Raw genomic sequence first — 144,179 nt, forward strand, 5'->3', positions numbered from 1 at the left:
GTGTGCCCAACCCCTGCAGCACAGAGCAGCTGGTGGTTGTACACATGAGTGGCAAGACCATCTAGAGCTGCAACTGTTCGTGCTAACACCCTTCCTCCCCCAAAACCTGTTTCAGAGCACGAACCTACCTCTGCCTCCTACCAGAGTGGGAGAGGGATTACCCTGGGTGGTTTGGTATCCACCTCTCAAGCTTTTGGTGCTGGCAGCTCTCAGAAGTGAGTGATGGCTGCTCTGGCCTTGTTTGGCAACTTCTACAAACCAAGTAGCATCACGCAGAAATATGGAGACAGAGTGAGAGAAAATGCTCCCCACTAGACCTGGAGAGAGCAGCCTTTAAATGAGTCTTTCACACCTACTTCTGTAAGAAAAACCTGTGTGATGAGTTGGTCAAGCCCTCTGCTGACTTTTCTTCTCCTTTTCACGAAGCTCTGCTCAGGAAAGGTCAGCTCCCGCTCTGTGATGCTGGTCACTCACAGTGCCACCTTGCTCTCCGGCACACATTGGTTACTCTCTGTCTCTAAAGCATGGGCATCAGGTAGATTTCATAAATTTCGTAAGCAGAAGTTCCATTCTCAGTGGGAATACAGATGTCCTGCGTGACCTTCAACAAGTCAGAGGTGTTTATCCTCCTCAAGGTCCACACCTTGGGCTGCCAAAGCTCAAACTCTATAGGCAAGAAACAAAACCCTGGCTCCATATGGCACAGACGGAGCAGGAGGGAGCCCATAAAACTGACTGGGAAACGGGAACAGACGTTTTCAGTGATTTTGAACGTGACCAATGAAATCATCTCAGAGGTACATTCTTGCTCGCTCGCTGCTCCACACAGAAAGGCTCCCCAGCTCTTGGGCAGCTAACAGCCATCAAACCAACTCTCTTTGGCATTTTCACAACCAGGCTATGTTCTTATTCTCAGCATGGACTTCCATTTCTGCCCGCTGGTTATCTGTTGTTCTTCAAACCCACAGCTGGGGGAAGTGCCTGTGGAGATGGTGTTTTTCTTTCTAAATCAGCAAGATTTTTTTTTTTTATTCTTCACGGTTTGCAAGTTGGTTGTAGCCAAAACTCACATACCCCTGTTCGATTTGTTTTCCATCTACTTTATTCTTACTCATAAGCTTAAAAAAAAGAATTCAGATAGTAAAACCAAAGTATTCCGCTACAGTTCATTATTTGGGCTGAAACACCTTCCCTTATGTTTGTTTGCCCATGGGAAGAGATGGTAAGTCAGAACCTCTGTGATCTTCCCGACCAGGGAGGCAGAAATGGAAAGAGTAAGAAATATGGAACAGCTTTTCAGCTGATATAACTCAGCACAGCTCCCTTGTTTTCAGTAGAGCTTTCCTGCTTTTGCCAGCTTAAGAGCCAAGTCCGAGTTGTCTCGAGTGTGCTTATGATGAGACATTTATGTAGAAATCCCACGGCGATCTAACTGGGCGATAGCACCTCAGACTACATATGAACATAAGCACTCCCAGGAAAAAAAGAATTATCCCTGTATTTGCATATTATTCTAACATTCCTCAAATACACATAACTTCACAAGCAGCCCTAATATGCACAACAAAAACCAACTGAGTAAAGGTACCAACATGTGTTGGCATTCTACAGCGAGTAGTTCCCAGTGTACGTAGGACCACTTTCAAGCACTTTAGTCAAAGCATAAATCTTGAATAATACGAATGATGGATGACGCACCCATTGATTTTGCTTCCTCTCCATTCGTGAATTGTCCAGGCTGAAAAAAGAAAAGTTCACTTACAGCAATCGCTGCTACCTCTTAAGAAGGGGGTGGGTCATCCGGCCCTTTCCAGGCAAGGGAAAAACTTGGAAGAGTAAGGAATTAGTTCCTGAATGGGCCCTCATTGGAAAGCTGGGAAAGAACGGAAAGCGGAGAGGACGACACCGCAAGGCGGGGAAAACAAGGAAATCCTTACATCAATGCCTATTTTTAAAAAATATTTATTTATAGCGTGTAGCATAACTGACCAGACAAATTCAGTGGCATTAAGAACAAAAAAAGGTAATTATTCCAAATGATACAAATTGACAAAATGAGTTCTGTGGAGTAAAGGAAATCTGTAAATCAAATCCAGAGTAGATTGGTAAATCTATGCAGTAAACAAGTACAGAGGTGGCATGGTCTATATGGACAGGAGGACCTGAACAAAATTCAGAGGAATTAAATGGAACAGAAGAGTTTCTGCTGATTCTAATGGACTCAGATTTCATTTTCATTCAATAATTCTATCATAAATATTTTGGCATGGTCAAAGTGTCATCGCAAACCAGATGCACAGTGTCCAAGCGTTAAACCAGGACCCATTTTGTGAAATGCTCAAAATAATGCATTAGTCTGTCATCTGTGCTCATATACATTACCGACAATTGTTCTGCACTTGCATTTTGAGACTCTTTTCATGATAACATTAAAAAAAAATGTTAAGGGCATTGACTAGACTGAAAACCTTGAAGCACCATGACATTAATTTCTTTAGCATGAATTGTGTTCCCCATGACCTCAGCTTCTTGTTTCTGCGTTTCTATCAGTAAAAAGTGGAAAATGAAACGCGTGTAGCTTCAGGAATGACAAATCTGATGTTAACACAGGACACGTGTCCAGTCCCACCGTGACAATCTGTTCCCGCTTCCTTCTGTGCTGTGGGTATTTATCCCCAGTACCCACTGGTTTACGTTCAGAATTTTTAGGCCTAATCGCTTTGGTTGGCCATGACAGTAACCCCACGGAAGGGCCTGCCTTCCTTCCATACCCCTAACTGCAATGTGATGTAGTTATTAGGTTGTTTACTGTGCTTGGACTTAATCTTCACCTTCGGGACGTTATTTTCTTCCATATTCTTCTGCACTCACCCAAAATTTGCCTCAGCATTTTATGTTTGAGTGTATTTATTTATCTACCTTTTACTCTTCCTTTAAGACCCTAGTTTCACATGAATTTAAAACAACAGGTCTTGTAATTAGGTTGAATAACTGCAATCCAAAGTTTTGCCTAGGCAAAACTCCAAGAGAGTTAATTGGCTTCAGTGGGAGACTCGTCCGAGTAGGAAGGGCAAGATTGGGCCTCAACGAGACTATAAATTCCAGTTTAAAACTCAGTAGTTGTTCAGAGGCTCGCTCCTGTGACAACATCATTCTTCGTGTTTCCTTTCCTGAATTCCTTTCCTAGTCATGGCAGGAAAGCTTTCTGGCACCCAAATCAAATGATAATACCCTGGCCATCTCCCAAAACCCTGTTATGTCTTGTAGAAAGCACCGTTGTCTCCACTGCTCTCAAAGGGAGCGTAAAGCCTCCAAGACGTCAGGTTTCTACATTTTGTTAGGAAAGACCAGTTCTTTTCATGTAGGCAATAAACAGGCCCCAATAAGCAACTGCGACCCTGCCAAACTCACCAGTTGCTTTAGATGATGTAATAAGTACTTACACTTCCAATAAATCCACACGGCAGTATTTAAGGTATTCTCTACAGCTATGTAAGGAAACACACTGCTATACAACAACTACCGAGGGAATTCTGCCCGCTCAGCCCGAGCGGCACTACCGAACTACAACCACGGGTTCAGGAGTCCTGTCCCTCCACTGTACGTTCCCCATCCTTCTCAGAAGCTGTAGGCCATACTCCTTTTTCAGTGTAATTCTCTTTGGTATAACATAAACATTTGGGGTATTACATGGTATTACATGGGGTATTTTTTTATATTACATATAAAAAATTAAACACAGCCTAGTTCAACAGACCATACGTAGATATTTTCATACTACCAGCCTCTGTAACAAAGTACTCCTGCAGTTTCTTGTAGCTGCACAGAAAACACTTCTTTCTTCATATCTGAGATCCCAAACATTTCCCATTCTTTCAAATGCTTCAGTCACTGAATTACATCCTGCTTTGCCAAGGAAATCTTGAGAAAACAAGTCAGTCAAATAGTGCTTCCCGTAGGTCACCAAGTTCCTGCCTGAGTAGCCTTAAGGGGAAAAGAGCCCTTCCGAACCAAAAGCTCTGCGCTGAGGCTGTTTTAGCAGCGGTCCCTCTGGTCTCTATCAAGCTACTGGATTTAGTTCACCAGATGATCTCAGCTACTGTAGAACCACATGGAGAGCCTCTCACTTCTAAAACTTATGACACAAATCATTTATGACCTTGTGAGCTAAATGCATCTGGAAATGAGAGCGGTACCACCCTGTTTAAAAGGCCCAGGCTCTCCTTGGAAAGCCCCGGGGCTAAAAATGCTGCTGCGCGCTGCACTAGCATTAGAGCAAAAGTGCAAACTTAGGATAGAGGCACTTTTGGTAAGAGGAGCTGATAAAACATCCACTGTTCCTCCACTTCTTACAGCATAAACAACGGTATGTGGCCTAAGTCACGTTCTCACATGCAAGGTTGGCTCTAGCCAATGTGATTCCCAATTTTCAAAAAGAGCAGAGATGGAAATACAGATCCTGATATCAAATGAATACACAGCACTGACGAGGTGACATTCCTTCCTAGCTCCCCCAATGCCCAGATACATGCAGTGAACACACAGGAACCACAAAACAGAATTTAGGGGACTCGCTCCTGAGAAGACAGTCATCCAATGCCGCTGTGCGAGACAAGCTCACAAGAAGGGAATGGATGAGATTTATTTTTCATCTTCTAGGCTGTAGATGTGTCAGGAACAGCAGGTGTTCAGCAGTTTTGAAGACAAATAAGAAGTGCAAAAGAACCTGTGAGAAGACCCAATTTTCATTCACTATCTTCCCTCCCCAGTGCACATTCTGTTGTAACACTGGGCCAAAATGACTGAGATGAAAGACATTTGTGAAACCTGGAGCTCAATGGAGAGTCAGGGCTGAGTTTTGCTATTTTAACAGTGACTTCCTTGACAGGTAAATCTTAGAACACAATATTTGAGCTATCTATCATACAGCATACTTTGGAGAAAGACTATATTTCTGCAGTGAAGCCAGCTCTTCACAGGCAAGTAATTTGACTTCCTCCATGTTAGCTTCCACTGGCCTCCAGGAAATGAAATCTAACTCACAGAAAATAGCCATTCTGATGAGGGATTAAACCGAAAAGTAAAGACTAAAATATTAGTCACTGTACACCACTGTCACATTTTTCCCACATTGAGTAATTTTGGTTCCTAATGGAGTTCACGCTACCTACCTACCACAAAACATCTGTGAATTAAACTGCTGGGTGAAATATATCTTATATCAGATTGAAAAACAACGTTAGAATCAATGGGACGCTAAATGATCTGACGCTCTTGAGCTTTGACTTTGTTGAGCACTGTCAGTCAGTGTGTCCAAACGTCTTTCCAAACACTTAGCAATGATTCAGAAAGTGGGTCATTAACACATTTTGTCATGTTATGCAATTTTTCCCTCCCCTCTAAACTGGGCTTTTTTCCAGGTCCAGTAGCCAACAATAAATCAATCACAGTCTCTCATAAGCCTTTTGACTTAAATTCTATCCTGTAGGTTGGGTTAAAAACAGAGCGGAAATCACTGCAGGAGGTGAGGCAGGAGGGGGCTAGTGGCGACTGCTGTTTAGGAGATGTTTACTTGACCCACAGCCGTTCTTGTTGCCATTCTTTGTGGACTCCTCTTCATTATCTGTTACAGAATCTTCCTCCTCTTCATCGCTCCGGTCATCTTTCAAGTCCTAGGGAGAAGAAAGCACCATGAGAATTTTCTATACTTGCAGTTTTTACTGCCAGATAAGTTACTGGATTGCTATTATCAGTGCAGACCTTTCAAAAAGGCCTGTGGGTGCCAGAAAAGTCTCTCTTTTTAAAGTGAACTAGGTATCTGGATCTTTGCAATGACTTTGAAAAAAATAACCAATTAATTTCATTAGTTAGGTGCCCCCATTTGTAATTGCAAAATGAAAACAGGGTGCATAAAAGTTCCAGAACATGAGACATTCTCCCTTCTTGGAAATTCCCCATCATCCTCTGAAGACAAAACTCCTCTGTCCTCCATTTGCCTCAGCAAAAAAAATGTGCTAAAGGGAACAAATGAAAGGGGAGCTCTAAATACACTAGACAATATCAAAACTGCCCCCCAGAAACATCCCCTCCCCCCAAAATGGAGGCTGACATCCAAGGACAGACCAGTCAACAACACTTTAATCTTGCAGAACCTAATGTTCTTTAGACAAAATTTCTTCCATGACCTTGGCCCAGTCATTTGACCTCTTCTTGCTTGTTTCCGCTTTCCCTTGTAAAGCATTACTAGTAATCCCTGGATTACTGGGATTAATTAACAATTGTGAAGTGCAGGGAAGCTGAAAAGAATAGTGTATAAAAGCTAAATATGATGAATACACTCGCCCAAACATAGGAGTTGAGAGGCTGCCTGCTTCTGACAGGTGTAAACTAAACAGTGACTAGTTGTGCCAGCATCTCCTGCTATTAACTTTGCTTAAAGAGACTTACTGACCCTAAATAGTCTTCCCTGCTTGATGGTGTATACATCACGTTAACGTTTGCAAAGGGGAGGCCATGTCTATACAGCTATCATATACATCTTGGGTATATTATCCTGCTAAGGGAATTGCCAGGGAGGAGGGGATGGCTGCTCCATTAGCAGGGATGGAAGGGGGGTCAGCGAGACAGTCTGCCCTTAGGAAAATCCCTTCCCAGCTCTAAAGGAACAGCTTCCAACATCATGCTTCATCCGCAGACAGTCAAACATGGCACTTGCTAATGAACGTTCCCACCACACAGAGAAAAGACATTGTGTCTACCCAGTATTTCATAGCAAAGGTTAGGGAGAGGTAGGACAATTCTGTGCTATTTGTCATGGCACGTAAAATATACCATTAGTCCTATATTTCCTCAACTCCTACCATAACCCAAGACCCTACAATGCGTTCAGAAGTTTGGTTCAAACAATCGAGGCTTTGGCATTAAACCCAAACACCTCTATTTCCCTTTCAGTGCAACAAGCTTAGAAGAACGGTACCCGCCCTCCTGGAAGGACTTTCCATACCAACTGATGACCTGCTCTGCAGACTCAGGGTAGGATGCTCTAGTTAAAGACACTGTAAATCAAGTAAACACCTTCTTCTGCCTAAGCGGTGACTAAGAACGGAAATAAGGTCACAGAAGGCACCTAAGCAACTTTTTCCACCTCCAGCAGTTTCCTGTGTGATTAGCAGCTGCCACTGGTTGTCTCTTCCAGTTACTTGGAAGGTGCCTGGTAGACCTGATAGCCTCTAGTTCTTGTGTTGGAAGAGATGGGCAATAGTCATTCCCCCTCCAGCATCTCATGATTTAATAGACCACCTCTCATTTAAGACCAGGATTTTCCCCGTAGCTGAGGATCAAAACCCGGTCCCTCACACTGTGGCTGACAATTTACCCATTAGCACCTGGGTATCTGGTTTGTTAATGGGAACTCCCAAAATTTAACAGCCAGATATTCAGTGGTGTCAATGTTCAAGTATTGAGGACTGCAGGTGTCGTGGTATCTTTTTGTAATGCAGGGGTGTTTGGCCTGCAGGACTGTCTGCTGAGGGAGACCTGAGGCTTCTCTTCATAGCAGAGTATGTTGCCTCCAGAGCTGCGTGCTGGGGCTGGCAGGCATGTTAGCCCTTGCGCAGACAACCTGCTGCCTGTACAGCCACAACGGGGACCGCTCCATCATGGGTAATTTTGTTCTCCTTGTCATCTGTCTGGACCTCAACTAAACAGGCAGAGACTGCACGTTCTTCCTGCTCCTGGAGTGATGTGCCAAGGTCAGAGATGAGACGCAGAAAAGGAGAAACTAGTGTTGTTCCTGCCCATCCTGTATCTGCTCTCAGAATGAACTAACAATTTCACTTTCTTAGCCTGCTGGTCTGAGGTCCTTCTTAAGCACCAAATTCATACAGAGAAAATAAATGACAGCTCAGTAATAACTCATCCAATTGCAATCTCATATCCCTTAACATATTACACTTCTAGTAAAATGTATAGGACTAGAAAGAAAATTAAAGCCTAAACTCTGTCTCATCAGAAACTATAAACTTCCTGGAGATTTTCTTTTGCCTTTTCCCTAACAACATACAAGGGGTATCAAAACAAACAAATCTGACTGTAAATACTGTAACATAAACTTGGCATGCCATCAGTAAGAGCAAAGGAAAGACAGCCTTTCCCACACAATTTATGAGGTTCTGCCTCTTTCAGATCACCTCTCTTGCTCCTGGTAGTTTTGTGATTCGTATTTGCAGCAAAAGACAAATGTTGAGGCTGTGGGAGGACGCTTGTTACTTTTTTGCCACCAGAAATGTTTCAGAAAAAAAAGCAAACTAAACCTAAGTACAGTGTCTGATGCAGAATCTGCTAGACTCACTGGAAGTACTCTCATCTTCCTGAGCAGTCTCTGGTTGAGGCTGCAACCGCGGGGAGGGATGGGGGAGGAGTGCTTTTGTGCTCATTGTGAATAGACTTGAGTGAGTAAAGTTCATGAGCGCATATTTCATTTTGAGTACCTCATTGTGGTCCACAGAAGTTGCTGGTACTCAAGCATATGCTTAAGAATAGCTGGCAATCTGCTTTGCTTTGAATGGTAGCTGATACGTGACATCGATTCCTGTTTGCTATAGGAATGAGCTGGCATTTCCAGCATGGAACTGGAAACTCGGATAGGATTTGCTTCCCAGTTTTAATGTTGTCAAGCTGGATGCTCTGATTAAAGGCACTATATGTAGTAATTAAAAAAGATGTAAATGTTTTTTCCAGCCACCGGAAATCCCTGCATTTGAGATAATGTCTTACATATTTCCAAGCAGCAGGAATTCAATTTCTTTGTATTCTGAAGCAACCATTGCAACTTTCCTTAATCCTGGGAAAGAGTACTACTTCTGAAATCCTGATATTAATCAAGAAAAAATGCTGCTAAATCAAATCTAAATTTTTATTATATTTTTAATCATGAACCTGCTTCCTGACCAAGTGCCTCTACAAATTCTTGCTTTAGAAGAGCCTGGCCATTTTTGTCTAGCTTGTTTAAGTGACAGAACAGAACTTTAAATAGCAATAGCTTCATCTGTAACTAGAAAACCAAACAAACCTGTCTTTGCAAACTGTTTAAGAGACCATTATAAATATATTAAGATATCGTAAGTGAAATTTGTGCCTCTTAACTTTGACCTTCTAAGAATAACAAAAAAAGGTAACATTTCTAGGATTTTGCCTGCTTTAATACCAGGATGTTTTCTCTGAGCCCCTCAGATCATATATTATAGTTGTGTTTTCCAACTCAAAGACTCTGCTCTTACTGTCCCTGAGCAACAACAGATGAATATACTATCAGAAACACAAGAGCTGGCAAACTGTAAATACCACAACTGAGGCCATCATTAATGCTCAATGCTTTGGTTTAATGGCATCAACTGCATTTATTGTACTTCAGATGGTTTAGGGTAACAGACAAAATGGATGTGTATATTTTATGTTCTGGATGACTAACCAATTTAATCTTTCTAAATGGATGAATGGTTTCAAGGTTTATGAGAAGCAACACTAATGCTATAAAGTCTGCAAGAGAGCCATTTGTAGTGAAGCCAAAGCCGCAAACTTTTATAATCTTTTTTCCTTTTGTTTAACCCTTCCACCTGCTGCTCAGTCTCCCTCTTTTAGTTAAATGAACCGTATTTGTTAAGGTAGTTTTGGCTTCTCGCATTTCGCTACTGTTAGAACATGTATCATTCAAGTCATTAGCACCACATCTTATTACATGAACAGTAAAGGACCTTCCGACAGACTTCACCAAGGAAAAAGACTTCCTGAAATTAAGAGATGAGCAAACTTCATAGGCCACTTCCCAGCCTCTTGTAAGCAGAAAAACATTGGTCAAATCTCCATCTAAACTAACAGAGAATTTACTCCTAATTGTGCAAGTTTGTCTCTCAATAAAGCACTCAGAAATCACTTCCCTCTTGACAAGCTCTTGGCGCTGCACTCTTTCTGCTACAGCTGATTGAGAGCACCGGGAGAAGGACGCGGCTGTGCTGGAAGACAGATGGAAGCGTGGGTTTCCTGTTCCTACATGCTGGCGATACCATCTGAAGCTGACTGATGGAGAAGTGGGACTAGGCACACACCATCCTTCTCTCCTGCTCCCCTTTACTGGGCACATGGCATCTTTGTCCATGTGCACGTTGAGGTCGCAATGCAGCCATGGCTTCGTATCTGCTGCGCAGTAGTTAAAGTGGAAAGTGTAAGAGCAGAGGGAAACACAGTGCCAAGCAGTATAAAAAAGGCAAAAATATATTGTAGCAATGTGGATTGATCCTATAAACAGTGAGGAAGCCTTAGCAACATGCCTTCTGCTTTCTCAAAAGGGGAAGGGCACTTGCTGGCAAAGGCATTGTCAGGTCAACGTGGCTTACTGCAGATTGTCAAGTGGAGGTCTCAAAATGTAAGCTGTTACTATAATGACATGCTCCGAAACAGAAATAGCCACTGAGGCAGCATGGAGAAAAAGAAAAAGAATCTGGCTGAGAGACGTCTGAGCAGAAGATGTTTCTGCAGTGAAGTTCAGTTGCTACAACATTTTTTTCACGAATGAGCTTCCAATTCAGCTTCTCCCTGGTTCTCCCTGACAAAGGCACATACTTTTTAAGAGGCATGCAATAACTTCAGGTGGCATTATGAAGACAATAGTGTAGTGTCTACTTTACAAATTTATGGTGTCAGTTTGGGAGTAGAGTGGTAGGGGAATGTTTGTTTGCTTGCTTGCTTTTCCAGCTAACTGGCTGAAAAAAAAGAGAGAATGATACAGGTTTGCTGTGCCTTACCACAAGCAAAAGTAGGCAAGATCAGTCCACATCAGTTCAAGCTCTTTCTCACTGGTGTAACTGTGTCCGTGTGTGGAGCGGGAGATGTACCAGGCCTAACTCATCTGGTGGGATCAACGTTGACTCAAGGTTTCTCAGCAGCATAAGGAGATTTCAATTTTGCCCCTGTCTGGACAAGACTAAAACCAATTAATCCTGGAAGCTGAGCTCACTCCTCCTCCTGCTGCTAAGAAAGCAGTAGCACAGACTGCTGAACAGCTTCCCCATTCCCACTAGCTGTAGCAGAGCAACATACCTGATTCCTGTTGCGGCAGCAGCGGCAAGCTGGGCACTCTGGGACACTGACAGGGAAGACGCAGCCAGCATAGCTGCAGCTCTCCTTTACTGCAGATGCCTTGCCATTCCCAAGAGCCTGCTGCCCCAGACTTTGCTGACTTTTCACCTGCTTTGTTTGAAGCCAGCACTGGCTATAGTTAAAGTCATACAGAAATCAAAATTGAAGCTGCCCTTTGTGTCTACTGACGAACTCTCTCTGAACAACATCATTTTCAGCGCAGTAAGATCTGCCACCAAACTAAAATCAGCTCAGAGTAAGAACTTAAAAATTCCAACTCCTAAGAGATTTGTGTACCTGAATAAAAACATTAATTAAAATAGACTTATAAATAAATAACAAGCAGTGACTAAATCCCAAGTCTTTTACTAGATCATTTATTTCTTTGTTGAGAGCTTGATGTGGAGGAATCTTATCAGGTACACCGATGCCCTCATTTTTTGCTTATTGTATAAAACAAAAAGATTAGCTGCAGATATGCACTAACTCTAGAAAGATTCTGACTCTTACTAATACATACAAAGGTCACAGTCAAAGGGCAGTTACACTGTTTCAAGTGGTATTTCTTAGTTCTATAACTACATATTTTTTTTAAAAAATAATACTGCTTTTAAAGTGCAATTATAAGACTTGAATACTAGATTTCTCCATCTTTAAATGCCAGGAAATTTGAATGTGTTCGATAAATCTCTATTCTAGCCCTTATTTTAGACATTACCTGCACTTTCCAGCGCTGTAACTTTGCCACAGAAAATGCTGCAGTTATGACACAAATCACAACATGAATGCCAGCTTCTGCCCTGATAGTACCAGTCAGACTCCAGATCACCACCCATGCTAATATACTATATATTAGGACAAGGGGCAATGGCTTTAAACTGAAAGAGGGTAGATTTAGATTAGATATAAGGAAGAAATTCTTCACTATGAGGGTGGTGAGGCACTGGAACAGGTTGCCCAGAGAAGCTGTGGAAGCCCCATCGCTGGAAGTGTTCAAGGTCAGGTTGGACGGGGCTTTGAGCAACCCGATCTAGTGGAAGGTGTCCCTGCCCATGGCAGGGGGGTTGGACTAGATGACCTTTAGGGGTCCCTTCCAACCCACACCATTCTATGACTCTCTATAGAGATAGCGACAGTCTCCATAGGATCCAATGGCTACATTGTCCTGAGCACGTTCATACTATTATAACTGCATCTATTTGGGAGTACGACTTCTTAACTCTACCAGCATAATCCCACCATCCGACTTGGTGTATCACAGCTTAGTCTATGCATTCATCCAGATAGAGAGAATATCTATCTGAGACACCTCGTATTGCAAAACAGGCGGTCAGTCAACTCCTCACAGATTGACCCTAAGAATGACCCTGCACCTGAGATAAGCCAGGTTATATGCTTACACAGGAATACGCTATTCTAATTAATAGGTGCCACAGAAGACATATTTCTTCCTTTTTTTTCCATATATGGATTACAACTGCATGGTTCTGCATAATGACTGAACCCACAGGTAGCCCCTTGGTTATCTTAAACACAGGGAAAGCCAGGTCTCTCTCATGAAGGCAGTAGGACTTAAGGATAGACATTTGGGCCTTTTAGGTTAAGTATAATTTACATCCACACAGTTAACTGGATTTCTTCTACCAGGTACAGATATATAAAGACAATTCACAGCTGATTCTGCAATTTTAATTATGTTTTTTCCAATTTGGTGAAATTTAGATTTTGGGATTTTCAAATACTTATTTTTATCCTTTAGTCAGAATTTCCTGACTCTTAAATGTATCTTACATTAAAATCAGAAAGTCCTAAATCCTATACCTTAATTTTACCTTAAGAATATTTTCATTTAAATATCTACAAACATATTGACTAGATCTTGATTTTTCAATGTAAAGACAATAAATTCCACAGCACCTGCACATATGGAAATAGCTTGCAGTACAAAGATGAAAGCTATTAGTCAGGTCAGCAACCACTCAAAAAAAAAGAGATAATAAACAAGAGAAATAATAAAAAGTCAGTCCAAATAGATAGAAGGGGGTACTTTTCTAACAAACAATGCTCTAAGTTGTTGAATCTCTGAGTTCAACATGTTTAATTCAACATCAATAATCCAAGTCAGCTGACATATGACTTAATACGTCTTTACTTTCCTGTGGAGACTAAGCGATATACATTTGGATTCAGGCAAACTGTTCTGTATTTCCAGCCTGGAAGATTTTATTGGAAAATATATTTCCCTTTTCAGCTTATACACACCAGGCAACATAAATAATGTTGATCTTCAGTGGAAGATGTGCTGTTGGACTCTGCTTTCTGCAGTTTTTAAATGAAGATGCAGACTTTCTAGATTAATTGTATTGGACAATCTTGTGGCCAAAACTCCTCTTATTTAATCTCTCTTTTCTATGTAATACCCATTTCCCAAGCTTTCCACTGGGAGTTTTCAGAGGAAACTCAAAGACGACGTGTGAAAAACAAATTAAAAAAAAGTTACACTAATTCCACAAATATTGAAAAGAATAGTGTCATAAAACTAGATGTTACTATTAGAACATGTCCCTGATTTTGAATGAAGGAATAAATTTAACCTCAAAAAAAGAAATATCACTTGTGTTGTCACTCAGCATAACACACCTGTAACTGGAGGTTATATATAATACCCTGCCTGTTCAGAAGAACTAAATCATTGTTTACAGTTAATCAGGTACTCTGTGGTTTCAATGAAGTCTGCTAGCTGTGTTATTGAAATCCACTAACTAAACCTTGCACTCAAGTGTATGCGGCTTTACGATAATGTCAAAAGCCCAGGAGGTACTGAGTGAGTCATAATGTCCCACTGCTTTTTGAATTATTCCAATTTTAAATCCACAGTTGGCAAAGAAACAAAGAACAATATAATAGGCATTTGATGCTGTTCTCTATAGTGAACTTTTTTTTACCCTAGGACAGAACTTGCATTAAGCCAAGGAGTTCAGTGGTATGAACTTTTATCAGAACATGCATTTTTATTCCTTATAAATGCTTTTTGGCTACAAGACAGCTGATCAGACATTCACACTTTTCTCAGTGAGGTATGATACTGCACTTAAGATGAATGTTTTGAAACAACACAGCTGCTAAAGAATATTCCTACAGAAGCCTTATAGCACTATTAAACTAACCTGAAACCACAAAGTATACATCCACGTAAGTGATAGAAACTTCTGTCTAACGTGTCCATTAAGGTGCTCATTTCTCTATTTTCATTGTTAGGAGGCATTCCATTCCTTTCGTCATGTATCTAAAGGTAATCTCTGTACTTAAACATTATCAATCTAATTTTCAAGTCACATACCTAACAAGTAATGTCTTTTCATTTGACATTCATATCACAATACCTAAAATCATTTCAATACAGTATTTCTAAACCCCCTGATATCGAGGCTGGATATAGAATACTTTAAGTAGTACCTAATGAACAAAGTTTCTTAAATAGCATTACAAGTCCCTGAGACTTGTGTATTTAAGTCACTTGGCAGAGGATTTACTTCACTGAAGTTCAGCATTCTGAAAGTCGGGTATCTACTCCGAGATTGTTATCTAGGACTACTCTGTAACCAACAGAAAGAGAAACGGGTCTCACCAGAGGGTGACCTGCCCCACCACTACTGGGGTGACAACACTGGACACAGTGAATCGGTTACTGGAGACACCACTCTTCCTCCACTGATTACAGGGATCCTTGAACTTGAGCTAGGCACAGCTTAAGTTACACAAGACAAATCCTACCCTCACATGCTTCACACCCATCACCGCCTGATTAGACCGATAGACTGATCAGGATGGTTGGTTTGCTTTCTGATGATGTGAACTCTGCAGTGTGCCGTGCCTGGTCAAGAGTTATTAGAATTGTGTTAAGGACTTAACAGGAGGAGGACTTGAAAGGAAATCTTAAAAGAACTGCTCCTTTTAAGATTTCCTCACTTCTTCACATGTAATACGGATTATGGAGCATTCCTAGATCCTCCTAGGGAAACATTTTCTTTACATACAAGATAGGACAATTTCCTTTCTCAATTCATATTAATCTATCATTAGCTAGCTTTATTCCAAGGTTTTGGTTTTTTTTTTAATCGACTCAGCAGATTGCAGTATTGTGAACCCCTCTGAAAGTATGAGAATTACTCACCTCATAACAAAGTCACAATTCAGACCTCTGCAACATATATTAAAAATAGTAAATGAAGGCATCAAGAGTTCTGTAGAAGGCCTAGGGTTTGCCCTGTGAATTGATTTTTGGCAATTGAAAAAATAAATACATATGCACACTATTATATATATGCACACACACGCTTTTTATATAGGTGCATATATATAAAACTAGCAACAAATGGAACATTTCATAAATGTCCTGCTAAAAATTAAAAGATATGAGCAGTTAACAAGGGAAGCCAGAAAAATTGTCAGCAAATGCCCTTCTGCGAACAGCAAGGTAAATCAATTAATTTTAAAGCAAAAACTTTACAAACATTTGTCTTTTATCTTAATTGGGAACTTTCATATAAAAAGAGTAATTTAGATCAGGGATTTACTAAAAGTAGAGTTGCCTTGTGCCAGATACACATGCAGAGAGGGGGCGGGGGTGCTTGTTTGGCCAGATCCATTGCTGGTGAAAACTAACACAATCCCATTGACTTCAAGTCAAGCCGTGCTCATTTATACCAGCTGAGAACCTGGCCCTGTATCAACACTGCAAACTTCTGCTGAACTGGCCAGGGCAGGAAGCTTTGCTTTCAGAGTTACATATAGTTTTGATTTTCTATTCTTACAGGCAGTGGTCATCTGCAGCTCCTACTGAAGTCAAACTCAGCAACTTTGGAAACAGACTTTTATTGCAGCACGTAAGAGACCTGCACAGCCCCATTTATGGCACAGCTAAGATAAGAGGCAAAGGGAGCATCCACACACCCAACTTGTTGGACTATGGCCAGAGGACTGAGTCTGCTCTTGCATAGTCGTCTGTGTGCATAACAGGGCTGTGGAAGGGTCCTTTGCCCTAATGCTCCCACCCCAGCGTACCTTCACAAGCCCATCTATTCCAATCAAATGCTCAGAAATTATTTTCTTCAGTTACTCATTAGTTCATTCCTCCATAATGGTCGTAACAGTCCTTAAGTTCTCTAAGCTTTACCTGATTTTTATATAATATTCAAGTGAAAGGTATTGTGGAATTATGGGCGTTCTAAACAGAGTTTATTTAAAAATAATTTATTTTTTTAAAAATCAAAATTCCAGCAAAGAACATTGTTGCTGTTTTGAAATCTGAGAAGTATATTTTAGCATATACCTCCCTGGAAGTCATTGCTCAGCTGCTGATCCCTTTCATAATCTGGAGTAAAAAGTAAAGATTTAAATAGCAATCTGCCTTTTAACTCACAGTGCCAGGAAATGAACTGGTTGAGGCAAAGGAGACCAGACAGCACTCTTGGATTGGCACGTAACGTTTGTGCAGTAGAGAACAACTGGTGGCTTTCCTCTTTCACAGGCTCTGCTGGGCTACACACTTTGACAATATACATTTCTGAGGTCAGCCTTGACTTCAAATCCCCAGTAAGGGTAGGACTCCAGAGCTCCCCAGCATGCACACAGCGGCTTTTCTCCTTTTTGCCTATCATTGTAAATACCAGCCAGCAAACCTCTTACTATTTTATGCTTTCTTCTGCCTGCCTCTCACCCCTCCTCCCTCAGATGAATTTGGCAGCATAAAGTGAGACATGTAGCCAGGCTTTGGGCTTAACTAGATTGCTGTAGCAGAATGGGAAATATGCAGATGAAAAAGTCATAACAGGAAGTAATTTCCCTTTACTAGGGCATGAGCCTTCATGCTGCTGACCTGGCTGGCTAGCTCCCATCTCCAGGCTATTAAAAAGCTCATGTCCCAAAGGCAATAATTTGAATCAACTGGGAAGGTTCCCAGATAGACTGGTTTTCATCTCTAAGAGGGGAAAACTTTCATTTGTCCTATTTTGTTCCGCTAATAAGCTATCCTCATGAGAAAATCTGCTATAAATATTTATCTGTTGAGAACCAACAAATTCAACTTCTCCATAACCCATTTTCCTTTAAAAGGGGGGAAAGGCAACCCCTACTAATCTAGTTCAATCTGTCTTGTGTTTGTGCTAAACCTTCACTATGAGAACTCAAACTCTGAAGCAGGACATCAGCGTGTACTGGCCCTTCCCAGTCTAGAAAGTAACCACAAAATCTCCAGTGAAAACTTTTCCACAACTTCCCAGTCCCACAGAGTCATGAAATTGTGACTAGTTAGATTATCATTATCCTCTAAAATATATTACTGCTTTTAAAATGACTACTTGGAATTAAGTCAAGCACACCTCTTGTTCCATTTTATCAGCACCCTGATAGTCATTGGCACAATACAGGCTTAACAAAACACGTAAGTAAAAGAAAACAAAACTTATGTGCCTCTAGTTTCAGAAATTAAACCCTGTCCTCTGTTTAACTCCCATAGAATGACATTTTTCTGAAATGAATGACTTCTCACTGAATGTGTTAATTCTCATTAACTTTCATTTTCTGATTATAAACGTCCTGAAAATAGATTTTTTTTTTACTGTTTCAGAAAGAAGAAAAATCAGCTGAAAAATCTGACTTTTTAGGAGTCAAATAAACTGCTGTGCATGCCAAAACTGAATATACATTTCATTTCATGCTTCATTTTCACATCCCAGTAATTGCAAGGTGTATGGAAGCGCAGCACTGTTGTGTGTGATCAGGGCCATGTGATGACCCTTCACAGCTCAAGTTAAAAGTCAGAGTTTATTAGCTGGGAGCAATCAGGCTCAGCTCACCTATGGTGTGTCTAGTGCACACCGAGCAGCACACAGCTCAAGCACATGAACACTGGATCCAATTCTATTTGCCACAAAAGAGATTTAAAATGTAATCTCTTTAGAGGCCATTCTACTTTCATGTACGTGGAGCTGTTTTCCTCTCTGCAGTTTTAAAAATAAGATTTATGTTTAGGATTAAATATCTCAAGTTATTGCACAGTTCAGTGAGAGTCAGTGCTGCTTCAGCTGTCAGAACAGCTAAGTGTTCGCAGTCACAGCACTCCGGGGTGAACGGAGGCTGAAGAGTGACTCTCGTTTAATAAAGGTAAACCAGTAGATTTTAACCACTGTGGATCCATGGTCTGATTCTAAAGGATATAGATTTGATTCTAAAGGTAACTAAGGAAAGCAAAGCAAGTGCTAGGGGCTTAAATTTGTCATACAGAAGTCTGTACTGCCATGGGGAAATGTTTAAGGACCTGCAAACCAAAAAACCCCATTACTTTAAACAATGTTCTGTGGGCCTGCGTTTCACGAACAAGAAAATTCTCACCTAAGTTCAGCACTGAAATTCCATACTCCCAGGACCCATGTGGTTACAAAATAAATGTAAGATTCAAATGAATTATTAAAAACAAAAGTTCTGTTTGATGCAAACAGATCAAACACAAAAAAGTAAGAGGAAAAATAGTAAAAGGATCCCAGGGAAGGAAAGTTCTGCAGAAGCTGAGGTGAGTGAATAGCCTCAGACTAAACTCAGCTAAAAGCATCTGTCAGGAGCAGGTAGTATGGCCTCTGGGAACTGTATAACTTAATTTTAAAACTTACACAAAGTGTTATAGCAAGTCTCTAAAGAGATAAATTCACAAGAAGAAAGATAGAAAGTAACATAGGCCAGCACCTCTGCAGGTATAAAGAATCGTTATTCTTCAATATAAAGTAGCGAGGGCATGTTTTATAAGAGCATATTATGTCTGTGTTCCAAAGGACTTTCAGGCCTTGCCTACACATTAATATTAAAACACGTCAAGTGTTCTAGTCCATGGGCACACTTTTAGGGATACAGTTTTAGTAGTATATCTTCTTTTGATACAGAAAAGGGAGTGACTGATTTAAGGAGTCTTTATATGGCTAACCACTTTTCATGGCAAGAACTCTACTAGCATCCCAGTATCAGTATATAAAAAAGAATGAAGGAAAGAAAGTTAACTCGAACTGGCAGAGATTTCTCAGTACGAGAGCAATCCTCAGACAGAGCAAAATGCTGAAGTAGGAGAATGATTGCTGGAAACAGCAGAAGTATCATAACAAGTATTTCACAGCTCTCATTTCAACCCCAAAATAGCATTTTCTTATCGTTTTCAGCTACCCCTACTCTGTCATTAGTCATTCTTTGAACGCTAACTCTCACTGTTCCCTTGGGAATTTGGATCAAATAAGGAATGAACAAACCATGGACAAGGATACGCCCAGCCAAAATCTTTAAAAAGCCTGCTTACCGAGTACAAAATACCAAAGGAACGTTGAAGATAATTAGGTGGTGCCACCTATTTTTTTTTTTTTTCCTTCCCTTTCAGAGTGACAAGTCTAAAAGCCTGCTCTACAGCATTGCAGGGCCTTTTCTGCTTCAGGAAGAGGAAAAAACCATGGTGAATCAAATAAAACTGCAGCTGATGACTCCTAAATAATAGTGACCATTAGTAAGAAGCTCGTTGCCTTCCTTGAAGGCAGTCTGACAGTGACAAAACAATTAAAAGAAAGAAAACATATTCCTGGTCACATTACAGTCCGTTAAAAACCTGCCATTACCTTCTGCCATTGATGGACTTTGCATCAGCCCTGAAGTATCTGAGTCATGTGGACATCATGCCCATTTCCTACAACTTACACATATTTTTCAAGATTTAAAGCACTGTAGTCTCAAATCCTTAACTCAGTGTGTAATGGTTTTAACATATATTTTACATCTTAATTTGCCATAATAATGTGGCTATAAGCTGCTGTCATTCGCTCCCTTTTTCTGACCTTGGAAATAAAATGTTTAATCTCCATGGGATTTTCCTGGCGAGATATTTTAAATCAGTGCATATGTACATACTTCTCTATATGTTTTTTCAATTTTCCTAAAATATTCTCATATGTGCAGACATGATGACTAGACATGTTTCAATGGTGCTTGAAACTTGATACAAGTGGGTAATTTAACCATGTAATTGAACAATATTACAGAAACACACGGAGTTTCCTAGCAACAAAAGGCCTTGGACATCAAGATGGCAGCCAGCAGCTAACATTGCAATTGCCTGACCTAACTTGAAAAGAAATTACACTGAAGAACGTCCTTCTTCCTCTCACAGCAGAATTGATCTAAGATATATGGCTACAGGTCTGACCTTGAAGGGCTTTTCTTACATGCGTATGCCTTACTCATACGGGGTCACAAAATGTCATATGAGAGAGGACATTTGGGTTCCTTTTTGAGTATTTTTATATTTTCCAGAAGTAAGAACAATCTTTGATTTGAAAAATGTATACTCCTGTCCCCTCAAGTTTACCCCCATAGAAAATAAAAAGTTTCTTAATGTAAAGTAGCCGAGCACAGCTTAGCTTGTCGATGCAGACTTCCCCCGTGTTAGAGCATTTCTGGAGGACTGGGCCAGGGGAAAGGTGGCACAAGCCCTGTGAGCCTGGAGACCAGTGCTGCTCTGTGCTACCAGCTCAGGTGCCAGAGACTACCATGCCTGAGAAAAATAGGACACAGGGGGACAGAGCAAGATCAACTCCTCCCTTCTTTCCTTTTTCCTCATTTTTATTAATCTCTGGCTGTATTTGGGAGGAGGGAAATCACAAGATTTTTTAGTCCAAGTTCTTTTTTGCTGAAGCAAGTCAGTCGGCTGAGCAGTTATCCCAAAGGATTGAGGATAATTGTCGCCTTTATTAGTGCAGAGGGGAGGTGACATCTGAGATGAAGAGCTCCTGACCAGCCAGTCTCAGACAAAAGCCATCTCTTCCAGAGGGGGAAGAAGCTACCAACTCACGAGGCTGTAGTACTCGAGTCATTTCTGTATTAATTCCTGCCTTTAACAAAGCCTCCTGCCACAATCTGAAGATAAGAATATTGAATCTAGACCCACAGCTCTAAGCACGCTGTGACATAATTCTGTGTGACCCTTTGAGTAACAACAAAGGGGACTTGGTGGGTATGTGACTTCCTGGAGACTTGGGCCCTCGTTTACATTCCCCACCGAGTCCCACATTTCATGTCTGACCTAGACAAGTCCCTTAACCCGTCCTTTGACACGGGACAACACCACTTCCCACTAAGAATAAATACATTCAAACCCATTAACTTTCAGACAGCATGATGCTGTGGTGCAGAAGGATACAATCAGGGGAGACACCTGCCCCTGGACAGATGCTAGGAGCTGTTAACTGCTGCACTACAGTGGTTTTCACTGATGACCCCACCAACACAGGGTGGCTCAAGGCACAGAGGGCACTGAAAAAATTCCTTACACCCTTGCGATGTTCAGAGCTTCCTTCAGTTAAACAACATCAGTCCCTATTCCCAGTTACATCATGACTTCATTTTTCCATCTGAAGTAGCTAACTTGCTTCAAGAAAAATGTCAAAAATTGCCTGTTTTCTGAATGAAAACTTAAGTCTTGGGCAGCGAAACAAAACCCTCCTAATACAAGGATGATGGTTTACTGGTATTTTACTAAAATAGCAACAGCTATTTGTGTGGAGTATGTCTATAACAAATATGTCGGTATAAAAATGCTGCCTTGCAAACACCATTATTTTCAACATTGCCTTTACAGCTTTGGAGGCACTGGCTGCTTTCACAGCCAAGTTTGCCACCGCTATGGAAAACAGGCTCCACATGCAAGCCAGCTGAAGTCATACAGACTGAAAAGGGCTAGGGCTGCTGCTGCTACCACTGTTAAAATGTTATTTGGAAACCGTCTTCTCGGCGAGCTGTATAAGGAATCAAAAATCCAGGGTAGGGATGCAGGCTTGATGGTTTTCCATTTTTTAGCAATGACTAATACAAAAAAGCTCTTATCTCAAAATAAAACACATTTCTGCCCCTTACAAAGGCATACAAGCAGGCAGGGAAGAATGGCCTTATATAGCTGGCCTAGTAATGACCTCTTCACCACTGTATCTGAAGACCTTCTTGGATTGTACTCTCATAACCTCAACCAATGAGGATGGAGAACTACACCAAGGCCTTCCTCTTACTCAGCTGGAAGGCAGAGGGATGCCCCTCTTGTTTTCATCAGAAGAGTTGTGTAAGAACAGCGCAGAGACAAGGCCAAAAATCAAAAAAGAAAATGAGAAGTAATAACACTCAGTAAGCCAGGCCAGAAATAATTTTCTAATTAAGCTAACAGAGTTAAGTGACATGCAAGAAATACAAGCTTCTCAGTGTGTAAGGGAACACAGAAGCATGTTTTAGAAGCCATTTCTTCTACAGATTTGTCCCCTACGTACAGCTGTTTGCTATCTAACAAGGGTTGAGTCTGTAACTGCAGTTTTCTTCTAGGAAATATTTCTATTTCCTTAAGATGCTTCACAGCATTAACTGCTTCAGATAGAAGGACAGAGTCAGCTCAATTAAGTTTTTGCGTCTTGATCCTTAAAACAAGTTGTGCTACTGAAAAATGGTATTGTTTCACCTTAACTAGCAAAATATACCTGTCAATGCTTATGCCAAATATGTAAAGAGACATTCTCCAAAATCCTTTTCTAAATGCTTTTTGCTAAATGTTTTATCTACGCTGCACCACACTGCACACTTCATGACAAGAGACCGTGTGAAAGCGTTACTACTTCAGGCAATCAAACAAGACCTAAACTGAATCAAAGTTTTCTTTATAGCTTTTTCCCACATGAATTTTCTCTACGAGGTAAAAACAGATTATGGCAGCACCAGACTTGCACTGTTTCTCTACTCCAGTTGAATATGACAGTATTTCACTGTGTCATAATATAATACCAGATCAGCTTCATATGCTTTTCTTAATCCAAAACCAGTGTTCAAGTATAGCTGACGTCAGATTTAGACAAACCTGAAGAACTTTGACTAAGTTTTCTGCAGTATTTAAATATCTCATCACTCACCTTTCCTCTCTTTTTTTTGTATGTCCCTACAAAGTCCAGCAAGAAAACATTACTTTCACTCTGAACACAGAAACTTCTAAAGAGTTCTGCACCATCTCAGGGCTTCAGTTTTTGGGAGAGCTCACTTCTCATTTACTATCAGAGCAAAACATCAGATACAGCCAAAAAAAGGCTCTAGCTGAAGTTTTGATATTCTGATCTATGACCTTAGGTGTGACAATGAGAGACAGAAAGCACATTTAAACATCTCTGTACTTTGTAGATCCCTATCAAAAATGCTGACACAAAAGTTCGGGAAAACAATAAGAAATTCCGAGTAAATCTATTTGAGGTATTAGCATCTGTTTGATACTTCACACATCTTTCTGTAAAAGCAAAATTGCTTACCTTTAAGAAAATGAACCTTCTCAAAATCTTGAAAATTAAGTAACCCCAATATAAATGCAAGCCTTGAAGGATCAATAGCTGCCCATTGAATAAAAAATATGCTATGACGGGAGTCGTGGAGTAGTATGTAGGCTGATACAATGTGGCACGAAGAATCCTAAAAAATAAAGGTCACTGTTATGGTGCAAGAATCCTTCTCCATGCTTGATTTCACATTCCAAACCAACTAACTATTTCCACAAAATATTAAAAAGCTCTGCAAAGATGACAGATTAATTAACAAGCCCTGTCTTAACTAGATTATGCATCTCTATTGAAATATAGACTTCAGAAGATGAGAAATTTGAGTCTTGCGTGAAAGTATTCTAAATAAATGAATTGGGTTCGGCTGAGATGGAGTTAATTTTCCCCATAGCAGCCCTCATAGTGCTGTGCTTTGTATTGGTAGCTAGAAAGGTGCTGATAACACACCAGTGTTTTGGCTACTGCTGAGCAGTGCTTGCACAGCATCAGGGTTGTCTCTCCAACATTCCCCCCACACCAGTAGGCTGGGGATGGGCAAGATCTTGGGAAGGGACATAGCCAGGACAGCTGACCCAAAGTGACCAAAGGGATATTCCATACCATATGACATCTGCTCAGCAATAAAAGCTAAGAGAAAGGAGGAGAGGGTGGGGCATTTGTTATTACGATGTTTGCATACTGAAGCCCTACTTCCCAGGAAGTAGCTGGACATCGCCTGCTGATGGGAAGCAGAGAATAAATCTTTTGGTTTTCCTTTGCTTCCATGGACGGCCTTTACTTTTGCTTTATTAAACTGCCTTTATCTTGACCCGTGAGATTTTTTCCATCTTATTTTCACCCCCCGCTGGCCTGCTGAGGAGGGGAGTGATAGAGCGACTTGGTGGGCACCTGGCATCCAGCCAAGGCCAACCCACCACAATAAGGTTAGAAAAAATCCCCCCTCCCCCCCCTTTTTTTTTTTTTTAATCTTGGGCTCTGTGTGGTCTAGATACTATGCAACTCAGAGCTTGTCTATGCCATTTTTTTTTAGTGCAAATTCTTTCTAATCTGAAATCCACACTCCAGAGAAAATCCTACAGGCTTTGCAACAGGGCTTTTTGTTAATCAACATATGTTTTGTCCATCTTCAGACTTCACTACTTCTATATTATTTGGGGCTTTTTGAGTCCCTTTAATCTCATCATGTTTTGCTTCCAAGCTCAAGAACTCAAGAACAAGAAGCTCAGTGAAGCAAAATGATTGGAGATCACTTGTATAGTTAATAAAAAAATAACAAGAAAGTAAAAGACCTCAGCATTTCTGAAAGAAAATACTACAGGAAATTAAAACCTTGTGTTGATCAATGTTCAGAACTATTAATTTAACCAGCTTGAGTCTCTAAGGGTTTGTCCACATGCAGGGAGGGGCATGAAGACAAACTAGAGCAAGTCAACGAAACCGTGAATGTGAAACACATTAAACACTTTTTGAAAGCTAAACATTTTAAGCATTAAGCACACTAAGCACCCGTGCGGATGCCCCAAAGCAGATTAAATCCTAGCACTCCAAAGTCATGCAAGTATTTAGCAAGTTATGATTTATTTGCATTGACTTCATAAATTAATTGGTTCACCTTAACTTTTCTGAATGCTTCTCATGTGAGTGAGTGAGGTGAGGCACTCCCCAAGAACTAGGTAGCAAGAAGGCGGCTCTACAAAAAATTCACTACAATCATATAGGAATTACACTGTACTCTGACTTTGCAGCTACAGCAGGAGGGATGGAATGAAAGGGAAAATGATTTCTCCTAGTTAAGTAGCTCAATCCCCTCGAAAATGCAGGAGCTCATAGCATTTAACTACAATTTATGAAAATAAGTTAAATAATACATAAAAGCCTTTATTTAAGTTAGCATATTTCAAGAGGCTCATTTAAAAACTATTTTTACTTAAATTAAATAATGAAAGTTCTCTGCTTCTGCTCTTTAAAGTACAATCCATTCCTTTCCTTTTCCCATCACAATCAATACTAACCTCTCAATGGAAACGGGAATGAAATAGAAGTCTGTGACTACATTAAATATTGCTTACCAGAAGGGGAACAGGATGATTCTTGTGATGAAGAATGCGATAGAAAAGATGATAAAGAGCATATTGCAGGTTTTCTCCCAGTGAGCGTAATTAAACATTTTGGCTGCCTGCATTGAATAAAAACCATCAAACATATTACAAATATTCTCAGAAATAAGTTCCATTCTGCATTTTCATAAACAAGGACTCATCTTCCACCTAAGCAGGAAGAAAATTTCCTCCCTGTTTGACATATAAAGCAATGATTTTACCGATACCTAATAAAGCAGTATCAAAACAGATTCTTTGTTTATATTTCTCCTTTCATCTTAAAGGAAAGGACTCTGTATCAAAGGCCTAAAGAACAGCTCTCCGATCAGAATATAGAAGCGTCACGAAAACACAAAGTGCTCTTGAAAACAGAGGTAATTCCTCATTCCTGTACCAGATTCAAAACAGGCTGAATCAAAGAGAAGCTGCTGGCCATATCTGCATGCTCAGGAATGGCAGTGACCCCTTATACACAGGCATTCTGGTGCATGCATGTTACTGACCTCTGTGCCTAAATCAGCTTCTGTTTTCTCCTTATTGAGAGCTAGAGATCCTAGCATTGCCCTCTATCCCACTAATAAAGATTATAATTACTGCTTCTCCCCTAGCTGAACTGTACAGCTCTCCGTGCTTCATTTAGGAATCACCCTGGGCATGGTTGAATAAAACAGCTGTTCTCAAGTGTGAACAAAGCTTCAGGTGCCAAGCCTAAGTTTTAAACAGCAGTTTGATGAACTTTTGAGTGGCAGGGCTGACTTAAGTTATTCTGGTACCCAACTTCAGTTTCCATCTGAGTGCTGTCCTACCAGTTGTCAGCTCAACTGTTTGTAAGGCCACACAGTTAATCGGACCACAAAGCAGCTTAGGATTAAAAGTAACCCAGAAAAACCTGTATGTATGCATTTAATCTGGACCAATCCCAACTGCGTGACCCCACAATTAGTTGTTCCAATACAACAGACAGAGTATCAGGAGCAGAAATGAACAGTAACAGACAACAGCCTACAAGGGCTGCTTACACTGGCACTGCCACCAAAAGAGGTGATGAAACTATGCTCTCAATCTTGGTGTTATAAAACCAGGATAACCCTATCGAAGGAAACACAGTGTGCATTTGTCTTCCAAGAAATCCAGCAGCAAGTCTCTGACCACAGTGCTGTGTGCAGCATAGGACACTTCTTAATCTTAAACATTTCTAAACGTTGATATTTAGTTCAAGGAAGGGACTTCCCCTTCAGTCCAGGGGAATAAACTTTTCTTCTGCCAGTAGATACCTGTGATATTTTGTTCAGGGACAGCTTGAGTGTCTCCAGCCAGAAGTGTATAGTGTAGATGTACCCCTTGAGTCAACACAGGGGTGTGAATGCTGACAAAATTAAGCCAGTTTGGAGAAGTAGCCAAAATTTTGGCTGAGAATTGGTATCATGACAAGCTGTTCACAGGCTAGCCAATGTAGTCTAATTTTAAGTGAAACAAGAATAATCCAGGGAGCCAGCTGTATTCCCAGTCCCCGTTCTGTACTGAAGAACTTATCTTCTGCTCTTTTCTCATAATGGATTCTGTAATAGAGTATCAGCTTAAATTATCTAGTAGCTCTTTTTTATCTTACAATTTATGAAACTCTGAAGCCGTTCCTCTGTGGGGATAGGAAGGAATCGTATGAAACTTGTGGCAAAAAGATTAAGATTTCACTGAACATAACCTGGGCAACAACCAAAAAAACCCCCAAAAAACATCAACAAAAAACCCAAAACAAAACAAAAAAAGATGGAGGGCAGGGTTACCTCAAGCCAGAAATCTGCAGTATCGTGCACAAACATCACCAGTGTTCCAAGACGCACATAATTGCCACACCAAGAGCCACTCATCAGCCCAATGGCTGCCAAGTGATGAACGACATGAGCCAGAAAATCCTGTGAAGGAGAGAAGAAAAAAGGTAGAGCCAAGCAACTACAGCCCTTGAGGGTCTCCGTGCGGATGAAGTGACAAGCAAGACTCTTCAGAGAGATGCCCTGACAGCCAGGAGAGCATGGATGTGTGCAGGTGTGCCAGGGATAGACTGATGCTGCCCTCATGTGGCTGCACCAAATCCAGTGTCAGGACGGTGCTTTTCCTTACAAACATTTTTTCCCTCCCTCACAGAAACAGAGGTTCTAGCTACAAACAAGCATGACCACTTGCCTTCCTTTTGTTGTCAATCCCAAGTGTAAATAAGAGAGACCAGTAAAAACTGATCTCAGCCATGTAGTACCAATATTGGGATGGCAGCAGAGTCTGTAACGAAGAAAAGCACATTTAACTCCGAGAATAGCAAAAAGTGAATGCCAAGTGAAATTACTTCTTTTTTCCTCTCCTCATTTCTTTTGCTCCTCTGCTGAGTCTTGCTTAAAAAATTAAACTAAACTAAATCCCTGTTCTGGGCTTCATTAAGAAGGATGTTCTGGGAGCCAAATATTTTAACCTTTACTCAGACCAAACTCTTAGTTTCTGCAGTTCCTCCCCCACCTCTGAATTTTAGCATGCTTTTTTCTATGTTTTTGTCAGAGAACTACACACAGAGCACTTCTGCATTTAATTACAAACAACTGCAAATAAATGAAGCCCACCCATTTTGATGAACAATTAACATTTTTAACATTCACACATCCCATGACTAAAATGTCAGCTATTAATGCTAAAATCCTATGCATCTGCTTAGGGCTAGATGCTGAGCTTGGCTGCTCCCTTGGTTCAGCACGTTTCCCAGGTGGCAGGAAGTAGGCTTGGTTATCAGGTCCCACGGGTAAAAGAAGCTGGGAAAACTCAGCTGGGAGGCAGGATTCTTTTTATTCTTGGCCCCTGACTAGGACAAGAATAAGAAGGCAGTGTGATGGGCCACAGGTTTATAAAAATAGGAGTCGGGGGCACATGAGAACCTCTGGCAGGTGGGCAAGGAGGCAGTTTGCTTGGAGTCATCTGTTATGGGATTGTTAATAAAATATTTTAGGAAGAAACAAGAGCCTCGTGACCCTTGGGAATCAACCAGAGTATTGAGCAGAGAACCCCAGAGCAGGGACTCACATTATGCCAAACCAAATCACTGCAGCACTCCCTCCACCTGCACTACTGAGCAATAGGGCCCAGCAGGCACACAGCACTTTGGGCTGCTCGGCACAACCCTTTGCGTAACGCTATTCTGCAGTGCCTCGAAGCATCGTCAGGACTGGTGTGAGCTTAGTGGTTCTGCACTGAAACCCATAACACAGATAGCATCTACTGTGTGCAACTGGTAACCTGGGATGGGTGGAAATAATAGCGGTCTGGCTGGAGGGCTGCATTGCAGCACAGGCAGATAGTAGAGAAGTCCTGCAACAGTCAGCAGGAGGTACCAAAGAAGGGCAAAAGGCTTGGGTGCCGCACCTCTCTAGGTGGAGCCCATGGGAGGGAGAAGCACTTCTGCGGATTAGCCCTTCCCATGGGGAAATACCTGGAATGCCTCGAGGCCAACGGCCCAGTGCCAAAAAGCTCACCTGAAATGGATAGCCAACCCACGTCTGCCATATGTCGTAAAACCAGGGTTTCTGGGGAAGACAGATGATTCAGAGACTGATCAGCTGAGCAACAATAAGTCATCTTAACTCAAACTCTTCAATACTTAAAACTTCTCTAAGTGGAACAGACTAAGAAGCTATAGTCTTGATAACTGTTCTCCACCAATTTCTAAAGGGATCTTACATCTCAGATTTACTATATTGGTCCCAGAGTTTTGGCTTCTTTTCAGGACACCTGAAATGTTCCGGTTCGTCATTTCATCATCCAAAGCAGTGGGTGTGTGTTTTATTACTGCAATTACTCAAGATATGTTGCCACAGTGATTAGATTTTGCTGTGTTTACCAGCCACACACATCACTGGTTCATGATGATAAACGGTGTTTGGGGAGAAGAGCCAGATGAACGTAGACATGCTGAGAACTGTTCTGTTGCTCAGGAGAAGCATTAATGACACCCCAGGCAGTGCTCACAGTTACAAGCAGCACTCTCTCTGTTATTCCCAACTTCTGACTCAGCAGCACACCTCAATAAATAGCCGTGAAATACACCATTGTTGTGACCCCCAGAAGTGCTGCCAGAAAAGGTTTATGGCCTCCTTTGAGAAAAACATGGCCATGTAATGCACTTGTAGGTGTTAACAAGGCACGTTGTAAAACCATCTGTGTGACTTCTTAAAACTTGCCTTAAAAATACTGATTACTCATAAATTACTATCACAGAAGTTCAAAAGATAGTTTAAAAATTAAGTAAAACCTCAGTGCATATCGCAGCCTATCATCTAGATTACATACATCAAAGATCTGAACCCAAAGAGCCACTGAAACCAGTGAGTCTTTCAATGGGCTTCAAGAAGATCTAGAAAACAGTCCTTATTTTGTTAAGAGTATCAATCCTTTAAAAAATGAACTTACATCATACAGAACTATAAATCCAGCAATGGAGGATGTAAGATAGAATGAAAATCGCCAGCTGCAAAATTAAAATGAAAAAATAAGAACAAAGCATTATATTTTTTTTATAGATATTGTCCTGAGCCAGAATTATTGCAAATCATTGTCTATCACAGACAATCTTCACATAAACGTGCCCTCACACTCTACATTAAGGGTTGTCACATATTAACTATGTCTGAATTATTAGTATTTAAATACTTAAGCTTTGACTAATTGCTAAAGTAGTAAGTTATTTTACATTATCACAACACAGATATCTTGATTGTGACTTCAGCAGTAATTTTCCAGCCAGGCATGAGCTGATCAAGAGAACAGTCACAGCAAATGTAATAAATTCCCTAAAAATTAATGTTTGATAACACCAACCTTTCCCGCTGTATCAATCCCTCTAGAATATTCACAATGGACTAAGAACATCTCACAGTTCCCTGGCTCCAGAAGGTCTTTCAGCCACGTGGCACATACTTTCCAACCTGATCAAACACTGAACATTGCAAGCACCAACAGTGACTTGTTTCAATTGCTGGCTTAATTTCTTTTGATCTCTCTTAACACCAATTGTTGAAAACAGGGGAGCCCTACAGAACTTTAACAACTACTACTGGATTAGTTTATGTCTTACTATAGAGGTCTGAATTAACTATAAACCTCAATCTTTGACTAGGTTTGCCAGCATTTAGCCTGATCTAAGCTTTTTGTGGCTTAAATGGATATCCGTCAAGGCAGATAAAACTTTCAGGTTTTCACCACCGATCTGGTAAGTCAGCAAAGGGCAAAAAGTTCTTGTGTATCTTAGCAAACCGAAACTGTGTTGTTGCTTATATATGTCAGAGCAGGATGCTGTGATTTGGAGCCAGCAATCAGCGTTGTAATGACTCTGGAGCCTGCGTGGGAGGTATTGTCCCTGGGACTGGGTGCGGCTGGAGACTCAGCTGGAGCGTTCCCACTCCCACCTCTACAGGTGATGGAAAACTTCTTCCTTTCCACTCTTCTCCTTGGCAGGAACAAGCCTGACCTTTCCCAGAGCAGCTCTTCAAGATCAGTAGGAAAACACTGCAGGCCTTCACATGCTGAGAAAGGTTGTGATCACAGAGACAGGCACATGGCCCCAAACCCGGTGAGAACATTTTTATAGAACAAGAGGTATCCCAGAGGAGAGCGGCAAACAGCCTCCCAGAAAACCTGAATTTGCTAAAAAGGAGGAGAGAGAGCCTCAAGAAGAACACCGTACTAATGGATTGAGATATGTATGAAAATTGGTCTTTGGCAAACATTAATGAAGTGCCATATGAGAGAAGATGATGAGAACCTGTCTGGTAAAAGCAGCCCCTCCTTTCTGAGCCCTACATTACCTGGAGGCTGATATCCCAGGTGAAAGAATGAGATGTTCAAAGACTGAGCCAGCATTTTACAAGAAAAACAAACAAACAAAAGATGAGGACATAGAATGGTGGAGGCTAGACAAGTTAATATGTCTCATGCCTGCAGAAGTAGTCAAGAAAACAAATTTAAAAATTGCCACTCGATACACTGGTAATAAACAATTGTTTTACTCTTCAACTTAAAGCATCTTTCCTCAGGTGATTTCAAAATAACGCTTCAGAACACACACTGAGCAGACAGAAAAATTCAAAGGTACATGGTGGAAATTAGGAGAGCAAATGGAAGGGGAGAGTGGAACCCACGAGCCATACCTGGCTCAGAGTTAACCAAGAGATGCTATGAAAAACACCACCATGGTGTGGGACAGACTTTTTACACAGGGGCTGATTCTGCCCTCACGCCTCCTATTTCAAGCAAGGGAGGTGTGAGTAGTCCAGTGGATATAGCAGGACTAATTCTGTGTTGATTGTAAAGCGTAAGCGGTTTTCTGAATCAGATCCAAAGCACAGAGCACCCAAAAAGACTGTGCCATTAGTCCCCAGCCCTACAAATATATCTTGAACGCACTTGGCAATAAACACTCAGGGCTTCAGATGAACTCATTATACATGCAAGACTGCCAGAGCACTACCTCATTTTGCATTTAGCCAAGCTTCTTTATGAATTTGGTGAACAAAACCTAAAGTAAAACGCATCCAAATTCACCAAATTTTACCCAAGTGCCTTTTAAGCCCTGAACCTGGAAACCAGGGAAAGCACCAAACAACAGCTATGCAGACGAATTTTCTTTTTTAACTTCAGGAATCTTTTCTCTTCAATTGAGTCTAACAAAGAAAGAATTTAGTACGTGAAGTTAAAGGCTGGTAAGTCTTTTAAGGCAGGGAAGGCTTCATGCAAAGGGCTTTCCAAACCCCAGTGTTACTTAACTGGGAGCATTAATAGCTTAAGTATGGTTTAGATCTGGCTCATCACATTTTCCTTGTGATTCAGAGAAACGATCCTGGAGATTGCAGGCTTTCAAAATTTCATAATGCTCGTAACACTGACTACTAGCGTGGAATAACTCTGTTCCTCATTTGTTGCTTTGAGAATTATATCCAATTAAATTCACTGATAAAGAGCAGAGCAAGGTTCACAAAATTGCACAAGAGAAACCTGTTTGCTTCATTCTCACTCAAGCTGCCAAGCAAGTTTTAATTTCAGTCTTTGGCTGTGTCTTACTAGAGACATGCATCCATGGCAGGTAGGCCTTTTATCAATAGCAGGAAATCTTATTGTCACTTGTAAAACAAAGTTAACTGATCCACAAAACAACGGGAGAAATAAACCATGGATGTCGGTTTGCCAGGACAGTACTCAACTCGGCTAGGCTTCAGAGCGACACATGTACGTCCATCAACTGGATTTATGCCCAACAGAGGACATCATCAAATCATTATCACATTGGTTCACACTGAAAATAATCTTGATAAAGCACTCAGCTCTGAACTTTGTAGCTGTATTTTTAACCCTCATTCCTTAAGCTAATCTACACTAAAAGAGGTTAAATATTATAATCCTGTGAATTTTTGCCAATGTAATTATGCTAGGCAAAAATCCAAATAGATAGGACATTTGGAAAATGTTTTTACATTGGTACAGTTAATTTCAGTATCCAAAAGGGACAAGCTATGTAAGTAAAGCCATGCCCATTTTGGGATTTGCAATTTGTATGAGATTTTGGCTAACACTGGAATAGTTAAATAGTAAAATGTTGAGGTATGGGGAAGTTCTCACACATTGGTGAAAAATCAGACTCTTGAATGCTTTTCCAGTTTTCAATCACATGCAGGAGGTTTTGAAACTTTTTACATATTAATTATCATCACTCAAAATTGCTCAATGGCCCATTCTCATCAGTGTATTTGAGCTCATGTTTTGCACAGTACCCCATGTTCAAGCCATGACACCTATCATTTAGTTAAGATGCCATGATTCCTGCTCTTGAACTGACTTCTGTACACATAATAGCATCCCAAGATGACAGTATGGATACATATATAAACAAGAGTGAATAAGCATTTTTGTTCCCCTATGATTACTAGCAGACAGAAAAATATTTTCCTATTCTCTGCACGTTTTCATTAAGCATTATGTAGCAGGAGCCTACAAATAAGTCCATTATTACACAATGAAGAAAACTGTAAAATATTTTTGAGGGGTTTTTTTCAGGAGAAACTGTTAACCTAATCTTTTGAAGTCATACCATTTGGAGAAATGCTACTAGATCCTTTCCATTTGTTTGTGAATGCACAAACCAAAACCCTTGTCAGACAGACCCAGCTTTCTGGAAATGAGTCCCCCTTAAAAGGCACCTGAGGACCTCAATCGTTTGTTTCAAAACAGTAAACCCCATAATAATCAAAAGCATTGTCTTTTCTTACAAAGCTTCCTGGAATTTCCGAAGCACTGTTGGGATCTCAAGGTTTCGCCGTCTCCTAAACCACTTTTCCACCAAATGGACTGTACAGTTGCACTTTTTGGCAAGGCCTTGAATCTCTGACTGCAAAAAATGGAATAGTATTAGCAACAAGATGTACTCCAGTGTCATTCATTTATTTTGTAGTTCACAGATCAGCTTCCCACTGTTGTAAGGTCTTCATTTAAAAAATATTACTAATGTTAACTATCTATGGGAGTTTACCTTGCAGGCTTCCTGGTTTAATTTTTGAGTGACACCCACAGAAACCTGAATTTTTGAGACACTAATTTATATAAATAAAGCAGGCATAAAATGTACAGATCCACAAACTGTGCTATTGTCTTTCTGGTGGCTTCTGATAGTTTCAAAGATGCAACTTCTATTGCTAAGCAAGAGGTTGGGCTGGAGGGGGAAGTGCCATGCATCAACACATGTATCTAGTAACTTACCTAATTATAATTAATTATTATATTATATTTAAGTAAGTCTCGTAGGTGAGATGCAGGCCTGGAATTAAGGTGACCTGAGCTCTGTTCTCAAATCCAATGTACTTCTGTGGTACAGGGCAAGTCAATTAATCTTACTGATCAAAATCCAGACCACCTTTTGACACATAAAAATAAATTAGGGCTACAGCATTGCCTAGAAATGCATCTAGCCATTCAAGTGCAACAGTCAGGTGTCTGCTTTATGCATGCTCTGAAGGTGAAGTGGCTCTGCTGTGCAGCCATGCTAGCATGTGCTAAGCACAAGGCAGCGTGACTCTTGCATTTCTGGGTGCTCACTGCCCCACGTGCAGCAGCCTGTAGGCTTCCTCCCTCTCCTCCATCCTGAAGTGCGGAAGTGTGGGCTGACATCCCCTGGGGCTGCTGCAGGAGGGGAGGTAGTGTTCGACTCATCCCTGGGGAAGCTTTCCCCGCAAGGTTAGCATGCAAATAGTGGGTGGCAGCAGCGCTGCCTCCACCGAGGTAAGTCCAGTTCAGTTAGTCTCCTACCCACAGAGAAAGCTCTGATATGTGAGCAAAGGCATCTCAGCTGCCGGGGAGGGCAGGAGTACAAACAGCCTCTGTGTTCAGCCCATCCTGCTGGCTGGAGAGCTCTCTACTTGCCATGCAGGAATACAACTTTGTTTTGACCGACAGTGGAGCCCAGATGCCCTCAATCGCCAGCCAGGCCTCTCTATGCTCCCTCAGGCATGCTGGTCCCCAAGCTGAACACCTAAAAAAGGAGGCAGCCTGAATCTTTCCCATGTACTGATAAGTATAAAGGCGCTGTGCTTCCTTTCAGAGATTAATCGTCAAACTGTACTCATGCAGAAGGAAGGCGTGAAACAAAGAAATCAGGATACTTGCTCAAAGCTCATATGTGAACACAAACACATCTATTCCTGATGATATCAGACAAAAGACACAGTAAGAGAATAGCAGAGTTAGGGATAGAAAGCAAAGTTCCATGTATCAATAACTATCAGTATCCCTCATTACTAGAAAGCACATATTTCTTTTCAAAAACAGTGTAGGAACACTGCAATTGTTTGGTATCTGTACTTAGGTAAGTGAACTTTTTGAGGCTGCATTCACAGCAACGTACCTGTTTCCCATCAACAATCAAGTTACCTCATTTTTTGAGATGGTAAACATTGGCTATTATTTTTTTCTTGTTCAAATTTAAAAACAAACAGCAAGGTAATAGAAAGATTGCTTTTCTTTCTCACATAAGCCAGGATTAAGTATGCAGCAATATAACGGATCAAAAGGCTTCCATGTCAGCGTTCCAATATTATTGCTTGCAATAAATGAGATACCACTTTCCAACAACAGATGTCAGCTGATGTTTTCTCCAGGCAGAATGAGTTAAAGATGGAACACTGATCTTCACTGGAAATAATATTAACAGTGTAACCTAGAGCAGCATGCCAGAAAATTAAACATCTTAAACATATTTTCTGTTTTGGATGCCATATACCCTTGTCAGCAGAACAGCAACAAAAACCCAAATAAATTTAGTCATCTGTCAATCAGCTGGAACTCATCCCATGACGTCATTGCTGATAGCTGATTGAAACAGTAAGACTTGGGATTTTTCAAAACCAAAACTAGTTTAAAAGAATGAGAATCCTTACTTGGGATGGATGTTTTGAGCACTCCCGGAAATAACTCTCTAAAACAGGATTAGGCTGTGGCTTCACACGTCTTACATTCTTTATACCTAAGGCTTTTGCTAGAGGTATAGCAACATACCTGAAAAGACATACCATGAAAAATTTTAGAAACACAACACAGTTACAAGACCTTAGCTATTCTCAAGCCAGGATATGAAGAAAATAAATCTGAAGCAATTTAATCTGCCATAGGGTATGACAGTGCACTGTGAGAGAAAGGAATCTCCCTCCAGCTAATCCCGAGAGAGAGCCATAGCATATTAGCAGTTACGCAAAAAAGCAGGCCCAAGGACCCAAGTCTGTGGTTGTGAAATTCTATAAAACTAAAGGCAAGATGCTGATTTTTGTGTCCTTGTGTTTTTCAGAGCCATACTGAGTTAAGCAACAGTTCAGGGAGAGTGAAACAAGAACAGATGCTCTCTCCATGTGAGCTGAAAGATTGCTACTGGGATACTTTCTCCTAGTGGCAGATAGTCACTTAGCACTTTGTTTCACTGGGCTACCGCTGCTCAAGACACTGGATTCAGCTTGCAGCCTCTAGCTTGTGGCACACAGCGACTCCCCCAGAGACTGAAGGCTTCTCTTTCTCTTCCATTTTCCAATACAAATTGTTGCAGAGCATGCCAAATGCTTCACTCTTCTACTTGGGCAGGCTTTTCTGAAAAAGCCCCCCTTCACTCCTGCCGATATCAACAATTGATTCCTTATTACTCATAGCAGCGGTCAGCTTTCCTCATTCATGGGCAGATTCACTGCAGGCCAGATGTGTGGGCTAATTATTCACACGAGCGATTTCCAATAGCAGCGCAGTGAGACACAGTTGGGCAAGCATTTACTCAGGAGATACTGTGAATGCTTATAAACATATGATCCAAATTACTTTTGATCTCTAACATGAATGATCTTATCTGGTTCTGTTTTAAGTCTGCCCAACTTACGACATTCCAAATTTTCTCATTCTATCCTGAAATAATTATAAAAACCTACTAATCACATTCTTTAGAGCAAAAAAAGAAAGTCAAGCAAAAAACACACAAATAAATACGATTTGCAGTGCTTTAACTTAATATATTTGTAGCTTTCTTCTGTGGAGCCAACCTTTGCCTGTCCCATAAGACTCCAGCTGTAAAAGCAATCCATCTTTCAGTGCCAAAGTGAGGGGGGGGGAGAGAGAGAATCAGCATTACTAGATTTCCATAAAACATTCACATGAAACTTTGAGATCCCTTCAGTCTGCCCAATTTTGCTACAGCTAGACACCTGGGATCTATCAGCCTCACACAAATGTTCTGGTGGAGGACCAAATGAAAGGAGAGGTTTGGTTTGGAGGGCAAATACCTCTACCCTTCCACCAAAGGAGAAAAAGCAAAAGGAAACCCAAATGGTTTTGATTAATTGTATCTCTAGCGAAAGGAGATAATTAGAATTATCCAAATGCTGTTCTAGAAAAGCTAGATAGAAATATTTTCCTTCTAGATTGGACCACAGCCACATGTACCTAATAGTGAAAATATTCCCCAATTTTTCACCTGCCGTATTATCTGTACTAGATCTTGCTAGCAAACCACCAACTAATCCTCCTTTATAAAAACATAAAAACATTGATCTAAAGATATCTTATTTTTCAAAAATTTTTAGCATTAATGAGGATTAACATTAGCATAAAATTGCGTTCAAGTTTCTTACCTTTCACTGAAGAATCGGATAATCAGCAATACAAAAGCATATGGTATTGTGGCATATAATTGATGTGGTTTTGGAAAGACAAGTCCCTCACGGTCTACAAAATGTGCCCACGTGACATTGATAGGCATCCAGATATTCTCCCACCAGAACCAGCTGTTGAGTGTCTTTAATATGTGCGCCATGCTAAGCAAGTAAGAAGATAATAAAAAATTATTCCCAATGTATTAAGAAGAAAATACATGAAATAAAACATATTGAACCTTGTTGTGCAGAACAGGGTTCCCAGCTGGCAAGACATTTCCTAAAGATAAGGTACAAGCAAATAGCAGATGAGGCTCAGGTCCCACAAGAACAAGCTGTCCTGGCCTGCGTGGGCTGCACTGGTATTGCAGGTCCAACAGAGGCACTCTACAGAGAGTCTGCAGGCACTGTAGAGATGCTCAGGTGTCCCAGACTAAATCAAGAGCAAACAGACCTTGCCAGTGAAGTGTGCAATTGTGTCAGTTTTCTCATTAAAAAAAAGGAAAAAAAAATCAGTTACAGGAAGTTGAAAACCCCTTGGTTTAGAGCATGCAGGTGGGATTATAATCCAGCAGAAGATAAAATAGAGCTAAATTTTGAGCTGGTATAAACCAATGCAGAGCTTTTGAAATCTGCAGCAGGGGGTTAATCTACTGTCTCATTTCAATCATTCACACTAGACTGCTTAGTACCTGGTCAAATCTTTTACAATAATAATTTATAATCTATCATACCAAGAAACAAAAGATAATAAAGAGAACCGATCTTCCCTAGGCTGCCTTTGTAAATTAAATATAAGTGGGTGGAAGGGTGGAAAAGAAATGGGAAAGTCTAGGGGGTGACTCAGTTCTCTGATAATGAAGACATATTGCTGCTGAATTACTGCTGCTTAATATGCTAATGGCAATATACACCTTGATCCTGATTTTGCAAACACCTGTGCACAGGACCAAGTATAAAAATTACAGTGCACGGCAAGCTTTTTTTGGATTTGCAAGAAATACTATGATTTAAACTGTGACCAAATCCTAGATTAGAACAAAATGCCTAAAATCAGTTCTTGAAGGAAAAAAAAAGATTCACTTAAACGAAAAAATTTCATTCTTGTAAGTCTCATTTTCAAGCTTTGCATTCTACATTACATATTCAGAAATTTCTGTTATCCCTCATTTAGTTGTAAGGACTTTACAGTACAAACATGTTATATAGCCTATAAAAATATTCTAAAATTGAATAAAAATAGAAGTTTCTATAATGTTTTCCATAAGGCTGAAATAAGTAATCTTTTTGTAATTTCTAGGACTAATAAATTTAAATAACTTTTTCCATACTAAAATTTCCTGTAAACCAGAAAAAATATGAGGAAATAACTGATCCCACTGAACCATAGCTTCAATGAGGAAACAGTTGAGCTGGGAGAATTTCAACCAAGTCTCCTCATAGCGTTAGAAAGCCCATCTGAAGATCTCGCAGTGATACATTTATATAGGACCAAGCAATAAGGTCAAATCATGCTGAGGACCGATCGTAGCTCAGGCCCTTTCATGTTCCTCCATATTTGAGCAGAAGCCACACAACTTTCGTTTTGCCTGCAGCCACACGTAGCTTCCACCTGTGCTGGATCAGGACACCCAGCTTAGCGCACTCATGCCGGCTTTCCAGATTCGGACACGCCTGGCTCTGAAGCCCACTTTAATCAACAGCTAACGAACAATCCCTGCGATCCACGCTGGGCTGCTTCCACCAAGCTGAAGCCTTGCAGCAGGTTTGTGAAACAGTGACTTGTATCCATCAAACAGAGCTGGGTTAACAGACACTGTGAATCAATTTACTGGCCATGCACAGTAGTCAGTATTGAAATATTAATAACCCAGCCATTTAATCTTTTTAAATGCCAAAAGGGGACAGTAAAAACCTACCAAATGAATTGCGTGTGTATAAGGAAATGCAAAAATAAAGGAGGGAGAAATCACAGTTGTTCCTGCACCGAGACTTTATATGCCAAGTTTCAGCCTAGAGCAATTTTTTACTGCTGAATTATAAACTCCTGGAAGTAGGGATTTATAATGGGGCTGCTAACAGACCCTTAACTACAGCTAGCAGGCGCCATGATAATGAAGCAGGGCTTTGAAACATGACATTTTAGGTCAGACAGAAAGGCTTGCAAACTGCCCTAGAATACCAGGGGAGACACTCATTACACAGTTCTGCTTCCTAGTATGTCTATATTTTTAAACAAGACTGTGCATTGCAAACTATCACAAACTGTAATAAAAATTGGCCAGTCTATTATAACACAGTGGAAAGAGCGCTAACAGTTGGATTACGGCGAGATGGGTTGTGACGGAATATGCACCCAGAACACTTAAACCCTAGAAAAACACAGTAGCGCATATTTTCATACTGGATTCTTGGGATTTCACTAATTCATGTTTTCCTTCCACACACTTACCGTATGACCACCTTTTCAGGTCTTAAATTAGTTAATACATCGCTATTAAACTAAACTCATAAGCACATGCTTAATCTAAAATTTAAAGGAATTCTGGGATTTGGAGTCTGATCCGGAGTCCAGATTTCAGCAGGAGTCCTTCCTCACAAACACCAAATAGTCACAGAAAGGTCGGTTCTCTGAAACTTTCTTCTGTAATCCCCTGTATTTGTACCAGGACGTGCCTTGCACACAGGAAATTAGACCATCCCTGACGAACGTTGTCCAAGTAATTCTTAGAAAACTGTTGATGAGATTCCACATCTGCCTGCAGCCTATTCTTATGTTTCATTACCCTTAAACTGGATGTTGACCCTACATCCAACCTATGTTTTCACTGCAGCAAACCAGGCCATTCCCTGGACAACCTTGGAGATTTCCATCTTCATAATGGCAGCTGTTTAAGTAGTTGGGCTGTTTTCCCGTCTCCCTTCAGCTTCAGTTCTCATCATGACATTCCTGGAGCACCTGGAAGGTGAGGAAGTCCTTCCAAACACACCTGGGCAGCAGTGACCCGAGCATTTTACAGTTTCTCTTTCTGCCCTCTTTGCTCTTAAATGGCTGACAGCTGTGGCTGTGTGATTAAGTAGTTTTATCCCTCCTTAAATCATGGATATCCCAAAACATACAGGAACTCCATAAATACTATTTTGTCGCATACATCATATACAAGCAAGGTTCTCGTCTCCTGTATGACAAACAAGCTGTGGCCCTTTCAGCTTGCTGAGAAATCTCTCATGAAACCCACACGTACTTTGTATGTTTTTCTGTATGAAAGGGAAGCTGATACCCGACAGAAGGCTCCATCTCAGGAAGCACCACTCAAAGCAAACTAACCAGGAATAACTCAGCACTAGCTTTATTTATCATCTCCTTCTCCACAAATACATACTTGCTACTTCCTAGAAACCTTGATTAAAATTAGTATTGGAACTCAATTACACTTTCAAAGATGAACCCGTCTATTATCCCATCCCCTCTGCCAAAAAGGTTCTTTCAATGCTCCCACAGCATCACCAATACAAATAATCCAGCTCTATGGTTTACTCACCACATCTACAGCAACCACTGTCCCAAATGCTAATCCTCACTATCAGCTTTCTCCACGTTATGACTTGACCACTTCATTCTATATTATTTACTTTGAATCCTTTTGACCCTAAACAATGGCTGTGTAAATCGTGAAAGAAGAGGCCAGAGGATGGAGAAAAGGAGACAGATAGAAAGCACACAGGTCATTTGTCTCTAGCAAACTTTGTTAGAAAAACCATAGCTGCCCTTTGCTAATCTCTCCTCCTTCTGATTACCAGCTGCCTGGGACAACTGTGGCAGAGTGACTTCTCAGAACCCGTAATCCCCCATCTGTGTCAATTCACCAGGCAAAGATCGAATGGCCAGAGAGAGCAAACTCTGCTTTCAGACCACATCAGGTTAAAGGCACATTACCAGTGCCATGGGAGAGAAAATTCTCCCATTATTGTTTGCATGCTACTTTTTCTGGAATAAAGGTTTTGCCCCCACAAGGGCTACTGTTCTGGCATATTACATGTAAACATGTAAATCTCAAGCACTTGCATATATTTTAAATGATGTTGTCTGTACTGTTTAGTTTTGGTTTTAACCCGAAGATTTTTGGCAGCTTGTTAAATCCTAACAAGTTAGGAAGGCCAGTAACCCTTTGGCCATACAATCTTACACTGAGAACATCTCTTCCAAGTGCCCATAGCGTGAGTGGGAAAGGGAAGGCATCGACCACAGGTACTTTTGTGGAAGGGACTAATAAACAGGTAGAAGTCTTTCAGCTGTCCCTTCTGCTACCCAGGGGCTATGAGCAATGATGGTGTGGTAGACAGGCATTTCCTCATACAGTGCCCAAAATCTGGGTGGGAAACGGGAGAACCAGTTTCTTATCACTTGGGTGAGTGGAGTGTGTTTTGCAACAGGTTCATTTTATGCTGCTGAGAAGTTTTCTCCTCTGAGAAGCGCTATGACTGCAGTCCTTGGGACCCAGGTTTGTTTCCCTAGTACATCAGTGTAAAACTAGAGGACACTTACTTTTGTCAGGAGCTGGTTACCGAAGGCATGTGTTGCAGTGTAACCACAAGCTGCGGCAACCAGTTCCAGTGCTGGGATCAGGCTGTGGATACTGGATTTCAAAGGCAGCTGATATTTTTATTTTGCATAAACTGTCGCAAGTTGTTATTCTCCCCTCACACACACTGCTTCCAAAGAATGGGCAGCGGATGCAGTGGGCCAGCTTGTCCTGATTTGGGACCAGCTCTAACAAGAAACTTGAAAGCCTACCCAGCCTGAACCTTCTATAGCTAAGAGTGCTGAGCTCGGAGGTTTTTTTCTGTACTGCTCATAACAGCACCAAGCAAGCAGTAAGATGTGTCAAGTGAGAAATGACAACAGCCAAGTGACCCATATTCTGCCCAACCTAGGGTGAAAAAACCCTGCTTTCTCCCAGATTCCTATCCATACACCAGCACTGCCAATATTATTTTGACAAAACTGGAATCATTGCCCTTGCTCTAGAAGGCCCTAAAAGTCAGTCTAATGATAAAATAAAGGTATTTTAGAAGAAGTTCCCCTGCATCTTGGAAATTAAATACTCCAAGTAAAGAAATCTAATCACCTCCTTGCTAAGGAAGGATCTCCTCTGTCACTTAATCTAGTTTTAAATGGGCTAGCGCAAAACAGGAAAATCAGGAATGATTACTTCAGGAACTGCATCCTTCATAATTAAAGGAAAGCCTACACAGTTGGGAAGTACCAAGGTGAAGTTTCTTTCAAAGCTCTGTTCCTTGGATCCTTGATCTATTCAATTAAAAAAAAATCTTGTATTTTTAATGCCGTTAAGCAAAAAAGGGCAAATTTTCATTTGACAAAAACTACGTGGCTACATTTTCAAAAACAAATTCAGGAGCTGCTTTGAAGTGGAATTTCTAGCTGCTGCAGTCTGGGGAATGAATAAAAAGAACCAGAGCCAAAGCTTTGATTGTGCTCTCCGCACAAAAGCTCTTGCTTGCAAAAACTGCATTTCCAAAACCAGAACTAAGAGAAGGCGATAGCCAGGTTTGAAGGACGTGTTAGGATTTCCTATCCTTATTTACTGAATAAATCAGAAAACCCAGTAGATTACTAACACAAACATGCAAGTGAAAGAAGCCTTAATTTCTCTAAGCATCTTATTAGACTGTCTACTCAGTGTGACTCCAGAGGTGTAACAGGGAAAGAATGAAATCAGCGAAAAGCAAGAATAACATAATTCTCCTATTTCTCTCATCATTTAGTAGAACTGGTAAAGCTGGTGCAGTGACTGTTGGGAAAAATCAAGTCTCCCAGATATCAAAAGAGATAGCAGAGCTGTTCCAGGCTGTTAATCATCAACATTAAACCAAAGTGGTTTAAAAGACTAAATAAAGACCATATCACAGGTTTTGGTTTTGCTTAAGAATAAGCAATGTATGCAACAGTTAACACACAAGTTTCAGCAGCAGATTTGTGTTCTGCTGAAAATAGAAAGCACACCGTTTAAAGAATCCCAACTGCGATCACCACCACAAAACAGGTGAAAAAAAATGAGACCTACACTTCATTGCTAAGTTATGCAACCTTTTTCCTACTGAGGATAGCAGAAGCACTACCTAAGAGATACCTTTAAAAAAAAAAAATCCCACTACTACAGAAAAGTGAGTTTTAATAAAATTCAAGAAACCCCACATGTACAAACCCTAACTTGTTAATGGTTTAGTATTTGTGCAAGTGTTGACAGCTGATACTGTGCCATACAGCCTTTCAAATGTAGTACAGCTGCTTTATACATCTTCTGGACATACTTGCAACTTGCAAGTTTGAGAAATCACAGGATGTGACACCAGATTAGCTTCTCCACTGATAATTTTTTATGCTAAAAAATTATTAGTCCCTAAGGCAGTAAGAACAACCCTGACCTCCACTGTTTTCTTCCAAACAAAACCATTCATTCAGGCATCAGTTGTTAGTTGTAGGTATCTGCCAGTTGGAGACATCGCTTGTTCCTACTTCTTGGCACTGCTTTTTGCATTTGATTGAGCAGTGTTTCGCGCCTAACTGGCATAAAGGGTTTGAACTATGGTTTGCGAAGGAGAGAACTGAATGAAGGATATTGGATTGATGCTACCATCTCTATGCATCTTGTTTGTCCAAATGCGAAAACACAATGCCAGTTAAATTCCACACAACCTGAGGCACGGCGTGAATGACATCTTACCAAGCCTACACGTACAACCAGTGGCAGCACAGAATAAAAGAGCTGTTGGACTTAGAGGTTCTTACGATGAAACACTGAAATACTCCATACACATAAAACAGCTGAATTAAGATTGCTATGAGACCTTTAACTTCAAATTTACTCCCTACCTTGTATAAATCTCAACTGTAAACAGTTTTAAGTGCCTAGTTATAGGGCAATTAGCATATTTTACTTCTTTTACTATTCTATCACATTACCTTGTAACTTGGTTACTTACATCGTAGCAGGCTAAAATAGCACTTTGAATAAATCTCAATTAAGGTGGCAAGTGAGTTTTATATTTTTCCCTGTTCTCTGGGGGAAAAAAAGAACCAGACCTGCTTGAAATAATTAATTTTCTGGGTGAAAGTCACCATGCTCTCTCTACTTAAAGGTAAATCATTTTTGAGCAGCTAAAATGGTTTTAGCTGATCGCAGGCAGCTGAGGAAAGTGAAATACAGTTCTCGCACTGTAGTTACAGTGCAAAATATGTCTGCTTTTAAGCTTTAAAAATCCATAACATTGATAGAGCTGAAGAGCTATGAAGTAACTCAAATATCTGCAATAATTTTGAGATAAAAAAAAATAGTTCTTTAAAAAAAAAAAAGCCCTATCCAAACTACAGGTTCTTAATAGATGCTTAATTCATAAAAAGTTTACAGGGACAACACCAGTTGCTTCAAGAACTTGTTAGTAACACTTGTCAGGATGTAAGGAAAAATCTTTTTAAGTATGACACTTTTCTTCAAATTATTACTATTGGGGAAAGATGCAAAAATTATTATTTTTTGTAGCTTACCAAAATTTTATTTGAAATAAAAACCTGAACTCTAACTTAAAATGCTAAGTTATATAATGGAGATTTTACCAGAGTTGTGAGCCTTCTTGGTCACTTATTTAAGATAAGGGTTAAGGGCAGAGAAGAACACAGGTACACAGTGGCCAGGATAAGCACATTATTAGAAGTACAAGAGTACCACAAAACATGTGGAGACAGCAGGATAGTAAGGAACTAGAGAGAGGACCTGAGGGTGCAGAGGCAAAGGTTGTTGACTTCTCCACCTGCACAGTGGATGACTCAAGGTTTTAAATTAGCCCTTGGGAGGTAGGGAAAGGGACAGGGCCGGTGCGTTTGTGCTCTGCAAAACTGTCCTATTTGCAGCTTCCTGAAACAGGGTCTTCAGCTATCGTTGTACACAGAGTGGCTCAAGCTTGTACACTGACTTTAATGATCCCTACACCACCCTGAACCTGCAATTAAACCAAGTCTGTTGTGCGCCGCTGTTCTCTGTTCTCCTCCTGTTGGTTATCCCCTCCTTTGCAGTTTAACCTGCCCAGACATTCTCCACCCACAAAGCCAACTAGAGGAGCCAGAGCATAACTTGTATTTTGTTATTTCAACCACTGTTTGGCATCCTTTTCATGTCCTAACAAATGCAAGAGAGATCCTCAGCTAAATGTGTACCAGCATAGCCTCTTCATCAACAGTGGCACCCCAGCTGAAGATCTGACCCAAGTTAGGAAGCTAGCTAAAAATAGGTATACCTTACAAAAAGTAAGAGGAAAAAATGAATGGGGTTCCTCCATCTGAACGTTATAGCGTTACTGTGAAAGAGCCCTTTCTGGCAGCTTGTTTAGATGTGTTCTTTATAGCACTAGCTTCTTCAGATCTTCAACAGGTAAGTCTTATAAAAAACACTCGGTTAAACTGAATTTCTTACAGAACGTTTTCTTAGCATTTTACAGAACAAAATTAGAACTAGCTTTTTCAAGCAACTTCTATTCAATGTTTTTTAATGCAATCACATTTACATCATTAGCTAACATTATTTTTCCTGTTAATAAATTTTCCTCCCTTCCAGTTCTGAAAGAAGTGCTCTTACAAGCACTTAATAGAATAATGATACAAGTAGTAGAAAAGCAAAACTAATACTGTAACCTGTACTACTTTTCTCTAAAATAAAGAACAGTTCTCAAAGGATGGAATACTTAGTGGCAATATATAAAATCTCATTAACACCTATTCCACTCTTTATCCAAAGACTATTGTAAGAGTTACTCTAATTTTCCCTTATAAAACAGACAATGTTAGAGACCAGCACATGCTAACAATTCAGACCATAATCTGATGTAGGGAGGGGGAAAAAAAAAAAAACAAACACAACAAACCAGAACAGAAAAAAAAAAAGGAAAGAAAAAGAAATTCCTACCTTTTTGATGTTGCAGTCAAAGAGAACATAAGCACATTAGCAGGGAAGAGGCATTAGGCTCACTACTTTGACAAAGGTAAACACGCCCTATCTATAGAACTCTTTCAAATTCTTCAGAGACCCACCCAGCAAAGCTGCACTTCAAGATTTCTGACTGAAGGCAATCCTGATGTCATATGTATCCACTTGGTGAAACTCGGGAATAGTAATGCCGAGTGCCTTCCTTTGTGCTTGTTTCAACACAGTAGACAAAGAAGTGTTTGAAGTCACATGGTATGTTTTGTTGTACGATGAGAATTCGTCTCAACTTATATTGCTCTATACATACACGGGAGGATGCTGTGCCTGCTGATTGTGCAGAAAAGGAAACCCCAAAGGCATCACTTCACACTGACATTTTTAGATGAAGTATGCATTTTCAAATAAAGTTAGGGAAAGGTTTCTGCTCCTATTGACCAGCCTCAGGAATACTTCCAGCCTCAATCAATTAAATGTTTTACAGACAGTGTACCAGTTCCTCAGAAGATATAAAGTGGAATTTTTGAAATTCCTAAAGCAGAGGGAAACATACACTGAGTGTATGTTTGGTTAGAGATACCATACAAATATGTAAATTTTACTCAACCCTATGTGATTTTTTTAAAATTTTTTTTAATTTTTTTTTTTTAATTCCATGACTAAGGAATAAGGCTGAAAGTCATTTGTCACCAGCTCTCCCCAGTTTCAAATAATAAGTAACAGCATTCAGAAGCGTTGGCATTACTTAGCATTCTGGTGGGCAGGACACTTAATGCTGTTCGAAAGGAAGGAGAGAACCTCACTGACAACCAGGAGCACAGAACCTCTTATTAGCCCTTTCTTCCTGCTTGCAGTCAGCAAACAGCAACTCATTAAATAGGAACAGACATGTCAAATTGAACCAAAGTTTCATCTCACCCAGCATACTGTCTCTGAAGGAAGCTAACAGCAGATGGCTATGGAAGAGCACAAGAACAGAATAAACACAAAAGAGTAACTGATGATACCCCCAAGCCTTCAGTAGTTTGGGGCTCATAGACTTCCTAAATCACAGATGGTGTCTGCGTAAATAACACTGGAGAGGTTCCCCCTGCCCTCCCCGGCCTTAATTTCCACAACTCCTTTTGAGTATGTTGAAACTTTCATCATAATCTGTAAGACTGCAATAAAAGATTATGTGACCCAGGCAATATCTGGATCCTGTTCATATATTTCCCTCCAGAGAAAAGTTTGGTTTTGTTCATATAACTCCCCCCCCCCCCCCCCTTCTTTTTGAGGTATTCTGTTTTCAGCTATTGCAAGTCTTCAGTCCTTCCATAAAACTGGAAGCAGTATTCAATAAACTGATGTGCCAGAGAAATATTAAACATGAAGGACTATTTCAGAAAGATAGTATTATAGCTTTGCTGTTGCTTTAAATTATCTCCATACTTTCCCACATCTGAACCACTAGTATGAACCAAGCAGAACATTTAGGAACACTTTGCCAATTAGGAAAGCCTAGAGCAAGCTAATTCATCTATCACTTGGCTAATACTGTGCCAGTAATGTAATATGTAATTGGATGAAAAACCTCTTTCTTATGCCTCAATCCACGACTTCTTCACTGTTACACTAAATTGCAAAAAACACGTTTGACTGGAGCAAATGTGGGGCTGCTACAAATAATAAAATGGGAAAAAATGTTTCTCATACTTTTTGAGGAGCATTTGTTAGGTAGCACTCACCACCTATGTAGGACTCTTAAAAGATTAAAGATACTGCATGGTAAAAAAAAAGCTAACCATACCCACTTGATCAAAGCTGCCCACTGACCTTTCAATTATTGCTGCACTTTAATACTACTTATCCTTCAGGTATCTTAAATTTGAATGCTGCAAAAAGGAAAACCAAACAAAAAAACCCACCTTAGTCTGACCAAAAAAAAAAAAAAAAAGAAATCTAAGTGTTACTACTCCTTATTTGCAGCATAACACCTACTCAATCATACGGCAATTAAATATAACTAGATAATGGAGGCATGTATTTGACCCAAATAATTATTTCCCATATCACTGGAAATTATGTAAAAGTCTTCAGTGAAAAAAAAATTAAACAAGACAAGAAAAAAAATCACAAAATTCACTTCTTTCCATTTTCCAGTCAGTTAAATACATATATTAAACTACAGTGAATCCACACATTGGATGTGAGCTTTCAACTGAGCTTCTAAGCAGTTACATAAGAAAGATTATAGTATTAGTTAACTTTCTCAGTTGAGAAAACCATCTTGGCAAATCTTTGAGACTGTATTAAACTTCTAGAATCAGAGCTGTTGTGTATGATGGCACCTGTGGGGGAAGAAGAAAAAAAAAACATAAGGGTTTCTTCTGTTTTCCTTTATACAAAAAAAAAATTTCATCTGGGGAGCCCACAGATAAATGTACTAATTAGTACCTAGTCATTTTTGCTAACTGATTATCTCAATGGCAGACAGTTAATCAAATCTCAGTCATATGTATACACAGAGAAAAAGTAGGAATCAATTTGATCTAATAATAATGATTTGGACTCTGAATTCTCTTTTCACAACCAGTGAAACACATCTGCTTGCAATCTGGCATTCCTTCAAGATTAAGGTAAAAAGCTTGATATTCCTATACTTTCTGCTCCTCTGAATGAAATCTTCAAAATGCTTAAATCTTTTTAAATTATTGTTTCAGAACTTGGTTCTTGTGAATTTTAATAAGACACAGAAAACTCAATACTTTGAGAATCTGGGCCTTAATAACAAGAAGGAAGACGACAATTGGATAAAAAGGGAATGTCAGTAGTAATACTGAAAGGATAAAGACAGTGGAGGGAAGTGAAGGAACACTAACCCACTCTACTGCTGACCCAAGCCACCATCACTTCACTAAAATGCAGAGAACAGTATTATTAATAGGCTTCAGATATGCCTTAGGAAAAAGGCTGCAGGAAAAGACATTGACATTACCTAGGGACTGCTTTCTAACCAATTTCTCTCACACACTTAACAACTGAGGGATACAAATACCACAATTATGCTATCTCTTTCAAATTGTTACAAACTCTTGGCTGTATTTCATTTAAATACTGAACATACAGTGTATCAATAAGCCTCCAAGACAGCAATTAAGAATGCTCTCATATCCAGAGATGTATGTGTGATTTAGTGAAGAATTCATCTGGTTACAGTTTGGTCAGCATTCTTCATGAAAAATCCTAGTCTGTTTTGTCTTTAAATTATCCTTGGTGAGAAGATCTTTTTCTTTCCCTTGATTAGCATCACTTTGTCCAGACTCATCAAATTCACCTTTCTAATAACCGCGAACACTAGAGCAATTCAGCTATAACTGCATATCTATATAAGATACTTCCACTAAGTATGTTCTAATACATTTGAAAAGGTAAATTTCGCAAGAAGAGTAACTTCAGTTGCTCACATTTTTAGTAAGCAGTGTGTTAAAACTTGCGTGCTACTCACAAAATCTTAGCAAGAACAACTCTATCTAAGGATTGACTTCTCTAGTTCACCCTTTCCACTCTAAATACAGCACTGCTAATTCACTCAAATAATACTCCCGTGTGCTATTACTATCTTAGGATGCAGGAGACTAATATACAAAATCTTCTGGCTGCAACACTAGAGATTTAGCAATTAGTCCAACCAATTCAGAGAGTTTTTTAATTCATTTCCAACAGTCCAAATAACATAGGATTAAAAAAAGATGCCTTGATCCTTGGAGATGGAAGCACTGGTTTAACAACTGTATGAAAATAAACCTCAACAATTTGTAACATTTGCACATAAGACAACACTGCAAATGTTGTTTGATTACATTACCAGAAGACTCTTAGAGCATCAATCTTTATCCATCCACAGAGAACACAAGTGCAAAATATAAGCATTTGCTTGGTGAAACTGAAAGACAATCCCTTTGATGCTTCACAGCCAGCAATTCCCCCCTCTGCATCAGCTCATAATTGAAAATTACAGAAAACACTGGCATCATACTAGTCAATATTTTCAGCTTAGGTGAAGAAACACTCCTTTAGAGGGACCAATATTCTGTTGAAGATGACCAAGTACTAGATTCTCCCTGGAGGAGATAAATAATTAAAAAAACTTGGTTGAGTTTTACATTTGCTGCATAATGGATCTTTGCCCAAGTCTCACAGCAGCTGCAGTGGTGTCAGCAGGAAGAGAACACCATTTCATACATGATTTTCTTGAAGAATATAAATACTATCAAGGAAGCCAAGTACTGTCTGTTGGTAAGCTTCCAGAAAGCATTAATTTCTCTTTCGGTTAAATCCCTACATGAAATAGTTATAAATAGCTGGAGTAACAAAGTTACTCTAAGAGCTGACAAACTCCAAAAGATTGTATTTGAAGATAAAGCTAGCAAGCAAAGGATGAACATTGTGAATGTAGAAATAAGCACACAGGATTTTATCATTTGACAACAAATCTTTTTTTACTTAATCAGTACATGCTGTTTCACAAAATAGGCTTCAAAATCTTATCCATTGTTTTCTATGTAGCTATTACTTCCTTCAAAGTAGCTATGGACATTTGGAAGCTCTTTGAAGCTCCACAGAAAGTCTTTCAGGTTTCAGCTCTCTAGTACCAGGATAAGATGAGGCAGATTCTTGGACAACTACGATTAGCAGCTAAAACTCCTGACAGTTTCAGGATATGTACATACAAACCTTCCCTACAACCTTTTAAGGAAGCCAACATTCAGCAGTTGCAATTACTTTTGAGGTTGCGTGTGCTACTTTTTCAAACATTTCATCATTTTTTTAAATCTTCCCCCTGAAAGGACACTGCTGACTGACAAAACTCGTGTTTCACAGCACAGGTAAGTAGGAACCAGAAATAACTGAGGATGTTGTACTTCTCCCTGCAAGCTTTTTACCACAAAATATATTGTTGTATTCCTTCCTTCCTTGCTGTATGTAAACCAGCAGCAAGTCTGCTTGTCTATTAAAGAGTGTCTCTGACAGTTATCAGCAATAAACTCATTTGCACAACATTTAAAAAGACAATGACTTGGAAAAGCTTAAATCCCTAAGATGTTTCTCAACCAAGTCCAGGTCCATGCCTGCTGTTGAGCTAGTGATAGTAAGAGACTGCCTATCATCCATTCTGACACATACACTTGGCTTCTAACAAGATTTCAGAGTGAACCAGGTAGCCTAAAAGCATTGTACAAAATACAAGAATTTACAAATTCATTTGGACAACTCTTTAAGGGAAAATACATAGAAGTAAAATTGTAATGACCACAGCATTTTCACTCCTACTGACACTGAAAGGCTGTGATAAATATTTGATACTGACTTCAGACACCATCCCAGATTGACTTTGGAAGAAATACGAACAATGCTTAGCCTGCAGTGATAAACCAGGGAACAAGCAAGGCTCCTTATTCCCAGCTTTACAAGAGTACCGTAAGTCTAGAAATTCTCAAGGTTGGTTTTTGTTCTTGTATTACAGGATTAAAACTTGTATTACAAGTCTTAAAACTAGAATGGAAAGCAGTCATAAAAATATTGGAGGAAATGCAGTTTGAAGAACCACAATCATGGAACCACCTGGATTCAGCTGTAATTGCAGTCAAGCTCTACAAATATTCAAGTTCAAAAATATTCCTTCTAAAAAGCACATCCTGTAAGCAATTTCTAGTGCTAACTGCTTACCTCATTAAAGCATAATTTATTCTACTGATGTTGAAGGTAAACTCCTCAAAACAACTGCACAGACATAAATGGAGACTGTGGATATTTCAGGGTAAGTCCTCAGATAGAAAACTGTCTCCAGACAGGTCAACTGATTTGTTCTGTCTTGCTTTGAAATACAAGAAAAGTTGTTAGATATCAATATCCAAAGGTAAGGCACATCAACCTCCTAGTAATAACTGACCTACTTCCCAAGTTCTAATTTAACATTGGTAATAGGTTCTGCAGCTGAGTTAACTTGCTCTAGCAAATGAAGTAACAGCTCTGCCTAAAAATTTTAGATAGTAAAACTCAAGGGAAAAAATACCACAACAAAAACAAACCAACCCCAACCACCTCACCTTAAATACTCACTAGTGGATTAAAATACAAAATCTTTTGCAAGGTGTTTTCTTTGTGCTTAGACTTTTTGAATATAGCCATAGAACTACTACCTTCACTGCTCACCCTCATTTTGTGTGCAATAAAGAAAAAGTTGACTCACATCAGTTTTACTCCATCTCAGGTCCTACAGTTCATAAATGGTGAAATATCAGCACATTAAGGTATCTAGTTGCCAGATACAAACCACATTTACTCATTTTTACCACTAAAACATTCTGAGAATTAAAACAATGGCTTTCTGAGAAGTGAAACATGTGGGAATGATCACTACTAATAACCAACTGGGCACTCAATCAACTTCATGCCTGTAAGAATTAAATACAGTTGGATTGCAATTGCATTTGCTGTATTAAAAAAAAAATAAAAAGTTATGGCTCCTATACTTCTTGCTAAATTCTACACACTGTTCTGAGATGTCTAAACTCTTACTTCAAAAAAGTTTTTATAGTTGTAGTAATCACTGACTAACAAGAAAACTAGCACTTAACAAAACCGAAATTATCTCCCCATTCTACCTTTCCCACCCTGCTTATCTTATCAGTGTCTGAGAAATACTGTTGTAATTTAGATACTTCCAACTGGCAAAGTATAGACCAAGAAATGCTGAACAATACTATGTTCAGTGAAAACAATGAAGTTACTTAGTTAAAATAAATTAGTCAGCAAAGGCTAGATTAGAAAAGAAGTGAGGATAGTGGAAAGGATTTTACTGAAATGTAAGTACCTTCCTGTGCTTAAAATTGTGATCTTGAGAAACTCTTGCTCAACTGCCTTGCCAAAGGCACTTCCCTTGTTTGAACTGAAAAGTTCCAAATTTGTCTAGAATTGCATCTTTCAACATGCCCAGAGGCATTTTAGTCCTGACAGAAACAAGGACTCAGCATCTACAGCATAACCACGTTCAAACAATAAAGAGAAACCAGGCATTCTTCTGCCCTAGACAACTCAGAGGTTAGTTTCTAACTAAAGTAACTATAAGCATGAATTGACAAGTTTCCATTCATTGACATTCTCACCCACTCCTATGCACAAGAGTTCTCAGGAAGAAACCAAAGCACAACGAACGCACAGAATATTCTCATCTCCTACATGCCAGTGAAGGGGATCACTCTTTCCTATGTAACTGCCAAGTGATTACAGCTGTCATCCTAAAAGAATAAGGCTGAGGTTCAAACCTTCCTGTCTGAGAATTCATACCATTCAAGAGTCTCTGGAGAGCGCTGTAATTTCCAGCTAAATTATCCCATAAGCTTCACCTAGTTTTCTTCCCCTCCCAATAGTGTTGATTCACCAGTTCAGAGCTCAAGACTAATCTCGAAGATGGCCACACAGATTTGGGGGTCAGAGTCACCTGCTCCAGAGACTGTTTCTTTTAACTCAATATCTATTATAATTTTACACTAAATAGCTCTTTAAAAGGAAGATAGAACTTACCTGGTTCTCAATCAGAATAGAGCACTTACCTTCAAGAGACGATCCTAAAAGGAAAACTACTTCTTACAGTTCTGATAAGGTCTGAGATTTTTACAGTAGTGCCTGTCGTCAGTACTTTCCCATTGCCTAATCCCCGTAAGATCATACAAGCTGCATGTCAAGTGTACCAACATTAGGTGGCTTCCTGCTAAGTGCACACACTGGTTTGGATCCTGTTCTAAACTAACTCTCCTAGGCAAAGTCTTACTTTTCAGGTTATTCAAATTAGATCTAGTAAAAGATGTAAGTATAAGAATTTAAATTCAATATCCATCTCACTGCACTGCAGACACTTAATTTCTAGCTATCTGTTTCTGATTTAACAACTTATTAAGTATATATTCTACACTTATATAAAATAAGTAATGGATGCGAGGAATTCTGTTGGAATTTCACTTCTGCATTACCTAAGCTTGATTTTAGATGTAATGCTCCACTAAAATGTTCTATAAATAGGCAATATATAAATTAGTCCCACATCTACCTTTCCTCTTAACTAAAGGAATGTATCATAGAATATTAAGAAAAATTAAATTCAATTTTCAGTGAAATGGTAACACTGCTAGTTAAATCAGGTAAACAGTAAAAGCTAAAAAAAGTACAACCTAGACATCAGTTAAGCACTTCAGCCAAGAAAAGTGTGGCATGGATTATTGAAATTGTGGTAGCACATCTGAATGTCCGCTTACAGCAAAGCGCCGATGCAGAACACACTGTATAAACACCAAAACTGTCCCCAACTAAAATATTTTATTTAGCTCAACCTCTAAGCAGTCAAGTGTTGCATTAACACTGCACTGTAGTCCATAAAGCACTACCAATCTGGCAATGACTTCATATATGGAATGACATTAAGTATAATTGACAATACTTTAAGTATCATATTGTTGATATGCCTTCACATTAGTCATTTATTATCAAATTTTGAATACCTAACAATTAATCATTATAGACCATACACTGACATAGGTACCATGAATAAGCCTAGGACCCTAAGGTAATGGATCATATCACTGAACGCAATTGCAGATTTTTAAGGTGTCAACCAAAAACATGTTTATCCTGTTTCAGGTTAAATACACTGACAGGTGCAAGAGACATGAGATTTAGAAGTCATTAATCTCATGGAAACATTCCCTAGTGTACTAGTTAAAAAAAAAATCACTAGAACATTTCTTTGGATTATTGTGGATTCACGTTCTTACTGATCTTCTCAACGTGGCTCAGTAGTTTCAACAATGCAGATGGATTGTATGGGAAAAGATTTCTTCTCTGCAACCTAGAAATAGCTTTTTGCAGTTCTTCCAAACATTTTGTTGATTTGTAAAGCATTATTCTTGGGGGAATGATGTTATCCAAAGACATCATACAAGTCAAACAGCATGAGGTATTAGATCCCTTTTGTTTCAGGGGCAACACTTCAGACCTGAGTGTATTCTGTTTATCATCTGTGTAGCTGCAACCAGTTTCTCTTACCCTGGTCTCACCCTCATTATTTAAAGGCACCTGCTTTGTGTTTACCAAGCACTCTTTTCCATCTGATTCTAATTCAGAGTCTTCTGAGCTGTCATAATGAACAAGGCCTTGAAGAGAACCCAGCAGAGATGTACTATCAGTGCATATCAATGAGTTAGACTGGTTAGACTTGGCAACTTCATTATCACCTTGCTCTGTTGTAAACACTAAGTAATTGTGAAAAGAAGCCAAAGATATCAGAGTCTGTGGTTCTGGTTCACAAGCAGCATTTTGCAAACTCTCATCAGTCATACAGCTTTGTTTTTCTTGATGGGGTGGCTTGACAGAAGAAATTGATTGAAAAGTGCCATGTTTGGCATCAAAATGGTTACAGACATCTACAAACTGATGCCAATCTTTTCTAAGAAGCTTTAAGTACCTTACCAAGTACTCCAGAAAGCAAGTTTCTGATGAAATCAAAAAATCTAGAAGTACTGTGGAATCAAATGTGATTTTTTCCAGAAAAAATAAAAAGACACAGTGAGGATTACATCCACTTGCATGCGTAAGGAAGTTCCAGGTTTCCTCCTCTTTTTGGCTTAAGTTATCAGCAGTATCATGCCGCAACCTGAAAAGTAAGTCATGAAATAGATTAAATTCCACGGAAGTTTACAGTTTTTAAAAAAACAGGTATGTCCAGAAAATGGTATTCTTGCTCTTTCTTGATTTTGTCAAGAAGTAAAAACCAAAAAAGAAGTTTTTATATTATAAAGAATTAACGCAGGTGGGGCTAGGAGATCAGACAGTTTGGGAAGCCAAAGCACTTAAAGCAGGCCTCAAACAGCATTCCTCCTTAGGAAACATTCTGCAATAAACAAACAAAGTTACCTACAATACATGAATTGTTACTTTAATGTTTTTGTACACCCGAACATAGGTTAACTTTCAGGATGCTAAGCACATTGGAGAAGAGTGGTTTACTTTTATTTAGGTGTCTAAGAAGAATTGTGTGTATCCAAGATACTACTTACAATATCTTCACATTTGAAGCTTGAGGGACCTTTTATAAATTAGGATAAAATCTTGTACGGCAATTTAAACAACAATGAAGCAGTGAATGTCCAGGACAAGTTCATGAAGAACACGTATCAGTTGTTAGCAATAACAGTTTTTATTAACTAGCTAGAATTAACATGGGTCCAATCCTTAGAGGGCTACTTTTCCAGAAGTCCCTGAATTCTTGAAGTTTCATTATAATATCCCATTCTTGTCAAACTCTCAGTGTTGAAAGAAAACAGTCTTGCCTTTTATCTGTGTCTAACCACTGTTTTAGATAGTGAAGTCAATTATTCTGAATTACAGGATATAATAAAGTATTTAATAGGAAACTGTTGCACAACTCCCTCATTTCAATCCAAAAAACACTTAATCAAAATATCAGCAGAGTTAACTGCTCTTACACCACACATTATTACATTGTCCTGAGGTTTGTTTGTTTTTTTTAATTATTAAAAATATTTTTTCTTTATACAAAAGTAATCAATGGAAATATTATGTATATCACAATAACCTCACTATTCTTCATAGTTCTGTCAAATAAAATGTACACTAACCTATCAAATTTTAAATAAATGAGTAATAAAGCTTTAGCAGCTTCCCACATATCATCATCTTGCTCTATGAAAACCAAGGAGAGCCATTCACAGTGATGTACAACTGGGTGAAACTGTGGGGAGGACTCCAGATGACTCCTCCAGAATATCAACAGCTGGGACATGGAACTCTGAAAATCTCCTGAAAAGAAGAAGTAACCATGAATTTTGCTATACATTTTTTGCTACTAAACAACATACATTTTTTATTTTTTAAATTAACAGTGCATAACAGTTCATGAATGCGTTTATCATTCCTTAGCTCAACTGATTTAACACAGCATCAAATTTTATAATTAGCTCTTGCTTCTTAGTACCAGACAAATCAAGAAATATTTTGCAGAAAACCATAAGCAGTTATCTAAACTTAAATTCAATGTGAATGGCTACTCTATTAAACTCTAAACATACCAATGTTTAGATGCCAATGTTAACAACTACAAGTAACCTGCAGAAAATTCATTTACTCATTAGGTACAGGACTCCCCCCCCACCCCCCCCCCAGACAGATAAAACTTAAGGACACAATTCATTCATCTAACAGCATTCTTCATTTCCTTGGAGTTCAAGGAAGAATAATCAGAGGTGACCTAGAAAGTTCTGGGTACAACAGGGTGAATCCTCTCACATCTCAGCTTGCAGACTAATGAACAAGATTACACCTCCAAAAATTTGCATATATCAGGAAACCTACAAAAATGTGACTACACCTACACAGCTGGGATTTATACTTTCCTTTCGCTCCCCAATTAGGTAGCTTCATTGGTACATCACAAACTAAAGAAAGGTGAATTACAATCAAGTCAATGCCACAGATGTAACGATCCAATCTGAGCACTTTGCCGAGATGTCATCTCAGGTAGTTCTTCCCGTATGAAATAAGAATACAATTGTAAAGTTTTGACAGGATTGAAGCTACACCCCCCCAGTGTGATTCACTGTAGAAATTAACTGCAATGATCTATAGTTGATGGGAATAAATTCTCATTTCTACAATAAAACAAAGTATGAAGCTTGTAGTATAGCCATATTCTTTATGAAATAAATTCTTCATGAATGATGCATGTTTTCAAGTACATACAGGCTTGGGATAAAGGCACCTTCATGAGATGGTCTAAAATCCTTGCTGGAAGGATTAATGTAAGCAGCGATTTTCCTGCAAATCTTCATTTTTCCCCTCCCTCTAAATACTGCACTCCTGGATGCGAAGAGCACCTCAAAATTTATGCCATTTTAGTGCAGTAGCTTACTCATAAAAATAACTTTGTATTCCTATGACAGATTCTTTCCCTTAAGTCAAGAAACTTACCTCTTCAATACTAATGACATACTATAAAAAGATTCTTTACGTCTGAACGTAGGTACCCGTTTTTCATGTAGCACAGCATACTTTCAATGTTTAGAGAACAGAAAAAATATAGTGACATATATCTTTACCCCAAAGGTGCTCCTTAAGTAAGAACCCTAATGCTGCTGGAAGTACACTATGGCTTGAAGAGCACAGTTGCATCATTTATATAAACAGTGATTACTGTTTTTGAAAGATTTCTTGCAACATGGGAATCAATTTTACTTACCACATCATTATGTGGTTTTCCTTAATATTTAACTTTAAGATTTGCTTTTCCTCTTAACAAATAATAGGAACAGCAAATTATCTTTGTTATTGATAGTTACTATTCAGACTGAAACTCTTCTCTATAAATCAAAGCTATCTGGAAATTACTCTCAAAATTGAAATGCATTAAAGTTAATCCACTGTAATTCATGTTAATAAAAAGGTAAGATCAACCAGCTTCCCGGAAAGGAAGTTAGCATATTAAAGCATTTTGGTGCTTGTTTTAACCACTTAATTTAATGTCACTAAAATAGAAGCACCATTCCTTTCAACTTGAAATTCCTCTTGACAGTTGGGGTATTTGAATCTCATTAAAGAACTCATTTTTGTGTCATGAATCTGGAAAAGAAAGGAGAATTTTTTCTTTGAGAAAGAATTTTCATAGAGACACCTAAAATAGATTTAACCTACATTTTTTCTATTCACTTGTTCTTAGACAATCTCAGTCTCTATACATTTTCCAGAAGGTGGACCATAAGTAAAATATTCTCTACAAATACTTAAAAAACTCAAAGAACGCAACTGGCATCACAAATGTAACATCTTCCAAAACCTGGAAAAAGTGTCAGAAGCTGTCTTGCAGAAGTCCGTGCCTCTTTTGCACAGTCAGATGAATTAAAGATTGATTTTATGCTTGCTACGTAATGTAGAAATATAAAAAGTAAAATAACATTTACATCTAGAACTTGTATTAAAATGCCTCAATAGATTTAAGATGCTGTAAAATTTCATCCTTGTTTAAAAAGAAAAATAAATTATTTTTTACTTTTTGCCACATCATCAATTGGCTGACAATAAGGAAGACCCATTCTCGCTTGTATTTGACTAGAAACACTGCTGCAGAACTGCCTTTCCATTTTTGCCACGAAGCCTGTAATCTGGGACAGCAAACTGCTTTGATCATAGAATTTGCACATCCACGTTCACATGGCTTAGCATCAGAAGATGTGCATCATGTGCCTCTCAGAGGTGAAGAGGCAAGTGGAAAGATGGGATTCCAGGAGCGTTTCTCAGGCAAAAAGCCTCACCCCACCACTTCAATATAGCATGGAAGACTACTAACTGGCTACACCAGCGTGACACAGAAACGTGTCCTCTTCCGTCAGGAACGCAAGTCACATAGCATTCCCTTGCCATCCCACTGCCTGCCTTGTGGCATAGCCTTAGCGCAAGAGCCAGATCTGCTCTTCTACTAATCTAATTCGTCTATTCAGTAGAACAAACATACTCAAGTAAGCAGGTATGAAAAGTATGCCTAACACCTACTAATTCAAAGAACTAGACCTATAAGTCAGGGTGAAGAACACAACCACTATACTCTGCCAACTCCCATAATTTTCCTTTTACTTTACAGCTTCATTATTTTTACCTTTTTACCACTGCTGGTTTTTGCCCTATTACATTATTTGTCTGACAGTAATGCCTAGTACCTTCAACCAAGATAATGGCACTTGCAGGTCTACCTCCACATTAGAAAACAGAAAGAGTTACCTGCCGTTCCTTGTAGTTCTCCACCCCAAATAGAGTAGATGCTTGTGCTATGGGCTCTCTTCTTTTCCAGCTGGGGAAGAGTTTGGTGTTCCCAAGCTGGCTCAACTATTTCAAATATTAACACGTGTTCTTAACAGGAAAAGTTTTCAGGCCCAAATGCAACTTTTTCAAGCCCCCCACATTGCAGGGCTAAGGATACAATAAAATGCAAGGAGACAACTAATTAGGCAGGATGCAGTGATAGCAGGCTTCCTGGGTGGGTCTTCTCTTTCCTCCCTCCCACCACCACTAATTCAGCTGAATTCTATTTACAGTCTTAATGAGCTGCGACTACAAAATCTGAGAGCTTTAAAACTCTTGCTGCTTAATGAACAAAACTGAAGGAGACTATTACCTTTGATTTCAGCTTCTGTAGCAGAGTTCTGAAACTTGAATTCCAGTGCTTTAAGCACAACCAGACTTAAGGCTCTGAGAACAGTTTGGTCAGAACCACCTCGAGCATCATCTCCAGGAGAAGCTTCACTGCCTCCAAAGTAGCTGGCCTTTTCACTGAGTGGGATCTGATTAAGCCAAGTCAAATTCACAACCTGCAGAACAGCATTACTCAGTGCAAGCATATCCTCATATAAAGATGGGTTTTGTAAGAACAGTGATCCACTCTTAGCATCTTCTCTAGACTTGTAAAGGACACATTTTTTAAGGAGCATAATGAACTTCTTCTTGATTAAATAGTGAATTGGTGAGCTAATGAGGTTCAGGACATAAGAAACTTGCAAAAACAATACTCTCTGGCATCTGAGCGGTAGTTCTAATTCGATTCTGGAAGCCAAAAGTGCTTCAAGCAGATCTATAAAACTGATCAAATTGTTTACAGCTTCAGAATAAGTTGAAGTATAGTGGTGACTGTCAAAATGATGGAACAGAATGGAATTATAAAATCCTTCAAGCACAGCATCAAGAGGAGCCAACAGCTTCTTCAAAATACCTACAGCAACAAGAAGAACGCTATGGAGTTGGAGTATAACACAGTCAGCTAAATCATCAAATAAGCAGAAAACAGGTGATTGTGACTATTCTCGGTTTTTAAACATCTTTAAACCACTACATCGTTAATAGTACTTTGTCACCGTCTTTCTAACAAAGAAAATAGGTGTTCTTTAGACAAGCTGCTCTAGATGAGATTACAAGTAACATTCCTCCCCCTAGCGGGCACTCGTGTTTCGGTAACATCATAAAATTGCTACAGTACCTGCTTTGGGTGAAAATTTATCTTTCAGTATGTCCTTGATAATAGTTGTAAGAGTCCACAGACATTCTGCTACCTGGGTATTCACAGGGAATCCTGAAAGAGTCTTCAGACTAAAGGTGAGCCAGGTGACATTTAATGCATTCTAAGAAAATTAGTTCAAAAAACAATCATGTATGCTTTACAATTGCTATGCAAATTAAATCATAATACAATAATTCAAAATTGTACATTAAAAAGATTCAAACGTAGGCATAGACAAAACACAGGGAGAAACAATGTATCTGTCCAGTGCCTTTTAAGTATGTAGGCCTCTACTTACAAACATGAAGTCACATACACATGCAACAGAAGTTATCCATGTTTTCCAGACAGGGAAAACCAAACCTCCTAATGTCATGTGACCTACCTAAAATCAGGTAATACTGTAGACAGACCATATCTGAATTCATAATTCCCAGACAACGTTGCAAGAAATATTACAAACATATTTCTGAGAGAAATCTATGTTTAGAGATGCTACTATGGAGGCTACAATATATATTCACCAAATATACAGCAAGTAAAAAAACCCTCAAGTAATTGGAATATTCAAACGAGAAAATACAGAAGAACATTTGATTAACTTTCAGTAAGTTATTACCTATTTTTATATATCTGCATCACCTAACAGTTATCAAGTAACTGTAAAAAATATTGATAGTCTATTGGGTTTTTTTAAACACCTGTATCGTAACCTTAAAGAGAATATTTCTTGTCATCTAGACACATTTTACCTTGAAATAGTTTCATAAAATTCCAGATGTTTATATATAAAGATATTCCACCTCACATTACAAACTTCTGTTACACATCTGAGCTCCTTTCTTTCTATACCCTGCCCCTCCTAACACACTTGAAGTACTCTCTTGGAATATTTATTACATATCTTTCCTATCCATCACTTAGAACCCAAAGCCCCTTAAGACACACTTCATGGGAGAACTATCACATAGTATTATCTTGTATAACCTTCACATTGTTCCTGATACTGGAGCTAAACACACTTCAACAAAACTGTGTGGCATTTTGAGGGGACTAACAGAGTCTGGATGCTGAACATCAGCTGACTGCAGATGTGCCTTTCGGAAAGCTAGAGCAGAGTAGATATGCAAGCAACAGATGGAGGAAAGGAGCAGTTCTGATGTTGCTCTGCGGGTCTACTTACAAAAGGAGCCTCTTTAGAAGTACTTTTAGATTTTACAGTAGTCATACAGTCACTGCTTTCGTACCATATAAACACTATAAAAACTTGGCTCTAGAGTCGAATGGAACAACTTGAAGGCACATATTCACTAAGTCATTTTTTTAAGCTGTGAAAAGTTATGCCATACTCACCTCTTCCTTCAGCTGGAAATACACAAGAGATGCTAAACTTTTTGAAGCCATGTGAGATAACAGCTGATCATAACTACCGAGCAGACAAATCTGCAGACAAGTAGAAAGAAAAAGTATCTAAGGCATGTTCCTTCTTTTTCTGTTTTTTCCTCCTTTCACAAAAATCTTTCAAAAGATTATAAAAGCTTACCAATTTCGAGTCAATTTTTGCCTCCTTCAGAAGACGGACAAAGATTTCACAGTACTTCTGTCTCATATTGAATTCAATTTCCTGGGACTCCACTTTAGCAACCATCACCTTGATCAAGGTTAACTGAAGCAGCATCACTTCCCGTGGACAGAATGAGGAGTTCACGTTTGCAAAGCTATTTGATATATCACCTGTTGTAGGGACAACCGCATCTGATGTACCACTGTCCTGATGGCTCCTAGTGTCCTGATGGCTCCTAATACCACCATTAGTAGATGGGAGATGCATCCGATTGCATGATTCATCTCTTTCTGGTGACTGCTCAACACACAGATTAAGTAAAGAGGTATAATAATGGCTTTCCTTTGCTAGTGGGATGCCTACCAGTACGTCCTTATACATCTGCTGCAGAAGAGAGATCTTCATTATGAGAACATTCAATATTCCAGAAAATGCCGTATGTCTTCACTGATTATTCATGGTCACTGCAAATCAGCTTCGAAGTTATTTTTATCCAGTAAGAGAAATAGAAGCACTATTAGGCATTTCTCTTCTAAGTTACCTAGAAATAAATATTTTGCTATTACTGAACTTAACAGATAACTAGAAAGATACCAAAGAACAACACATTTTTAGAGTTAACGCTACCATTATTCAACTTATTTTGAAAATACAAATTGACTGTTTAAAAACAGCAAGTGATAGTTGCACAAAACTGTCCCAGTAAAACATTAAAATGATACAAGAATTACCATGCTATGAAGAAGTTTACAGTTCCAATATTATACTACTGACACCAACATTAATTTGCTGGAACTAACAAAACCAAAGATGACTATTACCAGAGACTACATCTGAAAGATATGAGAACTTGGATCAAATCTTTCTCTACATTGCTAAAACTACTAAAACCTCATTTCTTTTGTGACAGATTCCTACAAAAACAGGCACAAAGTTTCAACTGCAAATTTTCATCTGAACTGGCAATGTTAATTGCTCCACTAAGGCTGGATATGGCAACACCTCTTAAAAAAACCCCAGAAACCAAAGGACAAGTCTTGTCTTCCGCTGCACGTAGGCTCAAGGTGACTAGCATGAATATACAGGAGGGGAGAACTTGGCTCTTAATTTAGTAAGGACCAAAGAATTCCTTTACGTCTACACATCTGCAGAACTCTTATTCTGAGCACCTACATCTTGAAACCCAAAACAGGTTTTCAGATAATGCAAAGGACCAACAATGCCACAGGGCTGGTCTCAAGGGCCCAGTGACTGAGAAGTTTAAAATTAAAAAAGACTTAAAAACCGAAGTGTAAAACTTATTAAAAGCCAATAAAAATACTTAACCATATTCAGGAAAGGTATATAAAAAAAATATCTTTATCACCATGCCAGTGGAAAATATCTTTCAATCACAACACTAGAACATTCACTATGACTTAAAAAGAAGAGCTATTAAGAATTCAAATCTCTTTAAAGTGTGAGCACCTAAGCACCCACAATTTTCTAACCATTATGTAAATGGCTAGTCAGGTCTCATATCTCCCAGAAAAAAAAAAGGATATACTTAAGAACATCAGGGTTTCTTTTTCACCTATATTAAGAGTAATGCTAGTCTATAATATTTATCTTTTTAGGACAGTTTTAACACGTTCTCTAACCAGAACTCTTTTAATAAAAAAACCAAACTCATTACCTTTATCTACTGTGAAGTTAGGAGTGGGACTTAGGTTGTTTATAGGAATTTTCTTTTTGCATGCTTTTTGGATCCCCGTCTTTAAGTCTGGCATAATCAACCAGGTAGACCTCCAGGTAGACTCCTGAAGCCATTTGTCTGTAGTTGGCTTTTGTTTAACATTACCTTTCCCCTTTCTTACCAATGGAAGAAAACAGCTCAGTCTTCCAACTGGTAAGAAATTCTAAAGATCTTCCCAGCTATGTATCAATTACACCCGCATTTATCATCACACCAAATATTTTAAATTATTATTGCTTTTTAGCAGAATATTAGAAAACAATGAAACTATAAAATTCAGTATATGAGGCATTTTTGGTTTAGTTTATAATCTTCACAAGTTTTTAAAACACTATCAAACATTGAGAATTACACCTTCATTTTTACAATTTGATTTTTTAACTGCAACTGAAGTATGCATTGACAAAATGGCTTCCCAAAGGTACAAAGGATTAGGGGCAGACCAAGACATGCTACCCAGACTCCTCACTTCTTCCACCATCAGGAAGTATGTTCCTTCAGAAGAGAATCTAAAATTAGAGAACAAGAAGTTGCCTGCAGGGAGTGATCTACAATTCACTCTGGTGTGGTATTTTTAAAGACACGTTCAGCAGTGACTGACCTGACAACTCCAAAATGTTATAGTATGTTCCTCACCTAACCCTCACCTGACAGAGCTAAGAACCCTTCCCCCATCCTTTCCTATACTCCACATTTTAGATGTTAAGAATAAATCTGATACTTCAGACAACAAATTCCTTCATTTGCAGAATCTATTTGGAATTCTACTTGAGGTGGAAATTTATGACCTGAAACCTTGTAAAATTTCTTCAGAAATCACTCTGAATATTTTATATAGCTATTGCTCCTATCTTTGAGTTTTATTTCTTCCTAAATGAATACCTAATAAAGTAAAATTATCTCAACACATTTACTTCTGTGTTCAAGATCAACTTGAATTATCATCCTACATAGTAAATGAACAGATCTCTCATGCACAAATCCATACGCTACAGCAACGTTGTTAAGGCAGAAGAGATTTAGAACTCCTCTAGGACACGCACTATGAGATTTTACCTTCACCGCATGATATTGGTTGTGCTTTCCCTGATCCTACAATAATACATTTCTATTATACCATTAATTTGCAGAACACTTTACAAAAACATCTATAAGATATGTCTCACTCACACATGACAACAGTTCATGAATAGAAGTCATTAAAGAAGTGAAATGTGAGGGGGCTTATTTTGAAGAAATTTACTTCAAAGAGGGGTGAAATGTCAGACAATGACTAAATTTGTTTCAGACATAGTAAGAGAGCACAGTGAAAAGCTCAAAGCTTAAGAGTAAAGAAAAGCAATCATATTCATACACAAGAAATTACAAACTCCAACCCTTACTTGTATTATTTATTTGAGTTATTCATGACAGCACCTAAAAAACAATTAAGGTAATGCCTCACAGTGCCAGACTCCTGCATAAACAATAGGAAAGAGTTCTAAAAACCTTATATATAGACTGATCAGGCAAAAGACAGAAAGGAAAATGATACAGGAAAAAACCAAATAAATATTTTGTTATACGTTATTTTCATGACTACTTTAGTTAGGCTTTAAAATCAAAACCAAAGTCACATGGAGCTGCAAACAGAATGAGAGAAGAAACTTGATGGAAATGAAACAAAAAACTGGATATGAAAACTCAGATGGCAGCCGAAGCCTATAAGGTTTAAGGACCATCATAAACCAAGCAAGTTTAAGTGGTTGCAAACGCCTCCAGAATATCCTAAATCAGAGTAATAAAATACATGTATTTCTACGAGGTGGCATACTTAATTTGGCACAAAGTCGTAGAAAGCGTTGATTTGACTGGACTAACATTGCCGCTATCACATTTTACTTTTTTTTACCAACACAAATGGCTTACGATGACACACAATTACTCAGAGATATTAGTGAAGAGGCATGATTATAGAAAGCTATTATCAAGTCCCTATATCAGTCTTTCCCTGTTATATATTAAACATTAATTGCATGAGTAGCAACTGGGAGAAAACAAACTATCCAAAAAAACCTGTTTTCATTAAAAAATTAGATCAGATAAAGCAAAAGGAAACCACAGTCCATGACTTTTGGGTATGAGTCTGAAGGTTCTGGATCTCCTTACAATGCAATGGTTGAATCATTTAAGAAATAAAATATACTTTGGACTACTTGTACCTGCAATGACTTTGTAGGCTCATCTCTCAATAAAGAATATGCTTCCGCTCAGTGCTGAAATACTGTAAACGCCCCTAAATTAATGTCATTTCCTTCCAGAGGTTGCAGATAACCTCTGCTGCGAGCTGTCCAATCCCTGACTGTTAACTTTGACACCTAAGCATGCCAGATGCTTTATCTCCTCTCCTGCAAGCATCTTTAGCCACTAGAGACAGGACTAGACGGACCCGATCCGACCTCACTGGCCCCTCATTGTACCTCTCACACTGGCGTTTCAGAAATGCCAGCACCGGGTTGCGGGTAGGAAGACCTCGCCAAAAGCGACACTCTAGTCTGACAGGGAACAGAGGTGAGAGGGGGTAATCACGGCCCCAAAACAGCCGGCGCGGAGAGCCCCGCGCCTCCCGGCCTGCAGGCCCTCTCCCCCTTACCCTCCTCCAGAAGGCCCCGTCAGCCTCCACAACCCCCTCCCGCCGGCCTGAGGGCCAGCCGAGGCCTTCTACGCGCCGCTCCCCTCAGCGCCGGCGCCGGTCCCCTCCCGCCCCTCAACCGGCGCGGCTCCGCGCTCCTTCACCCACCCAGGCCAGTCCCGAGCCCCCTCAACCCGCCTAGCCCACCCGGCGACCCTTCGCCTGCCCGCCGCCTCCTCGGCCCGGCTCCCCTCAGCCGCGAACACCCTCGGCCGGCCCGCCGCCGCCGCCGCCTCGCGCCCCCCGCCGCCGAGACCCCGCCCCTTCCCCCCCGAGGCGCGCGACCGCCCCTCCAGGCCCCGCCCCTCGCCCCCTCCCCCCCCACCTGGAAGCCCGCGGCCCCGCTTAGTCACCCCGGGCCGCCGCGCACACGGGCCCCTCCCCTCCCCGCCCCGCCCCGCCGCTAGGCAACCGCCGCTAGGCAACGGCCGCGACTCACCCGCCCCCGGGAGACAGGGCGGCGTAAGGCCCAACTCTCCTCCGTCAAAACGCCGGAACCGCCGCAGCCGCCCCCTTTCCCCTCCCCTCCGCTGTCGCAAAGCCCTCCCCCTCCCCCGCGCCTTTACGGCAAGGGGGACGGGCCATGGGCGGAGCCGCCGTCAGCCCGGCGCCCAATCAGACGTGGCGGTGGCGCGCTGTTAGGGGCGGGCCCAGCGCGGCGGCAGCGGATTGGCGGCGGCGGAGGTCAGTCCCTGCCCGCTGACCCCGGAGCGAGCCGAGGGGGGCGGCTCGGTGCAAAGTGTCCCCACACGGCTCGGCCCCCTCCCGCGGCCGGCCCCGCCGCTCCCCCCGCCCCGCCGCCGCCGCCAGCGCGGGGGGCGGCTGCGCACGGGCGCGCGCCGGCCCCCCCCGCCCCCCCGGCGGCAGACAGGTAACGGCCGCGGGCGGCAGAGCCCCGTCTGCCCCCAGGTTCCCTCACGGGGTGGGGGGGGTGGGACGCGACCCCATGGCCCGCCGCGGGGCCTCCCCTCTCCGCTGCCGGGCAGCCCCTCCGGCGGGGCTCGCCGCCGGCCTGCTCCGCCCCGCTCCCCCTCAGCGGGCTGTGAGGGGGCTCCCCCGCCGCCGCGCACCCACCCCCCCCCCCCCGGCCCCCCCGGAGAGGGTGCTCAGTCCCCCGCCGTCTCTGCCCATCCCGGCCGCGGGGTTAGGCAGGCTCCGGGCCACCCCGCCCGGCGCCGGGCCCGCCGCCGCCGTGCTCCCGGGGCTGCCGGCGGAGGGGGGCTCCCCGGGCGGTGAGGGCGGAGGGGAGCCTCGGGCCCCTCCGGAGCGCGTCCCCCGCTTGCCCAGCCCCCGGCGGCGCCCTGGCTCGCCTTCCCCGCCGCCGGGCCTTGAAACTCTGAGCCGGGGCTTGGTCGGCTTTTCTCTTTTTGTGTGCGCTTGACGGTTCCTGAAGCATGAACTCCTGCAAGGGAGTGATTTTAATTTCCCAGCAGCTCTGCTTTCTGGGTTACTTCCTGTCCCATTCTTTAGTACTTATCTTTTACTTCAGTTCCCTGGAGGAGCTGGCTTGACAGGGTAGCGGTCCTGCCTCCTGCCGTTATTGTCCCTCCAACTCTTTCCTATCCTGAGAGCGCGCCCTTCTTTTCGAGTTGAGATCCCGATTTAGGTAAATAACCCTTTCCTTCCTAATTTTTGAAGGCTCTTCCTATTTCGACCTGCTATTGCTTTGGTATTAACCATTTTTGTTCTCCATTTCTCTCTTTTATGTCATTGTGTGGCTCAGTTCTACTTTTATTTTTCAGGTTTAAGCTGCCTTAGAGGAGAATTAAAAATTGTGACTCCAAAGAACAAAATAAGACAGAAGAGAGAAAACAGCACTCAAAAAAAAACCCAGAAAGGTGATAATTCATGTAGACTCTCAAAATCATCCTAGACACATGGTTTGGCTGGGACTGGGGCCTCTTGTTGTGTTTTTGATGGATTTGAATAGGTAGCATTAGATTTCTTTGTTCTCTTAAAACCTACTTGCTATTGAGCTTTAAAAGTTTGAAAGCGCTGAAGCCCATTTGAAGTACGGTTCCTCTTTCTTCTTGTAGTGCTTTGTCATTTTCTAAATTTAATCTGCAAACATTATTTTGATTATGAGTTGCTACTTAATGGCTTTTTGCATCTCCTCATCTCAGGAATGTCACTTAACTACCGAGAGTGTAATAATTTTAAAAGGGTCTTTTCTTAAAGCCTTTTCACAAATTTATGGGTGCAACACTGGATTTGTTTCTGCTCTGATTCTAAAATCCTTATTGGAGTAGGTTGTGGTAATTGCATTATGTTGGTTTAGTCGTACCTAACTTTTGCATGGGTCAGGGGTTTTTGCATTGTAACGGAGCTGTAAAAATTGAAATTAATTTAATTGGATGGTGTTTGTTTATAAGTACTTTCTTTTTGGGTTGAGATCACAGAAGAAGATAATGCTGTTAGGTGCTTAAGGGAAAAAATGAAAGGAGTCATCAAAAACTGAATCCTGCTGGTAGGAGGAGGGTTCGGTTTCAGGGGGAGAGTAGTTCATAGGGAGAATTGCTTGTTTTACGTGGTAAGATGAGGAGATGGGTTCTAGAAGGAGAGAGAGTGGGGGGGTGAATGATGTCAGTCAGCCTTTTTCTGCATCCTACTGTTAGTGTGCTCCAAATAATGGAGTTTCTGCGCCTTCTTTTAATGCAGAGTCTGTCTTGAATCCATTCTAATCCATTTCAAATGTAGATGATTCTGTGTTATTTTGGCAAATATATCCTCTATATAGGTCCCTCTGGTCTTTGTCGTGTTTTCAGAGAAGTCATTGACTGTACCAGAATGTTTTCCATTGTCAGCAGTAAATTATTTTTTAGCATTAGTTGCAGGGGAAAGAGCAGTACCCGTTGCCAACAATCTTGGTCAAGGGTGGATCATTTTTCTAATATAGGTGTTATTAGCATATGATAAAAAGTAGCTGCTTACATGTCAAAGATTAAGTAGACAATCCCCCCATAACACAAGTGCAACAAATTGTACTTTCAAAATGCATCTCAGAAATATTCCATGTTATTTTGATAGCCTACTGCAAAACCACGAGTAATAGTGGAACATGTGGACATGCCCAGTGTGATTGCAGGAGGGGTTTTTATGCTAATAGGCAAGACAGATGTGCATTAGTACAAACTTACCAGTGCAGTTATGGCGCACCTGTTTCATCAGAAGCTCTTTACAACCCATCTGATGCATCTAATGTTGGGGCTTGCATTAATGTAGCTGCTCCAACAGGACACCTCTTGGTGCCGATAAGTCCTAAGATCTTTGGGATTTATTCATGGAAGGAAATGTAAGTTTTCATTTGATTTGTGAAACTCCTTCCTAATGTGAAATGCCAGTGCAGCAAAGTTTGATTCAGATGCAGAGACTGGAATTGAGTTCACAGGAATCAGGGAATTAGCTTCTGGCAGAAATTTGCACATGGTCAAAACAAGGAACAAAGATAAACGATGTGCTGAAGTCCTGCTCTTGATCTCTGGAAGAAATGCAGCATATTGCAAGTATAGCTAGCCCCTTAGATTAAAGTTGCACATCCATTTTTTTTTTTTTATCTTCAGGCTGTATACTCATTTTTGTTTGGTTTTGCCTTATTGTGAATTCTGAACTCTTAAAGGAAATGTGCTGACTGAGAGGCTGTTTTCCGTTATTCCAGCATTTGCTTACAGAATGGTACTATCGCAGTGAAAAACTTGCTTTATCCACCAAAGTCATCCAGTGAATTTTGTCCACTTGGATTCTTTTAGGCTATATTAAAAAGAAATACAGAGCAAATGTAAGTCTTCCAGAGATTGTTGAATTAAATAAACTCTATAAGCGGCACTCTTTTTGTTCACCAGCTGTGCTACGGGTGTTAGGGCTGAAGTGACTGCTTTAACGTGGTTTGAACTAGCCCTTGTTTTCTGCTTCTGTCATTCTATGAAATATTGGTGTTTGGATTCTTTAATGATAGCAAGTCATGTTAAAATACATAAATCTTATACATTGACACTTGCTACGAATTATTACTTACTTTTAAGGCTAAGCTTTCATCTGACTTTTACTGTTTAAAACTTAGTAACAGCACCACTGTAAGTTAGCACCAGTGTATTTTATGCTTGGTACAAGAGGATCTCCAAGCATGCTGCAGAGCACAAGCTCCTTGCAGTTTGTCAGCGCCCATCTTGAGGGAGGAGAGTTGTGGCTGTGCGAACCTGATGCAGCATTCTCTACTGAAAAAGATCCATAAGGCCTTGCTTTAGCACTAGCATTAAGATCCTTGATTTGGAAGGATTTACAGTATTTTCTTCACAGGGCTCCGCTTACGGTTAAGGTTGCCAATGTATGGGTGGGAATTTTGAGGATGGTTAATAGCTGATGCATTACCAGTGCTTTCTGAAGGTGAGGTCTCTTCTTTTGCTCTCCAGTTTGCAGGCCTGAAGTTACTTGAGCTGGGTGATTTCACTAATTCTCCATCAGGCCCAAAAGTCAGACCTCACAACCTCTCTGTGAAATGGATAATAGTTGGTAAAATGATACCTCTGTACTTCAGTTTCAGCCACCTGCAGAATGTAACCACACAACAGCTGCTTATTAGTATATAACAACACCAGTCAGCATCATACAGTGCTATAAACACCTGAAGTTGATGGAGGACTTTTAGATTAACTCTTTTAGTTATTTTAAATTTAGTAAGTCCAAGCTACGAGATGGCATTACAGAAGCTCTGACGAGAAATGTGTAACTTCTAATGACCACTCATGAAAAGTGAAGGCTTCTTTCCTTTGAAGTAGCAGTTCCTCTGTGGTGTTTTGGATTCATGCACTGTTAACTCATTGCTTTCAGACCCAGCAATTAGCATGTGTTGCTTGGTGATTTTCATCTCAGCCACTTGGATACCTCACTTGATGTCTGTCTGGGATGTAGCATAGAACATCTAGCAGAAAATATATTCAGGATTATAAGGCTCTGTTAAATTTTAGTATTTCACATGTTATTTGCAAACTTTACAATTGTGATATGAGAACACAAATAACAACATGATTGTTTGCCTTACTCTCTTGTCTGAAGAACTCCTGAAATAGGAAGCTGAGAGACATACGAAGATGATAGTTTCTTTGTCAAACACATATTGACCATTTTTAAAATGCCATTTGAGTGAGAACACGTTTAGCTTGTTTGAGTTTTGAAATGGGTGGGAGAAGTGGGTTTGAGAATAATGAATGCTAATGTGATTATCTTTATTCCACAGGGCTTCCTTTTTTTGTTGTTGTTTATTTGATTTAAATGTCTTGGAATAGTTCAACCACAGACAACTAGGATCGAGACTGATTAGGTCTATGCTAGATATTAAATGTCATGTGTAATGGTACACTTTCCTTGTTGTATAGAGTTAAGCTAACATCAGTAAATTATGGTCCGTATTCTGCTCTTGGATGTGTAATCTTAGGGCTTAGGAATCAGGTCTGTCTGTTAGGCCATCTGAATGAGCAAAATACTATATTATAAGGTATTGCTTTTAGTACCAATCTTGAACTTTCTTTAAAGTAAATATATATATACATATGTCGGAATTAATTTTCCACAGGATGTTTGCAATTACTTTAATGAAGTGACACACTGATGTAGAAAAGTCTAAGATTCTAAGATCTCTTTGACAATGTGAGACATTATCAACAGATAATGATGTCTTTTTTTTTTTAGTGTGCTACTTCTACTACAATTATTAGTATTTTAAGCAAACTTTGTTAAGTCATTGAGTAAGTAAGCTTTACTTTCACTAAATATGACTTCTTTTTATTAAAGTTGCAGATCTTACTCTTGCCATATGCAGCTAATTTTCCTTTGGGGGGAAAAAAGCTTGTTACTTTTTTAGTGGAGCAATCTGTTACCTTGTCTGTAGTCTGTGAAGTCAGTGCAATTCTAATTTGCATCAGCTAATAAAAAATGTGTGGGTTTTAAAGTGAAAATCATGCAAAAAAAAAGGTGAACTAACCACTGATCATCTATGCAAAAAAAACAAGGCTAGAAATGTGATCAAATTAGGTCATGGCAGTGCAATTTTGTGCAGGGCTGTGAGCATATCTGCAGACCTTGTATGTTTTATCTTGGGAAGCAAAGCTCTTGGAAAATGTGCATAAGAGGGATGAAGAGAGCTTTTTTTCATCCTCCTTTTCTGAGCTATCGTCGAGAAAGCAAGATTTTGTGTTGCATTAAGTGACATAAATTTTAACTTAAGCTAAAAGCTGCACAGTTCCTATAATTGTTCTGGTGCAACTCATTTGCAGAAGAAACAAGTCACAGTTGGTTTTGTGTGGTCTGCTATACCATGAAGTAATTAATGCTTTTATTATTTATTATATTATTGCAGTGCTTACACTGATAAGGGGTCCTGTCATGAGAAGCTTGCAGCCAAAGTGAACGAAAGGTCAGACAGAGGTGTACAAAGAATTAATGAAGTAACATTGATGAGTACAGGCTCTCAACAGTGCTGTAAGAAATGGTCAAATGTTGAGACTGATCTTGCTAACTGCATATGACAATGAAGGAGGTTAAGGAGGGCTAGTCTGAAGGAGGAAACTGGATAGGGATTGTAACTGGTGTTCAGTAAACTTTGATACTGAAAGGATAGTTGTTATGTATGAAGAAAAGGGTAAAGATTTTTGAGGTGGTGGTGTTGCTTGTGTTGTGAAGGTATCTTTACCCGTTTGTGAAACGCAACGTGTGTTAGCCTGATCCGTCATGTGAGGGAGACACGACTATCTGGTGGTGCTAGCAGTCCAGTTGAAGGACAGAGAAGTCAATGCCCTGTGTTGTCAGGTTTTGTCCTTTAGATAGGGAAGCATAGGTGGGATGGAGATTTTAAAAAAAAAAAAAAAAAACCAAACAACAAAAAACCCCAAACCAAACAAAAAACAAACAACAAAAAACTCCCAAACAAACAAACCCACAAAAATGGGTTGGGAGGAACTAAATAGATCCTGAAGGTTTTTCCTGGCATCTGACTCCCACAGGGAGATGTTGAGCAGTCAGGCAGAAATACCTACTGTAACCTTTGCATTCCATTCTTGTTCCATGGCAGGAGCAGATATGCGTAACCCTTAGAGAAGAGTTTAGACCGTTTCCTCAAGGTTTACTCCAGAGAGGAAGTGCATCTCATTTCTCTTGTTTTCCATAAAATATTCTCTGTAGCCTTTTCCTTGTCTGGCAGAAGCAAACTCTCCCCACCCCAACCTGTGGAGGACTGTCTGATAATGAAAGAAAACACACTTCAGGGCCTCCTCTGGCAACTGCATTAAAATGTAGCATTCTAGCACAGGTACAAAGTAAAAGTAAATAAACCTCTCTCACTCTTTGCAACTAATAAGAAATATCATTTTTTTTTTAAGGGATAGCAGGTTGTTTGACACACATGGGCACGCAAGATTATGAATAGTGAAGACAATGAAGAGTGGGACATCCATCGAAGAGTAGCAACCTCTTAGAAGGTAATTCAGGAACACATTGAATTTATCCTGTTGCAAAATCAATTAAGTAGTTGTTGTCCTCCATTTTCATGGCACTATACAATCATTATAACCAGGAATGTATAGGTACATTTTTCCCCCCTCTGCTTCATTTAATTTTTTTACTTGCATGGAGAAAGCCAATATGTAGCAATCCAAATGCATACTGTGTTCTGAATGAGATTGATTACAGTTGCAAAACATTAAATATTAAATGCCAAATGGCTAATGACTTCCAGTAGTCCTCCTTTCCTTCTCCAAAGATTGATGCTGTAAATGGGGATTTGCAAACAGGAATTTTAAATGATCTATGGAGCAGAAGTGAAAAATGTTTTCAAAGCTGGTGTGTACCTAGAACTATCCTGAAACCTTTAATGTTGCAGTTAAGTATTCTTGCAATTTGAATTTCATTGCTTGCCATAGGGGTGAGATAGAAGAGTAGATATGTACAGAAACTGCGCAAGTGATAAAAGGAGCTGCTTATGCCTGGCTGTCTTCTGCTTTGTATGTTTTAGTACTTACGTACTTTAGTACTAGCTAATTTGAATAAGCTCTGCTAGTCACATGCAACATATGGGGCCAGTGCCAACTTTTTCTAATGCTGCATTACAAATATACCCACCAGCTGAGAAGTGTGATATAAAGAGCTTTACTTTTTCTTAACCAACTGTGTTCATAGATAGTTGCAGGGGGGATACTGCTGGCCCCTTAAATGAGAAATCCCATTTTGCTTCATCTGTTTAGTCATCCTAGCTCTTTCTGTAGCATTTTGAGCAACTAGTTCGACCTTAATATTCAGGATCATGTGAGATCTTTACAAGAAGGGACTGTAAAAATGGCGGTAGAAAGTTTGCTTATATTAACTTTTGATCAGATATTCTCAGTTTGAGAGAAAAGTTTTCGTATCTTGTTTTTGTACACATACAGAAAGTAGGGCTAAAGGGGCACACTGATTTTTTTTTTTTAAGGATCTCCCCCTGACTCATACTTATTATCAGTTAGATTCTACTATTGGTTTTCACCTGTAAATCCAAAGAAATATCTTGTTCTTGTAGTTGGAATTTCATTAACACTGCTATTAGTGGTGTGATCCAGAATGAAGTCAAGCTCACTGTCTTATAGGTGAGCACGTTCTGAAGTGCTAATTGGAGTTTAGAAAAGAGCTTAGTAAAAGCTTATTAGAGTCAATAGAAATACTTCCATTGTCATCAGATTAACCAAGTTTGATTTTTGGAATATGCTGCAAAAGCTGAACTATTGAGTTAGCAGTTGCCAGTTTGTAAATCCCCTTTTCTTCCAGTGTCAGATAATGGAGTTCATACTGTAAAACAAAACAAAGCCAGTACGTAAGCCATGTATAACCTATTGAGCTAAAAAGTCTTCTTTCATAACCCTATGCTGAAATAGCGATTGTTGCCGTACCTGGTAAGTTGAAGCATTTATAAATTTCCAAGACAGGCATTTGCTGTATGTAATTTCCATATTTGCAATGTAAGTAGGGTCATTGTAGCTACCTGTTAATTATGAGTTTACATCTCTCCAAGAAGCAGATAAGTAACTTCTTTGCAATGGACACAACTAGGTTATGGTAGAGTGAATAGATAGCTATGCCTTTATCTGGAAAGATGGCAGTGATTGATGATTTCACTTTTCTCTTGTGTGTGTGTGGATATCTAGACCACAGGAAAACAAGTGCCTGGTGGGATATGGGGAGTTGATTTCAGTGTCTTTTGAATGACCTGTGAATCATGAGGGTCTGGAAATCCTTATGATATTTACGTAAAAGAAGGTTTAGGTGATGATGTGGGTTGACATCCCAATAAAACAAGGTTGATGTAAATTTTAAGTTTTGCTTAAAATTAGTTTTCATCTTTAGAACTTTTCCTTGTACTTTAATCTTGATTAACTTTACAGGAGTTTAAACACATTTTTCATTCTCTTTTTTTAATCTTCTAGTTCTGTGTTAATATCCATTGCAACAGTTTTTGAATATTTTCTGAGACTCCTATTGCTCAGCATTACCTTTCTAATACCCTGCTTATATTCTCTTTCTTCTGATACTCCTTTCCATTCTAGGAATACCTGTTAATGGGATATGATACAGAATGTATGTGAAAATGTAAACACTTAACAGACTTTGTGTACTGTGGAAGAATCCATAAATACCTGTATGTTTTTCTTGTCCCCAGCTGGGTAGCAAGTAGAACTGCAGATGAGTACTTTTCAAAGAGAGCATGGAATATAGTACTTCTTTCTTTCCCAATGTATGCCTGTATCTAGGCTTTTTTACAGTGGCTATTTTAGATAGCCTTTTGGCCCAGCTCTCATATGGTGTACCAAGGTAATTATAAATTGGATTGTTCTGGTATATGTTCTCGTAGTGTTTGACAGGGCTATATTAACTGCACTTATGTGTTTTCAGGTCTCATATTATCATCTTTGTGTTTGATTTTTGGAATATAGAGGTTCTTTGCAGTCCTTATATACTAATAAGGAAGTCCACAAGCCAAAATACAGACAGTAGACTCTAATTGGAAAAAAAAAAGGAAGGGAGAAAGAGGGGGAAAAAAGGAAATTAAAGTTTTCAGTTTGAACATTAACGTTACTAATATTCACGTGCAGTAGGTCACAGGAAAAGATTATATTAGTAAGATGAAACTTTTCACTGAAGCTTAGAGGTGATAGATTTCTAGAAAAAAAATAAGGAATATCATAGTTCAGTTGCTCTAGCAATGCAGTGCTGTTTCATGCAACAATTTGGATCATCAATTTAACCAGTATCTCTGGAGTTAGTGATATTAATTAGCCATGCTGTGATTTTTAAATGAATGTTGGGTTCTGGAGATTTTTCACTTTGCTTATTGCTCAGGTGCTTTAATTGTGGACTGTTGTTTGATGCTGTCATTTCCTAAGAAAATGTTTACTATTTGTAATGTGTAAGTGTCCTTTTCTTTTGCAATTCAGTGATGTGAACCATGTGCTATGATTTTGCTAGCAACAGTGAGATTGTTTGATTTTTATCCTATGTATAAGATGACTTTGCTCTGCATATACAGAGTAAATCTTAGCATTGCTTTTCATTAGTACTGACTTTTTTCTAGATATCTCTTTCCTGGTCCCAATTCTAATTTATTCATGCTTTACATTGATTCAAGGTGACTAGTGTGACCTCATGACACTTCTGTAAAAGCCAGATTCAGCTAGGATGTTACACCATCACTGTCGGAGAAACCCTGAACTACAGGAAGAGTTGCAGATTCAGGCTGCAGTTGCTGCTGGCGATGTTCACACCGTGCGCAAGATGCTGGAGCAAGGCTATTCTCCAAATGGTCGAGATGCCAATGGCTGGACCTTGCTTCATTTCTCTGCAGCAAGAGGGAAAGAGAGATGTGTCCGTGTTTTTCTTGAACATGGAGGTGAGTTGCCTAGAGAGAAAAATCTTGATATCCATCTCACAGCTTTCTGTCCCAATTTCCATTGTAGGGCTTTCCAGCACTGGTTAGGTATCAGACTACTTCTGATTTTTTTTTTTTTCTTCTTTCTTTGGAGTAGTACTTCATCTCTGTTTACTTCTGATGCATACTCTGTGAATGAGGTAATACATTAGCTTTATATCTTAATACCTTCTTTTTTTTTTCTCCTCAGAATTGCTTAGGAATTATTAAAAGAATGAATAAGCATTATGAAAATAGGGCAGAAGGACTCATTGTAAGATTAAATGTACTCATAACACTCACTGTAGGCTTTTCTTCTCTGTTAGGGGGTATTATTAGAGGAAGGCAGCTCCTTGAATTGAAATCCTAGGGAAGTTTGTTTCATAATTCTCAAGCAAGTTAACAAGTCACATTAAAGACTAAATTTCCATATAGGCTTTAACAGAGTCGGCTAGACTTTATGAAAACTGTACTCTTTGTGCAAGGGCTTTAGTGTCAGCTAGTCCAGTTGAGTTTACACCTCTCCTGCATCCATCCATAGTGAAGCTTTATTTCAAGAACTGATTGAGTTTTGTTGGTTTAAGTGATATACTCACTTGGGTGATGATGATTACCCCTCAGATGGTACAGTTAGAATTTCTTTGTGCTATATCTTATTTCAAGGCCACCTAAAGTTTTAGAAATGGATAGTCTTAATCTTTTAATGTGGTACTGGAGAAGAAAAACAAAAATCAGTAGATGTTCTCCACGTTCTGATTAGTGCTCTTAAAGAACAGCATCCTCTATTCTAGCGCTGTTCTTATCAAATGAATTATGAACTAAGATGTTTTCAGTCCCAAGGAGACTGAAATTATCTTTTTGATGCTTTACGTATCTGAGGCTATATGGGCACTTTATGTGTCGCAGTATTTGTCAGATGTATGGATCACCCTTAAAATTGAATGGCATTAATAGGCTGTGGTATTTGCACAATTAGTGGTATGTTCCTTAAGAGCAGTAGTGAAATACAGCCTGAAGAACTGGACCCTGTTGATATACCTATTACAGATTCTAACCATATAATATTGGCAAACCCTCGTGTCCTTATTGGAAGGGGGGAAAAAGCTACTAAATTGCACTAATAAATAACTTTAAATTCTACTTTTTAAATGTAATATATGTGGATAATCTCAGGCCTTCAGTTTAATAATTGAAATTTTTTACGCTGAAAGTCTCGAAATATGTTGGTTTTAGCTCTGTAAACTTGAAGATGATCTTAAAAAAAAAAAAACAAAAAACAAAAAAAACCCCACAAACCTTATGTATTCCGATGTATTTTCATTGTATAGGTTTTGATATTAAATAGCTGCTGATGCAGTGTTTTGTTTTTATTTTTGTTGTTACTCTTTCCTATACGAAGTACCAGCTTAATGTGATGCCTCATGAAAACTGCCTGTAATGAAACACCCTTGTTCTGGAAGCGGTATAGCGTTTAATCACCAGGGCTAGAAAGTTGAGTAACAAATAGTGTGAGGGTTAGTCATCTACGGCAGCTTTCCTGTAGCTGAGCCTCGCTTCAGAAAACTGGCACTGTTTTGTGCCTTGCCTTGTTTTTCCCTTTAAACAGAGGCATAAAAGATAATGAGTATTTAAAACATAGTAATGTCACAAATGAGCTATTAAGCAGTGAATGAGCTGACTCTTAAAAGCCGAGTTAATCATGCCTGCCTCATTAGTGAGGGGTTTGTGTCTACCTTTCTTCACACAGTCTCCACCTTTCTCCCTCTCAAGAAGTGGATTATTTTGATATTGGCACTTAATCCCTGTGGACCAAAATGATACTGGGGTGAAGGAACAAGTCATTTTCTGGTGTGAATCTTGTGATAAACAGAGTATTGAACTGACTATATGTGTTAGTAATAAAGAAGACAGCAAGAGGGAGTGGATGGAGTTCTGGAGGAGAGGGGGAACTGAGATTTTTATTGGGGAGGAAGGGGAAACTGGTGATAGTTGTGGCTGCCTAGAGGGATGATGAAGCTTAGCAGAGCTGGAAATATTTTCATAGTGCAGGAATGGGAAAACCACACTGGGCTGTTGCTGAGGGTAGAGTTGCTGTGCCTCAGATCTGAGATGCTGGAAGACTACTGACGTAGTCTTGTGTGGTAGCAGGATGGAGATGGAGTTTGGGTTATAAAGGCTGAGAAGGAATCTGGTCACTGACCTGGAAATAAAAGGTAGCTTCTTATGGGAGTCATGACCTGGCCGCCTCCTGCTTTTGTTTTTTTTCTTCTCTTCCATCATTGCTCACCAGCAAAGAAAAGAGCCAGAGGACAGCATTGTGCGTGCAGATTGGCTGATTTGAGTGGAGGTGGTGGAACAGGAGGAAGCTTTTTATTATCTGCTGAGCAAGGAGACACAGATAGATGGGGAAAATGCATAAAAAACCAGTCCAGACTAAAGGATGAAGCCAGCAGAAATACCAACTAGATACAGAGGTAATAGGTCAGATAATAAATATTCTTTAGCAAGTGATGAAATGCAGAAAGTTGATCGGAACCATGGAGAAACTTTAGTTCTCATAAAAAATAGTGAATTTTACTTTCTTGGCGTATTTGTCTCATTTTAATAAAGTGAAGATTCTATGAAGCCAGCTCTTTCCATCCATAGAAACAATCTAGAGTCACAAAGCTCAACAGGAGAGCAACACAAAAGTAGGGAGTATAGTTTTCAGTAATCTTGGCTTGTTACGCAAAAATACTTTTTTCCCCTTTAGTGTACTTTTTTTTTATTTTCAAAATAACATATTGAGACAGACAATCCAGCGCTGGACAAGAACTATGTTTTATTAATCCCCAACCACCACTGTTAACGTTACAACGAGCTAAAGTCTTGAAAGTGTGTAATTGTTAGCTGTCCCTTGACGATATCTTCTCAATACTAATTAAGCAGGACAGTTTCTGGTTACTCGTATTAAAGTGAAGAAATGATTCACTAAAGCTCCTAGAAATTGAAGAGTAACAGAAAGAAGTAGCCAAACAGATGTATTTATTTATTTTTAGTCTTGGCTGCAAGGTATCTAAATTTTAGTAAGGTCACACAGAATCTGGGAGAAACTAGAGAATGGCAAATGTTCATGCCCCTAAACCAGCTCATAAAGTGTTTCTGTGTCTGAACAGTAATGCTTTCCTGGAGGTCTTTTGTATCAATGTTGTCCTAGAAAATTCAAAACAGAAGCTATATGTAGCCATGTCTCTAAACCTTGCGGTCAGAATTAAGCCCTAGTTGGGGGAAGTATGCTTGAAATAAAGGAAGTACTTTATGAAACCAGAAGCATTGCTTTCTTGGCTTCCCAAATTAGACTGCGATAGAGTGATCTAATGAAAGTGTCAAGAAAGAAGGGAAATTGTCCCACCGAGCAGTAAATTGAAACTCTAAAATATTAGACTCTTGTTTAGGAATCTATATAGCCTCTAGATTACAGTATTAGAAAAGAATTTCATTAACAGTAGGGTTTAAATGACTAGTTTAGGTGCCCAACTTTAACATGAAATAAAATAATCTGAATATCATTCAGTGTTGCAAATTTTCAATCTCAAGTGAGCTTGATTGCGGTAATTTGGTACCCTTGATAAGCAGTTCAAGGTTTATACCATTGTATTATGCCTTATATTTAAGAACATTACAAGTGACCAAATGCAGCTGTTCATGTTTCTAGATTCTGCTCTCCCCAAATTAATGGGAAGCTTGAAAAGAAATAATTGTTTGACAATCAGGATGGAGGCAAGATAAAGAAATGCTGGCAAGTGCTGGCTTCCTCCCTTCCTAGTTAAATACGCTTGTACCAGGTACTTTTTTTTTACCTCTCTGCAGATTCTGAAAGGTAAGCTGAGAATCATTCCCAATTAATTTCTACCTTGCTTGTGTTCCAGGGAGAGAGAGTTACTTTACAGCATGATACCAATACTGAAGCCTTTTGAAAAACAAACAAACAAAAACCCCCACAACAACCCAAGTTTAAGGCAACACAGCTTTGTAGCATTACTTTTACTAACACAGGGACCCAACGGATGGAAATTGTATGCAGCATAATGCAGGTCCAACTTCTGCTGAAAGCCCTTGTGAAGTTCAAGAGTTTTCCAGAAGATGGCAGCAAAACATTGACTGAATAGCAACAGACAATCTTTCGGTCTTGTTAAAATTGTTTACCTAATCAAGGGGGAGGCTGGTACTAGTAGCTCACTAGAAGCCCATAATCTTAATGGGAATTACAATATTTATATCATGAGGTTTTGCTACTGGGTTTACTTTTGGAAGGTTAGTTGTTTGTGTTGCTTGGTTGCCCAACTGAGAGGCTTTTTTCCTATTCTCGTTGAGACAGTTCTCTTATATGACTTTGTAATTTTTTTTAGTTCACTTTAGTGGTCAAAAGCAATGAAATTTTGGAAGGAGGGAAGGCATGGAAAGGTACCTAAAAGGCATCCTTCTTTTTCAAGTAAATTGTTGGATTTGGATTACAACTTGTATAAGAATGCATATACATGCACACACAAAAGTTGGGGCGTATCTAACTGAATTTGGAAATAGCATAGACTAAACTGGCTAGCGGCAGTATCCTGCACCTCAGTTGGGAGGTAGAAATTATTGACTTGCATGTATGGAAGAGAGAACGCACAACGTGAATTTCTTTTTTAATTTTTAAACTTTGTTTTGTGGAAATGGCCCTGGCTGCTGTCTCCTTTCCATTATGTCCATCTTTCTCCCTAATTCTGCCTCTCAGAATGTGTCATCCCTCTGCATCTTAATTCTCATGCTTATGCTACTCACTTTATTTATCACCAGTCAGGAGACGAATAGTCTGAGCAGTGCGAAGAAAGAGACCCTGGGAGCAGCAAACATCACTGGGAAATATTATCTTTGTCTTTAATGACTTTGTGGGTTGTACTGATTCTTTGCTGTATTTTGGACATCATCATAGTGCAGGTTAAGAACCACCTATTCAGTCACTGACTTCATTTTCCTGCCAGCCTGAGGATGCTTCGGCAATTACTTTAACTCAGGTTAGTGTAACTTTACAGGGCACTGAAACTTCTGCTTTTCACAGAAGACTAGGAAGGCTGTCACTTTTAAGGGACTAAACTTTCCTTAATCTTTCCCTCGTTATTTCTAGGTTCCTATTCTGTACACTAGAGGCAGTTCTCACGTTTTAATTCTCTGTGTAGTCAGGCTGCATTAGTTTGTGCATTGGATTTTTTTTGTTTGTTTGTTTTCCTCCCCTCAGTCTAAATTTAAAAAAAAACTTTAAAGTTGCTGGATCACCTTTGCAGCTGTATTCTGTTACTCTTTCTTGCCAGTCCTTTTATTTTGGTATGATGTCTATCTGTGTGTGTTATTTGGACGTGGTCACAGTAGGTCCATATTGGGAAGCTTATTCCTGTTGTTTTGTGTCAGCACCTTTGTGTGTTCGGATGTGTTCAGACTAAACTAGCTTGCAATTTATATTGTATTGTGAACTTAACTTACAGCAGGTCTGAATTTTGAGATGCAAATTGGTGTCTCCCACCCTCTTCCCGTCTCCTGTTTGAGTGTGATGGCAACCGAGCAGAAAATTCTGCCTTCTCTATGTGGTACAGGAGAGCAAGTGCTTCTCTTGAGCAATGTGTGTGAGCACTGGGTGTTCATAGCCTTCGGCCAAGTTTGTTTTAAACCTGTGCAGTCACAATATCCTTTTTTTTTACTTTTTTTCTTTTTTCTTTTTTTCCTCTGGCCTTTTTCCTCTTTTTTCTTTTGGCCTTTTCGCCTTTTTCCTTTTCCTCTAGACCACTGCTACTTTCCTTCTAAACACAGTATGTATAGATGAGGAAATTGCAAAGAATTCAATGTGCCAGGATGCAAGACAAGGCTGTCAAGGTTATGGAAGGTGGACGGACACCCTTACGCTTGTCTGCACTTAGAGGTGATGTGCTTTGTGCACAAATGTATGATAACAGAGCAGACAACAACACAAGCAACTGTGAAGGACAGACCCCAGCAGTTGTTTCAATAGATACACAGGAGTATTGAAAATGTGTCAGCTTAAGGCTAGTGTCTTCTGCAGATAGTATCTCTCTTTACCAGCTAGGAGACTTAGGTTAGGAAAGTGCATCAAACTTCCAAACTGTAGTTTGTACCTTTTAGTGTCCGACAGGCAGCTTCTATGGATGATGGAAGGAAAAATCTCACAGCCTGACTTGTTCTCTAGCTGAGAAATGGTAATGAGGCAGGCGCCTTTCCTTCGGTAATTAATTTGGTACATGGGAATAGTCACTTGCTTTAGAAGTCTGAGGAAATTAAATTAATTAAATTGATTTGATTATTTTAATTTTTAAATTCATAAACCAGACTGAGTTTTCATGCTATGTTGGGGGGGGAATAATCTGTGTAATCACTTGTATTCTGCACTGAAATTTTTCCTGACTCCTTCCGTAAGTGGATGCTTACATTCTTGTAAAATCTTAAATTTTTGTAAAACTATAAATTCAGAACAGATTCATCATCTATAAAACCAGACTTTATCAAGATAATCTAAAATAACATATATCCTACATGCTTTGGAAATCCTGCAGACCACAGAGAAACATTTTACCTAATACAGTATTACACCCTAAGAACAATACAATCCTGCCAGACCACAAAACATCCGCAATTTGGGACAGCAGATGTTTCTACACATGCTTCTTTTTAAGACCAAGAAGCAACACAAGGGAAAATAAAAAAGTTGAACATTGAGAAAGAAATGTAATATTGTAGAGCTGGAGGAAAACTGGATGGACAGAGAGATTAGAGTAATTAGCCTAAGAGTGCTAGGAAGATGTGGAAAACTATTTGTCAAATGGAAACATATGTGTATGAAAGAAGTCGTCTTTTTTTTGTGTAACTCTTTCTTAAATATAATTAACTTTTTCTTAAAAATAGCATGTTCATGAAAGCAAGAATTAGTTTGAAGTATGAAAAATCCTGTCATGCTATGCCTGAAAAGCCTAACATTCAACCGTTTCATTATTTCTTTGCAGCACTGGATTACTGTAATGCCTTCTAATTACTTTTTAATTTTATTTTAACTTCAGCTGATCCCACAGTTAAGGACTTAATTGGAGGCTTCACTGCTCTGCATTATGCAGCCATGCATGGCCGAGCGAGGATTGCACGCTTGATGTTGGAATCTGAATATAGAAGTGACATTATTAATGCAAAAAGCAACGATGGTTGGACTCCCCTCCATGTAGCAGCCCACTACGGCAGAGACTCATTTGTCAGACTCCTGTTGGAGTTCAAGGCTGAGGTTGATCCACTCAGTGATAAAGGTACTACACCGCTTCAGCTGGCCATTATCCGAGAGAGGTCAAGCTGTGTGAAAATCCTTCTGGATCACAATGCCAACATCGACATTCAAAATGGTTTCCTGTTACGATACGCTGTGATCAAAAGCAATCACTCTTACTGCCGAATGTTCCTTCAGAGAGGGGCGGATACAAACTTGGGTCGCTTGGAAGATGGACAGACACCCTTACACTTGTCTGCTCTTAGAGATGATGTGCTTTGTGCACAAATGTTGTATAATTATGGAGCAGACACTAACACAAGGAACTATGAAGGACAGACCCCACTGGCTGTTTCAATAAGTATTTCTGGAAGTAGCCGACCCTGTCTGGATTTCTTACAAGAAGTGACAAGTATGTATGTAAGAGAAGTTAATCACAGGACACAGTGTCCTCTAAAAGCCTTCTTTGAATTTAGCCCCAGAAAAAAATGCTTCCTCTCTGCCCCTTGATGCTATTTAAATGCACTAGAAAGTTTCTGGGAAGGTGAAGGGATTGTGATACTGGGAATCTCTTACTCGGCAAAGGTGCTAATGTTAAGTATATTTTATTTAAATTAGTTTTGTTTAAATATCTACAGGAAGCATTCATTTTTAAAAAAGTGAACTGTAAAATTTCATTTTATTAATGGCCTTAGCACATAAGATTTTTGGGTTTTGTTTTGTTGTTTGTTTGTTTTCTTTAGTGTCTTTTGCTTTTTTTTTTAATTGCCATGCAAATACTCTGCAGTTGCTGGCTTTTGCACCTGGCACTACGACTGGGGTAGAAAAGAGCTTCTGCTGCTTTGTGTTCTCCCACATTCTCTCCTTCTCTCCCCTACACCAGACAACAAAATGGCATAGTTTACTCGTGCAACTTGAAGGGGTTTCATGTGCTGTGTAGCTTTGATATGATTTTGTTGAAGTATGAAAGAGACTTGAACTCGTCATGACTTCTGATATTTAAAAAAAGTATTAGGCTCCTAATATTCTGGTCACTTTTAATTATCAGTTTTTGGTGTACTAGATCTACTGAAAGTGTTTTCTTCCTCTCTCATTCAACATTGAATGCTATAATAGTGTTTCATAATTATAGTATTGCCTAAAGCATTTAGGAATTGCTGATTAGCAATTAGCAGGAGTTTGCTAATTCAAACATGTTAAGATAGCCTGATAAATTATCATCTAACTAGGATGATCTTTGCACTACAGAGGATGGGGTATTTCTCATATCCTTTTTTCCCCTACAGTTTCTTTTATTTTTTTGGATGTGGTAGTTTTTAATGAGAATTAAGCACTCTATATACTCTGCAAAGAAACTGAAATTTAGTGTGAACTGGGGGTGAATCAGCTGAGATCTGTTGTCAGTAGCTGACACAAATAAGCATTTGGAATTTCATTTTTGTCTTCATGATTTGTGGTGTTATTTTTGCTTCTATCTGAAATCTAAAGAGAATTTTTGGAAAGGTGGAAGTTGATAATAAGAAATACAAGCAACTAATAGATTTTGTTTTAATTCGCCTACCCCTTCTCATTCAAACTCCTTTCTTTCTGGTTTCCTTTTTGGAAGCCTCTCACTATATAGTAGCACTGTCAGGGCTGTTACTAGATTATATAATACCCAGAGTTGCAATTTTTCACAGTCTTAGAAAGTACTGGTAAGCATGAAGGCTTAGACTGCTTAAGTGTTTCCTCAACGTCTAAAGACTAATTCAGAAAGTTGGAAACCGGTACTGCAACTTACTTTTAGGTTGCAGATTCCATACCTTAAGGGTTTAATGTTAAGTGGGAGTTAAATTCTGCTACAAAAAAGTAGCATAAATTTGTGGCCAGTGTAACAGTGTTGGACCTATCCCAGTTTTGTGCTGATGGAGGGAGAACTGGGAAAGCAGGGAGGACTAGTGCTGACAAAAACACTTCAACTTTGTGCTTCTTAGGAAAATTATTATGAATATATGTTTACAAACAGCTATAAACAGACTCTGCTGCCCTTGTTATAAATATCCAAACACTGTCGTGTCTTCCACAGTTTTCATGAATAATCACTTTAATAAGATGGTGTAGGAGAGATGAAACGGATGAAGAGCGAGCTGGGACTTTGGTAGTGGAGTTTCCAGTTAGATCAGACTGTGTACAGGGAATTGTTGAGATCTCGCACTGTAGCACTTCGGGGAAGAATCTTGTTTCTGAGTCTATTGCAATATGTATTTACTAGAAGAAAAATTTGCAAAATTTTTAGAGACTTCTTCTAGTGGGAGTCTTCCTGAAATTCTCTCTTGCGGTTGGTAACAGTGCCTTGGTTGTAGGGCTTAACAGGAATTTCTAGTTTGTTTATTTGAACATTATACTAAATGCTTAATATAGAAATCTATAGCTGTAAGTTTTATATGTGCATCCGAAGATTTGAAGAGTATGTTTGATAGTAAAACAGGAATTAGTTTTTACTTTTGCAGTAGATTAAAATTTTTAAGCTTAAAGATTAATATATGTGAATTATGAATGTTATCAAACCGATCTGTGTCTTCAAGTGAAAGCGGTTGCATGCTTCATATAAATGGGATGCTCTTTAGCAGTCTACATGTAAGATGTAAGTAGCTTTTTTTTTTAATACTCAGAAAACATATTTGTACAGTTTCAGTTCCTCAGAAAACATCGTATGTGAATTTGTTTTGGTAGGTATTGTAATCGGTAATAATCGCAGCCTTTAGCCCGGGTCCCTGGTTTTGAATAACAGGCACGAAACCAAGCTCTCAGAAATACTCAGTATTGGCCAAGAAGATATTGGATTTTGGGTTTTGACCCTGAAGGTCTGATATTCTTCCTGGTTACAGGTAGGGATTCCTTTGCTCCTAGAATAACTCCAAGAGGAAGGAAGTTATTCTGTAGTTGTGTCTCAGTATTTAAGCACGAAGCAGGCAGTTAGGAACAACAAAGTGTTTCATCATGTGGCTGCCATTGACTTGGTGTTTAGATGGTCACTCACGTCTTCCCCCCATCCCCCCTCTTTTTGGCAATACAAAAATGAGTAAAGTCTCCCTGTGAAAAAACAACATTGAAGATGAAAATTACTCAATGATTTTATTAAACACCTTCCTTTTCCTTATCTGTATTACACTCCGAAAAACTTTTATTGGCAACCACCATAGCACCTGAGATCATCTGATAAAGAGTTGTTTTGGAGCACTTCAAGTATAATGCTTCAGTTTTATGAGATCTGAATCTGCCTCTTCAGGAGTGTCAGTGGGTTAAGCTTGGGATACACTAATGCAAAATTAAAATAGAGATGCATGTATATAATATATGTGAAGACGGAGATATATATAGACATTCATTTTTTTATTTTTTTTGGTAGTGTGTATGTCTACAGAATTAACATGTGCAATTACAGTCCTGGATGGAATGATTTATGTTGAAGCTGAAGTTGAATGGGATTTGAGAATACTAAAACTTATAAAGAGAATGCTGGAGGTAGGAAACAATGCAAGTATTAGAAAAATACTTAAAGGTTTAAATAAACTTTAAGATACTAGAAATTCAATTATGATGTCAAAAAGGGGAATAAAAAAAGCTTGAACCTTTCCCCCTCCCCATAGCTCTCACTTAATTTAATCACTGTTCAGATAACGTAGCAGACGAGAGTCTATGACTAGCTATGCAAGTTGCTTGTCTGTGTTGAGGCAAATAGCTAAGTAAATGGATATGGCCACGGTAGTGTAATATGGCATGTATGTTAACAGGTATCAAAGAACTAATTTCAGATCTGGAACAAGATCTAAAGGTCACCAGATGAATTAAACTACAAATATTTCATCTGCATTCCTTTTTTTTTTTTTTTTTTTTGATTTTTCAAAGAGCAAATCTTTGGCTTTGACTAGAGGGTATAATTTTGTGTTCAGATTTATATAACGCTGTAAATGTGCAGAAAAACTTAGACAAAAGTCCTATTAAGGAAATCCTTATACATTTTGTCTCTATCCCTTTGCTAAGTAAAGATAACTTTTCACTAGGACTTTTTTTTTTTACTGGAAGAACATTTAAAAAAGTGTCTCTGCATAGTTTAAACTTTTATGAATACAGAAGTGTCATAGTGAATTAAGTAGATTTCTACATGTTTCATAACGTGGATAATTTCAAAGGAAACAGTATCTTCATGTTTGTTATAACATAGAAGAACTTTACTGGAATTGCAAGCTTTGTCTGCTTCCTTGGGTGCTGCTGGAAATCTTGCACTAATGAATATGGTCTGCTTTGTCATCCAGAGTTACGCAGGGAACTAGGGTAAGAGGGTTATTTTATAGTTTTCATTTTAGCTGGATCAGTGATAAGCAGATACTGTCTGAATCACGATTACTTTCTGCAGATTGCAGGTACCTATTTGTTAAAGACCAGTATAGTTTTTGATACCTTTATAAAGACATAGCCCAATTTCTTTCTTTCTAGAAAGAGGGAAGGTACCTTTCAAATAATTGTTTAACTCAACTCAGAATTGCCTAGTGTGATATTGAAAAATGTAGCTACTAAATCAGAGTGCAGTTGACTGTTTATATTAAGCAGTTGAATCATTTTTATATATCTATATACAGAGGTATACTTTGGAAGAGTTTTTTGAAGAGGTCTATGAAAAAAAAAATTTTTACATGTGGCATGTAAGGTAGAGCCACCCCCCACTCCCATTTGCACACCTATGCTGTACTCTGTTATAATGTAAAAAGAGTAACAATGCATCTTAAGCCTGTCTATGTTCAGAGCATCTTACTTATGTCTCCTAAAAATAGATAAACATTATGGTCTTGAATTTCGTAGCTGAATTTCCATAGCAATTTCAGTAAGACTGAATTTACAGAAACATTCCAAAATATTTTAAAAAATCTTACACAAGCATATTCAAATCTTAATTTCATTGCTAAATACACCTGTTATACTTAACATTGAGCTTTACTGGCATTCTGCTTTTTCGTATATAAATTTTCAGTCCAAAATACACTCCTCCTTGGTACATATTTTATGTGCCAGAAATACTGAAATTTAATAGACATCTAAAACTCATTGTGGAGAATTATTTTTCAAAGAGCAATGAAAACATGCTTCAAGCTCAAGTATTCTAACAGAGGCATACTGAACACAAAATTATGCTAGAACTTTTAAAATAACTTGCATGATATCCAGTCAAAAAGAATTAAAAGTGCTCTTTGTCCTGTTGAGCTAGATACTGATTCAAGGAGTTTGTTGACTTTCTCAATGAACGCTGGCATTCTCTTTGTCTCTAAATTCAGCCCTGCATGTCTTACATTAATATTTCAAACCTCTACATTCTTGATACTAGCTTTTTCTGGCATTTTGAATGCTGGAAAACCAAATATCCTCTTGTTATTCTGCTGATGTTTTTACAGAGTACAAGACAATGCATTTCCTAAACTGTTAGACCTACTCCTATTGCAATGAACAGCTGAATTCCCGTTCAGCTCAGCAACAGCCACTTCCTAGGTGATCGCATCCTTTCAGTATGATCCTGTTTGCTTGTGCATCCTCATCAGTGTGTTTCTCGGCTGGTGGGTGTGAGTTTCCAGTTGATAAGTTCAATTATCATTTTTAATTCCCCCCCCAAAAGCCAACAAAATTGTAACTAAATTTAATTGCTGGCAGTAGCTGAGTTCCTTCACAGTTATGAAATAAGGGATGGATTTAACAGTTAGCTGTGGATATAAATACTTATTCTGATACTCTAGAGGAACTGAGCTGCTGCCAGCCATACGTCAGCCTGGTTTCAACTTTTTTTTTTCCCCAATGTTTCACAAAACTTTTATTTTTACGTTTCCTTTGTAGCTAAAAAGAAACTACCAAATGGTTTCTTGCTACTGTTTTCAGCCTTTCACAATTCCCAGGGGGGGCAGAGGCTCAGTTTGAGAAATACCACTCTCAGCTTTTTTTCTAGAGAAATGTATTAATATCGCAGAGAAAACTGTGGACGGCTTCTGAAATATGTCACTGATGTTATTTTTCATTTTTTAACTTCTTCAGAAACTGCCTATCCACTTCAAACCAATGACACTGATTGTTTGCTTTTAAAAGCGGGGTTTTTTTAATAGGTAGAACAATACATCAGAGAGGATCTTCTTGCAGCCTACAAGCGTGTTAGTTACTCCTAAGTTTTCTCTTGGGTAACAGAACAGGTCAGTTCATGAGTTTTGCTTTGCGCAGGTGCTCTTGTATCTTCAGCGGAGGAAACTGGTAGCGATTCCCCCTTTCCACCTTTACAACACTTTTGCTTAAAACTGGGCGAGAATCCCTAAAAATCAGTGTTGTCAGAGGTACTAGGTCTAATATTACGCCTTAATGATCCTTAAATATAGACCTATTAGATGAGGTAGTGTTTTATATCCTGGGGAGCACGGTCTGCATAGGAAAAACGGGCAGGCACAGGTCTAAATGCATAAGCTGTGGAGCAGTTGTAACAGTGACATACAGTTCTTTGTATAGATAGTAAATCCTAAATGTAAGTTTTGTTTGTCTCTGGGATAGAACAGCAAACTCCCAGACAGAATAGCAGAAAAATCTTGAAACTGCAAAAAGGAAAGGAATGGAAAATCAGGATTAATTGTAATAATTTCTTGCTGTTAAAACATGCATTTTTTCCCTTGCTTTACCAGAGAAGGCCAATCTATTAATAATAATTTAAAAGGCTTATTTCATTATTTAAGTGAAATAATTATTGATTATTTAAGGGGGAAAAAAAAGCTCAGGAACTTACTTTGTTAGCAGTTGAAGAACTGAGTTAGGCAAATGTTTAAATTTTATACATACTGAAGTCTGCTGCCTCTAGAAAGAAAAAGAATCAAAAAGCAATTCCTCTTTATTTTATTACCCTATGTTTTACATTTCTTCTGTTTGGAAGAAACTTTTCTGTCATGTTTGGGAAACTATACACAAGAAGTGTGTTGGTGGGGATTTCTGCTTTCCATTACAGCACATAGCGTGAGCTGTGGAAGACAAAAGATGAACTATACATCTCTTTCCTGTAATTAATACTTCTAATTTATTTGATTATCTCTATAAAGCTTGCAAAATAAATTGACTGAAGTATCGAACTTGTTCCGGTGAACACGTTGGCAAACCTTCAGCTCTACAACAGTGGCAGGTGTTTGCTGCCCTGATGGTAACTTGGGTTGTGTAACAGCCTAACAATAACCCGGCTGCTCCGGAACAACAGCGCTGCCATCATCAAGGTGTCCCTTTGAGACCGGATCAGGGATGCGTTGGGGGTTTTTTTAAGGTGTTCAGTAGTTTTATGTCACTGTTTTGCGTGATAGTGGTAATTAGGTCAATCTTACCTTTTATGTTTGTGGGTTTTTTTGTTTGTTTCTTTTTTAATTCTCTTCCTTTCTAACTTATTTGCCTAAATAACTTTCCAAACTTGTGATGCAGGATATAACCAAAGTTGCTACTTCCTAATCATTTTTAAACAGAACTTTATTCATCATTTAACTTGTCTTACTTTGCCAAATTACTAATAACATTTTTCATTTGCCAAACCAAGGTTCACTGACATCGTCTGTAATCCTTTATTTTTTTTTTCTTTTTCATTCAGATGCAACCAAGAATGAGTAAGTGTTCTAGACACCGTTTCTAATAAACCACAAGTGCATTAATAACCCTGGAATTTGCAAGGCGTGACCTAAGACACTAACAGCCACTAGATGTAGCAACTGGTGCTTAACACTGGAAATGTCCATTGTTAACACATTCCCAGGAAATATTTTTAGGCTTATCAGGGGAAAATGTCATACATTTGATAATCGGGTCTTTTTGAATTAACTGATGACCAATTTCTTCTGGGTATTTTAAGTTGTCTGTTCCATTTTGTTCTCAAAAAACCCGTAGGATGTTAATTAAAAGGCATTCATTTCTGAAACCAGAAATCAGTGTCTCATAGCTGTATTATTGTGTACTCTACTACAGAAAATACACATACAGATCTGTAGTCCTCTCCACCCTCTAACGCTGCTGATTGCAGTTAACTTTTGAAAAGATGCATCCTTTCTGAACCCTGTTTGCATTCACATTTAAAGCATTAGAATGATTTCTTTATCGCTGTAAAGATTCCTCTGCTTGGTTTCTTACCAAAAGTAACTTTTCTTTCTCTGAAGCTCGAGCATTGAGCTGTTGTCCGATTTGTACAAATTCATTCCTTCAAGTGGGGGGTGGGGGTGGGGGAAATTGCTAAGAAGAAACCACCAGTGGACAAAGTAACTAATGATCTGTTTTCTAAGTCATGGCTGAAGGATATAATTAAAAATAAATTGACATTTAGATACTCTGGTGATAAGTATAATAAAAGTATTTTAAACTTTTATGAAAGAAACTCAAATTTTCATGTTCTTTAATTTCAAATCTGATTTCTTTAAAAACAGGCTGAGACTATTTTCATGTGTTACTTCTGCTAGCTTACCTCAGATAATTTTAGTGCTTAAGATAAATCCCAGTGTCTACCTGTCTGTCAGCCCATTTCTATAGAAAAACCCATGCAGGGGGAAAAAAGGAGGAACTTGCTATAAAGGGTAACTGAAACCATGTACAAAATGCCCAAAGTAGAAAACAGGAAATAGTTTCATAATCTCTTTACTCTGTGCTTACCAGGAAAGTCTAATAAACTCATAATGTCAATGTCTATTTAGCTGATAGAAGGTTTGTCGCTGAACTAGGAGGATGGAAGAAGGGACGGGCTCTGGAGCCAGCTGTGGGGCTGGCTTGGGTGAGAAAAACCCTCCCGTCTCCTCCGAACAGGTTTGTGCCTGGTGAGCTGACAGCATCCTACTGTCCACCGTAAAGCCTGCCCACGTCGAGCCCCGTACAGAAGGCATTTCCTCTTTCAAAAATGTCCTGCTTAATTGATGGCAGCTCAGGAAAGCTAATTGGAAACGTCCATCTAAGTTATTTTAAGTCGCTTTTGTTGTTTTGTACTGCTTTTTAAAGAAATTGATTCAAGCAGTCGGCTCAATAAAATCGCCATGCCGTTCTTTGCAAAAGCAAGCACTGTCCTTCACCATTAACAATTATACAGATAATAAAAGACTGCAGTAAGTTGCTCTGTTGGCAATAGATTATCTTGATGCCGGCATAAGCACCTACATTGTTTGTGGTGCCAAGTATTTTGACTTGGACAGCCATTGGGTGCCATAACTGTGTAAGCTTTTTTTTCTTTTTTTAGGCCATGACACAGTTAAGTCGATGATCAAAATATTGACTAGCACACCCTCAATGTGTTATTGGGATAATTTAAAAACAGATATAGCAGAATGAGGAAAAAGAACAAAGGCAGGCAGCTAGTTTGGTCAGAGGTTCGGAGTGGTTCCCATGGTGGGAGGTTATTAAATAGAGTCTTCAGCTTTGGAAAGAGGTACCACGCATGAGTGGAAGACAGAGATTAATATAAAGGTATGTAAAGTCGTGACTGGCATGAGAACAATTATTCGTTACTTTTTTTGTAACTCAAAGAATGGTAGGCACGCAATGAAGCGATCAGGAAGCAGATCTAAAATAAATAAAAGCACTTTGTAGTTTTCCAGCCAACGCCTAATTATATTGTGAAATTTGTTGCCACAGGATGTTTTGGATACTGAAAGTATAAATGGGTTCAAAAAACATTAGATGGATTTACAAAGGGCAGGCCATTCATAGCTATTAAAGACATAGATCTGTGGGCAGTCTCTGGTTCAGGAAGGCCCAAAGGCACTGGTGCTGAAAGCTAGAAGGGTATATTGGGACAGGATTTCTCAATGTCTGTTGTTCTGCTCTTTCTTTCTTTCCTTCTTCCTTGGGATCCATTGCTGGGTACTTCCAGATACAAGGCTAGATTAATCTTATGTTATATTGCATGGGGGAACCGTTTTTCAAGGTGTTTGACTTTTAACAGTTTCCTGTTAAGAATGAGTTTGAAAAGGAACCAGTTATTTTGGAAAATCCTTGCCAGAAATTCTGAAGTTCATGTGATGTCAGTAAAGCTTTTCCTCTGTGGACAGTGGTTAACTCATATTTTCATCTCTTTCTGTTTGACGAGGTTGTGGCTGCATCCAAAGCCTAAAGGCTTCGTCTTTTCATTAGAAGGGAAAAAAATCTTTGACTCTGCCACACAATCCTTGAATAACTTTTATAAACCCTCACTCTCTAAGGAGACTGCCTAGTCCTGTCGCAGTTGAACGTAGAAGTTTTTGTCTTAATGTTTGAAAAGAAGTGAGGCTGAGGGTTTTTTTTTTCCTTAGGTGTTACAAAGACAGAAAAAAATCCACAAAAAGTTAAATGGAGGAGTTATGCTGTTCTACAATGCTTAAGCATATGTTGCCACCTCGTGGGAATCCTCACACGGATAATGTCACTTTACACTGGCATCAGTAAAATTATGTACATGTAAAAAATGTTTTTAGGATTCATCCCTCAATTTCATTGAATTATTGTTCATTAGAAAGGTATTAACTTCCACCCTTTTTTCTCTTGTAATTTTTCCCTTCCCTCTGCCTCTTAGAAAACAGCAAACATCTGTGATTTTACTGAGTAAATGATCTCTTAAAGTATGTTTAAAATGTGATCATTTTACTTTTATGTGTTCCTTTTGTCTTTTCAGGACAGCCCAGAAACTTGCAAGATCTATGCCGAATTAAAATCCGTCAGTGTATAGGCCTTCAAAACCTAAAACTACTTGATGAACTACCCATTGCCAAGGTCATGAAAGACTACTTAAAACACAAATTTGATGATATCTGATATCCATGAAGAGAAGAACTCTGAGCAAGATTAGTTATATTCTAGATACTGAAGAGGCTTGTTGCCTTGCACAAAGTATATCCTATGCAAATTCTGATTTTTCTGTGAAGTCAGAAGGCAGGTATACACTTCCTTGGGTTTTTTATACCACATGCTAGAAGGTCTTAATTTTTGGTTTCTTGGTCCAAGTTTACAAGGTCCAAGCTTTCTATACAATATTACATTTTAAAAATTGCTGTTGGTTTTTTGTTTGTTTGTTTTCACATTAAGTGTGCAGACTTGCAGTGGAGATGGAAGGTAGCCTCTCAAGGGAAGTGGTTGGTTTGAATTGGCATGCTGAGCAATTATTCAAGAAAATAAACTTCAGAAATCAAGGCACCAGTCCTGCAAAAGGATACCGATAGAAAGACCTTGAGAGCCCTGTTGTCTGTTGGGACTCTTGTCTCTGCCAGGGTGTATGTTTTTGCAGGATAGAGGGAAGAGTTGATAATCAACATGTTCTAGGGTACTGTATGAATATCATTTGGAAATTAAAGAAAAAATGCAGTTACCCTATTTGATTTGAGGGTCTATACATTGGCTCTTTTTATATTATTCTTTTCCTAATTACTGTAGTTGGGATGCCCATAAAATTCAGGCCCTCTTCTTTCCTGACATTCCCTGTTAAATGGGTGGCTGTTTGTAAGTCTATTTTTAACAGTGACTACACTACAAAGAGGCATAGCCTGTGTATTTTTTACATTAACTTAAGAGTAAACAAATTTAGATTTTTTTTTTTTGAAGCCAATGTATTCTGTTTCTCATACAGTGCCTCCTGTGCAATAATCTTTCTGATGTATTTTCCCTTTATGTGTGATTCCCCCCCCACTATTCCTCATTTAGTCTCAGTGCATTATTTGTGAGAATAGGAACTGCTGCCTCGCTGTAGTGTTGATGTGACATTACTAAATTGATGTGGCAGTTGCTGTTTGTTATTACTCCCTAAATTTCATGAATGTATAACCTGCTTTATTTCACTTTCAGTTGTAATTTTATCTACGAGGTCTCAGCCAAATTGTGTCCACTTAAAAAAAAAAAAAAAAAAAAAGAAAAAAAGAAATTGGCCAAACCCTTTTATTTTAAAGGCAGTGATGGATTTTTTTTTTTTTTGGTTGCTCTGAAATTCAGTTTGTTTCAGGTTAGAGAGTGGGAAGTGCACATAAGTTAAGATGCATTTTATATGTGCACTAACAAGAAAAGCCCCATTCATATTGAAAGTTTAAATTTTACAAACATTAAGTGGTTTCCAGTTAATCTGAAAGGAGTACTGAAATTTGGCTACTGAATGTGTTTTTCATACTAGGCATTAAAAAGATCTGTTAGAGTTTTGTTTCTGATCATAAAAAAAAAAAGTTCTGGCTATCAAAAAAAGATTGGGCCAAAATGTGCAGTTGTTTCACTCTCTTTATTTTGAAGGGATTACCGAGTCATCATAAGGTTCTTGCCAGTGTCCTCTACTTTTGTTTTGCCATTCTACTGGCTCCGAAAGAGCCTCTTTAATATCAGGAGTGCTTTTGTACCAGTTATACCAATGGAAGTGGGAAGATGAAAGGAACGGTGGTGGCTTTTAAGTTTAACACTTTGACTTTAAAAATATTTAATATTAAAAATACAAAAAGCAAGGTGAAGCAGGTATACTCATATTATATTTAACTGTGCTAGTTCCTTTTAATATCTTATAACCCTGGACTGCAGTTCCTTGAGCATGAACCTTATCACTGATAACGGATGCACCGGAACTATGGCAAGCAAGGAGGATTATCTCTCCCTATTGTGCCTGGCATTGCATCAGGTTTCCAAACAATACGTGATTTTGGAGATTCATGGCTCAGAGGATTGATAATGAGATGTTGAACCTCTTTATCCCCAATTTGTATGGGTTCAAGTCCAGCCTGCTTGAGCAGTGACCAAAAGTTCATGCCTCAGCAGCCTGCGGGAGCAAGTATGTCCAACCGTAACACCACGCAGTCCGTGCGGTGGTCACCTCTAGGCAGTAGAGCTTTATAGTGCTTCCTCCAGGTTGTATGTAATGGTGGTGGCATTGTAGCAGGGACAACCTGAGAGAGTGGGTGGGGTGGGCGTGTGAGCTTGTGTGCCTGATGGTGTCTGTCGGCTCCTAGTGAAGCACGAACGATCAGCTGTTACGATCTGTAAGCTCTGCAGTACTGAGACAGGACGGACGTTAAGAATTGGCTGGCAGGTTTTAAGCATGAATCTTCAGTTTTGTGACATGAGATCAGAACCTTAAAATTGCTTCCTTTTTTTTTTTTAAAAAGTACTTAGTATTGTTCACTACATTTGTAAGCTGGTCTAAACCAATGTCCTTCCCCACTGAATTTTTACAGTAATATTTTTTAAGGTAATCTAGAGTATATTTTAGTTGCAATCTATATTAAGGCAAATTATTTGTTCTGTCTGTTGCTGTGACTGAAGAAAATTATGGAAGACTTTGGTAACAAGAATGCTATTTAATGAAGAAATGTGTAATTCCATTATTTATTGTTTGAGGTTTGTTTTTTGGTTATTTCTTTTAAATAACTGACATCTAAAGGGAACACAGATACATTTCAGGCCAGTAAAAAGGCTTTCTTTTAAATTCATTTTCACCCTATGCTCTCTCCCCTCCCCAAGGTGGAGGGAAGCCCTCGCCCTTGCTTACAATGCTAAGCCATTTCTTGTAGCTTGTTTCTCTGGCCTTGATTCAGCAAAGCACTGCAGCACATGTGTGTCTGTGAACCTACTGACAGTCCCGTTCACTATCTTAAGTTATACACGTGCTCGAGTGCGAGTGAAGTATGATTATTCATTGTTAATCCTACCCAAATTTCAATAATGGGGAATCTGGTCTTTTTTTTTTTATTATTACTTTAAATATTGTGCACAAATACTTTGAAGAACAAACTGAACTTTGTTTTTCATCTGGACTAGAATGTGGAAGGAGAAGTGCATAATATAGACTTGTTATGTAGCCTAGTTCCATTACCTTAAAATTCACAGTTGAACACTTTTAATAAACCTTAAAAAATTGGCAAATACACCAAAGAATCAATATGAGTAAAAGACTCTGATCATTAACAAACTGCAAACCTCATCCTTTAAAATAAAGCAGAAAGTTTTTGTAAATATTTATGTTTATAAATGTACAGCAGAGTAAGAGTGTTTTTTAGATTATTTAATTACCATATTTCTAAACTATTTACACTATAGACAATACTTGTTAATTTGAAAAGCTCTTGAGTGTTTTTTTGTTTGTTTTGGGGTTTTGGTGTGGTTTTGTGTTTTTTTTGTTTTGTTTTTTTTTTTAAGTTCATTATCACTCATGCTTGGAATAACTCTGGCTTCCTCAGGATAGCGTGGAAAATTCAGTTTTCTGGCTCTAGTTGGCAATCATAGGAGAACACATCTGGACAAACTCATCGGATAAAAACCCAGAGGCAAAAGAGAATATGTAGCGTGTTTACCAGGGTGGACCTGGGCTTAGGTGGAAAAATTTGGATCCTAACTTTCTCACTTAAATCTGTCAAGAGCCCTCAATGACCTTGTGACAAGAGCAACTTGCAACCTGCCCACAGGTCTAGCTTCCATGCAACACTGTTACCAATATTATAATGTATTTTGTTCTTCCTTTGCAATGTAAGTTTTTGCTTTGGGTCAATTCGAATTTAAAAAAAAAAGAAAAAAGTTAAACCTGGTTAAAACCTTTTTTTTGGTTTATGTTTTGTTTATTTCTAATGTAATGTTTTAATAACATAATACCACTTTACACATTTTCTCTCAATGTTTGTCTGTCTCTTCTACTCCTTTTCCCTTCTCTGGTGCACATGATTCTGGTAATGCGGTTGCTACTCAAATTTGCCCCTGCAAATAGGAGTTCAGATGTCTCATGAATTGAAACGTGATTTTTACCAGTAAATAATGAGCATAAAACTTGGTCTAGAGCTGGACTTCAGAAGGGGGAACAAACTGGTCTACAGCTATGAGTAGTTGGGTTTTCCCTGCTCAGATTCCAGTGCAGCCACTTCAGGATTTTCGGAAAGGTTCACCTTTCCTCCTCAAGTTCGTGTACTGACCGAGATACAAAAATGGACCAAATAGAGGTCATATTTTGCAGTTGAATCTGTTTGGTGTCCATTTACTACTAATAAAAGTTGAATAAGGGGCATGTATATGAATATTCCTGGCACACAAATGGGAACTGGAAGCATTTGGTTTCAGTCATGAGAGTAATGTACAACCAAAAGTTGCAGTAAGGTTTTGGACCCTAAAAATTTGGAGAGAGAGGAGGCTAGATTTAAAGACATTACTGCTAAAGGGTAGTAAGGGGAAAAAAATTGTTTTCCATTGCTCAGTAGCAAACTATACAAACATCACTGGGAGTACATATTCTGTACAACCAACAGTTGTGTTTAGAACTGTTGATGATGGCTACTAACAGACTGGCCAGACTTTGACTGGTATGTTTACTGAATGCTGTGTTGAAGACTTTGTTCCTGTTTATGTATCATATTTCCTGTTTGAGTGTTCACTTGTTAAGTTTAAAACAATTAATGACTAATGTTACTACTTTAAAAAAACTGATTTACAAGCTGTTGACAAATGACGTGTTTAGAATATACAATCTTTCCATATGTTGGTGTAAGTGTGCGATAAGGAAGCGTACTTATTTTATATGGCAAAACACTTTTTTTACCATAGTGCATAACAAAATTTTTGTACTTTTGAAAGCAAAAGTAATGGAACTGATGAAAATGAGCAAAGAACAGGCCCTGCCATGTCTTTCCTCAAACAGCCTGGACTGAAGCATTTAAATTCTCTTTGCTCTAGTCTCTCCCCTCTGCTTTGGGGCTACCACCGCCTCAAAGATTTTATACTGTTTTTTGAAACTGGAATAGTATTGAAAGGCCAAAGTTTGCTCTTTTCCTATATCACTGGCATATTGAATCTCTTCTGTAGGATTCTACTTCTTGACTTATGTTATTAGCCAAAGTAAAGCTCAACATGTGATTTAATCCCATGACAATAAGAAACAAACCAGATATATACATTGCTTTATGAAACCATGCTACCAGGAATTCCTCAGCCAGTGCATTCCCCAGGGATCCACAACGTGCAGCTGGAACAGCAAAAAGTTGGGATCGAAAGCTGCGTTGGCTTTTATTGGGAAATCTCCAGCTGTCTAGTGAAGAAATCAGAACTCCAGCTGTTTCCTCCACATCTGGGGTCTCTAGTGCTGCTGACTGCTGTTTGTGAGGTCCCAGGTAAGTTTTGAATGCTGTTAAGGCTTGTCTTCATGTTTGTAAGCAGGATGTTTGACACATCTACAGAGGGTGCTTGTAAAGGGTCTGAAAGCATTTCTATGCCTTCTCTAAACTTGCCGGGTTTTTCTGTATAGTGGAGTTTGTGTAGTCTTATAGCAAGTGTGTTTGAGAGTGATGGGTGCTACAGAGAGTGAGTATTTCCCAGACTTTGACTTGATCTGCTGCAGTGTTTTGCAGACCCCTCAGCATCCATGAAATATTCCTAAAAGGTCTGGGAAAGGTGAATGAAAAACAAGCTTATAGGCAGTAGGTTATACAAGGGTAAATGCTTTTAAGAGAAAATTTAAGTCTGTAAACAACTAATGTACAGCAAACAGTATCTATTTTCTGTTAAAGACCATAAAATTGGCCATAACTCTTCTGTTTTGATTTGCAAAAATAGAGTTTATGTGCAGTCTTAGTACTATCCAAATATATCAGAAGATCATCTTCTCCTGTTCTGTCACAAGTAACTAAGAGTTAATGGAAGTATTACACTAAATTCTGTCCTCATTTCTGACTTACACCATTGTAACTCCACTGAAGGTGGTGGTTACTCAACATTTAATCTAGTGTGAAAGAGTAAATAATTGATTTGGATGGCCAGCTTGCAGTCCTGCTCCTTGCTTTATGGCCTAAGGAGGAGAGTGTTTTTGGAAAGTATTTGCAAAACGCTTTGTGAAGGAGCGCTAAGAGAGATTCTGTAGTTGGGACCAAATTTATAAGCAACCAGTAGACAATTTTTTTTTCGCCTAAAAACATGGCCTGTTTTCGTAGAGTTGCTTAAATGCTTTGATATCTAGTCCTGAGATTGTGAGAGACATTTCAGTTTGTCCATTTTGTATCTTGAGAAACTTAACATATCTGCTTATTCTCTAATACAGCAGATTAAAGTAGATCTGCAATGAAATGTAAACTCATTTTATTTTAAAGGCTTAATTTTAAAGCCATTACAGATTAAATTTTATATACGCCAGTGTAACAGCAGGTTCTTCTGTTCTTTGCTGAACGCATGCTTGCTCGCAGCCAGTAGTACATCTGCATTCACAATGTATTTAAAATACTAGGTTGCGAATTTGAGTAGCATCTTGTCGTCTGAAACAGTTAGAGCTGCCCTTGTCACTGGTATGGCTAAGCCTAAAGTGAGGCTCGGAAAAGTTACATGTCCATGTCCTGTTCAGCTACAAGCCAATTCTGTGTGGTTTTTAGGTTCTCATCTGTTACTACCTGACTATAGCATTTGCATGGGATGATAGAAATTTAGATTCAGCTTCAGCTGGTGCTTGATTTTTAAACCTCAGAGAGTGCCCAGCTGCAGGACATGGGTTATTGAAATGTGACTTCCATGCTATGCCTGTCTCAACCAACTCAACTTGAGGTCCATCCCCTAGCTATCTGGGTATTGCTCATCTCATAATGGGTTTTAATATAGCTGTTAGGAAGCTAAACCAAATAATTTTTAGACAGCAGTCAGTCTGAAAATAAAGTGACCGGGGTGTTTGGTAGGAAGATGAAGTTGAGATGTGGGATTGCGTGTGAGAGAGTGCAGAAAATGTGGCTTTTGATCTTACAGAAATGTTTGGTATGTGGGTTGTTGGGCTCAGAAGTTTGAATGTCCTTAATATAAAATAATCTGCATGAGTATTTGAGTTTGTTCCTTTTCTACTTTGTGTGAGCTGTTTAATGGTTAGTGAGCCAGAAAAAAAATCACTGTTTTCTGATGGTTCAGGCACCTTCCTGATGAGTGGAAGACTTGAATTAACGTTCCCACTCTGAACCAGGCAAAGCAATTAAGGATGGGGATTTGCACTTGCATTCCCACCTTTTAGTGCTGTGGTTACAGGTTTGTAAAATTGTGCCACAGAGAGAGAGCGTAACAAAACTATTACACAATCTCTGAGGTTGACCCTGAAAAGTCATCCAAAGCAGGTACCCAGCTGGATGGAGCTCATCCTTATGTCTCTTGCATGTGTGAACAAGCGACTGATGCTCTTGGGGTTTTTTTGTCCCTACTTATCTGTAATGCACCTGGAAAAAATTACTCAGACCTCTTCTGGTTCCCTGAGCACCTTACCTTGAGCTCTGGTGATGTTTCTATTTATGGGCACCCGCCTGCTTCCAGCTCTAGCCTTTGATATCAGTGCTGACCTTTTCTTCCTCATTCCTCAGGGAATGAGACCTTCCTTGCTCTGAAGGAGACCGCCCCAGCAGGTGGATTGAATGGTGGGATTGCAGGCGTCATGTAGCGGTGGCACTTGCCAGTCCCAAATCTAGTGCTTGGCAGTGCTCAGAACGACCGAGGAATGGATGGAGTGATCTCTGCAGGCATCTGAAAGAGGGAAGGAGTCTGGGTGAAGCGTATGGAAGGATATTTAGGCTGAGTCCGAAAAGAATGAATACATACTTATTTGTGTAAGTAGGGTAGGCAGCTGAGCTGGCATCTAAGCTGATGCCAGGACCATGCATCCAAGCTGAGCATGGACCTAAGATTGTGTGGTTAGAAAAAAGTGATGCCGTGAAAGCAGATACAAAGCAAATGTTGATTGCGATGTATAGAGCAGGATTGAGAAGGGGAGGTAGGATATTGTCTGAAATATATTTACTGTTGTCATTTCAAAATGTCTGGCAGCCTACATCTCCTGCTCTTCCATCAGAGGAACATGCCATTGCCACAACTTGGGGATATTGTGGATGTAGTGTGTCAGTCTTAATGCTGTCCCCTCTGCCCCTGTCTCAGGGGCATTAGTTTCCTACTGTGTCAGCCTCTTCTGCACAGTTTCCTCACCGTATGAAGGCAGAGTAGCTTGAAAAGGAAAGATGGTGAGGAAGAGGAGACTGGGGATGGTGATTAAGGTGGCAGTGATAATTGTAATGTGTGCCTTGCGCGGTGGTTGGGGGGAAAGATCACACCTTTTGTTGTAGTGTAGCTGAGTTTGCTATTGATCTGTTGTGAATCTAAGTGAAAAATCTAATGTGGTGCTAGTTTTTGTGATATTGCTCAGGACTCCTATATGCTTTGTTTTTATTTTGTTTTAATCTGCTTGCATGGCTAAAGAATCAATACTCTTCTTTTTATAAAACCAAAATATCTTACTCTGTGTTTTCATTTACTTCAGTTCCAGTGTTTCATCCCAGATCACCAATTTATCTTGTGGTGGTGTTTTAAGACTCAAAAACACTTAGCAAACTTCTTTCTCATCACAACCAGTTACTATTTTAACGGAGCAAGCTGACTAAGGGCACAACAAAATCCTATAGTGACGTATCTGCATTATTAGTACTCTGTCCTGTAACTCTGCTTTTAATTTATTCGTGTCCAAGTAAATTAAATTAAGTGGCTTTCTTTAAGAGTCTCATCAGTTATTATCAACCAATATCAGAAAACACTTTAAACAATTCCAAATAAGACTTCTTTGAAAGATGATCCAGATATGGGCAATTTCAATCTTACCTGGTAAATAGCTTCAGATGACCTCTGCTGCTAATCGAGTCTTGTATTTTGTGTTTTCTTCTTCCCAAGCTTGGGTACAACACTGATTATTTCTCCCCTCAAGACATTTTGTCAAAATTTTTGAAATCTACCATTTTGAGCAAAGAAAAGCTTTGCCGAACTTGAATTGCTTTCACAATTCTTTGGCCTTCCCTCTGTCTTGGTAAGAGAACAGCTTTTAATGAGAGCAGAGCCCTTGTTTTAAAGGGCATTTTTAATGGCCCCTACATTTTGCCCAGATGTTCAGTGTCTTATCTAGTACTTTGTCAATTTGTAGTTATCTTGTTAATAAAGTGGCTTTTTGTCAGATACATGTAGTATAACAGTTACTAGTTATATTCGTATATACAGCTGAACTTGCTGGCTTTGAGTATTTCCTGTGCTTCATAAATACTTATATAATCTGTTGTGCAGGCTCAGCTGTTCTTAATTCTAATGTGATTCATATTGTGCTTAGAAATCTGACATTCTTGACTTGTCAGAAATATTAATATATGTTAGTGCCATATCTATTGAAAATTGACATGTTTTTTGCAGTGCTTTAATTTTCACTTCTTTATATTGCAGCATTCCATATTGAGCAACGCGGCATTGTTTGCTTTTAAATTTCCCTCTCTCCTTCAGTCCTGAGAAACCAGAAATATTAGATTATATCTTTCTCTTGGCTTGCATAGTTTTCACTTGTAGTGAATTATGCCATGCAAAACCGTATCCCTCCAGTGAGAATTTGGTTGTCATTGTTATGAGCTACATCTGGACTGTATAATACTTTGTACTTTACACTACAAAGACTCTTTGCCCATGGCTCAGAGTCAGAAACCATACCTCGCCAGCAAGTAGGAATAGCTCTTTCCTCTAGCAAAAGTGCCATGCTTATCCTCCTCAGGCCTTTCTGCTGTGGACAGAGCTGTTGTACAGACAAGAATGCTGCTCTAAAGCTCCAAAGGTGGTATGACCTTGACTCTTAATAGACAGCCAAAAGTGTTACGGGAATGTTGAGCTCCGTGTGGACAGGTCCCCTTTCTTCAATGGGTCTGGGGGAGACCAGAAGGAAAATTCAGACTTCCATCTACTTGAGCCAAATAATCTATCCTGATAACTGGATGAAAGTTTATCTTCAGGAAAGAAGTTTGAATGCACCTTTAAGGTCCATATCATGGCAAATCAAAAGCCTTTACTGTTCAGCCACTTCTGTGTTTAATTACCCTACCGCAGAGGAGCTGAAGCTTTTGTTTCCAGGTTGAGTCTTTCTGATTTCAGCTGGGAAATAATAAATGTTGCTGTCTCTCTGTGCAGTCTTTCATCTTGCTGATGATATCATTTTCTTGTATAGTCATGGGGGTAGTAAATGATTACTATTCAGACTTCCTCTTCAAAATGAGACTTAAAGAGTTTGCCTCTCACTCCCCACATTGTTTTTGTTGCTGTCATCTCTTATGCCATGCTCCTTATCAAATATTTGCATGGTATAGACTCACCAGTTCTTTACTGAGGCTGTTTGATTCTGACAAGGCACTATACAACCAAACCTTCTTTGGAGGATTCTCTTGTTTGTGAAGTAATGAAGACGCAATGCCACTTGGTTGCCCAGAGAAGAACATTAAAAACGTGTGGACTTCGGGTTTTGGGTGTTTGGGTTTCTTCCCCCCTCCCCCAGCCTATCTGCTAGGTCAAGAGAACATCAAGTGTTCCAAGCAAAAGTGCCCCTGTAGGCAGAAACCTTGGAGGTTGCTCCAATTGCTCATATATGCAAGGAAAAAATTTATAAGAGCCATACTCAGAGCTGGTGCTGGAAGAAACACTCTCGTTGAAGCATAAAGCTGTACTGATCTTGAATTGAAATAGCATTTAAGTGTTATCTTTTTCTGTCCATGCAGAAGAAAATGCACAGCTCATTTTTTGAAGCCACATCTCTCATTTCCTGTCCTTATCCATGTCCTCTGCCATCTCTTTTTCCCAAATATATTATAGCACCAGCAAAGTCAACTATTCTGCGACGAAAAAATCTACTTTGAATTGAAATCCTAAATATCTGTTTTGTATACTATTAAGAAACTTAAGTTTTTATTATAGAGCGTAAATGAAGTCCAGATACGCTCCACAGCTTGCTATTGGTATCTGTGTAGTGTGATCTCTTGTAAAGACAGGAGATGAGCTGACGCTCAGTAAAGTTCCCTTGACTCATCTGTCTTACCAGAACATACCACAGCATAGATATGTCATGTTTTTTAAGTAGCATTTATTCTCAAAGTAGCTAGTCACAGCTGCCTTTTATTCCTGCAGTGTACAGATGTGAGGTTACAGTACCGTTCTTCCCCCAGAATGATGTATTGCTATCGTGACCTTGACTTCTTACGGAGGTTCATGGCCATAAAAATCACTTTGTTCAAGGGCACTGGCTGTAATAAATAAGCTTAGCTAAACCATCACTTTTTCACTTTTACTGATTTCACTCTTCTGCTTTATGACAGAGGTTAATACAGAGAATTAGATTTCAGTGACACTGTTTAAACCTCTTTATCCTTGTCTAATTAAACTGAATACTTTAAAGATGATTCATGTTGCTTGACACCCTTGCATCTAAATACTCTTCTTTTAGATGGAAAGTAAAGGAAATGTGCAGACTAGAAATTCAAATCAGCCTTTCTCTCAGTTATTGAGAGAGGGTGGTTCTTGTTTTTAAACTTTCACTAGAAAGCACTATACTTTTCCAATATCTGGTGTGATGATAGGTAGCTCCCAGATGGGCAGATTCCCAGAAAATGTGTCTTAAAGGGAAGAGTTCAAAAGCTGTCCAGGTAACCCCAGTTTCAGTGCAGAGCAGCATGGTTACCTGTTGCAGAGTGGCACCAATGAATTTTGGAGGTTGCGACTTCACCTGAGCTGCATGCCTCGGGTTGGCATGTTGGTAGGACCCAGGACTAGGTACAACCTTCCCTCTACCCCACCACCCATCTCCCCGCGCATCCGACTTTCTGGTCTTGGGAGCTACGGTGTACCCTGGTAAGGAAGTTTATGGGAGGGGGGAGCAGGACTGCTTGCTCCATGTACTGTTCCTCCCACCATAGGACAGCTGTGGTCTTGTGGCAGATTCTTTCAGGTTTTGTCAGCTCAGTCAACAAGGAGACACTGAAATGAAAGTTTTCTGCCTTCTAATGAATAGTTCTTCCTCAGCTACCAGGAAGTACTTGGTTTTGCGTAACATTTTGTGTACTGTCCCTTCCAGAAGGCGTGGTGTGAGTAACAAAGGCAGGGTTGAAAGATACTACGGTTTCCCTTCCTCCTCATTGCAGGACTTAATGATATAAAGAGCACAGTATTTCATTCATGTTTGTTGCTGTTTCTGCTTGTGGGTTTTTCACAATGCTGTGGTCAGGACGATGACAAGATAAAGGATGACTAGTGTAGATCTGCTCCCTCTTTTAGAATAGCAATAACCCCCTTTTCTGATTATATTTCCTCTCCCCTCCCTTGGAAAATTTGACTCAGGAATCCATCACAAAGGAAATAAGTTCATTTGAATTTCTATTGAACCTTGAAAAGCTGTTTTTATAAAGTCCTATTTGGAGGCTTTCAACAGTGGCCCTTTGACAAGAGCACGAGGCAAAACTGAAACTCCCAGTCCAAATACTCCAGTGTCAGTGGCTTGCCCTTGGCTCTTGCACCGTATCACAGATGGAAAATGAGACCATTACTCATTCTTGGGGGTATACTCTGTGATCCGAGTCCTCAATAGCTGTAATAGTAAGAATCTCTACCATACAAGGAAAAATTACTGTTAGCTAATTGAAAAAAATGCCAGCAGAAATCTGCTTTATTTGGAGGTGAGAGAAGAAGGAACTGTCTGAATGTGATGACTTATTTTCCAGTGCCTTTGCAAAATTTCTGATGTTCTTCTAAGTAAGAATTTGTACATTCAGCTTTCATTTTTGATAGTGTGTTGAGTGGTGATCATATGTACTCAGAAGAAAGACTCTCCCCCCGCCCCCCCCTTTGAGACAGCATAACTCGGAAGAACAAAAGTCTCCAACACATACAGAGATGTTCTCAGTCCCATGCTGCATGTGTTTCAGGAGCAAAATGGTTGTTCTCTGTTCTCAGCACGACATGAAAAAGGTGTGCGGTGCTGAAAACAACAGCAGCAGTTTTATAGCTATGTTAGGAATATAGAATAGGTGTGCCTGAGTGAATAAAACTGTCATTGATTGCATCATTGGGCTTTTTATGCCAAAAGAAGCTATGGTTGCCCTTGTCAAAAGTTAACATTTAAGCTACCATCAGATCTGCAAGCATTGTTCTGAATTCAGTGTAAACCATAGACATGTGGTCTTGCTCCAAAGAGGCTAAGATGGTCTACACTCAGTGATCAGAACTTTTTCTTACTGTGCAAGCAAAGAGAAGTTGTTGAGCAAAGATACTGGTTCCTTCAGCTGAAAAAAAATCTTTGTTTTCCTTAATGTAAGGCTTTAAATCCAGCCAGATTTTTTTCCTAAGTCGCTCAGTAAGATACACAAAAAGCACCCATCAGTGCGTGTGGAGGGAAGCCTCTTCACGGTGCAGGGTTTGCATGTGCACAGCCTGGTGAGCGTTTGAGCCCCGCTTTCTTCTTCACCCTTCCCATCCAAAACCAAACATTTCCTCTGAAGGCTAGAATGGAAAAGCTGTTTCTGCATTTTGCATCTTCTATAGGGTAATTGGAGGCCTCTAGATGGTTAAAAAATATCAGTGTATTAAACTGAGTCCTACTTGTTAAGCAATAATTAAGAGGGAGATGAGATTAGGAGTAGGCTCAGGCAGTGCTTACTGGTGGAGGAGTGATTTGGTGCAGAAGAAAACAATTGGCGCATTGTAGTTTTAGTTGGGCAAGATATACTTTTTAAATAAATAACCTTTCCCTGGTTAACTGATACTGAGCTGCATATTTCAGTGCTGGTGTTTGTGTGCTGCTGTCACAGGGGACGGGCTGCCCAACTTTGCAGTCCCTGTACGCTTAACGGATTGCACAGGTTATCCAAACTTTGTTCTCCATAACTCATTTTGCTGACCTATAGCTGATACCAACAGTTTTTCTTCAGGTAATACAACTTGGGACGATATGGCAGGTCTTTTTGTCCTTTTTGATTGGTTGTCTTGTCTTAAAAGAAGTTTTAAAGGGCAACCTAATGTGGCTATGTCTACCTGGTTTTGGGCATGAGTTATAGAGGTCTGAGACCCGATTTCCAACAGCAAGGTAGTTCTCTGAAGTTCGGAAAAATCATCTCTGAGTTCAGGCTGTCAAGTTATTTTAGTAAATCAAGTTTCTGTACGCTGGGGCTAACTATGTTTTTAAAAGACATTTTTAGTAGTAGAGAAATAATGTCATATGTGATAGGTCTGTTTTATGTAACACTTGGTTATGTGTTTCTAGTATTTAAACAGTTCTCAAAATAACAGGTGGCAATAGGAAGACAAATAATGGGAGTAAAATGAGGCCACAACTTGAGAAATACTTTTTTCTTATATCAACATTGGAGTTTATTTCTCAAGGGTTAAAATCTGACAAGTAACTTAAGTACTTGTCCCTAATTATATACCAGTCTGCATCCATGAAACTCAGCACTCGGTCTCTGTAGCTGGTTTATCTGGCCAAAACCCTGACATTTCTACTATTGAAAATACTTTTTTCATTAAAAATACAGGGAGTGGGGGAGATTTTGCAGATAATCTTTAGACAAGGTCACTTTTGGCATTTTTTTGAGCGAGTTGTTTTTGCAGCTCTCATACCATTAAATAGAACGAGGAGCCCCGTTGAGGCCTGGGAACCGGTGCTAGACTGCTGCTGGCAGCTGCCCGCGCGGTCCTCGCTCGTGCCGGGTACGGGGCACGGTGTCAGTTGGCCCTGCCACGGCTGTTCCTTTCTCATGGCTCCCCCACAAAGGCTGACCCCGAATTCTGTAGACTAAACAGAAGATGTGTAATGGCTGTTAGGGTCAGGAAGGACAAGAAACGAATGGGTTCAGACTGCAAGTATTTTGCTGTATGTAGCTTGCTAGTTTGTGCTTGAGGATGAAAATGTGCATGCCTAGTGAGACTCTTTAAAGATGTATCATCTCTATAATGAAGCCTGCTCTGAATTAGCAGTCTGTTTTAATTTGAACATTTGCATTCTGAATTCTGCCTTCTGGCTCCTGTAACTCAGGGCTGTGAATTTACAACGGTTGCTTGACTCCTGAGGGTTTTCCCCTCAGACCACCATTTCTTACTGAGGGTTTCTAACACTTCTTCTGAATACCGGCACGGTGGTTAATGGATTGTTCCCTGCCAGAGTTCACTTCAGGCAGTTATTTGCATCCACTCTTTTTGTAATAACAGAATTAAAGGGTGTGTTAAAAAGACTTATGAGCAGCAAATGAAGCAATAAGCAAGCAAATAGCATTTGTATGCAAATGCTGTAAGTGCTTTGTCATGTTCTGGGATCTGTCAGCTACCTCCATGCTTCCAAAACTTCGTCCCCATCAGTTCTCTGTACTGAGGCTTTATGCTAAAGCCTGGTGAAGTCAGCGGGTCTTCCCATTGCCACTGATGGGCTTCTGACTTGGGTCTGAGACAAGAGAGAAGCAAGATGTTACCAGCCACTCTGCTTTCACCAGGAGCTTCACTGTATTAGGAAGGCTTTTTCTGTGTTGTGAATAAAACCAACTCACAAGAGCCAAAGAATAGTCCAGTTTTGGAAACTCTTGCATTGTCGTCTGCATCAGCCGCTGTCTTGATCTAGTGACCTCAGGAGCTGAAGACATTGAGCCTGTACTGCCTGCGTGAAAGAGCCAGCCACTCTATCTGGAGCTGGAAGAGATTAACAGTTTTGTAGCTTCTGGCAAAAAAAAAAAAAGAGGACGGGAAGCACGTTGACCAGTGTGTCAAAGCTCAGTTTCCTTGTGTAGAGTATATGAATCTGTTGGGTTCACAGCGAAGTTATCCCTTGAGTTTGCGGAGTAGGTGATTTCCATCCTTCTGCCCCATCCCTCAGGGCTGCAGTGTCTGGTGTAAGCTATGAGAGCCCCGGGTAATCCCTCCGTTCCTCAGCTGAGACAGGCTGGAGAGCTTCTAAACTATGTCCCATCAGTGCTGTTACCTTTTTATTACTAGGAATCACAAGGTGCTGTAGTGCCGGGGGGAATGAGTGAAATCTGTGTTGGTTTTATATGGCTTTTGAGTTGTTCAAATGACTCTAATAAGCTGCTTTGCATTATAGGATAGGCAGATCAGTATCTCAAGAGATCTCCTAAGTTTGGCTCTTTTTCCTTGAGCTTGATAAGCAGGAAGGATAGTCCCTAATGGGAGGAGAGGGAGAGAAGGAGCAAGGAGACATGTGGCATGTGCAACCTGGAAAACTTGTCTGTGAGCTTGACTTGACTCTATCTAGGGAGGGAAGCTGATGCTAACAGCTCTGCATGAGATAACAAATTATATTTGAGCATGTGTTTTCTGTATTCATTACAATGTGTCATGGGGGGTGGAGAAACAGGATGTATAGTGTGCGCGTATTTCTGGAGCCTCAGGAGAGCTACCCAGATGTTGAAAAGAAGTAAGGAAGAGTTGGAGATAAAGGAGGAAGACCTCCAGGGTGGGACTGTAAAAGCTGGTCCAGAATAGGAGTCATTATGTTTTGTTCACAGTCACACCAGCTGGCTTCAAGTGGCAGGGGAGCTTTCCAGATAAGCTGTGGACAGTAGGAGCATAAATAAGGAATTTGTTCCAAAAGGGTGAAATAAAAAACTGAAGGTTGCAATACACCCATAAATAATTATTTAAACAAGCTCTCCTTAAAACAGCTGCTGGGTAGATTGTCCTAATGTGAGCCTTAGGTGTGGTGTGAAATATAGTGATAGTCTGCTATTTGTTGATAGTTGTTGTGCAGTCATCTTAAGCAGAACGTTTAAGGAAACACTCTTGTAATCGCATTGCCATGTGTAGCTGTGCGCTGGAGATGTTTCTGATCCATGTGGTTAGCTGTCAGGGGCTGCATTAGTGACTGATGTAACTTCGTACGCTTGATCACTGTGTGCTCCCAGCATATGGTTTTGAATGAATTATCGCATTCTGGTCCTTCCCTGAGGCTTTCCCAAGACTTTCCTCCTGCCCTGCACAGCCTCTCTGGAAGGATGGCAGTGGGGTAGGTGCAGCAGCCCCGTTGACCCAATTTGGTTGCCTGGTGACGCTTCCGTTTTTCTCACTGCTCCGGTGATGTTTTGCTGTATTTTAATTTAATCTCTGATCCTGCTAAAACCAGAGTTCAGGATCTCTTCCGCTGGCTGAGCATGCAGTGCTTTCTTGCCCTAATCAAAGGGCATGCTTTTTCTCTACACACACATTTCTGCGGGGGGAAAAGAACCCCACAAATTAAAAAAAATTTAGGGGCTTCCCCACTATTCCCTGTCACTTTTTGTATTTGCAAGAATCCAGATGCTGCTGCTATTACTGGGTAAGAAAAGCCCAGAACGCTTGTCTGTCTTGTGAGTAATACTGCAGTTTAGTTGTCCTGAATTTAGTATGCATAAACTCTAGTTAGTTAGTTACTCCCAAAAAACCATAACCCTGTGAGATAAGAAGTTAGAAACCCATTTCCTGCTCTCCCTGATCGGTTCCCATGTCCTTGCCTTTCTCACAACTGGATTTTTCAGAAGCGAGTTGTGCCTTTGCAAAGCCCTCCTTGGCAGAAACTTCTCAGATGCATCAGCCCTGCAGAGTTTACATACTGGAAAATGCCTGTGGCTTGTATCAGCTACTCGCTGTCCAGGCCATGGTGGGGTGAGAAAGTGAGGTTTGCAAAATGCCCAGTCACTAAGAGACATCCGCTAAGCGTGTTACAGGCTTTTCATTGCATCTCCCAGGTCTCTTGCTGGAGAAGCACTGAACCATGTTTGGTGCAGTGTGGTCACAGTCACCATCTTCTGAGCATTTAGGCAAGGCAAGGTTTGCAGGGAAAGAGATTCCTCCTATTAGTTTGACTTAAATATTTTTGAGGGGAAGAAACAGTCCCCAAATTATTACTTTTCTCCCCAAACCTTGCCTGAAGTTAGCTCAGCAGAATTATGACTCTGACTAGCAGCTGTTCATGCAATAAGCTCATGTTGCAATTAATCTATTGAAATTCTAATGTGGATAGATTTGCTCAATCAAACACATTGGGGAACCACAACCTTTCCAGAGTCCCGCAGGAGATCAGTGTTTACCCTTCCTCTGCTCCAAGGAAAGCAAAGATAATCTGTAGGGGTACATTTTGATGCTTCAGCTAAATACTTGAAAATGGCAGAATTTTATCCAAACTGTCATAACTTCTTGCGTCTGCTAATGTTGGAGTCAAGTGGGTGGATGAGAAAGTAAATCAGCAGAGAGCTGTGAAGCTCAGGATGGTGGGCAGTGCAGCGCAGCTGACAGATAATGGGATGATATCATCCATTTCCTGGAAAATTAGATGTTTCTGGCCAAAGCATTCCAGACCCCGAGTGCTTAAGTGAGCTGGAGAGTTCCTGGAAGATTTTAAACAGATATTTCAGTAGTCCAGGTGTAATGTGATTAAGGATGAGTAACGGCAAGATATGACTCAAGATCAAGATTTCTGGTAACTTTTCTGTAGGCAACAGTAAGAATTACAGGCAAGGAAAGAGAGGGGGACTGAGCGCTATGGTCAAGATGCGGGAAAATTGAACATGGGGTCATTAAGTGGTTTAACCTTTGTCACTTTGGGAGTGGAGAGCATTGTCTGAGCTGTGTTACCATCAAATGCAAGAATGTTTAGGTTTAGATTTTTTTTTTTTCCCCTCTATAGGAAGACTCATGAATTGGAAGTATTGAAACACCCAAAAATGTGGTAAGGGAGGGGAAGGTTATGAAACAGTAGACAACTTGCACGTCTGACAGGTGGTTTGGAAGAAGACTGCATTGCTGAGCTTTTGGGAAGGCTGACTCCTGCATTTTGCATAGCGGGGAAGATAACTTCTGGTTACTCACTTCAGTTACCTTCTGCTGAGTTTGATGTCTATGTTCAGTTGTAACACATGGCCTTATGACAGAGGCCCAGCATCAATGCTGGAAGGTAGTAAGAGACTTTCTGGATATTATAGACAACTCGAAACACCAAGAGGGATTTTGCTTGGCAGTTGCTTGATTTCAAACTTAAAATGAAGCAAAAACTGGACAAGGAGTTTGTACATCTACTTCAGTGGTGATAAATGTAAGGACAATGCACAACAAGGTTTGATACCTTGGGGTGGGAAGACGGAGGAACAGCTCTAGCACTGAGAGAAGGATTCTCATGAGCAGACACACCTGGATCACTCTTGCTGAAGCAGATACTTCCATAAGGGAAAGCTGTTTTGAGCTCCTCCACTGAAAGAAACTAGGAAAAAAATGAGGATTATAGAGGCAAAAGGATACACAATGTCAACATAAATGAAGTGAGCTACAGGTGAACCTTAGTAACACATCCAACAACTTTTCATAGCGATCCTCAGAACCATAAAAATAAACCAGGGCTGTACGTGCATCATTCAGCTGCTGAAATCAAGGTGCTGGTATGTTAAGATAGAACATGCCTGTCTGGGCTGCTAAGAGGTAATTGTGCTTAGGAGGATCTTTAAAAGATAAACACACGCCCCCACCCCCCAGTGAAATGTCTCATCCTAGTAGAATTCTGTGCTTAGCATATCTGGCAAATGTAAGCTAATCATTTCTCGTTCTTGTAAGATCAGTTGGCCAACAGTGAGTATCTAATTATCTTGATATTGACTGCTTTGACTTAGTGTTTACAGATTGTCTCCTATGAGGTGACATTGCACGTGGGTGGATGGGGGTCAGGGAGGACAGAGAAATGGTTGGGATTAAGTACAAGTCATATTCTGTTTACTGGGAAATTAATACCTTTGTGAAAGTGAAGCCCCGTGATCCATATTGTGTATTGGGCTCTTCTAAATGTCAGAGGAAATCAGTCCCAAAGGATGGGGAACTGCACACAGGAGAATCCCACTGGTGTATTTAGTAGCGGGATCCTAGCTTGTCTGGGGCTGGCAGGTACATGCAATGAGCTCTGCTTCTGGTTTTGTGTGGGATTAGCTAGGTGTTGCAGGTGTAAAGAAAACTGATCTTTCTAAAACTTTCAAAGTTTCATTTTGAACCAGCAGATGTTTGTCAGTCAGGGTAGTTCTCTCCTTCATCACGTGTGTCATCTTCATTATCACTAAGTTATCTGTGTTGTCATGTAGGATTTTAGGGTACGTGTTTGTTTTGGGTTTTTTTTTACCAGAACCCAGGAATATTAGATGCTGGGATGTTCTCAGTACATGAGGTGGAGGCAGGAATGGAGATGGGAGCAAAGGAACGCTCTGGGAAGAAGTAAGGAAATGTGGTAAAAGCCTTGAAGAAAGCCAAGGTAATGATGCTCGTGTTGCCCTAAAACAGGTAGCAGGTAGGAAACAAGATCTGGGATCATATGCTGAATGTGTAAATATGTTCCTGGAAACTGTAAGCGAATGGGCCCTGCAGTGAGGTGGCTCCATTAGAGAGCACAGCTGCTGAACGTGGACTGCCATGGGCAGGGCTGGTGGTTTCTGGCACTGTCCAAAGTGTAGCAAGGATGGACCTTGATTTTTATGAGTTTAAAATCAGTCTTTTGCCAAACTCTAAAACTGTAATCCTTCATGTCAGGCAATGGCTTAATAGTTTACTGACCTTGTAATGGGGAAAAAATGTCTAAATTATTTTTGAAACTCTCTTCTGAAAGGCAGTTGAGGGCTGTATGTGGCACTTAAATTCCAGGACAGCACCTTTGGAACAATCCGTGTTGCTTTCTAAAACACTGTTAAGTAGAAAGCCCAGAACCGGACTACCTGATTATGTGGCTAATAGTTTTTTAAAATAGAGTTGCTTTGAATTCTTACATATTATTGAAAAAAAGGAAACAAAATGTGTCAGAGGGTCGAGTGAGTTAGTCTGTGCAGATTTCAGACTGCGCAAGTACATGTAATAGCAAAATACTGGTGGACAAGCCCTGTCTTGTGAAGATGCTCCTCAATCTTACAAGTCGGTTAGTAAACAAAAGTGGGTCTAGAAGAGGCAGCAACCCCTTTGGGGCTGATCAGGACAACACAGAGACTGAATCTCCCAAGAGCTTTGAAAAATCAACAGCCGTTTTTATTTTTTCCCACTGGGAGGGGTGGTTGTAGGAGTAAGAGGCCCCTGAGCACTGTTGAGCTTTCTGGTTCCAAGCACCATCTGCAGTTGGCTGGGATCAAGTGCAGGGGACATGAACATCCTGCTGCCTTCCCAGAAGCTCCTTCCTTAATAATTTCTCTTTTTCACTCATAATAGACCCATCTCACTTTGACAGTAGCTAGTGGTTGTTATTAGAGAAAAATAAGAAGAGGGCATGCGTCAGCTCTCTGATCCCTTCTCATGGTTCTTGTTAATTTGTTGCATCTCCATCCCCGTGTTTTAACAGCCCTCACCACATCATCTGCCATTACTTCCTCTACTCTTTTCAAATCCCCTTACAATCTGGCAAGCAAAACATCTCATGACAATGAGTTCCACAATCGAATGACTGTTGTGCAGAAAAGCATACTTTCCTTTTCTGCCTGATTATTTCATTGGTTTTCCCCTAATTTTTTCATGTTATGAGAAAAAAGTTAATTGTTTCTTCATCTTTTCCATTCAATTCATGTGACAAGCTGCTGAAGGCAGCTTCACCTCCAGTTCCAGTTGTCATTCACATACTCTTCTCTTTGCACTTAGCCTGTTTTTTATCACTTTTCTGGTTTTACTACGAACTCCTGAGGTGCAGGGAAGGGCAATTCTAGAGCTGAATGCCATGCTCAGGGCATGGGTAAGCTGTGGGTTTACAAAGCAGAATAGCATCACTTATTTCTCTGGATTCTCTGTTCTCTCTGCATTTGTGACAGCTGTTGAACATTTTTTTTAAAGTATTACTCATGATAATGGCAAGACTTCTTTTCTTAATGGCAATAGCTAATTCGGTCACCACCACTGTCTGTATGGCATCAGTAGTGGTTTCCTCCATGTGCGTTACTGTGCCTGCATTACCGTTGTGGTACAAAGGCAGATAAAATTCACGGTATCATAAATTTTTGCAACGTTTCACAGTATGTTCTAGTTTGGAATACCCTGAAGGATTTTGCACTGTTGGTAAGATTAATTGCCTTTGTGTTCACTTGTGTGTCCACATTCATAACTGGCTCATAAAATGTCTCATCCTCAATGACCTCAGAGGCCAAGACATTTGCTGTTCTCACAATTTGGTAAGAGCACATCAGTACTAAAGGAATGGGCTGCCAGATTAATAGCAACCAGGGTGGAGCAGGGACTTCCAGCCTCTGAACAAGCAGTGGGATAGAGGAGGTGCTTTGAGCCAGAAACAAGTGGCACAGCTCTTGGGAAAGGGGCTCACTGGAGGTGGCTTTAATAGCTATTTTGGGAGATGGCTGCCATTCAAATGAGCAATAAACAACATGCTTGGATGGAAAGTACAGAAGAAATACAGGTGTTTTTCCTGCATCCATGAGCAGCTATTGGGGACGGGCTCTTCTGGTGATGAATATGCCTGGCTCTTTGTGTTTGTTTTGTTTGTTTTGTCCTCCATCGGATACAGTCAGCCACTAAAGTTGCTAGGTTTAGATATTCTCTGGAAGTCAGGGGCTCCATCTGCTCCTTCAAGCGCTGTTGCCTCTGTTCCAGTGGGGTGTTTTGTTTTGATTCAATTAGAGTTTAATGGGAAGGGTTTGGGTAATTTAATCTCTAACCCCTCGCAGTTCAGAAGGCTATATAGGAGACAAGCCCTCTTCACTTCTACGAAGAAAGTCATGCAGACTGAAGCAGTTTCTCATAAACAAACTAAACATACGTTGGGGTGGAAATTAATCTTTTGAGATATAAACAAGAAAAGTATGTGTACATGTAACGAGGAGTGAAGTTCGGAACGTAAGTACGTGGATGTCCAGGCCAGTTTCTGGTCGGCCACTTGAGCTGATAGCATAGTGGTAGACAAGAGTGTATGCAGCTTAAAGAAGCCTTAAAAACGAAGTGAAGAAACAACTGATCAATCTTTATCTTGGATAAACATTTTAATGGGAATATTTGTGTGATTTAGGAAGTTTGAAAGTCCCAACTTAAGGGATGAAGAAGTCGTCAAAAAAAAAAAAAGGTAATCATCATATCCCTATTCCAGCTCCTAGTAGTAAGAATAACACCAGTAAGCCAGTAGCTTCAGTGTAGAAGAATTTGAGACCTTATATTGGAAAGGAAACAGACCGAGTATTTGTTATCTTGAGTTTTCCAGTATACAAGGGAGGATATTCCTTTTTGCACATGAGCTTTTGAGGTCTTACTGTGTGCTTGCGGGAGGGATGCTCTTACACAGGCAGAGCTGAATGAGCTGCTTAAACTTTCTGAATTGGTTACCTGAGTTGCTAAGCTTTGGTCTTGTTAGTTGATAGATGCTTTTGCTCTTTGATTAACTACAAGATCCAGTTATTATCTTTATATAGTCCCGTAGGATGAGCAATATAGCCCACCTCTACATTAAATCAGGGACACCGTTTTTTTGCAAAACACAGATACCAGACTGATTTCTTACTTGTATTGGTTGGGAATGCCAGTGTTACTACTGTGGTGCAAAGGAAATGAAATATATCCACAAAACTGCAACCTCTTTAAATGTTTGGTTTGAAAATACAACACAGGATGCAATTTTTACCCAGGGCAGCTGTGTTTGACTTTGTTTTGCAGTGTGTGCAGCTTTACAGGCAGCTGCTACGTAGCTGCCGTAGTGAGCGCTTCATAGGAAGAATGAGTTTGGTATTCGTATTCCTTTTACTGTCAGAGGCATTATTTTCACATTTTACAAGGCATAAACTATGCCTTGTAGGAGAGATTTAAAAAGTGTTATTCCAGGAAGTTGAATTACCAAATTTCTTCATTTTCCCACCCTCCCTTTCCTCAAGGGACATTCCGCACCGCTCTGGTTACAGGCTACCTCTTCACATACTGTTTGTAAACACTGCAGACTTCCCCGCTTCCCTTCGCCAAGGCATGTTTCCTTCCCAAAATGGACTGTCTGGAATAAGCTTTTGCAGAGAGCACTGCTCTGGGTTTCTTTTATTTTACCTTATGATGGATCTTTGTGCCATCTGAAGCTTCATTCTGCTGTTATATCTCTCCACCTAAAAGCGCTGTCAGATTTCTGTGCTCACCTGAAGTTTCTTGGTTTTCACTTGTGGGATTTCATCCTTGCTGTTACCCTGTGCAGCTTCTCCTTTGCTATATAGTGATTTGTTCCTATATTGCACTGCTCAGAACTGCTATCAACCTTAGCATAGCAATACATCAGGGAATTAGGGCGTTGCTTCTGACAGTGCAGCGGTTGTGTCCTTTTATTGTTGTAATAGAAGTATTTTTTGTGATATAGCTTACTTTATCATATCCTTCTAATAAATGCAAGTATATAGGATTATCACTCGTCATGAAAAAGATGCAGCAATAAAGGCATATTGTTACTATCTTTCTGTTGAACTTCAGCATCTTAAGGCAGTTTCATGAACTATGCCACTTCTGACTTCACTGAAAACAGTTACCTCTAAAGTATACAGCGATAATAAAGTCTACAGTGATTATAAGAGTGAGAAAATACCCAAACTACTGTTTTTATTCTCTTTCTTAATCAAACTCAGATTTCCACCCTAAAATGGCTTTGTTTGCCAGCTTAGTAGACGCCATATTTCCAGTTTTCATGCATATTTTCCCTAACTCAGGCTGTCACCGAGCAATAACTTTTTGTCATGGGATAAGGTTTAAATGAGTATTTATTATGGTGGGTTTTGGCTATTTATGAAAAAAGCTGAGCATGCCTTCGTTTATCCTCTTTCTGTATGTACTAGAAACTAGGTTTTACCTGGCTTCTCCACCCAGAAGTTTGGGCAGTTACAATGACAGTGACGCCATGAGAGCCAAGAACATAAAAATCAGAAAGTGTCACTTAACACTCTCTGTTACCAGAATAAATCTGGGTACGCATTTATGGACAAGTCTCTTCTAACTAGTACTAATTAGGGTGAGCGAGCAATAGTACACACCCAGGTCCCTGGTAGGTTTGTACCGAAGAGCGAGCTGTGCTGGCATCTCTGTGCTGTTACTACTGTACGTGGTATCTCCGGAGGCAAGGGGATGTTGAAATCTGTATGCTGTAATTTACGTGTGTGCTTGTGTGGATGGAGGGGGCTCTGCCCCAGCTACCCTGTTCTGCTCCCCTCCTTTGGCCATTTGTGCAGCTACGTAGTGTGTTAGTGGCTGGAAACCACTCTTTTTTTTTTTTTTTTTTAAGGCATTTTTAGTTTTGTTAGATTGACTTTCAGCAGTCATTCCCAACAATCATCTTCCTGTCTTACTGCAGGATTTTTGATCCTCTGCAGAGCAAGCATGTTCCTGAATGGATTTTTAAAGCTCTAAAGCCATGATTTAACTTGACTTTTGAATCCCAAGCATCAGATTTCCAGGGTCAGCTCAGCAACATCACTTGCCAGGCTCGCCAGGAGGTAAGTGCTCTTTGCTCTTAGTGCAGGTGCATGAATGGCAAGGTCTTACTTAATGATAAAGTCTCTTTTGTGTTTTCATTCAGTAATGCCATGATTTCTCCTACCCCTTACCTTTCTAATTTGCTTCATTTATAAATGTTAAACCTCGTTAATGAGCTCAGACTTGGGATGGGTTTGCTGGGGTTTTTTGCCGTTGCTAGTGCATTTATAAAGTTGGTTGGTTGGAGACTTCCCGTACAGTAAGGTGTTCTGGCATGTTTGAGCTAGGCTTTCCTTTGCTTTCTCCATAGGAAGAGCACTGAAGCTATCATGAAAGCAGAATTAAATCATACAGCAGGTTACTTAAACAATGTCTATTATGTACTCCACTGTGTAACAGAGGAAAAAATCATATCGTTATTCCCTCTAGATATTAAAGCCTAGTTCAGCTCAAAGATGATCTATTTGGAAAGCAAACAGCTCCCTTTTCTAATATTGTCAGTGGGTGTTTTTTCGATATCCTGCAGAATTTAGGACTGAGAGCACCTGTCTTCTCAGCCAGATGTACAAGGCACTGAGGCATGACCGGCTGAAACCCGGGCACTGGAATGCCCTCCTGCCGAGTTATTTCTTTAGCCATAACCTACAGTCATTACTTATCTGCAATCAGACTTCATACTGCATTTTCTGTAGGCCTGGTGAGACTGAAAAGCGTTAGGCAAATTTGCTTTTGAACCAGTGACAGTAGCAATGTAAGCGTGTGCACGCAAACCGACAAAGTCTCACATCTCTGCGACTGGACATCTCTCTAACACCTGTAAGAGCAGAAAAAGGGCTTGATACAAAACAGTAAGGGCTCTATTTCAGTGTAAAAGTTGGAAAAAGAATATGAAACATGAGCTGATTAGCTGGGTCTCAAATACTTGAAGTATCTAGCCATTGTCTGCACAATAGTTCGTCATGATATTAGCCTGACAAGGCCAACCTTGGTGACAGCCAAGGGGCCATACATTTCTTGAAATAATTAAGCAAAAATATCTCACACATGGCTTCTCCCTGAGAATGTGGCCTTATCAGGTTTCAATTTTATTTTGGTTTTGTTCTGCATTATGGCTTGTTCTTCCCTGCTTGAGGTTGGTTGTGGGGGTTGTGGCAGGGGAAGCTGAAAGGGAGAGAGGGAGAGCAGAGTACGCTTCATTTATTTTGGAAAAATACATACGACTTGCAGACGAACAACTAGTCTGATACATTTTCATTACCACTTGTGATTGCAGCACTAAATTAAGATTATATTAATACTAGATCTGATGTTGTATGCTCAAGTGTTGAGATATTTCAATGATCAGTATTATAGAAAGTCCCCTGTTTTTAAAAGCGAACTTGTATGATGTTGATGCAGCAACTGAAAAGGATTGTTATCCACTGAAATGATGAGAATTGGCTTTCTTGTTGCTAAATAAGCTGGTAACTTTTGGTCAATGGTACTCAGCAGTGAGGAGGAATAGCTTTATGTTGTCTTTCTGGTCTAAAGACACTGGAAATTTTGACAGAAGCCATGCAACCATGAGCCAGGTCACCATAGGAATGCCCAGGTAGTTCTGATTTAGGGGTTTTTTGGTGTGTTTTTTTTTTTTAAAAAAGGAATATTGTTAAAATGGCTCAGTGTGCTAATTGAGGGCAGCCTTTCCCGTAGGACCTATCTCCTCATATTAGCAACAAGGATGGATTAACTGCATGAAAGAGGATCCTTTTTGAATCTTGGTTTGGAGCATGAAGAAAAATAAACAATTTTTTTGTTTATTTTGAGGCTTGGAAAAACGAACTTGCTGCTTACATCTCCATTCATACTCGCTTCTTGTTTGCATAACTTTGCAGAAGGTTGAGTTTGCAAAAAGCAGTCAGTGACTTCAGTCCCTCAGGTGGTATTTTGTGAGCAGTTCAAGTTGATAAAAAGGCAAGATGCTGCCAAAAGGCAAGGTTTCACTTTCCCTCTTCATCCCAGTCATGGATTTCCACCCTCTCTCTTGTGCCAGCACTAAAACCCATGTAACCATGTGGTCATCAGAAGGCCGGTAAACACTAGGCTTGATTTTTTTGGACTAACTGTGTGAGATCTGGTGCTGGCTGGAGGGAGGGAGGGAGGATGTGAGGCCAGGAGGAGATAGATTGGCCTGAGTTGTCAGCAGGCAGCGCTTAGACGAGCTTAAAATGAATGTGGGGCTCCAGTTGTAGTGTCAGTGAAAGTCAGCAGCTTGCAGAAGTGTTATTCAAGGAGTCAGCCTACTGGACTGTGTCCTAGAAAAAAAGAAAACTGAAACTCTTCTCTGGCTGTTCAGAAACTTATTTAAAGGGCTGTTCAGAAGCAGAACCACCAGTGCTGAGATCTGGTGATGCCACCTTTTGAAAGGAAGCTGAGAGCTCCAGCCCCTGGGAAGGGTGCCATTTTGGATACAGCTGAACATGTGGATAAGCCATTACAATGCTTTAGATAACCACTGGTAGATAACCCTGGCAGTGCTTTAAGGTCTCTGTGACCTCTCTGGGAGCACCAAAGTCTCAGTGTGGTGTGAGGGTATGTTCAAAGGCACAGAAGTCTTCAGAAGAAGCTGTAGAAACATTTTAGCTTGCTATTCTAGCATGAGGAAAGAAGTAATGAGGCTGAAAATTTAATTCTTACGTACTCTTCTTACGTTACTTGAAAGATGGTTCTTCTTTTGATACCTTGAAAGTTAGCACATGGAAATAATTCATTGCATCATTTCATAGTAGCTGTTGAAACCTCTTAGTAGCTTCAAACTTAGTAGCTGGAGAAGGTCATGGGACACCCGCCACTTGGCATGCGGTTCATGGTTTTTATTGTTCCGGGGAAATAAGAGGAACTGTTGCAGGGAAATCTGGTAGAACAGATGTAATAATAGATCCAGAAGCACTCACTGGATACAAATGCTAAGCTTTGCTTTCTTCTTCGAGACAAAGTAAATACAAACATCTCTTCACTTTCTCTCTTGTAACTTAGTCTTTTTTTTTTTTTTAAAGTTCTGAATTCTAAGTCATTGTGTTTAGGGGTATGGAATGATTCCTTGGGCATAACCTGAAGATTTTGGGAGCTTATGCTTGTGATCTATTGACCCATTGTATTTGGAACATAGTAATACACAACCTATGTGTGCCTAGGGTTTGTGTTGTTGAACCCATCATCTCATTGCTGTTTTGATAACCTTGCATCCTTCCTAAATGAACAGAAATCCAAGGAAGTTGGGTTGCTTAGTTTGGGGTTGTTCAGTTAACAATGTGTCTTGGCTCCAAAGGCTGGAGTTGATATCTTTGTGTTAGAATCAATTCTTCTATTGTGGCAATTTAATGTACGGTTTTGATGATTACTTTGAACACTTTTCAGCACAGCTTTGCTGGAGGTATGGCCAATATCTCCGTGGTCCACTGGAGAAGCCCCTGGTATACAGACACCTGGTTAGTCATTCATTGTGGCCCTTTTGCCACAGTCACTTGCCAGGACACTTGCAGAACGACCCTGTCGTTGATCTGATTCCCTTGGGGCTGCACAGTGGTAGCAAGGAATTGGGCTGAAACAGAAAACAGCACATTGCTGTTCCCATGCAGAACTGAGGAGGCAATCTGAGTTTTCCCTTAAAACGAAAGCAATTTCAAATGGGCTTGTTTCTATTCATCAGTTCCTCCTAGTATGTTTGGACCCACTAACCCAGTTCAACAATGTAAGAAAGGGATGGAGGTCCCAAAGGTACTATGTCCTTAGCAGATTTCAGTAGAATTGGCAAGTGAGTCAATAATGGGGACCCCGCTGTAGTGTTTCCATCACAGACAAGGTTGGGAGAAGCTCAAGTGATCATAGATGGTCACCTGAACCGTCAAATGCCGATCAGCTCGGGATGCTGGGGATGGTCGGTTCACCAGACAGCTCTAAGCAAGCTGCGGTGACCTGGCCATGTGGTCCAAGAACACCGGAGGCAATGGGAGTAGGAATACAAAGTATAAGGAGTATAGACTGGGGACACAGGACACAAACCTGCAGAGAATCAGTTTCCGTCATTCCTGCAGTACGGGGAACTTGGATTCTTAGATGCCAAGTAGGATGAAATTGGTCCCATGTAGGGCTGTATAAAACTGCTGAGTATTCTACTTGATTTTTCTCCCCTTTTTTGTCTTTTTTAGGGGGGTTGGGGAGTGGGATTAGGTTCAAGTACTGTTAAGGGCTCAAGTACCAGGGGACCCTGCAGAAAATGAAGTACTCGGAAGGATAGTCATTTTCAGTAAGTGGACTTAATCAAGCATAGATAATGGGGAGTTAGACCATCTTTGAAAATCGTGATGAGTGTCACATAAAAGGATTGGAGACTTACTGTTATAAGTTTATTTAAGTGAAGAGAGATTTGGCTTCTTACAGATTTGAATCCTTCTAGGGACTATTGGCATGGAAAATTAAGAGGGATTTTGCTGGGGAGGTGCCTGGAGGCATTGCCTCTGTCTTGGTCATATTTATGCACACAAAAAGAACTAGAAACAGGATTGTTAGCCTCTCAAACTTCTCCAAGGCATTGAATAGAGGCTTGTGTTTCACTGAGAGAAAGCAGGATGTCATCTGCTAAAAAAGCAATTTTATATTCTTTATCATGGGTTGTGATGCCCTGAATCTAATTTAAGGCTTTGAAGTATTCTGAACCTACTTGCATTATCACCAAATCCCCTCCAGTTAACATGTTCAGGGAAAGGCACATATCTTAAAAGAAACAGCAATGCAAGGAGCCTTCCCCTTGATAGCTGAGACTTTCGTGCAGACATTGCAAAGCGTAATCTAAAACTTCCTTGGCTGCAATTAAGTAAATCTTATGTCCTACAGCAGTGAGATAATATCTCCACAGAAATGCTTTTTAAAAGTTTCCTGTTTCCATTGTGTTCTCAATCCCCATGGGATAATATTCTCATTCACTAAGTCCTGGGCCCTTAAAAAAATAATAATTAAAACAGGTGTGAGTCAATGGGATTCCCCAACTTCTATTTGGTTTTTGCTTAAGGAGCATTACAACACGCACGCTTTGTTTGAGCAGTCTGGGGAGATGTCGGTGTTTGCACGCAGTTGGGTGAGCCCAGAGACATGAGAGTCTGGCGAGGGAAAATGTGGATTCTCAGGATGCACGTCAGACCTTTTTATTCCATACTTCGTCTACACTGGCAAAGGTTTTCCCTCTCTCTGTCCCATCACAGTGTTTGTGTTTTGGCTCCTCTCGCTGAGGAAGTGCTGTCTCATGATGAGCACACCAGTACGTTGTACATATATGTCAGTCCCAGCTCTGCTCCGATTCAGTGCGTCCTCCAGCAAATGACTTCACGTGCCTCAGTTTCTCTAACTGTAATGAATGCCAACCAAAAACAAGGGCATAAAAATAATGCTGCAGTTCCCAAATCTTTTTAACCCGCTTTTGTGCGTACCCCTGGGCTCACTACCCAGCTTGGGAGCCACTAGCCCACCCTTCAGGAGGTGTTTTGAGCTTCTCCAATGAAAGCTGTTGGACAAGTGCAACCTTTGTGCAGCTGTCTGGTTGCAGATGATGTCTGGTTCTCCAGCTGAACCTAATTCACAATTGAGTGGTTTGACTCTGTCTCCCTGATCTGCTGGAGACACTGCTCTGAAGTGCGTTTTAGGAGGAGACCACTGTGTTTCTAAGGGCATTTTGGGTCTGCTGCTCCCTCCTAGGGAACAGGAGAAGGAGGAGAAAATGGTCCATAAAATTTCCATTACTCTGAAAAGCAGAAACATCTGTTGGAGACTGCAAGCGAGGTTAGAAGTGGTATTTACCAGCAAGAAGCTGGCATCTAGTCTGTTCAGACCCTCTGTAAAATAACTCTTGCTTCCTCCCATGGAAAATAACGTGGAGGAATCTCTGAGTCAGGATCTGCCCCAGGCACTTAAAGGCAGCAAACTCCGCATTTCTTAGCCAGGCTGTTGTGCATGTACGTATGTATGTGGTGCATATGCCTGTGCTCTGAACGAGGTGCATCTCATGAAATCGCAGTTCAGCAATGAACTGTTTCTAATAACAAGTCTTACATAAAGTCAGCTGTTCTGCATCACACATTTTGGGTTTAGAAACTCAGCTTTTTAAAACAGTTTCAGAAAATAAGCTGTGGGATTTGTTTGTGTGGTTTTGTGGTTTGTTGGGGGTTTTTGTTTTGTTTTGTTTTTTTAAAGAAGGGAATTGGAGGAAGTGGCAAAGTTCCCAAGATATCCAGAGACCCGCGGTCCCTCCATTCCCAGGAAAAACATGTGTTTGAGAAAGGGGAATGGCCTACTTTCTAAGACAGTGCCTTGGGTCTACATGGTGCTTGCTTACTCCACATACAGCCCATGACTGCCTCTTCTGTGGCGATTTTGGTGCTAGAAGGGCAGGCACCTTCTCTGTGATTGCAGAGCTGCCCCATGAGAAGCTGCTAGCAGAGTTAGTGGTCTTCAGTGCAGCAGCTCCCTTTTCCTCCTGTTATTCCAGAGGATGGAAGCGTCCCGCTGCCTCGGCTGCGTGAGCTTCCCAGTGTTATTCTGGGCCCTGTTAAATCAGCCCTCAAATATGGAGAAATGAACTGCACCTGGATTCGTCAAATGTCCACATACGTTTTAAAGGAATGGGAGGTCTGTGTCTGTCTGAGGTAGGTGTCTGTTTCTCCTCGGTTTGGTCCTTCACCAGACCCCTGGTAAGACCAGGTGTGCTCTGGGTGCCAGAGCAGGCTCTCCTGGGAAAGGAGCACGAAATCCAGAGGCTGGAAGCTACTGTGGGACAATCTCCTCCCAGTAGCATCCTCTCCTGCCAGGTGGGGGTCTTGCTTCCCTAACTGGTGGCAAATTTATCATATAAAGTATGGCAGGAAGACAATTAACATCTTTTGGCTTTCATCGCAGGATGCTTTGCCAGCTTCTTCTTCCAGTCTGTTGTATTGTGGAGCATCTCGTTAAAAAGCAAGGGGATTTAAATGGTGGTTTGAAAACCAAGAAGCAAGAAAGACTCTTCTGTTTCATCGTGGTGCAATGTTTGTCACAAGGCACTTCATTTGTTCAAATCCCTACCTTGCTCCAAGAGATCTGATGAGTAGATGAGTTGCAGTACGTGCTGAGCAGAGGCTGGTCCTAGGCTGTGAGATTGGCTGCTTTTTGGAATTAAATTAATCGTGACCTCTACACTTATAGTGAGCTGGCTACCTGTAATATTGGTTGATTTAATAGGTTATTTCCTTGGCTTTGGGTAAATTGTTTTGAGACCTGATTCTGTGGGTGCTACTGCTTCCCATGCCATGTGACATGATCTGAAGAGCTGTCTTGAGTTGCCCACCCTAGCACAGGAGGTCACAGGGATGCTGAAGGTGCCAGGGAATGAGCCCATGTCTGTGACGAGATCCTGATCCCCCTGCCTGGGGCTGGTGCAATGCTTTGAATCTAGTTTTCTCCTCTCCACCTGTGCTGCACAGCTGGAGAGTGGTTGGAGGGCACAGTTGTTTAGGGAGTTATGTGCATCCCTCTCAAGCATCCAGACCGAGCACCGTCAGATACAACATCCCAGGCTAAACCGTTAGTTTGACTATACATGGCATTTCTTTCTGTCCTTTTGCCAGGTTTTCTTCTGAGAATAATATATGTACATTGCAATGTTAGCTAACGATGCCAAGGACTGCTGGAGGAACTCTTGCAAATGACCTGTTTTTTTGTGAGATAATCTGTGGGTTATTAAAAAGACATATATTTAAAAATCCTAAAGTCAACAGATTTGCATGAAAAATTGTCTGCCTTGTCTGGCTTACTTGACGCTTTGGCTGTCTCAGAACAGATGGGACAGTATCCAGCTGTGGGAAAGGAAATACATTTAACGTTCATATTGTGGTCATTGAAATGTGAGGGGCACCAACAGGCTCATAAGGAACCACTGAGAAAATCCCCAAAGCCTATCAAAGCCTAGGTTGCATAATTTTGACATAACAGTGCTGCTCAGAGTAGCGGTGCTAAATCTAATGGCTGTCCAGGCTGTTCTGTCCTGTCATGAAAGATTAGGTTTGATTAAGACCAGTATGTTTCAAGAAATCATTTGTCCCTGCAGATCCACACAGGATGTTCTTGTGGACTTAAAGAAGAACCTCTGAGGAAGCAGAAAGCTAGCCATTTCTGGAGGGGGGGGAGGGGAAAGAGAGAGACACAGCCTGGATTGGAAAGAAAAAAGACTCTCAATTGTCCCTAATTTTCATTAATGTCCCTGGTAAAAGAGATTTCCTCCTCTGGCAGGATCAGTCACTTATTGCCCTGGTGGGCAGGAGTTGCTTTGGCCATGCGGTGCTTTCTTGAAAGAGTAGAACTGACCCCAGAGTAATTCCTTCTGTGCAAGAAAACCTAGAGGTGAATTAAAAACTGGCAACGGCTTCGTCCGTACAGCTCCTCTTCACTGCCTTCTCGCAGGGAGTTTTGGCAATGACGGGAACAGCCAGAACCATAAGAGCCCCTTATTGCTGCGTGTTGGAGCGCTCTCGAAGCTCTGCTAACTTGATGCCAAGGGCTGAAGTGGCCCCGCAGCGTGGGGGGCAGCTCCCTTACTGCAGCTTTCCTCCAGCCAGGGTCCCCTGCAGTATTTCACAGCTTCCCTCTTACAATTTTTTTCTTCTTTTTGCTTAGAGATGAGCCTGGATTTACCCCTTCCTGACTCTTGATAAAACTGATCTATGGACCATCTTAGCTGTGCGTAGCAGGCAGAACAAAAGCTCTGACCTGAAAATCTTGAGCGTTCAGATCCACCTCCAAACTCCACAGCTTGAGCCCATCTCCACTTTTAATTATACCAGACCATTCCCATGTGTCTTTGTCTGTAAAAGACGCATCCCCTCATATCTGTATCTGCTTTAAAATTATATCAATTGCTGTTTTTCTAAATCCCTCTATCAAAGAAATCCTCTCCCCTCCCTACCAAATCTCTTGCACTTGGAACTTCAGGGAACAGAGCAGATGCAGTCTGATGCCCTCGTCCAAACTAATGATTTGTTTCTGGCCGAGAACATGTTACCATCAAGGGGTTTTAATATTCTGCAGAATTTAGTGGAGGCCAATAGAGTAGGAGGGGGTTAGATGCTCTGCCTTTGCCAAGATGTTTATGCAGCAGGAATGTTATTTATGTAAATCTGGAAGCACTCTTGAAGTGATAGCCTTGCTCTTGCATCTCAGACTTTTTTCATTAAGTCGTTGATCTTCCTTCAAAAAAACTTTTTTTTAAAAAAAAAAAAAAATCCCTCTGAAAACCTAAAACTCGAGCATGAAAAGTGCTTGGGGAAAAATATTTACTGCACAACTGCTCCAAACTACCCACATTATACAGACCACGGCAATTTCTTGAAGAATGCTGGGGTAACAACTGCCTGATTCAGGGTTTCACACATCCTCTCCCCCTCTTCTCCAGCTGCCTCCTTTCTCCTTGTAAATGAAGTTATTGCATGCTCCAGCATCTGACTGTCCTCTTTAGGGTAAGCCTGTTTCACCTAAACAGGCCATGCGCAGACACTAAATTAAAAAATGAAGCTTGGAGAAAGTCCTAATTGCCAAAGTACGTGCACTAGGGATAAGTATCACTCCTCATCTTCAAGTTGTTCCTTTCTCACTGGTACGAAGCCCTGCAGAGACCATGTTTCTTGCGTGAAGCAACTGAATTCTGGCAAAACTCAGTTTGTGCTCCTGAGTTTTTTTGGAAAGACTTGCTCTCCTTGTAAAGTTTTTAACATGTTTTATAAATTTCCTCCCTGTAAATAGCATGATAAATAAGTGCCGCTCACAGCTTTGTCTGTTAAAACCCAACACGTAATGAGAAAGTTTGGCGGGATGGATTGAAGGGCACAAGGCAGACATCTATGAATGTTGTTTGTTGTAGGGGAAATCGGGTGAAAGCCCAAGTGTCAGAGCAGGGCAGCGTTGGCCGTGGTATGGCCTGCTGGGTGCTCATTGTATATATCCGTGTGACCTGTAGCTTTTGGGGTGAGGAGATAGGGATGCAAACTCGGTGAATGAGGTGGTAGCATGTAGAGAAAGCCTGGATGAATGTGTTGCTCAGAGATCAGGGTGTGTATGAAGCTTCACAAATTCAGTCTTACCCGCCTTCCCTGGAGGGACACGGGTAACAAACTTGCAAAGCACTTCTCCAGAGCCCTGTTATCTGTCCTGAAGAGCTTTAAAACTGTCTCCAAAAAGGCTAATGGCAATTCTGGATCCTTGTGTGGCTACACTGTGAAAGATCACCAAAGCTGGTGATGCTGTGACCTGCTCACTTCGCCTTCAGGTGCCCGATGAAGCTCCCACTGCACGGAAGAGGCTCCCTGGGCAGAATTATTCTGCACACCATGGAAATCAAGAGCTGTAGCGAAGTGGATGCTGTGTTTCAGGGATTTGAATGTGATGATTCCCACGTAGAAACATGTGTCCAAAATTGTTAACTTGTGTTCTGCAGCCCGTATCATTGCTGGAGCTGCTAGCGGGCCCCTGATGCCGCGTGCTAATATAGTATGTGCAATGAAGCAGTGAGTTTGATAAGCAACATGTTCCTGCAAACCAATAATGTGAACCACTCGTGACTGGAAGTGAGCAAAGACTGAAATACCCTGGGAAATGACGCTGATCAATAACGTTGCCAATTGCTAGGGTTAATGGGGAGTTTAGCCCATACAACTCTGATTCCTGATTTAATGCAAAACTCTTTGCTTGGCATTTAATTCCTGTGACTTATTGCAGATAATTGACCTCACTTATCTTTTGGGGATTTGCATTATCTGCACTAGCAGCAGAATTTGACCATATCTGATCCTCTCAGAACTCCAGCCAATCCAATGGCAAAATATAAACATCTGCCTGGAAACTATTTTTGAAGGGCATATATGGTAATGATGATGATTCAAAGACAGAAGAAATGCACCTACAGATAGCACGGCTGGCATCCCAGACCACTGTCTTCTGCCTGTTGCTCATGGATTCTGCTGAGTATAGCATATTTATGTAACTCATGGTGGTAGCAAAGGTGGTGAAACAAATGGTGACAACAAGCCAAATATTAATGTTTATAGAACAGAGCAACCCAAGCACTTTCTGAATGCTGGGGGAAACAGAAGGAAGCTGTTTTACAGTCAGCACCTGACCACAGCGAGGCCATCGTCATCCAAGTTTGTCCAAAGCTGAAAGAGCACAGGGAAATGTCTTGAATCCCCCATTAATTAACCCTCTACGTTCTGGCATCCCAAGCCGCCTGAGATGGCTACTTTTGGCAGAGGAGGAAAGAAGTGCTGTGGGCTGGACCCATGGAAGTTGGCAGATTACACCAGATGTGCATCTGCCTTTAAGCTCCAGCCGTAGAGCTAAAATTAGCTTTTAGAAAAGAATGTTAAAAGCAACCAAGATGCTTTTTTTTTTTTATTGCACATTTTCTTTTGTCATGTATTTTGTTGGGTTTCTTTCTTCTAATAGTAGGTATGAGACCAATTATCTGCATTTTCTCCGAGCAGTTGTTACTGAGTTTTATTAACATCTGGAGTTTGACCTAGACCATCAGTGTGTGGCACTGGTAGCAAACAGGATTATGATGTGGCAAGGGGACATTCTTATGTGCATAAAGAATTCTTGGACTCCTTCCTGCTAGGGATGCTTGGATCCCTCAGAGATGGGTGTGGGGTTTATGAGGAGGGGGAGGAGGGGTTACTTGCTGTTTTTTGAGTCTTGATGGGTAACACCCTGCCCGTGGGGCAAATAGCAGGCAAATCAGAACCAGGAAGTGATGTGGCACATGCACATGAAAAATGATGGGTGGGGAATGTTAACCAAACTCAAAAGGAACTTGGGATAGGTGCCAGGTCATGTTCTGGTTCAAGTCCTCTGCTTGGCTCCCAGTTTGTCTCAACTCAGTGGCCCACTTGGTAAAACCCATACCTCTGAGAAGACCGATGCAGCGAGGGGCAGGAAGGAAGTCTCTCGTTGTTTTTGTTTTTAAACATAATTTGGACCAGGATGTGATGGGCATTGTCCGTTGGACAATTGCTTACTCATGGCTCTTGCATTGCTCAGCACCCTTCCTACTCTCTATCACGCAGTTCGTCTTGAAAGCAGCTAATGCCGTCAGCGTGTATTGCTGATGTGATAGGAAAGGTTTCTAATGTATGCTTGGTTTCTTCAGTGCAGTCTAACAGCAAGAAATGACTCCAGGAGCCAGTGCTCAGCCAGCAGCTCTAACACTTCACAGGTTTTAAGGGAAATCTGGAAGTGGCTAGGCTTGGAAAATCACTGAGGTCACCTGCTGCCCTCTCTGGTCATTAAACTTCATGAAGGACATCTTAGAGCTTGATGTGCGATTTTCACTCCAGTATGGCTCCCTTGTCTTAATAGCAGGGTATCCTTTAGATACCCAATAGTGTCAGTCTTCTGTGCTAGCCTAGCCTGATCTGATGAAGATCCAAGTTTAGGGGGACGGTAGATCTTGGATGTATTTATACGCCTCTGGTTGTGAGCCCTCAAATCAATCAGTGCTGGATCAGAGTTTTTCCAGCTTCTTCATATGAGAAGTCTGGTTAGCCCTGACATCACCCTGGACTGACCAGAGCATAGCAGTGGTCAAGCCCTGCGTCTTCTCCTGAGATGCCGGGCTTCAGGAGGCAGGAGGGCCTGAAGAGGTGTAGGACGAGGATTCCTGCGTTTCACGTGAGATCCTGTCCCACCATAATAGCTTTATTGACCTACCACGTCATGTGAGAGGTGCAAAGTGACCATAGCATGAGACAGGATTTATCTTTTGAAGGTAAATATTCGGTAGAACCAAAAACTGTGGATTAAAGAATGTCCTTCAAGAAATGCTGAATATTTGAGCCCGGGGAACTGTTAGATACATATGATTTGATGAAATAATTAAGAAAATATGCCTGGTTTCCTTCAATGAAAACATGCAAGCCATCTCTAAATGCTCATTTGTTATGTAGAGATTTTACTGCTTGGATCCTAATTTTTCACAGCTGTAAACAGAAGACAAAGGGTGGTGGAAAAAAAAGTCTTAAGTAGGAAGGAAGAGGTGTGTGATCAGAAAACCTTTGGCAAGTTAAGAGGATTAAGAAAGGCCCCAATGTTCTGATTTTAAGTTCTCTGAGTTGGACTAACATCATGGATTAGATTTGGGTGGTTAAGAGGAAGAAAATACCTCATTAAAAAGAAGCAATTGGGTTTAAAGTTGTAAGACAATGGCTGAAACAGCTCAACTGGAATGGTCTCGCTTGCTTAATTCTGGGGTTTTGTGTGCGTGTGTGTTTTAATGCCCTCCCCCACCTCTTCACTCCCAATCTAAAAGCCTGCAGGATTTGCTTTAAAATATATTACTTTCTTTCCTTCTCCCCTCTTGGTATTGCTGTATTTGGGCTGTCGCGCTCGACAGCGAAGCTGTGCTGATGTCAGGAGCTAGGAAACCTTTGCTCTGGGGGCTGTGAATGCTGAGAAGTGGCGCTGAAAAACTAAGGGACCAGTCTTATTTTCATCCAATTATTTCAAGTCCACCTCTTCCTTTACAAAAGTAATGTTGGATTTTTGTGCCCTTACTCTTTGGAAGGTAGTAAACTAGTGGTAATTAAGCAGACAGCCATTGCAGTGGGATTAAACTCTGCAGTTGAGAAAAGGACTCAGGGCTGAATTCTGCCGTCCCTTTCTCAGCTGAAGCTTTCTGAAAACACACACCACAAAATTGCAGGAAGATCACAGGGGCTCCATATTTTGGAGAAAGAGTGGGATAAATACTGATAAGAAAGAGCAGAAGCAAGCAAGGTCAGCACGGCAAGAAGGCAGCCAGGAAGTTGTAGGGTGGTAAACAGCAAAGCAAAAAAAATTAAGCTGTGTCTGTGACCCCCTTTCCTGAGAAATCACCTGAGAACCGTTTACTGCTGGTTGAAGGTTCATGTGGCAAGGTTACCCATGATTTAAAACTCTCAGGTGGCTCATTGACAAGTGTTTACTTGTTCTTGGAAGCCAACAGGAGACGAGTTGAGAGTACCATGGCTTGGGCAGGTGCAAGTCCTGTCGGCATCCTCCCACATGGAGCTCCATCCAAGGAGGAGATTAGTCCAAGAGGATGTCAGGAGATGCCATAACCCTCCTTGGTTAAGCAGGTTTGGGTTTGAAAGGGACTTGCGCTCTTCCCGATGGCAGCAACGCTGGCAGCCAACCTTCACTGACGTGCACGGGAGCCTGTTCGCTTGGACCATCTCGCCGTTACCTCGGCTGCCTTCTCTTGTGTCTGCCCTCCAACCAGGCAGATTTTTTTCATTTTCATACCGAAAGCAGAGCAGTTCCTCTGAGAGCAGCTCTCAGCCATAATATCTTGCCAATGGAAAAAGTGACACTAAAAATAAACTTGTTTCGGAAAGAAGCAAAGGCAGCTTCCAAAAATCCCAAACTAAAAAGAAAAAGGAAAAAAAGCAAAAACCACCACCCCAGTCTAGACAGCTGCACTAGGTGGAGGCAATAACAACCAAAAGGAATAAATTAAACTGTGGTTAAGGGGAGAATTTGTCTCCCCTGATTGCAAGACAAAAGAAACCCAATTCCTTGTTTGTAGAAAGAGATGTTTGGGAATTTTTCAGGCCAGCTGAGGGCCTATTAGAGTGATGTGAACTGGAAATGGAGTTAGAGGGCTTTGGCTGGTTGCATGACCCAACTCCGGACCACACACAATAGGCAAGGCTTTGACAAGGCGGCAAGTAGTGGTAGGTGGCAAAGCCGTCTGTTATTCCACTGAAGAACAAAATGGACTTCTGCTGCATGGCCTCGGCACCATCCGCGGTGGCAACGGAGCAGAAGCAAGTCTCTCTCCTTCCAGATGTCTACCTCTGGTTCTCAAAACTGCCCGGAAGCTATAGCTGTATCAGTAATTAATGGATGCAAGTTGTGACTGTGGTTTTAAAATCCGTGAGGTGGTGGATTTCCCCTTTTTGTCCTTCTAATTGGGAGCAAACCGAAGGCTGGGTCCTGCCCGTGCTCTGGGTGGGTTTTGCTGGTTCTAGTTTCGTGTTATTCCTGGGTGTTGTCGCTGCACAATACGCAAAGGGGTTTGCGCTTTTTCTGTGTCCTAAGGCTTACACGTACGTATGTGTGCCACACAAACTTTGACTCGTTTGCCAGTTATTTGATTCAGCATGGGCAGGATTTCATTCTGTGTCAGTGCCCGCAGAGACTTCAATGGAAAAACTTTACCGTATTTGTTCATGTTTTAACTTCTAAGGGAACAACCGAAAACTTATCTAAAGAAATAGCCACGGTCGTATTCTCAGTCGTCTTTGTCCTCTTAATGAAATCTGTCATTGCTCTGTGTGTGATCTGTCTTGTAAAAAATGAAATATCTTTTCAAGAGTGGACATTTAAAACATAGAAAGGAAATCTAAATGTTTCTGTTTTGGGAACTGTACCTGGAGCCTGCCCGGGCATTGGTTCCCATCCCACAGCACACGTAGCAGAGGGAGGACCTGCGGGGTATCGCACCTCGTGTCTTCTGTCCTGGAAATCGGCAGCTTGTCCACTTGTAGTCATTAAGGGTCACTTGACATTTGATAAAAGCCCCAGTGTTTGCCCTGGTGTCCAGACTGGATTCCAGTTTGCTTATTAAGATTTTTCCTACGTGAAACTCATCCCATAATTTCAGCTGAAACCCAGGTTTTTCTTTACTTTTCCTGTAGCCTTGCACTGCAGAGGGGCTGCGTTTCAGTGGTAAACAAAACATGGGGGGTTTTGATATGACCAGTTAGTAAAATAGCTCAAGTACATTGACTGGAAAAAAGGGTTTGCAGTTGGCTTATTTATTCACTGCTTGTAAGTTTCCTTTCTTAATTGAATTATTGTTTAAAAATTGGATTGTTACTATTTTTTAAGGTAGTAGCTAGCTGTTTACAACCAGACACATATAGCTGATGAAATCCCAGTACCTTGGCTCAGCAGGTATTTGGTTTAATATCAAACCTGGCTGAGAATACATGGAGTGTCATGGTATTTTCTGAGCCCCGGTGAGGACGTTGCTGGCACAACGGGCGATTGCAGAGGTTAAACTCAAGGAGTTTAATGCTCAGAGAGGTTCAGTGAAGTATCCCTGTCCATGGGCTTGCTTCCTGCTCGTGGTCTGCGGCAGGCTGGGTTTGTTTGCTTGGGACGTGGTAACACCACATAAACGGTTTGGGCTGGTTTTGGCTTGTCTTCTTCCTGTGTCAGGCAGGTTTTAATAAGCCGTGTTGGGGGTTTAGCCTGCTTTCCTAAGGAAACGAGCCTGATGTGAGCGCACCATCTACGTCGGTTTATGTTCCTTTTCCCTAGTGGTACTTTTTGCACCTTATGGTCTGCAAAATACCTGCCAATTTTGTGAAAGAAGTGGGCTAGGGAGAGGCGAGAGGTGCATGTTATCATCCCGCTGAGGGACCAGTTGAGCTGTCGCTGCACCCTGTTGTGAAACGCCAGGGAGCAGGCAGGGAGGGAGACATCGTGGGTGCTCCAGCAAAAGAAGCTTTACTTAGAATTTGCTCCTACACTGGCATAAAGTGACCTGAGATGCACAGCCACAAAAATCCCTGCCTTGACGAGTGCCACTGCTGATAGGAAAACTTTGTTTAAGTATTTATGTTTGCCTGGAAGAAGCCGCGCTGCTAAACAGCAGATAATCTCACCTGGAAATTATGAGCTGACTGAAGCTATTTGGTGTAAAGGAGAACCCGTGAAGATCTCTGCAGTAATAAATCCACCCTGTGCAAACAAAAAATAAACAGGATGATGGGAGCTGTGTGGTTTTTCCCAGCTGCTTTGCAAACACTGAACACCCCTGTGAGGTATGGGAGCCTGGCTCAGCCGCAGCCGGGCTTACTGCACGAACCGCAGGGACCAGCGCGGCCCAAACAAGGATACAGGCAGATAATCGGCGAGATGTTTCTGTATGAGCAGTTGATAAAAGGCATCATGCTATTTCTCTCCCACCTGATCTGCTTCCTTCTCCCCAGCTCCTTTTGATGTTTGCTTTCGCGGCGATTTCTTACAATGTGAAATTCATCCTGGTTTTAATGGTTTGGGGATGATGTGGTTTTTCAGATGAACAGAACAAGGATGTAGAGCTCTGAAAGATGCCTCTGCTCTTTATCAGTGATTTCTTTCAAGTACTAAATGCTTTTTCTTTCCCTTTTTGTTCTGCAAAGGTGGATTCTTCCCCTGTGCTGTTTACTAATTAAAAGTTAGTTGGTAAAGAATAAGCATATTGTCCCTGCCGTGGTTTGATCTATTGTTATTAGGGCTCTGTGTTGTTACAGATGAGATCAAAGAACTTAATTTATGATGGGTGGATAGGTCAAGTTCAGTCGTCTGAAGCGGGCGCTGGGTAGAAAGCACAGTCAGACAATAATGTCTTAAGCAGTAGCTCGGGCAATAAGCTTTTCCTTATAAATAATACAGCCCCACTTTCTCCATTTTTGACTCAAGAAAGTCAAGCAGTCCTTTGGATATAAATATTTGAGGACAGCTGGATACAGTCTATTAAACCCCCTCTGCCTTCGCTTGGTACAATATCCACAGGAGATAATACACCACCAGAGGAATCTGAGGCTTAAGATAAAGGAAAAATCCCGGGACCATGACTGCGTGTTTCAGCCAGTCCGATTCACAGGTTTGCCTCGTGTCTGCATGCATGCTGCAACTTCCTATGATATTTTTAACATGATTTTAAAGTACCCCTTGAGCTCACAGCAAGGATCTCTAATTAAGACCTAAAGTTGATGCTGCAAAGTCTTAGTCACACCCTGATAACAAAAGGGGAACGGGGCGGGGGAACAAATTTATTGGGTCTGCTTGTAGTCTCTAGCTGCAGTATTTTCCTTGAACTCTGCTCGAAGAGGAATGGGTTGGATTATTTCCATTTCATCTTTATTTATTGTACATCGGTGTGCAGCACTGTTATGAAACCAAGAAAGACACCCACCTCTCCCCTATGCCTATGGAAACCATGAGGACTGTCTTGACATGCAAGATGAGTAACCTGGGAGCAGTTTCTGGGCTCCATTATTGGTATGTGTCTATGAATGTACGGTTAATATAGCTGTATACATGGTTTGTGCTTTCCTTGTATTCTGCCCAGCTGGGGCCTGGAAGCTGGTTTTGGGTGGGAACCACATCTCCTTGGGTCTGTTTGGAGAGTGCTCAGCACACCATGGGCTTGTGGAAGAGGCAGGGTAGCTCGGGGCTGCAGCTCGTCTTGTAATTGGGCAAAAGGAGCTTTACTGTGGGCTCTGTCACTGAGCAATGCCTCTCTGGGTATGTTTTTCTGTCCCAGCAAGGGCTGCGGTTTCCTTGGGCCGGGCAAACTCGTTACAAGACAGCTAAGCTGTAGCCTTTGCATAAGCGCCAAATGCAAAATGTCACTGCTTTAAAAAAAAAAAAAAAAAATCCCCTTCCCTGACCTGCTTCACGGAGGAGGAGGTAACACGTTAGTGCTCTGTGGGTGGGTTTCTGTGGGTGAGCAACCTCTGGGCCCTGACATGGCAGCTCCGCTTTGCTTGCCCAGGGTCTGTGTATTCCCTGATCGTGGAGCTTTGGGTTTGATCGGCATCCCCATATAAAGACCCCAGGGTGCCCTCTCCCACATGGGGCTTCTGCTCCAAGTCCCTCTCTGTCTTGGCTGGCTATTTCTTGTCCAGTTTGGTGGTAGTTTCAGCTTGTCATGCTGATGCCTCCATCTCCTCTCTCTGCCTGCTCCTGCTCCCAAGCTGCAGCCTCCGTTCCTCAGTCGTGCATGGCATTGTGGCCACGACCAGGGAACTGATCTGGCAGTAAAAAAACAAAACCCATGGAAGTTACTCATAAATTGGGATGTTTTTGTGGGGTATTTTGAAGCAAGAGCAGTTCCTCGGGCTGGTTCAGAGCGTGGCCACGCACAGAGCTGTGCTGGTGGGGCAGAGGGATGCTCTGCACCAAGAGGGGAGGGGATGCCTTGCACTCACATCTCAGCCAGGCTCCCACCCATGACATGGCCTGAGGAGACTGGCTGCAAACCATGCGTGGTGCAGAAAGAGTTTCCTCCGACGGCTGTGTCAATGGAGTCACAGGATTGGCAGCGGAATTTCAGCTGTGGCAACACAATCGCAATATCTTCAGTTCCTGATGCGCCCTTTTTAGGGACTTTTTTTTTTGTTTTTTTAACGTTGAGAGGTCAAACTCTGTAAGGTGTCACTGCAGCTGGTACAACCCCATGCTGCTGCTTTGGTTCAGGGAAGGTTTGGTCAGGGCTGTTCTCCCATCGCTTTCCATTTTCTCACTCACCCATATCTGCAGACTGATAATCCACAGCCATAACAGGGCAATATTGGAACAGACGATGCTCTCAGGGCATTTTTTTTAACCCGACGAGAAGCTGTGAATATATGATACCTCAGCATGTCCTTGTAAATCTTGCAACCCAAGAGTTAGATCCAGGAAACTCGCACAGGCTGGATAAGCCTCAGGGATGCTCACACACGTGTTGCTCATCCAAACCCAAGCCCCAAAACTTTTAAAATTTTCCCATTATGGTTCTGTCTGCCAGTCAGCTTGGAAGCTTTAAAAGGGGAACTGGTGGGTGGTACAGTGTCTGTCTTAGTGTCTTCATCGCATTTACTGCCTCTTCATTTTCTGGAATGAAAGCTTAAGCTTTTATTTCTCATGACTTTACAATGTATCATCTTGGAAATCAATCTTCCCCTTTAGTTTACTTAGTAAGGCTGTCTAAAGTCATCAGCTAGAAAGCATTACAAGATTACAAGAAATCTTTTCAAACTCCACTCCCCTCTATGGTGAGCGAGAGGGACAAAGAAAATCTTTTACAACTTGTTTTTTCTGTCTTAGTAAAATAAAAGCAGGCCCCTGAGAGGCATTAGTAACTGTTGAGAACCAATATTTAGATGTAGTAATTTATCTTCATGTTTACAGAAACCACAATTAAATATTTTAAAATCTCCAGAAAATTATAATTAGAGATCTGTAGCCAAATCTTTGGAGAGGGAGGGGGGAAAAAAAAAATTAAAAAGGCTTTTAATGTCTAGGGATTTGTGTTGTTTGTTTCTGTTGACTAATATATACAGTAAACTGCCTGAGTCCCGAGGTGACTCACGGGCTGTGCAGATGGTGAGCTTTCCTCCGGGCTCACTGAGTTAATTGAGTAGGAAGAGATGCTGCTTAACCGCCTCCTCCGGTCCCATGTCCTCGTCCCCTGCTGCAAAATCAGAGGGTGTGTGAAAACCCCTCCTGGAGACCCAGCTGCAGGAATATTGGGTTTTCCAGGCAATTACATTTTTGGGAAGCTTGTGCTCTGACCCAGTGTGAATGAAACGAGATTAGTCGGGGTCTTCTGGAGGCTGCCAAGGCGAAAGCCAAGCGGAGGATGCAAGCGTGTGGGAGGAGAGCAGCTCTTGGAGGACAAAGTAGCTTCTTTCAGGGTTGAATCTCCCAGGACTGGTTCCTACCCGGGAGGGGTCTTGGTGTGAGCAGCACTCTCCCTTCCTTTCACCATTGTAGCTGAGCATTTCCCACCTTCGTGAAGATTTTGAAGAAAAGAAGTAAAAAAAAAAAAAACCAACCCCAAACCAAACACACACACACACACACACACCCCAAACCCAAACAAAAAAACCCCACACGTGCAAAAAAAAAAAAACCAACCCACAACCAAAAAACCCTTACCCTGGGTGACCACCTTCGTCGCCTGTCCCTGCTGCTCTCACAGTTGTGCATGGACTTGCAGGATGCAAACGCTGCATGCAGTTCCCTGGAGACCCCTTGTAAGTTAAGCCATGGCTGCTTGAATGAGGTGCTGGGGAGCCGTGGTCACTTCAGCTGGCCTCTTCGGGCACTGTGTTTCTTTACCCAAACTCACCTCTCATTTAACCGCGTTACCCAGCAAGCTGAAATGTCCTCGTGCTTCGTAGTCCTGATGACCGTTGGTTTTGAACGTAAATATCCATTCCCTGGTCTTATGCTGAGGAGTAGTTCCCTTTACGCACGGCGGAGGGAGCAAAAGCTCCCACGTAAGTGATGCTGACCACAAGCTGTGGCTGATCAGATCCAGCCAAAGCGGAGGGTGACACCACATTTACTTTGGTTGAAGTCTTCTGCTAATGGTGCCTAATTGGAAACTGAGCTCCTACATGGACCTGGCCCTGACTGTGAGTATCGAGCCTTTCTGAAAATCCTGACTGTATTATAGTATCTTTACTATGCAAAGCCTTTTCTTGGCATAGGGACAGATGCAAGCTTGTAACAGGATGCACTTAGTTATAGATGTAATTTTATTTGCCTTTGTTAGAATCTTTAATATAAAACTCAGTAAAAAGACCTCTCTAATAAAAATGGCTCAGAGAAATAACAATAAACAGGTTTTATGATACGGAAGATGCATTAAAAAAAAAATCCTCCTAAGAAAAATGATCTTAAGAGTCTCAAAAAATATGGAATATGGGAGATTTTTTCCCTGCCCACTACAGTCAAAGATGGGTGGTCTGCATGTCATGTGAGCTTCCTCGCTCTGGCTCTTGTGGGCAGGAGAAGGAGAAGGGGAGCTGTGCTCTGTCTCAGTAATGAACTCTGACTGTCCAGGAAAGCATTTATTTTTGCAAAATTAAAAAGGGGGGGGGAAGTCAATGGATCTGTTTATAGCTATATAAAAAAGACAGAAAAGTTAATGCTAACATATATTGCTTCATGTTCCCAGAGCAAAAACATTTGCAGGATAGTACGCCAGAGCGCAGGTGGTAAGTGATCAATACCTTTATTTATTTATTTTTAAGGGATGGCAGGACAGCTCGCGTAAGGGAGAAGGTGAACGTATAGAACCCCTATAGACACATTATATTCATGTGTGGATACTGTAGGCATTGTATTACATAGACTTTAAGG

At 40.4% G+C, this 144,179-nt stretch overlaps 3 protein-coding genes across 14 annotated transcripts; 1 reads left to right on the plus strand and 2 right to left on the minus strand.

Moving 5' to 3' along the window:
• Positions 1-1,946: 1,946 nt before the first annotated feature.
• CERS3 (ceramide synthase 3) lies at positions 1,947-54,727 on the minus strand. 7 transcript variants are annotated; one of them, XM_076348028.1, is made up of 12 exons: positions 54,401-54,727; positions 52,515-52,658; positions 37,789-37,971; positions 36,064-36,181; positions 33,904-34,022; positions 30,056-30,113; positions 29,122-29,172; positions 27,794-27,886; positions 27,397-27,525; positions 25,583-25,689; positions 23,490-23,646; positions 1,947-5,672 (listed from the first exon to the last, which is right to left on the minus strand). In XM_076348028.1, the coding sequence occupies exons 2-12, from the start codon at positions 52,517-52,519 to the stop codon at positions 5,541-5,543; spliced, it is 1,152 nt and encodes a 383-aa protein (XP_076204143.1). In that variant the 5' UTR covers positions 52,520-52,658; positions 54,401-54,727; the 3' UTR covers positions 1,947-5,540. The 7 variants fall into 7 exon arrangements, with proteins under 7 accessions (XP_076204143.1, XP_076204144.1, XP_076204142.1 ...); XM_076348029.1 differs by lacking the exon at positions 52,515-52,658; XM_076348027.1 differs by lacking the exon at positions 54,401-54,727 and having other exon boundaries at positions 52,515-53,249.
• Positions 54,728-55,037: 310 nt separating this feature from the next.
• Positions 55,038-68,357, minus strand: LINS1 (lines homolog 1). Of its 4 annotated transcripts, none has more exons than XM_076348034.1 (7): positions 68,306-68,357; positions 63,440-64,001; positions 63,250-63,339; positions 61,876-62,017; positions 61,021-61,611; positions 57,479-57,659; positions 55,038-56,493 (listed from the first exon to the last, which is right to left on the minus strand). In XM_076348034.1, exons 2-7 carry the CDS (start codon positions 63,863-63,865, stop codon positions 55,593-55,595), a joined length of 2,331 nt encoding a protein of 776 aa, XP_076204149.1. In that variant the 5' UTR covers positions 63,866-64,001; positions 68,306-68,357; the 3' UTR covers positions 55,038-55,592. The 4 variants fall into 4 exon arrangements, with proteins under 4 accessions (XP_076204149.1, XP_076204148.1, XP_076204151.1 ...); XM_076348033.1 differs by lacking the exon at positions 68,306-68,357 and adding an exon at positions 67,397-67,615; XM_076348036.1 differs by lacking the exons at positions 57,479-57,659; positions 68,306-68,357 and adding an exon at positions 67,397-67,615 and having other exon boundaries at positions 56,391-56,493.
• A 358-nt stretch (positions 68,358-68,715) lies between these two features.
• ASB7 (ankyrin repeat and SOCS box containing 7) lies at positions 68,716-101,182 on the plus strand. 3 transcript variants are annotated; one of them, XM_076348038.1, is made up of 6 exons: positions 68,716-68,737; positions 69,609-69,704; positions 75,234-75,332; positions 78,506-78,766; positions 85,867-86,472; positions 96,712-101,182. In XM_076348038.1, the coding sequence occupies exons 4-6, from the start codon at positions 78,556-78,558 to the stop codon at positions 96,849-96,851; spliced, it is 957 nt and encodes a 318-aa protein (XP_076204153.1). In that variant the 5' UTR covers positions 68,716-68,737; positions 69,609-69,704; positions 75,234-75,332; positions 78,506-78,555; the 3' UTR covers positions 96,852-101,182. The 3 variants fall into 3 exon arrangements, with proteins under 3 accessions (XP_076204153.1, XP_076204155.1, XP_076204154.1); XM_076348040.1 differs by having other exon boundaries at positions 85,867-86,476; positions 96,712-96,828; XM_076348039.1 differs by lacking the exon at positions 68,716-68,737 and adding an exon at positions 69,405-69,472.
• The last annotated feature ends 42,997 nt before the right edge of the window (positions 101,183-144,179 follow it).

The sequence above is a fragment of the Aptenodytes patagonicus genome, chromosome 10 (genome assembly GCF_965638725.1).
Source record: "Aptenodytes patagonicus chromosome 10, bAptPat1.pri.cur, whole genome shotgun sequence".
Classification (NCBI taxonomy): Eukaryota; Metazoa; Chordata; class Aves; order Sphenisciformes; family Spheniscidae; genus Aptenodytes; species Aptenodytes patagonicus.

Bases quoted from the DNA above. Each gene is read 5' to 3' on its own strand.
- CERS3 (XM_076348026.1), bottom strand. From the start codon at position 46,816: ATGTTCTCTTTGACTGCAACATCAAAAAG. The intron at 37,972-46,787 runs GTAGGAATTTCT...TTACTTGCTTAG, and splicing joins TTGACTGCAACATCAAAAAG to CATGGCGCACATATTAAAGA. The intron at 25,690-27,396 runs GTAACCCTGCCC...TATTCAATGCAG, and splicing joins CTGCAGATTTCTGGCTTGAG to GCAGCCAAAATGTTTAATTA.
- LINS1 (XM_076348034.1), bottom strand. From the start codon at position 63,865: ATGAAGATCTCTCTTCTGCAGCAGATGTATAAGGACGTACTGGTAGGC. The intron at 63,340-63,439 runs GTAAGCTTTTAT...ACTTGTCTGCAG, and splicing joins CAAAAATTGACTCGAAATTG to ATTTGTCTGCTCGGTAGTTA. The intron at 62,018-63,249 runs GTGAGTATGGCA...TAATTTTCTTAG, and splicing joins ATTTCCAGCTGAAGGAAGAG to AATGCATTAAATGTCACCTG.
- ASB7 (XM_076348038.1), top strand. From the start codon at position 78,556: ATGTTACACCATCACTGTCGGAGAAACCCTGAACTACAGGAAGAGTTG. The intron at 78,767-85,866 runs GTGAGTTGCCTA...TTTTAACTTCAG, and splicing joins TGTTTTTCTTGAACATGGAG to CTGATCCCACAGTTAAGGAC. The intron at 86,473-96,711 runs GTATGTATGTAA...TTGTCTTTTCAG, and splicing joins TTTCTTACAAGAAGTGACAA to GACAGCCCAGAAACTTGCAA.